At 40.9% G+C, this 144,179-nt stretch overlaps 2 protein-coding genes across 2 annotated transcripts; one reads left to right on the top strand and one right to left on the bottom strand.

Annotated features, from left to right (window-relative positions):
- Positions 1–4,963: 4,963 nt before the first annotated feature.
- Positions 4,964–98,795, bottom strand: Eif3h (eukaryotic translation initiation factor 3 subunit H). Its single transcript, XM_052747802.1, has 8 exons — positions 98,636–98,795; positions 74,479–74,635; positions 21,947–22,114; positions 20,357–20,456; positions 19,133–19,282; positions 7,735–7,855; positions 5,778–5,910; positions 4,964–5,219 (listed from the first exon to the last, which is right to left on the bottom strand). Exons 1-8 carry the CDS (start codon positions 98,765–98,767, stop codon positions 5,122–5,124), a joined length of 1,059 nt encoding a protein of 352 aa, XP_052603762.1. The 5' UTR covers positions 98,768–98,795; the 3' UTR covers positions 4,964–5,121.
- A 14,522-nt stretch (positions 98,796–113,317) lies between these two features.
- On the top strand, positions 113,318–117,703 carry Utp23 (UTP23 small subunit processome component). Its single transcript, XM_052747407.1, has 3 exons — positions 113,318–113,586; positions 115,909–116,083; positions 117,162–117,703. The coding sequence occupies exons 1-3, from the start codon at positions 113,399–113,401 to the stop codon at positions 117,540–117,542; spliced, it is 744 nt and encodes a 247-aa protein (XP_052603367.1). The 5' UTR covers positions 113,318–113,398; the 3' UTR covers positions 117,543–117,703.
- The last annotated feature ends 26,476 nt before the right edge of the window (positions 117,704–144,179 follow it).

Consider the following 144,179-nt stretch of genomic DNA (forward strand, 5'->3'; position numbering starts at 1 on the left):
GCCTGATGGGAAAATTATGACATTCTGAGATGCATGGTTAGATCAAGGAACAAATTAAGCTCTTTGTGACTATTTTTAAAGGGTGTGTGTGTGTGTGTGTGTGTGTGTGTGTGTGTGTGTGTGTGTGTAGGTGCACACATACACACGATTTTAAAATATCTACGTGGAGAAGGGCAAGAATCAAAATGGAAGAATCACAGGCAGATTGAAGTTAGGAATGAGTTGGGCCAGGGAGAGCCAAGTGAGAAGATAAACAAAGGTGAGGAAGGTGAGGAAAGATGACCCAGGGTTGTTTGACAAAATAGGAATCCTTTCCAATCCACACAAAGTAAGACGTGGCCAGGAGACTACAGTCCGAGACGAGAAGGCAAGGGTCACTTACTGCCAGACAGTAAACACGACTCAAAGTTAAACAAACTCTTGCCTCAGTGTCCACAAGGGAAGGTGGAAGATGATGGAAATGGCTGTGCTGTGCAGAGCCTATGAACCAAATATTACTGAAAGAAATACAGTGACTCCTGAGTTTGTTTTGAGGTAGGCAGAAATGCCGGAAACTGTGTTTTTCTCCTGCAATCACCTTTAAATTAGGACATCTGGATATGCACCATTCTGCATTATTGAAGTGGCTGTACTTTTCTAATGTTCAATGTAGAAACAGTAACCTGTGAACTGAAAGAGGAACTCATCTTTGCTTCACAGACCCTCCTTGGAGAATTAGAATTCTTATGGGGCTGGGTAACACACGTGAAGAAACTCACGTATCTGGAAACAAGGAAAGGACTTTTAGAGTAGGACATGTTCAGTACCCCATCCTTTGTTCCTTAACTGGATGGTGCCAGGCAGTGACTACTGCTTTAAGACTGAGACTATTCAATATTTGACAGACTGCTGGCCATTAGTCCAATGAAAAGATAAAAAAGAGAATGGCTAACTTGTAAGAAACGCAATTGACTTTAACATGTAATCCCATACAATCACCTGAGATTGTAATAAACTGATCACATGACAACTGAAGTGAAGGTTTATTAACAAAGCATCTGAGGTACTCAGCAATAAATGTCTGTGATAGATCAGACTCTTTGGAATGGCCCAAACTCTCTGTGGTGGTTTGAGTAAGAATGGCCCCCACAGGTTCATATATTTGAATGTTTGGTTCCAAGTAGTGGACATTTTAGAAGGATCAGGAGGTATGGCTTGTTGGAAGAAGTGTCATTGGGGGTGGTCTTTGAGGTTTCAAAGCCCACATCAGACCCAATCTCCCCCCACCCATCTTTCTGTCTTGCAGGTAAGATGTAAGCTCTCAGCTACTGCTCCAGTGCTCTCCACCATGATCATCATGGACTAACCTGAAACTGTAAGGAAGCGCACAATTAAATGGTTTCTTTTATATGTTGCCTTGGTCATGGTGTGTCTTCACAATAGAACAGTAATTAAAACAATTTCCAAACTGGGTATGCAAGCTCCGAACTATCCCTGCATCCATGGACACATCCCTGAAATTACTATTAAGGCTTCTGTGCTATTAATCTGGGTTCTACCAGTAGCTATGGAGCCAAGATTAAGATGCATCATAGGGAGTGTCCATTTGTGTAAAGTCTCAATAGGTAACGTTATAATAGTTTCTTCCAACAAACATATTCCCAGGTTCTCCATCCTCCTCACTCAGTATCTCCAGAAGTTTGAGCCAATCTCATATCCAATGCATCAAAAAAGCATACACCTGATATATGAGTCCCTGCCCAGTAAATGGGCTCTAACACCTGTCTACACTGCAGCCTGCCATTGCTTTTCCTGCTCTATTGTCAACATGACAGTCTTGGATGTACATCTGCCCCTATTCCATGCCAGTGTTCATCATCCCTTTTGTACAGCTCCATCGAGAAGATGGCCTGAAGCACCCTCACAGGGAACCAAGGCCACCGATCTTCCTCTCTTGGGACTTTTACAAGGAGCTCTACTGGCCCACAGACCAAGTTCAGGGACAGAATCTGTGTTTTCTTTTTCATTCTAATATATTAAGTATTTTACACATAGTAGATACTCGGTAAATATCTACTATATTTCTAATATAAATTGGAAAAACAAATAAGAAGGATCAGAAGAAGTTAGACCTTTCATAGGGGAAAAATGTTCAGTGAAAAGGAAAAGGAAATGGGCTATGGTTTATTACATTAAATGGGTTGTTTACTATAAAGACAGGAATTACTACTAAAATACATAACTTGTAACATTTGATTATCGCTATGCCAGAGTTCAGTGCCAGCAAATGAAGCTGACACAAGTTTTCTAAGAACACAAAAACCACAACATGAACAATGTGGTAACATTTTAGAAGGTAGGAAATTATTTCAGTACTAAAATCTATTATCATAATCACATTTCAATTTTTTAGCTTCAAAAAATGGAACATTTACATTAATGTTAAAATAAGAGATGTAACAGTCTTATTTCTGGATGCTAATCCAAAAGATTTGGAATCAATGATGCTCACCCACCCATGTCCATCACAATAGCCCGTTTATGGAATTAATCTAAGTGGACACCAATGGATGAGTAGATAGACACACTATGAAAAAATATGCTCGATGAATACTATATGGCCCTAAACAGGAAAAAAATGTTGTCATTTGTAACATGAATAGAACTCCAGAGCATAAATTGTACTAAGCCACACAGGCCAAATACAGATCAAATGCTATGTGCTCTTAATATCTGTAGGTGAAACAAGCTCCTGGAAGCAGATATAACGAAGGCTACAAAGTCTGGGGAAGAGGGTGGCACAGGATAGGGAGATGATGACCAAAGCTGGACAGAAGGAACATTTTGAGATGTTATGAAACTTGATAAATTTTGCTAAGCACTGAAACATGATACATTTCCAAGTCGCAGAGTAGATCCTAACTGTTCTCAGGCTATCAACTGTTGGAGGTGATAGCATGGTTTGCTTGACATGGTCATTATATTATATTCACAAATCATGCCAGTTTATGGATGTACAAACACATGTAATTTGTGCAAATATCAATCTTGTGTATGGGAGACCAGTGCCTATGCACATGCGCGCATGCCACTGGGTTGTCCTGAATCTCTCACTCTTTGCCTTCCTCCTTTGAGACCGTGTCTCACATTCAACCGTCAATCAATGAGCCAGGTGATGCTCCTGCCTCCACACCCTCACAGCACTGGGTTACAGACGACACATGCACCGCACACACTCCTGCCCACTAAGCACCTCTCCAGCCCCTATGTATTTTTATGAAAAAAAGGTATTTTAAGTTGCTCAAAGATATTGTAGCTCTCTCTGTTATTTAAGCATTACCAATGATTATGGGGTCAATGTAAAATATACTTTAATTCCTTAGTGCTTAATATTCAATTTTCCATCAGATCAACATACTAGATTTTCCCGCTTCTCTGGTTTTACGTAAATGAATGACTGTTAGATCTTGAGCCTTTGGCATTTCAAGTTAAAGAAACCGCAAATATTTATGAATGACATGCATTGGTCTCCAAAAACATCTCAATGTAGTACTGAAACTGAGTTCTAGTCTGAAGCTATTCCCAACACTACATACTGTGATAGCCTTACTTTCCTAAAGTTTTTCTCACAATAATTCCTAAGTAAGGAACTACTGAAACCTTCTAAGCATGCATTCAGTTTTACTGAGTTAGTGGAATCTAAACATAGGGTATGAAGATCACACCTCTAGAAAACACAGGGTCAATACTAGTAAGGTCACCTCACATCATTAAAAGAGCAATAATTAAGGGCATGTCTGAGCTGACAGGCCTTCCATTTTTCTTCGACATTTCAGGAGTGGCTGTCTAGTGGCAATAAAATTCCATGTCCAGGCAAATAGTATGCAGGGAAACAAACCAAGAGCACCCAGTGTCTTTTTCCCTCAAATGTCCTGAACAAGAGATCACCAGGGGCAGAAAGGCCAACATGCAGAACACCCTGCACCCTCCCCACCCCACCCCCCCCGAAATCCCTGCACTGAGGACTCAACCCAGGGCCTCCCACATGCTAGGCAAGTTATCTACATGTAAGCTGCATCTCCAGCAGAACCCTATTTGAAAAAATTTGGATATATAGTTAAAATTTACAAACCTCTTGGCCAGCACGCCCATTTTTAGGAATTTATCCTAGGCAAAGAGTGACATACAAAATTAGATACTTGATTTGTCTCTAGAATGTTCAAGGTCCTAAGCTTTTAAAGGTAAAACTCAACTGACAACTTCATACCCGGTACAGAATGTCTAGAATACCAATACTCACACAGATGACTGGGGTTATACAAATGTGGAATCTTCAATAATCTTTCAAAGGTGTAGCCACTATACTCATGAGCTTCCTGCCTCAGTCTCCTGAGTACCGAGATAATTCACAGGTGGGTGTCACCGTGCTCTGTGTATAAAATTATTCAAATATGCTTTTTCCAATGCACTACTATTCTAAGTTTTCTTCCTCCATCTATAATACTCAGTGATAATACAATACTTTGTGGTATAGGAAGATAAATATGAAGTCCTAAGCAAATATACAAAAGTTGAGTTTCATTTTAATAGAAAATATGATCATCTCATAAATTACTTTTTAAAATTCCTTTTCTCATCATGAAACCAGATGCCCACCACTTGAAGAAAAAGGAGGATACCTGTGCAAGTATACAAAGTGCCCACAGACCTCCAGAGCAGAGGATAAAAAGGCCCAGTTGCCCAGAAAGGGCAGTGAAGTAAGTGTGTGTGTGTGTGTGTGTGTGTGTGTGTGTGTGTGTGTGTGTGTGTGTGTGTGTGTGTGAGACATGAGATGGACAAACAGACAGCAGTGAATGCCAAAGGAGCATGCACTGAATGCAAGCTGAGTGCCTGGAGTCTGAGCGTGTGAAGCCTCTGGTCAAGACTTCTTTCATCTTTTTCGGAAATAAAGACATCAACACAAAATAAAACCCAAAGGCCGGTGCACAATCAATCAAGGTTTTATTGCTGGCTAGAAAAACACTGCAGCAGTGGCACTGGAGAATCCCTCTCCACTTGCAGGACAGAAACACTGTTCCAAGAGTCACTCTGGGGAAGTCTCAGCAGTCTTCTACTCCACTTCTTTTCTGCAGACTTCTTTTCTTAGTTATTGTATTCCTGAAGAGCCTGGGCCATAAAGAGTTTGCCTAAGTTCTGGGCAGTGAACTCCTTGATATTCTGGCAGTAAGTGTTAATCTGGCCTGCATATTTGAGAAAGAGAAATCATAATTAATGTTCAACAAACTGGAAAATGACCTAGAATGTTGAAAGCAGAATCACTTGTATTTTGTTTTAAATCAGGAATTCAGTAAAGAAAGAACAACCTAATGATATTTTCCACAAGAGATAAAGAATGTCTTTTGCAATGAATCTATCTTCCACTCTTAGTGGCCTAAACTATGACAAAAAAACAGTACTTTCTCATAATCATCAGCCATAAGCCCCTATCTATTAGCTGTCCATCAACAGCTGACCATTCAGATCAGACCCACACTGTGTTAAGACATCTGAGAAATAGCACAGGCTCTCCTCAGCAGGCAGGAGGATTAACACAAAAGGGTTACAAGTTCTTAGCCACAGTAACTGCAGGTGCTAGCCACAGTAACTGCAGGTGCTAGACACAAATTCAATTTTTTAACCATTTAGAAGACACTAGCTTTTATGACTCACAATGCTGTTTGGAACTTTTTTTATTACATACTGATCCCTGATCCCTGAAGAAGACAAGAAGTCACATGTGTCCCCATGGCCAGTGATACCTGCAATGAGCAGCGAATCCATCCTGGCAGGGGCCTGGTGGGGCTTGAAGAGTTTGGAGAGGTCCTCCTCAGGAAGTGGGGGCTCCCCTCGACTCTGGCGCTGCATATTCTCCTGTTGGCGACGCTGCTGATACTAAAATCAAAGAGAAAATGATTTGATCATTTTTCTTAATCAAGAAAACAAAGACCACACACACACACACACACACACACACACACACACACACACACACACACAGCAAACCTGGCAGCTCTGAATTCCAAAGTTTCCATAAATGACAATACTTGGTAACTGACTTCTGTGAAGCTCAATAGGGCAGCAATAAAGACATCTCATTTTTCATCAACTCAAGTTTCACTGTGTGCTCTAAGAGTCTACTACTACTGCTTCAGGATAGGCTTGGCAACAGAGGGCCTAGGGTCATGATTCACCAGTGACGGGTTCACACTTTGGACAAAGGGGTAGATGATTCATCTCAACATTAACAACGAAGTATCATACTACTCTACTCACCCAAACTACTATCAACACTAAGAATACCATCATGGTAACTCCGATGACGTAGCTACCGCTGCTTTTCTTGTTACTCCATTGTTCTTAGTGCTCACCTGTGCCATACCAACTCACACAATACTTCCCAACACACAAACTTCTTGATGCCTGTCTGAAAAAGTGGCAGTGACACACTCAAAGACACTGACTAACAATAAATCAGATGCCAATTACAATGAAAGAAAGAGTGCTCTTAGGCGGCTTGTTGTCACAGCAGCAAATTGTACGGTCAAGTAATGAGACACCGCCCTGGGCTAATACATGCTCGAAGTCCTTGGATCCCTATGAAAACCAGTGCTAACAACGGTTCTAATGAAGCATAACTTGCTTTGCAAAGATCTCATCATACAAGATAAAGGATGCTGAGACAAAAGGGATTCTGAACAGTGTCACTAAGCATAAACATCAATGTTAGATTTCAATACTCTAAAACAATAAAAAGTACACATAGGACTGTTACTGAATTTGATACCCGACGTGAGTCCTTTCCCTACTGAAAAATACACAAGAAAAGGAAACCAACCCAGGTTCCCATCCTCTCCCCCACAATTCATCAGACACTACCTGCTGCATGTTCAATTTAAAAGAACACTTTACAGATTTTTATGTCTTCTCCACTCAAATGCAGCAAAACCATGTATTTTAAATTCACTATATATGTGAACTGATGCTAAGATTTTTTTTCTTAAATACAATACTCTAGCTGTGCTTAGCATAGTTTGTTTAACAACACTTAGTATATAGTACATTTTAGCAGAGTGGTCATATTTAAATACTATTTTCACAGATAAACATTCTGAAGTCAACTTATCTATGAACCAAGGACTAAGAACATTTTAGAGTAATAAAACAGTATTACAAAACACTATGAAAGCCACGTGGCCATCAGGTAACATGAATAAAGAAAAGGTTAAATGCACAAAAGACTATGTATGTGCCTGAGAATATTTGGGTAATCCTAGGGTTTTATCTATACTACACTATCTATTCCACAGCAGTTGGTCTATTATTTCCTATCAAAATTGCTTGCTCTTAATCACAATTGCTCAGTTTTTAAATGAACTGAAGATTGCTAAGTATGCCGCAATGAGCCACTACCAAACCAATTACAGTTAGTGAAGAAATGAGCTGTGACACTGTGGCTCTCTTCTGCCTCTGATTTTCTCAATAATGTATCACCTATTTGCATAACCTTGGCATTACACTCTGCGCCAAATAGGCCTGCTCTCTGTAAGCCAGGTATTTTTAAGTACAAGGTGTAAATAAATCAGACTATAGAAAGACTATTCTTTTAAGATATGAGAATCATTAGGTCAGCAGCCAACGCTTTCCCAACCATTCTGAAGGAGACTCCTGAAGCATTTGCACCTAAAGATGGATGACTGCTCAATTCTCCATACCCACCTGATGTTTTTGCTGCTGCTGTTTACTGGTATTCCTCATGTACGTGTTGTATTTGATTATGTCCTGGCTCATTTCATCTACCCGGTCCATCAGCAACTGGAGATTCTTCCCCAAATGATTGCTGAAAAGCAAAATAAATTGGCATGTCATTCTTCAGGCTATTGCTTTGCATGTGCTCTGAACAGTTCTGAGATGTTAACTGAACCTGCCTTTTGTTAAAGGAATGAGCCCATACTTATGGAGAAGCAAGGGTAGCCAACAGTGAGAGCTTGTTACTAAGCTTCCTAGTCAAGCTCAAGCATAACCCCAGGAGTGTCTGCACCAGCTCTGTTTCTTCCTGTCAAAGCACAGGGATGAGGGCCAGGAACTGTTCAGCATATCTAGTGAGACATCTATAATGGGCATTTGTAAAAAGCCAAGTTTAATTTAAATTCTCTACTCCTGAACTTTTTCCTTAAAACCTTTCCCTTATGCCCCTAGGACTTTAAATGAGCAGTCACCAGAAAAAAAAAAAATGTAAACAATTACAGCCCCTCAAACTGCAGTTCTTATGTAGCAGGTTCTAAGGTAACACCAGCATTTACTCTGCATAGCAGATGAAGATATCTTTGTCTCTCGCCATTCCTAGAATTCTACTAGGTAGTGTTTTATACTCTCTTGTCTTTCCAGAAACTTCTAATGCAGTTCAGTTACTAACATCTTCTTATAAAGGGATGATAACAAGTGACAGAATGACCACAATATACACCACTGCTGCTTGCAATCATCTGCTGCTTCAAGGAAGCCCGGACAACTGATAGACACACAGATTCCAATAGCAGCTGGCTGACAACCAGGACTCCTCCAATTCACTATCTTCAAACAGACAGACATTTGCTGAAGTTTATTACATGGCAGTCTCAGCCTTAGGAAACAGGGAGACAGAAATGAATCAGACATACACGATCCCCATCTTCACTGGACCTATAACTATGGAGAGCTGAGGAGACGCTTCAGATATATGTCAGAATATCTCTGAGGAGATGACAGGCTGAAAACAGAGGATTAGGAGTTAGCTATGCCAAAAAACGTTCCAGAGAAAAGATAAGTACAAGTGATGAAGGCCTGAAACAGGCAAGAAATAGGCATTTTAAAATCCATTTGATTTAAAAACAAAAACCACCCAAGGAGCCCAGGGGCATCAAACCTCCCTTCTAACCCAGTCACGTGGTTTGTGTGAATGAATCTTCTCAGCTAAAATTTGAAAGCACCCTGGCCAACTAAAGACTAACCTGCTTCCTTTAAAATAGTTAGCATGATGAAATTATGTCTATTTTAAAAACACTGAAAGTGAGCCAGGTGTGATGGTGGTACATGCCTTTAATCCCAGCACGTGGGAGGCAGAGGTAGGGGATCTCTGAGTCTATAGTGATCTCTGTAGCAAGCCATGTCTACAGAGCGAGTTCCATGACAGCCAGGGCTACACAGAGAAATCATGCCTCAAAAAAACCCAAAACACGAACAGAACCACAAATAGAGATGTGCCATTCCAGGGGAAAATGCCCTTAGCCTGACCAAGCACAGCAGCAGTGAGCATGCAGCACATTGAGCAGAACTGCTGCCTTTACACATATGGTATTACAGAGGAGCAGGGTACTAGTGGCTCAGTTTCCTGGTTTGAGCAGACAACTGGCTGAGGAAGAAACAGACTGGGAAGCTTGGGACCAAATCAATGTAAATCTAAGCAAATTATGGATTCCATCTGTATGTAACCAGGGAATCAGAGGGTTTGGGTTCTTTTTTAAATGGTATTATAAAAGAATGAGGTAGGGGTGTGTGTGTGTGTGTGTGTGTGTGTGTGTGTGTGTGTGTGTGTGTGTGTGTGTGTGTGTGTAAATCTACTTTTTAATCCCAGTCAAGCAGTTCTTAGACAACCTTGACTCAGTAACTCCACCCGTCTAATCTCTTTCTATCTTCTCCCCTTCCTCTCTCCTCCCCTCTTTTCTTTTTTTCCCACAGGGTGTCATGGAGCCCAAACTGGCCTCATACTTGCTGTCGTCACTGAGGCTAACCGTGAACCAACCTCCTCCATCTTCCTGCCTCTATCTCCCTAGTGCTGGCATTTTAGGCATGTGCCACCACACCTAGCTTCAAGTGCTACTTTAACACTAATACTTAATTCACACTTACAGTATTCCATTGAAATTTTTGAACCACTTTTTAACTTGAAAAGTATTTCTTCTCTGAGAATTCGGGTATTTGTTGTTGTTTTCTAATTTCTTAGTAGTTTGATTTTAATCCACCCAGACTCAAGTGTTTGGGCATATGGTGCAAGATGAGGAATGAGAGTGATTTTTTTTTTCCCCTAGTAGCTAACCAAATGTCCAGAACCACTGATTAGTCACATTGCTTCCCAAATAACTTACAATTAATTTAACAATACTGCATCTCACACTCATTCTTTCAACAAGTACTGAGGCCATACTTTCACTGCCAGTCACTCCCTTAGATGTAGGGCCCTGGTCTCCTCCCATATTGAGTAAAGCCACTGCCTGCTTGCCGACCTTGACCAGATGTCCTCCCTATGCTAATTCCCTGCCGGTATCCACCCTCCTGAACACTTAAGGGAAGTTCCTTGTTTGTGTATCCTGCATATTGGGCGTTAACAGTTTAGATGCAAGAATGTAAACATCAATAGCAAACTTCTGCCCTCTGGGGTTCTCCCATTGTGCTGTAAGCCTGTATTTAAGGTTTCCTCCCTCTTTCAATAAACGGCATTTGGCATTCTGCTGAGGTGAATGACCCGCTGTCTCTTGTCCCTTATTTTTTAATCCACAGCCCCTCGCTCGGACATGGTGAATGGGTGGTGGTAGCACAGGCGTTATCCCTACACTTAGACAATAAGGATTCATCTGTAAGATATTACTGCACTTAACACACGGCACCAAGAAGAAAGTAAAGAGACAAGCACGAAAGCATGGTTAAGTGCTGCAACAGATGTACAACAGATGCTTATAAAAGATGGTTTGGTAGGATAACGTGAGACCCTCCCAGATTATCTGACAACTGAATTTTGGGTTTTTGAAAAGGAGATGGTGGCAGGCAGGCAAAGAGAGTGGAAACGCATACTATAGATACTGGGCAAAAGCAGTGTGGTGGGATACCAGTGTAAAAAAGGAGATGCATGGAAGGAACGGTGAATAGCTCGCAGATCAGAATACACTCAGAACCAGGGACACGAGCATTATGGCAGTGCAGAGGCAGGCAGGAGTCACACTATAGACCTTTGCAGTCTTGGGCTCCAGTCTAAAGACAATGTGACCCAGCAAAGACTTAAAAGGAGCAATATGAGCAACCTGTCTGCATTTAGCAAGATATCTGATATCTATTTTGAAAGAGGAAAGGGTCAAAAGTAGGATGTTAAAAATAAGAACAAATTAAAACAAATGAGAAAAAAGCAGGAAGTTTTAAGATCAAAATAAGTCAAGGAAAAACAATGAAGTTTTGGCTTAAAGTAGCAAAAGTTCAGGGAATTGAGATGAACTCACCTCTCAATGTACGTCGGGGGAAAGACACATCCAGACTACCACTGACACTGGGGAGGGGGATGAGCAAGAGAGTTGTCTGTGAGTAAAAAGTAACCCTTACTAAATTAATGGAACCCGAAGGAAGAGTCCCATGAGTTAGCCAACAGTACTCAGTGCCAAGGGACACATGACAAGCAAGGTTTTAAAACTCTGGTGAGAGCTCTGTCTTGGGGTTTTTCTTGCTGTGAAGAGACACCATGACCACAGCAACTCCTATAAAGAAAACATTTAGGGGGCTGGAGAGATGGCTCAGAGGTTAAAAGCACTGACTGCTCTTCCAGAGGTCCTGAGTTCAATTCCCAGCAACCACATGGTGGCTCACAACCACCTGTAATGAGATCTGGTGCCCTCTTCTGGCCTGCAGTCACATATGCTGTATACATAATAAATAAATAAATCTTTAAAAAAAAAAAAAGAAAAGAAAACATTTAACTAGGGTGGCTCGCTTAGTTTCAGAGGTTCAGTCCATTATCATCATGACGGGGAGCATGGCAGCCATGCAGGCAGATGTGCTGGAGCTGAGACTGCTACATCTTGCAGGCAACAGGAAGTCAACTGAGATACTGGGCGGTATCCTGATTTTGGAAACCTCAAAGCCCACCCCCACTGTGACACAGTTCCTCTAACAAGGCCATAGCCACTCCAACAAAGCCACACCTCCTAATAATGCCACTCCCTTTGAGCTTATAAGGGCCAACTATATTCAAACCACCACAAGCTCCAACAACACACAATGGATGAAACATTGTAGTGTGGGGATGTCGGGAAATGAGGAGATAAAGACAGTGACAGAAAACCCTATCAAGAACTTTAAACACAAAACAAGGAAGGGGTGGAAAGTTGGAGAATAACAGCATCAAGTCAAGGTTATTCTTTCTACAACTGGAAAAGCCTGGCAATGACTGTAAACTAGGAATGATATGAAATGAAAATCTAGGCTGGAGATGAATACTTAGAGTCCCTCAACTCAATGAGGTCATAAAAGTTGGGGCAGGATAGAGTTGCCTGTGGGCCAAGCATTTTAACAGTGAAAGAACAGAACTATGTCAAGTCTAAGAAATACCATTCACGTGGCTGGTTTTAAGCACAGAGGACAGGGGAAGAACACCCCCACTCCCACAGCGGGGAGATGACACAGAGAGCAGGAGAGGTACTGCCACATGCAGAGAAGGAGGCCGGCTACACTTATTTTAGCAATTTAATTTAGCAACGAAAGTTGAGATAGGCCTTTCTGGGGCTGGAGCGGTCCTCACTGGTTAAGAGTATGTGCTCTTCGCCGGGCGGTGGTGGCGCACGCCTTTAATCCCAGCACTCGGGAGGCAGAGGCAGGCGGATCTCTGTGAGTTCGAGGCCAGCCTGGACTACCAAGTGAGTTCCAGGAAAGGCGCAAAGCTACACAGAGAAACCCTGTCTCGAAAAACCAAAAAAAAAAAAAAAAAAAGAGTATGTGCTCTTCTTGAACAGGACTCAAGCTCAGTTCCCAGCACCAATGTAGGATGGCGCAAAATCACCTGTGTCTCAAGTTCCAGGGGCATCTGACAACTCTGGCCCCCATGAGTACTTGAGTGTACACACACACACACACACACACACACACACCCTCTCTTCTCTCCCCTCTCTTTCTCTTTCTCTCTCTCTCTCACATGACAATGAAGAGGTGGAGGAAGAGGAAGAGGAAAAAGAAGAGGAAGAGGAAGAGGAGGAAGAACTACCCTCACAAATTCCTAAACCTTCCTTTGCACTAATGTCTTTCGACTGTTAAACCATGCTAAGAAGTGTAGTATATGTAATTACAGTCAAAAAAGACTGCTATAACTGTAGCTATGCAGACTTCAAAGACACTGTGACATGTATACTATAACAGTGGTCTTCAGACACACAACCAGTCAGAAACACGCAAAAAGACACACAGTGTATAGGCGGTAGCAATTAACAACTCACACCGATTCCAGATACCATTCACAGAAAATCAGTCCCATCACCAGGAGCGATTTTCTGAGGCAATCTTTTCAGTTTTGGTTTAGCCAGTGTACAGAAACAGGGAGTTCCTATGAGGAGCTTCTATAATACAGCTCTGTCTTTTATTGCCAAGGAAACAAAGAACTGAAAATAGACAGCTTAAACAGATGTGAAGCAAGACAGTGTGAAGTCAGCTCTCACTAGAGCATCAGTTCATGCTTATTATCCTTAATATAGGACGCTCACCCCCAGTTTACTGTCTAAAAGCTCAAGGCCTGTGCTCTACAAATATCAGAACTAACAAAGACTGATTTAGAATGTCCATCTAGTAAAATGTAAAGGACTAAGACTCCAAACAAAAGGAACTGTACATTTCAGGCATGTGTGAAAACACTAACTGTAAATAAAAGAATTGATACCCACATATGCGTCATGGAAGAGAAAATAAACCTAGTATCTGAAGAAGGAACTGTGTAACAAAAGCTTCTAATTAGATTTCTTAAAAAAAAAAAAAAAAAAAAAAAGAGGCACATATCCAAGTATCACCATGTTATACTACTAATGCCAGAAAATGAGGATGTACAAAATGTACATTCTGGTATTTTAAAGCAGAGTTATCACTTGGCTCTACATATCAGTTCACAGGACAGGCATTATTTCCCACCCCACCACCCACCCATCCCCCCCCACTCCACCCCAGAACACTAATTTACCCTTTAAATAATTTTCCAGGGAAAGCAGAGCCCTCTCTTTCAAAGTCACAACAATATAGAGGATAAAACCATAATAAAATAGTACTTGGAGATTTCTGGTGATGGAGCAAACTAGGATAATATTCTCGGCCACTACAACTGCTGCTGGAACAAACAGAAATTACAGACGGGCTCACTGATGACCTGTCAGCTGCACAAAGGCTGTGCTCTTTTGTAAGAGAGCCGTGCATGGCCGCGCCTCAAAGATGGCGCTGGCGTCCGGCTTCCGCCTTCCCGATGGCAGGTGTTCTCTGGGATAAACAACGCCTTATTTGGCTTGGGCGTGGAATCTGGCTTGCTTGCGTATGTCTGACCCTACCGGCATTGTCCACGTGGCACTACGGGGATGGTTGCCCAGTGGCTATAAAGGGCGTGGGCTGGCTTTCGCCAGAGTGAGAAGATTGCTTTCCCCGGGGTCAGAAGATTGTCTCAAGGTTCCTGAATAAACTGCTTGGAGAAGAGCCTGGTGTTGCGTCTTCCTTGCTGGTCGAGGCAGACGCGACAAGTGGTGGCCCATAAGGGGAACCTTTAAGGCTCAAAACTCTTCGCAGTCAGGGAAGTGCACTGGTAAGTCCCCCAGGGGATCCGCGACAAAAGCGGGAAAACGTAGAGCCGCAACAAAAGCTGACGGGAAAATTAAAGAAAGTGAAAGCAGGTGAAGGCAAAAGTGCTGCTAGTATCATGGGCGCAACTTCTTCGCACCCAATTTTTCTGGCTCTTAACGAGCTGCTCCTTTCAAAGAAATTAGAGATTAAGAAATTAGTGAGAGGGTGTCTCAAAGACCAGCGCTGCAGCGATGCGGTAGAGAATGGGCAGGCAGCCTTGGAAATGTTGCAGGAGGAAAGATCAGAAAAGGCCATGTCTGCTAAAGCAGCGTCTACCAGAAGTAAAACAAAAAAGGGGAAAGAAAAAACAAGGTTATATCCTGACCTTTCTCTTCCCCTGATGCTGATGATGTAGAGTCATTATATGAAACCTTGCAGAGCGTGAGAATAAGAAAGAAAAGGGGTAGAAATAAAGGAGAAAGAAAAAGAATTAAAGGATGTGAGTCTGAGTGTGGAGCCGCTCCCTCAGCTCCTCCACCGTATCTGGAATCTGCCTCCATGTCTAGAGTTGTCTCTATGGGGAATTCTTTTAACCCGGAGGTTTGGAGACAGGTTAGAACTGAAATGCAGCTAGCTCGCCCAGTGTTTCTCAATGCCCAGACACAACAGAGATACCATGAACCTTTGGATTTTAAGGTCATCAAGTCTCTAGTGGAATCTGTCCGGGATGAAAATAAGATATGTGAGTTTGTAGAAATTCTATCTTGTTAAATCTGTGTTAAGAAATCTTTAGGTGTTTGCTAAGTTAAATATATGCTAATGGTAGTCCTATATAAGTTTGTAAGATAGATCCATAGAGTTCCTTTAAGAATATAAGCCGGGCGGTGGTGGCGCACGCCTTTAATCCCAGCACTTGGGAGGCAGAGCCAGGCGGATCTCTGTGAGTTCGAGGCCAGCCTGGGCTACCAAGCGAGTCCCAGGAAAGGCGCAAAGCTACACAGAGAAACCCTGTCTCGAAAAACCCAAAAAATATATATATATATATATATATATATATATATATATAAGCTTGCAAGAAATATCTAAGGTAGTCTTAAGACATGTAGTAATAAGCTTGCAAGAAGTAAAGATGTTAGTTGTAAATGTAAGTTTAAATAAGAAGTATATAAGAAGTAATAAGAAAGATATTTGCTAAAGTAGTTCTATAGTTTCATTAAAGAGTATAAATAAGTAGATGTTAATATGTTATATGTGAGTTTGTAAAAATGTGTAAATGTTGAGTGTGAGTTTAGGCTTAAGCACATGTTACATGTGAGTCTGTGAAAAGGTGTAAATGTTGATTGTGAATCTAAGCTTAATGTATGTGGTGAAAGAACGTGAGACACAGAAGGTTAGTGTCCCAGTAGACTGCAAAGTAGACAGTCTGAGTGGTTTCAAAAGTTCCAGAAGCCACTAAGAAGCTAAGAATGGTGGACGCCAGAACCAGCGCAACAAGGCATCCGCAGCTGAGATCTGTGGAAAATCAATGCAACACAGAAAAACCTGAGCTAACAGTGAAAATGGTGCGGTTTAAAATTACTGACTCCGCAGATGGGAGTACAATTAGTGGAGTCTGATTTTAAAGGCCCTTTGAAGCTGGGCACGGTGGGTTTATTGATAGGAAGATCCTCCACCACCATAAGAGGTCTTACTGGGATCGTGAATGCACGCACGTTGCAGGCTAAATTTTCCCTTTCCCGTGCGGATGTGTGCCAAGTAGTTAAGGCCAAGGCATTGTGAAGCGTGCGCATCGGTCCCTCAAAGAAATTCTTCAAAAACAAAAAGGGGGAATAGGCCATGACCGAACCCCAAGAGAAAGACTCTCTGGCATTATTCACCTTACAGCCCTATGAAGGGCATGGTGAAGTGGAAAGATATCCTCACGAGTAGCTGGCATGGCCCCAATCCCATGCTAACATGGGCACGAGGTTCTGTTTGTGTTTTCCCACAGGATCGGCTAGACCCTATCTGGGTACCTGAACGATTGGTGCGACGGGCCCCTCAGACGGAGAGATGTGATGACACCCCAGAAGCTGATGTGCCCGATCCTGATAGCCCTGATTCTGACAAGCGTGCCAGCGGGAGCAGCTGAGGATCGACTACTCTGGGCTTTTATAAAAGCGTGGCCATACCCTTTACCCATAACATCACATTCTAGTGTATTGCTTTATTTTTGAGTTGACTTGCTGCAGGAGCAGAACCCAGATCCTGCACAATGAGATCATTGCGGTCAACTCCACCCGTGTGCACCTGGCCTATGTCTTGGCTGTGAAATTCTATCACCTTTTTAAAGGAGTGGGCGGGATTAGGTGCCCTGGCAGGCCTACTGGTACTTGTCTCCCTGATGTGCCTGTGGTGCATTGTTTGTTTAAGGGTTTCTCAGCAGCGCAATGCAGCCATGATTATCCAAGCCTTTACAGCCATAGAGGCTGGACAGTCTCCCCAGGCCTGGCTGGCCGCATTAAAAGCTTGATCGCGCAGGATGCAAGGCTAGTGCACTGCACTTGGGTCTAGCTGTATTGCAAAACCCAAGAAGATCAAGTCTAATTGCATGTGGGTTGATACCCCAATTCCCATCTCTGCTAAAAAGGGTATCGGACGGGTCAAGTGTTCTCTGGGTGGATGACACCTGGACTAACACCAGTACAATGTCCAAGTTGTATTTTGGCAGAGATTAGACCTCTGCTCTTGCCTGCTGCTTAAAACAATAAAAGGGGAACTGTAGAGAGCCGGGCACGGCCGCGCCTCAAAGATGGCGCCGGTGTCCGGCTTCTGCCTTCCCGATGGCAGGTGTTCTCTGGGATAAACAACTCCTTATTTGGCTTGGGCGTGGAATCTGGCTTGCTTGCGTATGTCTGACCCTATTGGCACTGTCTACGTGGCACTACGGGGTTGGTTGCCCAGTGGCTATAAAGGGCGTGGGCTGGCTTTCCCCAGAGTGAGAAGATGGCTTTCCCTGGGGTCAGAAGATTGTCTCAAGGTTCCTGAATAAACTGCTTGGAGAAGAGCTTGGTGTTGCGTCTTCCTTGCTGGTCGAGGCGGACACGACACTCTTTTGTATGCTCAACGTAGAAAGCCAGGGGAGAGAGGAAGAGGTGAGTTGTACAGCTGTATACTAATACATCAAACTGTAACCTCACATGCTTTTAAAGAGGGTCCTTAGCGTGACTCTTTAAACACAGGTGTACCAAGTACCTCTGTAAAAACAATAGAAAAATCTGGTCTTCCCAGACAAACCTAAGGACTGTTCTAAAAGTAGCTTTGCAACTGAACAGTACACTCTTTGGTTCCTTGAAAGCTGGCTGTATCAGTTAACATTCTGGTTACCATCAGTTTCCATCTTGTTGCCCTTCAAGGCCTTTACAGTGGCCTTTGTGATGGATTGATGTGATGGAGGATGTTACCTGAATTACAGTGCTATGCATGCAGAACACAGAGAACTGGTGTCCAGTCCTTTGTTCCTCTCATAATTACAAAGCTTTTCATTTCTCTTACAAGTTCCTATTGAATGACAACCACAAATCTGATAAATAATTGAAGTTCTACTCCAGACTGATTGGTTAAGAAAATATACCTGAGTCAGGTATGGTGGCATACACCTATAAACCCAGCGCCTAGAAGTCTGAGGCAGAAGAATTCTTAGTACCTAAGCTACAGTCAGACACTTAAGTCGACTATCTACTCTGTGTCTTCATTTTACATTCTAAGTCTACTGAGGCCTCCTTCTACCACAGAGGAAAATCACTAGAGTCTGAAGGGCATTTCAAGAGAAGCTGTTTGTGAATTTACTAACACTTCTACTAAGAGGAGGACTGGGGACTCAAGCAGTCGCTCAACAACAGTCACTTGTCCAGCATGTGTGAGGTCCTGCACTCAATCCCCATGACTGAAAAAATTAAAAACAAAACAAAACAAGCAAGACTTTGGGGCACTAGGGAGATAAACAGTAATTTCAGAAAGACAACAATTTGTTCCGGGACATCTCAATCAGTATTACAGCAAAATAAAAATGTTTTCCTGCCAATTCGACGGCTAAAACAGTTCCACTAGAGGACATTGCAAATAGCAAAAGCCAGGGTCAGGCTCAGAAATGCTAATTTCAGTCACATACTCTATTAGCTGAACATTTATTACTTAGGAAGTCTCCATCTGAACAAGGGCAACCGCAGTAAGATGAAGCACCTTCCTCTGCTCCTGAGCATCATTAAAGACTCGGAGAGCAGTCTAAGTCTCTTGGGATCTGGTACAATAAACAGTATCAAACTAAATGTCAGCAACCCCTCCCTATCAGAGTCCAAATGATAGTGTAAAAAGAAGGCAGCCCAGGGCTCCTATATCAGGGATCACCTATGGTTTTCACAGGGGTCTGAATGGGGCCACACAAAACTACACGCTGTCACATGTGTTTTAGTAACCTCCAAGTGTTTTCTACCAATTTTCCCTTGTTTCACAAGGAAAGTCTACGCAAAAGAATTGTTTGCAAAACTATTTTTGTAAAAAGCTGGGTGGGGGACTTTCCTTAGGAAGGGTCACTTACCTGCTAGCAAGACTGAGCAATTCATGTTTATCTGCCACGGCTGACTTCTTCTCAAGCTCCCACATTAGGACATTGATCAGATGTGAATTTTTAATTACAATCGGCACTTCCTCAAACATGTGCTCAAAGGTGATGGTTGCCTTTTTCAACCTGTGAAGCATGTTAAAAATACTTGAGGCTGGTGGTCAGAACTGAATGCTAAATTGAGTATTTCTTACATTTCACCTAATTACAAGCACTCTCCACAGTCTTTAATTCATTAGCTGTTTTAAAAGCTTTGGGGTGGGAAGTGATAGCCAAACCTAGGTCCAGTGATTTGAGTAACTTTGAAAATGATTTGAATCTGAGCTATAAGCCCTAAATTAGGCCCTCGGCAAAGAAACTACTCATCGGCTGTAATCAGAAATTCTTACATTTCAGTGACACTGATATAATCTACATGAAGGCACTAGAAGAGGGCCATGCTCTCTAACCTCAGAAAGGCTAGTGTCAAAAGAAGAGTCACAGGAGACTCCACACCAAGGTCAGAGCACAGCCGGAACACTGCTTCTCCTAGGTTAGCTGCAACTCCACACTCACAACTGGTCAGGAGTCAGCTTTTCTTGGAAAAAGCTACACATGTGATTCTTTTTTTAGGAGCCAATTGGAAAACTAGAGATGAACTGTTCAGCATGAGATTTCATAAGACGTAAAAAAAACTTCACAATAACAGAAGAATTCTCAATAATTTTTTAATGTATATATTCCCATGCCACAAAGTCAAATCACAGAACAGGTAATGTAATGTTTACCTGTTAGCCCTTAAATTTCCAATAAGCCCCTTTTTTCTCTGAATCCTTGAAATGTTTAGATCTATTCCGCGTCCTTGTGAAAGAGGCCATGTGGTGCAGAAGCAGGCTACAGCTTAAACTCTGATGGTGGCTAACCACTCTTCTCACCCCCTTTATTCTACCTCGTATAAAATGCTTCAAATACGGTGGCTAATTAATTCCCACTAGCTGAATTCACCAAGTGAAACCGCAGCTGAGGCTTTCCACACAGACCAGTTCACACATGGAGAGGGAGAATCAAGTGGCATTTGCACAGTGCAGGGAATTGTTCATCCATGCGGCAATGGCGGGCGTTACCATAGCCCGACCAAGGACTCAATACATGTGGCAAACCGAACTCCCTGAAGAAACACACAGTCCTTTACCGCACTCCTCATAGGCCTGGAACACTTACGCTTCAGGAGAAAAGTCCTTCTCTTTACAAACTTCCATCAGTTTAGGAGTCAGTCTGTATGCCTTCAGTGAGAGAGACCCTTGGGCAGTTTTTATGGGATCTCAAAAAAGAAAAAGAGAAAGATATTACTGAGAAGTTTATCACTACTAGTGCTCATATAGTACTAGTTCTGGGCACACTGTTACTAATCACACAAGCTTTGAAATATGAAGACCAAAATAAACAATCAGGACATAATTTGAAGCTGATTAAAACCAGAATGGCTTCCTCCTTAAAACAAAAACTAAGAGTCAAAATCTAGGTAGGATATCTTCAAATCCATTCCTCAACTAGAACCAGTAAACTTGTTGAAAATTAAATATATGATATGTTCTATAGATCTTGCGTAAATAGGAGAAAAGTACTCATGAATATTAAACATAGAAAATCTCTGTGTACACTTCTATAGCCCTTCAGTCAATAAAGTGAAAACAAATAGCCTTGGGAACAAAGCACATCACCCCAGTGAGTGCTGTTCACAGTTCTTTGTTAAAGCAGACTGTAAAAACAAAACCACGACGTCAAAGCACTATCCCAAAGTGTCGTTTCAGTTTTAGAGAAACGAATTCTGTCAAAACTGACTGCTTAAACATTCCACAAGGAAGGGAGCTTAGCACTTGCTGCATGATAACGGCTCTGGTGTGCCAACGCTTGCCTAAAACCTGTGTTAACATTCATGTTGTCTGAAATTCAACACAGTGAAACTTTTAGCAATAGGTGATAAAATGAAAACCAAAATAGATTGAAGCAAGTGGAAAATTCATCAAGGTCTGATGATGCAATGTTTCCAGCCAATATAAGTGCACTTTAACAACTTGTTCTCTCTGTAATCCAATTGCTAACACACTGAAACAATTTCAGGGCAGCTCCTAAGATTGATCGTATTCATTAGTATTTTTTCTGACAGATACTCAGGACGTTACATTTACTTCTCAGCTGGAAACTATATGCAAGTCTGCCAGATATGGCAAACTGTGAGTGTTTGGGAAGGGGGAGGCTATAAAGCTGTTAAATTGCCTACGGTTTTGATACAGCACAGAACATCTGGTCTGGAGAGCTTGAGGAAACACCATTAAATAGGCCAAAAAGAAAAAAATCTTTGTGCTAAGAAACAGTCCAGGTTTTGTACGCTGCTGTCAGAGGTAAAAAAAAAAAAAAAAGAAAAAAGAAAAAAGAGAAAAGGAAAACTTGGCACGCTGTATTATGATTGGTCAGTCACGTACAGAACCAGACAGGCCAGCAATCGGGGTTTGTTAGACATCTGGTCTCATTCCACCAGCCCCTGCAAGGAGGGAGGGAGAAGAGGAAAAAAATGAAGCAGCTACTCCAGCATTCCAAAACGTACACATCAGGGCTCTGATAGCAAGAAAAATAAACAGAAAGAAGGAAACCCTGTCTAGACGTAGCTGCTGCGGAGGCTGCTGCAGAACGGGGCTGATATTTACTTGAGAAGGCCTGCCAAGGCTGCTCCAAAAGGCAGAAAGACAGAAAGCAAAAATAGTAGTAATAATATTAAGGGAGGAAAAGAATAATAAAGAACCTCCTACTAACCGTAAATGAGAACGACCGATTCTTCAATGGCGTGCTGGTAACTGAATTGAGAATCCAGAAGTGCCCGGGTAACAAACGAGCCGTAATAAGTGGACTGATACCAACCCACATGGAGGTGATCGATGTTCACATGGCGAAGGCTGCGCATCATCTCCATCTGATACTGGACTACATGATGCAGCAGAGAGGAATTAGAAAAAGGAAAAAACAAACAAACAAACAAAACAAGCATTTAATGATGCCACTAACATTAAAAACAAGCCTTTTTTCATTTACATATAAAAAGAACAAAGTCCTTTTTTTATTTAACAAATCACATTTTATACAAAAGGCATTAGAAACACAAAGTTAATGTCTTGTTCTAAACAAGGAATAATTCATTGCAGTCCATACTTCTCTTTTCTACAACTCTAAAAATAATAGATGCATAAGAAAAGGTGTACAATTATTAGACTGTAATAGTTCCATCTAGATTAATGGTGAGACCAGTTATTGTCTTTTTACATGCAGCTTTTGGAACTAAGAACTAAATCCATTAAGAAAACTAAGGGGAAACAATTACCACACCACTTGCATATGAACCGGACACAGGCTATAGCTGCTTCAACATAAGAATTCATTTTTGCCTTCATCTAGTGCCCCCTACTGTATATACTTATCTTGAAAAAGACATTCTCTTTTCTTCTCTTTGCATTCATTTATGTTAATGGAATTTTTTTATTAGACTGGCTGTATTTTAATAACCATGTATACAACAAAAAGGTCTGATGACTTTTCCTTTTGCTGAATTAATGACTATAGTGTGCGCGCACACACACACACACACACACACACACACACACACACACAATTCTTTTAAAGTAGTATTACTAAAAAAATAAAGTAATAAATGACATTAAAAAGCAATATAGAGCTGAAGAAATGGCTCAAAGGTTAAGAGAACTGAGTTTAGTTCTCTTTACTACCTCAGCATCCACATCTGAGCAACTGCTTTTAACTCCACCTCTTGGCTCTACAGGTGCATACACACATACATACAAACATGCACACACATATAAATAAAAACAAACACTACAGCCTAACAATGCGCAACAAATATAAAACAAAGGGGAAAGTTTTATAGTTAATGCACTATCCAAGCTATTTCTATAATGAAGAATGAATGCATGGCTGCAGAGAGGAGCCATAACTGCTTAACCTTGAACCTGACTTTACTTTCAAAACTTCATCAAGTTTTACCAAAAACTGTATTACCACTATTCCTCTGGTCATAGCACTATGGTTTCAAAAGCAAACAAGACCCAGATCACAATGCTTTTCAACATCTGTTATTATATAATTATAGAAATTATAGATTTTATGTCAAGTAGTGAAGATCATTGAAAACTCTTCACCTACTTAAAAACTGTCTACAAAAAAGACCCAAACAGAGTGCTCCTATCACTATTTAGAAGGACCAAATTTCATTTCCCCAGTAAACTTGCAAGAGGTGGATACTGTACTGCTGTAAGGATGCACACGAATACAAACAACTCTCTACAAAGTGAGTTCATTCAATTCATTATCCTCTGGCTTATTACTTCTTTTGTTCTTTATTTTTTTAAAGGGTATGGTGGCAAGCTGAAAAAAATGGCTCAGCAGTTTAGAGAACTTGTTACTCCTGCAGAGGACCTGTATACAGTTCCCAGCACCCACATGGTGGTTTACAATCACCATAACTCCAGTTCCATGGATCTGATGCCCTCTTCTGCCTGTGGGCACCAGGCATGCAGGTGGTACATATACATACATACACTCAAAACATCCATCTATACTATATACATATATATATATATATATATGTATGTATGTAAAGGGTGTGGCAAAGAGGGTGATACTAATATGCTATACACTTTTATAAATTCTGTATCTTTTTGCAATTTTATAAATAACATGTGAAAACAAAGCCCTATAACCCATGCTACATTCTAAACTACAGTTAAAAACCCCACAACCAGGCTAGAGCGCCTTCCTAGAACACGGAAGGTCCTCAGTTTAATATCTACTTAATTAATCTAAAAAGTAAATTAGCAAAGCCACAACTCAATCAATAATCTTCTACCAAGTACTTTTGTCTTAGTACCATCTCTTTCTGTGATGTAAGAGACACCCCACTATCCCACTCCTTTTAGCAAACTTAACAGATTCTCCCTCAACAACCCAAATCATTCCTTTGGCCTCTGGGTATGATACTCTTAAGTTAATGTAAACTTATTTGACGAATGTTAATCAAATTTAACTTACAAATAAACAACTTAATACTATCAGTAAAAGGGGAGCTAAAATGAAATTTGCTAGATTGTTTTAAAACGAAGTGAAGAGGAGATGGAGGATTTATCAAATAATTGACAGAACAAATAACATTAAAAAATAAACAAACAAACAAAAAAACCACCAGTACTTGAAAAACCTGCCTCAGTGAGTGGATGAGCCTCAGTATAAGAGGGTTACCATCTACCACATCTGCTAGTGAGGAGCTGAACCTTAGTGCCATCTACCTTGGATCTTGCTGTCTCTGATCTTCAGTTTTTTCATTTCTAAAGACATCTGAGAATTTATCCCAGTCAAAATGCTAGAGCTCCACATTGTTCATTGGATATGTTAATTATAAACAACGACTTGTCTATTAGCTAAAGCAAGCATGCATTATGACTTAAATCAAAAAGGATTTTTTGGGGAAAAAAAAAAAAACAGCAGTCCACAAGCCTGCTAAGACTCCCCTCAAATAGCTTGGATAAAATGGATTTTACAAAAGCATTTTCATAATACCTCAGAGTTTAAAAAAGATTCCAAGATCAGTAGCAAAACTCCAATGTCCAGCTCCCCCTCCCCCAATTCCCTACACAAAAGGACCTCCAATGAGACCAAGAAAGATGAAACCCTTCTCTACACTAGAAGAGTCAGAGAGACAGCCCCAAAGGAACAATGTTCCTCTTCTCCACCACAGAGAATGACTAAGATTCTGGAAGGTTACACAAACTCCTTCACAAATCACCTAACTACCTTAAATGAGGATAAAAAGGAAGAAGGGGCTAAGAGCAAAGACAAGTGAATGAAGAAAACTGCTTTTAGAAATTCCAAAGTGGGCCAGATACGGTGGTGCATGCCTGCAGTCCCAACACAGAAAAGCAGAGACAAGAGGATCGACTGTTATGTGTTGAAGGCCATCCTGATCTCCAGGCAAGCCGGAGACCTGCACAGAAATCCCAAAACTGTGAAAACAAACAAAACATCCCAGTGTACTGGAATTTCACATTATACAACAAAATCTATGCCTGGCCCATTCTGTATAAAGTGTTAGTTCATTATCTATCTTGATTTTGCTCATGATTCAGTTTTAAGGATTCAGAATTCTTTTTTAAAAATAATTTATTTATTTTTATTTTACATATATTGGTGTTTTGCTTGCATAAATGGCTGTGTGAGGGTATCCCCTAGAACTGGAGTTACAGTTTTAAGTCACCATGTGGGTAATGGGAATTGATCCCGGGTCCCCTGGAAGAGCAGTCAGGTACAAAGGGAGCCCCCATCTCAAAAAAAAGTCACAAAGTAAACACATGCATTGCCATTTTAAAAGGTCTATGGCAGTGTAACAGAAAGACTAAAGATTAGTCTCCAAACGTGAGGTAGCTCTACCGTGAAGCCGAGGTATGCTGATATATTGTGTACCTAATAAAATTTACCTGAAGATCAGAGGGACAAAGGAACAAGCCACCTCTTACCTCGAGGACTCAGCCTGAAAGACCTCAGCAGACAGGCCTCTAGCCGAATGAGCTTCCTCAGCCAAAAAGGCTTCTAGTTCTTGTCTCTTCGTGTCTTATACACCTTTCTCCGCCCAGCCATTAAAGGTGTGTGTGTGCATTCCAAGTATTGGGATTAAAGGTGTGTGCCACCACTGCCTGGTTCTGTTTCTCTCCTAGACTGAGTCAATCTCATGTAGTCCAGGGTGGCTTCGAACTCAAGAGATCCATATGGATCTCTGCCTCCTGAGTGCTAGGATTAAAGGTGTGTGGCACTACTGTCTGGCCTCTATATTTAATCTAGTAGCTTTTTCTGTTCTGTGATCTTCAGGCAAATTTTATTAGGGCACACAATTTATCACCACACCGAGGCAGAGGCCCAATCCAAAGCATGTGCTGTCTGAGAAAGGTCACTTGGATTCAACTTAGAAAATGATGTTTTTACCATATGCAAGCTAAGGAACCAGACAGAGCCACAAAAAGCCATGGGAACCCAGTATAACTACAGACATTTAAGGACTGTCCTTGTTCTCATGTTGACAGAGACATGTGGTCCTTATCTCCCCACTTAGTTTTTCTTCCCCCACCCAAATTTTCAAAAGGCTTGTCGCTAAAACTAAGTAGAAGTAAACAGTAGACAGCACCACTAAGTTCTCAAGACCAAAGCAACACTCCCAGCAGTTACTATCAGCCAACTCAGTTAAGATGACACAGTAGCTGGAAATCAATCACGAAGGGCTGATATGACCATTACAGTAAGTTCTACACTGCTGATAACAAGATGGCCATTTGGGATTCTGATTGCTAGGTTAACACCACTGCTTTAGTGGCTGTGCTAGGCCATCAGCAGTGGGCAGATCAAGTGAGCACAGAATCCACTGAGCTATAAACCACAGATAAACAGAGGAGCCTCAGGGTATGTGGATGAGGCCAAGTTAGAGCCCACAGCTCTGGGAAACATGACTGAATTCTACCTTACATCTAGCCATTCCTATGTAGAGAGTGGCTCACAGCAGAAGGAAGAAAGCCAGGTCCAAAGGAAAGAAAAGGAGAGGGAAAGGGGCCCTTAATAAACAGCCCTAACTTGCTGTTGCTGCACTAATGCAGACCAGTGAAACAGTAAGTTGCCAACTCCTCAAGGCTGGCCCAAGGCCAGACACTTCCATCTTGGGTGAAAATTTTTCTACTTAATAGAAGCAGTAGAAGCAGTCATCCAATGGGATTCACTTCTGAATTAATGGCTTGGGGTTCCTGGGAATTTTCCAAGGAAAAATGGCAAGGGAAAATCCTTCGGAAGAGGGACTACTTTTAAATTGATGATAATGTTCAACAGAAGGGCTTAGAATTTCATTACAAGAAGTCTGGGGAAGAACCTTTAAAATATTCCTAGCTTAAGAAACAAACACTCAGACTGGAGCGTTGGCTCAGCGGCTAAGGGCACCTGCTGCCAAGCCTGATGGCACCTGAGTTCTATGCCTGGGTGAAAGGAGAGAACCAATGGCCTCCTTGAAGTGGTCCTCTGATCTTCACAGACGCACACTCATACACTCCTAGCTCTTCCACACAATAAATAAAATGTAATTAACTTTTTAAAAGCAAAGCAAGTATCTAACCAACTGAAAAGAAGCAGCAAGCAGTGAATATATGTTGCAAACTGGTAGTTATTACTAAACCAACTCAGATTACTAATATAAAGCCTACAGACAGATACAAGGGAGGTGGTGTCATACTATGAGGCAGCTTATTGTTATATGGGTTGACGCTTCACAAATCCCTTCAACCTCTACCACTGTCTTAACTCTCTAGGCGTTCTTGAGCAACAGAGAACCTGCTGGCAACACTCGTAGCTGCTTCAGGGCTGGCACCCTATGCTCACCTTCCCTTTTCTAGGCACACCTTTTCTGAAAGGGTCAATAGAACTCAAATGCCCAGGTCTACAAGTGCCCCAAGGCAGACTGCCCAGTAACTACTCTTTAAAAAAAAAAAACACCCACATTCCCAGTGCTTTCTTTTGTTTTTCAATCAGAGAATCCTGAAATAAAGCGTCGTCTTATACTGAACTGCTGTAACTGGAGTCACTCTGGCAGCCTACCACATGGCCTAGAGTAGAGGACTGCCACTCTACAATTATCAACCATCCCTTCACCTTCAACTCCTCACTCTCATTTTAAGTGACATCTCTTGTAGATCATTTTTCAGAATTGTTGATTGTGTATATGTGTGCACGTAGAAGTCAAGGAGCTGGCTCTCTTCCTCCACCATTCAGGTCCTGGGGACTGAACTCAGGTCATCGAGCTTGGTGGCAAGCACCCCTACCCACTGAGAGACTTGGGAAACAGTTCCTCACTGCTGAACAGAAACAGGTGACAATGCTGAAAAGAGCTAAATATCATAAATCAAGCTGTAGCACAACTGAAATAAAAATTAGAGCTCTGTCCAACAGATTAGGAGAAAGAAGTTGTACAGAGCTGTGATTAGTAGGCCAACTCTTGAAGGCCAAAATAACCTGAATTTTAAAAAAACAATTTAAAGGCCTACTCTCTTAATGACAATATTATATAAAATAAACACAAGTTAAAGATGTATTAAAAAAAATACACAAGGAGAGCCTGGATGGGAAAGGGTACATCTAGACATGAGAAAAGAAACCAGCCCTTACTGATCATTGGCCTGCACATTCTCTAACTCCAAATAACTGTAAGGAGCTAATTGCAATTGTGGAAATGCTGTTAGAACAGCCGTCTACCACACCTCTGAGTTCAACATGCCTTTAGACTCTGAATCTAACCCCTAGGTAGCCTCTCATTCATAGAACTTGCTGGGAATGGGGAGTAAATGACATCTGACTCCAAGTGCAACAGACAACACCAGAAGCTACAAAGAGGAGTCACCACGGCTTCTCGTGCTCCGGTAACTTCCAAGAAGTTAAGTGGTAAGACTGCGACCAAAGGCTTTTAGGTGCCAAAGTAATGTGAAATCAGACTCCCAAGACATTACAGTATTTTGAAACTTGGGTCAAGATTGAGTTGTCATCAAACACTGGCGCAGATAAGTAGGGAGACAGATACAGCACTGGAGCACACACTTCACAGCAAAGAAAGAAACTCCGTCGGAAGATGTGAGTGGCTTTAAAAGCAAGCCCACCACACAAAGGCCCTGAAACAAACTAATGATTTCAGCAAACACTGTCATTTTGTCAAAGTGCAATGCATACAAGTCCCCTATCTGTTCAGGCACTGCGGCCCAGAGTGGACTCTGAAGAAACAATTACAAGCCTCTTCCCTGCAGCACTGAGGGATGCCAAGGAGCACTCACAGGCTGTGAGTGTTTAGCAAGACAAACTTCATTCTGTGCTTTTCCTTTTCATATTGGGACTTTCTGCCAAGCCACACATACGTTCCAGGCAATGTTCAAAGCTAGTAGCAGATGTAGATTTAAGCAAACAGAATGTGCATTTGAAAAAAGGAATTAAATACAGCCTACTTTGGGTGGAGAGAATTATGGAATACACAGATTTCTCAAAAGTTCCATAGTCTCTTCACCCGTCTGTACCATGTATTCATCCCTTGTTTCAATTAACACATCTGTTATTAATGCCACTCCTGTGACAGCTTATGAATTTTGGTAATGATTCAATTTTTCACAATAAAGTGTTTAATATAAGTTCTTCTTTACCTAAAAACTGCTCTGTCCTCTTTAAAAGAAGTGACAAAATACTGTCTTTGTCCTGCGTGGCTAGATATATTTCTTAAACTGAGTATGGATTTTGTCAAAATAATTTCTTTTAGATGTCAGGCTGGGGACAAGGAAGTAGCGCTAAGGTGGGAGGGTGACTCTAGTTTATCTTTTAAAACTATTCAGGGCCTTTGACAATGTCTGAAAATTTTTTGAGGGAGATGTAGGTGTATTTAAGTAGTTGTCCATGAAACAGAAGTAAGAGAAAATCACATCTTCATCCATAACACACAATGTCTTTTTAATCAGACAAAATACAGTCAATAAACTGTATTTCTTTAAGGTTATGAAAACGTATTCACTAAGTAAATACAAAGACACTGCAAAATTAATTGCATGTCACTTAACATTTGCGTACAAAGTTAATTTACCTGCACAGGATCAGGGACACAGATTCTTCACTCCGTGAAAAACTATTACAAAATGAATCTAGCATGGTATATGATAGCAGACCAAATGGGTGTGGACAAAAATGTTTCGTAAGGCAGGCAGCATCTCTTTCACGTATATAGCCATCTACGAGGTCATACCTTAGTGTGGTTATAAAACTAGGTATTACAAAAAATATTCTAAAGGAATGGAATGTTGAAAAACTGTTGATAAAATACTTAAAAGGTAAGAATTATCAGAAAATTGTTTGTGTGTTCATGTTCTGCCCCAAATCTACAAAGGACCTGAAGTAGCTTATGCTAAATTCTATACAATAACCAGTAATATCAGGACAGGAAAAGTCTGAATTGGCAAAGAGAAGGCAGAAACTAGAAGTCAACAGAGGCAGTCAGACGATAGGGAACTTTGGGCTCTTGGTATTCCAGCTATTAAAACAAGAAGGGAAATATCATCATTTACATTGTCCAACAGGAGATAAAAAAAAAAAAAAAAGTATCTCCAAGTAGACAAGAACCTAGTCCTAAATACAGGTGCCACTTGAGGCTTCAATGAAAACTATCATGCATGGTTTTAAGAAACGAACACTTTGGGCTGGGCAGTGGTGGCACATGCCTTTAATCCCAGCACTCAGAAGGCAGAGGCAGGTGGATCTCTGTGAGTTTGAGGCCAGTCTGGTCTACAGAGCAAGTTCCAGAACAGCCAGAGCTACAGAAAAACTCTGTCTTGAAAAAACAAACAACAACAAAAAAAAAGGAATGGACATTTACACTGGCAGTGAAAAACAAAAAAAAAAAAAACAAACAAACCAAAAAAAAAAAAAAAAAACCTTTGGATTTTTTTTTTTAATGTGTAAGGAGAGAATAGGATCTTGAGTACTTTTCAAAACACAAAAATAGTGTATACTGTGGGTAAGGGATAAACATGAGGGAAAAAAAAGGCTGTCAAGACCCGAGCTGATGCCAAAAACCATGGTCCTACCACAGCTGAGGTCTGTGTTGAAGTTCGTGGCCCATGTTGCCACCAAAGGTCACATGGAGCCTGGGGTCTGTGCCATAACCTGTGGTCATGCTTGTATACGGGGGCCATGCTACTGCCAGAGCCATCCCAATCTAAGTGGCTGGGGCTTCCAGCTGGAGCCAGGATGTCCACCTGGCCAGCTGAGCTGCTACCTGGGGCCATGTCTGGGTCCGTGGTCCAGCTGCAGCTGGGGTCAGTATTGAAGTCTGTGTCCCAGAACACCACTAAGCCCACACGGAGGTCTAGGATCTGGGCCACAACCTGTGGCCTTGTTGGAGTCTGGGGGCCATACAGATCCAGGTGGCCTGTGCTGCCCGCCCCCTACCGGGGGAGGGGGGCATGATGTTATCCGGGCCCAGGCTACTGCAGAGGGCCATGTCTGGGTCCGTGGTCCAGCTGCAGCAGGGGTCTGTGGCTCATGTCACATGGGGGCTGGGGGAGGGGGACTGTGGGAACCATGGCAGATAAAATGAGAAGGCCAAGCTAAGCCGGGCCCTCCCTTCACTGGGCCCAGGGAAAGCTGGCCTTGCCTCTCACTGGACATTACAGCAAGAGCTGGCCCGACCCCTCACCACAGGTGAAGGTGAACCAACCCTGAAGGCATAGGTGTAGGGGAGCTGACTCCACCCCCTTGCCCGAGGCAGGCAGCCCCAGAGGCACAGGCTGACCAGCTCAGCGACTACCCAGATCCACAGCTGGGCCTTGGGTTGGGCCACCCTAAAATCTACCCCATCTAGGACCTGCTGGAGCTCCTGAAGGGGCAGGTCCTGTGGAACAATATCTTCAGGATCTCCACAACTTGGAACAGCCACCTGATATCACAGAGGAGTTCCTGTGAGGATCCAGTGATGATGGTGTGCCAGAAACCAGAGGCCTTGAACTAGATCAATGACTCACTGCAATGAACATTTGCTAGGAAAGATGACTGGACAAAAGGGTGTACTGTGTGACACACCTCGATTCCCAATGCCAGCGGGACAAATGAAGAGGTGCTGGAGAGGCAGGAAAGAAGTGAAGAAGTTTTTGTCTGTTTGCTTGCTTGCTTTGTGTTGTGGCTTTTTTTTTTGTTTTCTTTTGTGGAAGGGTACTGCAGAGATGAGTGGAGGATGTGGGGGAACTGGGAGGTGGGGAGAATTGGGGTGCATGATGTGAAATTCCCAAAGAATCAATAAAGAAGTTTAAAAAAAAAAAGTAGTCAAAATGAATCAAGGATTTCATCCTATACTGACCTGTGCATCAATTTCAAACTCTAACTCTGAAAACAAAACAAACAAAAAACAAACAAACAAACAAACAAAAAAAAAAAAAACCAGAGTAGAACACATCAGTGTCAAACATACTGAATGTTTATTAAAAAAAAAAAAAAAAGCTAATGATGCTGGCAGTTTACAGAAGGTTGGAACGGTGACTCACAGAATCACTTTCCTTAGTTGGAAGCCCCTTAAGTCAGCGCTGTCTGAACTAGGAGCCTGAAAGCAACAGGGGTATCTTTTAGAAAGTGCACTCCTCAATCAGGATGCCCAGATCAGGGTTAGCATATTGGTCTTTCAGGATCTTAATTTCTTCAACTAGAAAATAATGACTTCAACTTCCAAAAACATGGTGCTAGCAGTAATTTCAGATGCTAACTTCCTATGTAAATGGCCGCTGGTGAGCCAACACTTGCAGAGGAGACCAGAGGTAGTTCACCGTGACCGGCACTCCCTCCCACCCTGCAACCCGCTGCTTCCAGCTTCTTCTTCAGCACACCAGCACTGGGAGCCATCGGTCTACTACTCCTTTACTAGCTTACACACCCAACTCCATTTGGGTAAGAATCCCTTTTTTTCTACAGCTAACACTTAGGGAAAAAATGAACGCCGTGGGAAAATACTCACTCATGAAGCACTAAGAGAAACAAGGTAGAACATGAATCTGTCAGGACACAAATGGCTATATGGAAACAACTTGTATCTGTCCACTAAAAAGAAACACCGCAAAGAAATGGCTGAACTGGCACCGCCCTAGCTCTCCCGAGGAGAGAGATCAGAGAAGCTGGGGTCTTCTGGTAATCTGTACTATTCTGTTCTTCTGATCCTCTTGGAAGCACTACAGACAGCAGCAGGACACTCTACCTCCTCAAGTAGTAAAGAGGGTTAGACGCAGAATTAACTCCAAGTCTGCTATGGCGAATCACCTCACAAAGAAATCAAGAGCTTGTCACTATCGCCTGGTGCTTGGAAAGATTTAGAATCTCAAGGAACTGGCACTTACCTGGGTTCAAAATCAATTGTTCTGGAAAACTGGGTTTGATTAATTTGACAACCAGATATTGTATAAAGTCTTGATTTATCATTTCTGTATTGGAAATACCGAAAATGGAAAGGCAAAGGAGACTGTACCTGACCACAAAAGACAAAGCATGACTTCACTAACATTCATCTCATAAAACTAAACTCACGTGTGTAGATATGAATGTGACCAAAAAATAATCCACAATGAGAAAGATTACAAAAGGAAAAATACTTCTAGATATTAAAACTATAAGCTAATTATATTCCATACAATAAAGAACAGATTCAATAAAGAGAGAGACAAGCTACAGAAATTAGATTTCAGAAGCAGGTAATCTTGAGTGTTCTATTATTACTGCGCAAGTAACAATATAATTACATTGTACTACACAAGTTTCTATCTCCCGATTCCATTTTAAGTCTACGAAAGGGAAGGAGGGAGGGAGGGAGGGAGGGAGGGAGGGAGGGAGGGAGGAAGGAAGGAAGGAAGGAAGGAAGGAAGGAAGGAAGGAAGGAAGGAAGGAAGGAAGGAGGAAATAAACCACCTCTGGCCCCAAGAGGTGACTAAAACAAAACCACTGGTGGGGGAGGGGCAAGTGGTACTAGCACACTAATGTCTGGGCAGCCCACTCAGAGACTTCGGCAGAGGCTGCTTGGGATTACTGACGGACTGAGCAAAGTACTAACTCAACTAGACACAGCATACAACTTTAGAATGCACCAGGTTTTGCTGAAAGAGCTGGTCCATTATGCAACCTTAACTGTCTAAAGGTAAGTTCAGTTTTCCCTCAAACATTAGGATTTCTTTTTTTTTTGGGGGGGGGGGGGGTTGAGACAGGGTTTCTCTGTGTAGCTTTGCGCCTTTCCTGGAACTCACTCTGTAGCCCAGGCTGGCCTCCAGGCTGGCCTCGAACTCACAGAGATCTGCCTGCCTCTCTCTGCCTCCCAGTGCTGGGATTAAAGGCATGTGCCACCACCGCCCGGCTAGGATTTCTATTTTAAAGGCAGTTTTAAAAACACTAAATATGCTGGGGTGGCTCACACCTGTAATCCCAGCACTCAGGAAGGAGGCAGAGGCAGGTGGATCTCTGGGTTTGAGGCCAGCCAGGTCTATAGAGCAAGTTCCAGATCAACAATTTTTGAAGGTAGCCTCAACTGCAGCCTAATGAAAGAGGGGCTGGCAAAACTGGAAAGTGACAGTACTACTGTCAAAGAAACTATAGAAAGAGAAAATAATTTCCATGGGTTCATTAAATAAGATGAATGCTTATAGGCACATGCCCCACTACTCTGTCTCCACGTCCTTGCCTGCACATTTTGCTTCATCCAAACATTTTATAGGATAAGGAACACAGAACTTCATGCTGAGACAAATGGTCAAACAGAGATCTTTCGGAGCAACTCACCATAAATCTGAAAGCTGCAGTGCATGGCTTCCTTTTAATACCATGTTTCATTTCCTGTTCAGATACTGTTTTAGGAGACAGTCCCAAACCCAGGGATCCTTGGTCTGGGATCTCAGGGTAATTCTCCAAGTCACGTGCATATGACTTCTGTGACAGAGGGCCTAAAGCTCTCACCAAATTCTCAGAGGCTTAAGATCCAAAAGAGGTTATCAGGTGCTAGGAACAAGGCTGAGTAGACATGGTTCTCAGGAAAGCCTGTCTGTGGAGACAGGAAGCGGAGTGGAGCCTAGGTGTGAGGCAGTACTCAGTTCAGTTAGAGACAGCTGTGGAGTAGCACAGATCAGCACTGGCCTCACCACCAAAAACACGCCTGTAGGGAAGACAAGAAAAACAGGCCAGAGGCTCAGAGAAAACACCAGCTGTCAGCAGGAGCCTCCCAGAACACCATTCTCTTCCTCCACCCAAGAACAGGAAGTAAATAAACACTAGGGCAAGCTGAATGGAGCCTCCACTCAACTATTCCACGGTCCAGGTGAGTACCTCCCATGGTAGACAGGAAGTAAACACCCACCCCTCCTGGCAAGTGCTGAGACCAGAGCTGGTACACTAGTGGATTGTACAGGCCCAGAGTGATGAGGCTGGGGTCCACCCACGTGTGGCAAAGACGCACAGGCCCAACTTTGGAGAGCACTTCTTTTTCTGCTGCCATGAATGTACTTTAGAGGACAACAATGCAGTCTCACAACCAAACATCATTCTCAAAGACCGCACTGATCTTAACCGGCAGCATTTTTTCAGAGACTCCAAAAATCATTAGTGAGACCTGTCTGATGAGTTGTCCTTATAGTCTGAAGCTCATAAAGATACTGTTCTATGGAAAGCCACTTTGGTCACAGTATGCTGGAAAGCAAATGCTACTGAAAGGCAAGAAAATGACTGGAGGAATGCGTTGAAAGCTACAAACCAGACCAAGGAGCTCTTTGCTGTGTTCCTGCTCTATGTTAAAAAAGGAATTCACAGTTTGGTACGACAGGAATAAGCTGAAAACCATAAATACACACACAAGTAAGCACAATTAACCATTCAGCAGAGTACTTCTCCCCACAGTCACACAGTGGGCAGTTAATCCCAATCGCATCGTGCATATGTGCCAGATGCAGAGAAGCAGTGCAGGATACAGGATACAGTTTCAAAGTATTCTCAAAGCAGCCTCCTCTTAAAAAGACAGGTATTTTTTCCCACCAAAGGACTACACCACTCAGGCAGTGAGGGACTCCTATGCTTACCCCTTATATTTGGGAAACAGAACGAGAGGGGGGGGGAATGAGAATGAATATATGAATTAACCAACCAACCATACAGATATAAATAATTGTCTCCAGGCTTAATCTCCTTCCAGACAAAGAATTAGCATTTCTCAAGCTTTCATCCTCTATAGACCTTTAATGGACATTCATGAAAACTGAATTTCTTGAGTTGTCACTTCAATTTGGATTACATAAGTAATGGTGGTTGCTTGCAAAACTCTTTACTCAGATTACAGTGATCATTGGCCACTGCTAGGGAATACTAGATAAATAGAGAATCATGATGATTTCACGTTGGTTGTCTAAGGAGGAGGATAAAAGTAGAAATTCATATTTTAATTAGGGAAAATATGTAGATTAATTAGATCAATCCTTCACTTAATTAAGCTGTGAGAGCTACTTCCACCCTACTGCAGAATTTAAACATTTAAAAAACTGTAAGCAATCTCATCAACTTTGTCCTCTGTAAGTAAAAATTACCACAGGTTACTTCAAGTGGAAACACTTACTCAAGCACTGTATGTTTAGCTACAGCATGCAACCTTCTTTAAAAGAATGCGGGGGTACTTTACTGGCATTAAGTGTGCCATAAACATAGGGTAAAATAGAACTCTGTAACCTTCTCACCACCAATCTGGAAAAGTGAGGTCAAACACATTGTAAAAAAGAACACTTAGAGACCAAAAATTGAAATTTATTGTTTTCAGTATTTCCCTCTACAATGAATTAAAATAGAAAGCATGATGTTATTTCATTGAGTCTAAAACTCCACTGAGGACGACAAGGAAAGGCCAACAGATGTAACTGTAAGACAAGCAGGGAGAAAAGGTTGCTGTCATAATCCAGATACAAAGAACTTCCCAAGAGGTTTAGGTGCCAAACCCTTGGTTTTCAGCTGATCAGCATCTACAAAACAACTGGATCTCAAGAACTTGGATCTAATCAATGTCTTACGCCCTTGCCAGATTCATAGGGAGTCACTGAGAGGTAGTGAACAGGCGGGGCACAGCTGAGGGAAGTAGGTGCAGGCACTAGAAATTACACAGGTCTGTCTATGCTTCCCAATGCCAGGAAAAAAACAACAACTTTGCTCTGTCCTATCCCTCCCGCATAGTGATGTTCTGCCTCCCGCCCTGGAAACAATGGGGTCAAGTTGCTGTGACTGAGACCTCTGAATCCATTAGCCAACATAAACCTTCCCTCCTTTCAAGCTATGCCAGCTGTTTTTGTCAGAGTACCACCAGGCTGACTATCAGAAATGTTCCAGAAGCATTCCTTGTAAAGGAAGTAGTATGCGGGTACACCGTGGTGGCATGCCCCCTTCTAAAACACAACTGCACCATCAGCACTGGTTCTAATAGACTTCTTTCCAGCCATGGATCATAGCTCATATTAACATAATAAAAACTCTTCTTGAGAATCACAGGTTTTCCACCATGAGAACAAGAACTACTCCGCACGAAAACAGCACATATGTTAGGCCTAGCTGTGGGCCTCAGTGCGTGCGTGCGTGCGTGCGTGCATGCATGAGTTTCTGTGTATTTGCTAGTAAATGCTTTTTGCATATTCGGCAATATTATTCAATCACTAGTTTGTGAAGGAAACAACATGGTTATTCTGCTTTATCCCCAAACCTATTTTTCACTAACTCTGTAAGCAATTTCAAATGTTCTTTGCCATAGCACAACTTGTTTGTGCATGAGTCTGCTCCTGATGTTGTTCATCCAGAAGAGACTGCTTATCTCTAGAGAGAAGACTCATCATTGAGAGAAAATTTTTCAGAAAATGTAAGAAAAACTTGCTTAATTTACAAATGTCAAATGTCACCACAACTTACTTTTAAATCACACAAACATTTTGATGGAACTATGCCGCAACTTAACAATGTTTTCCAACTAGACCAAAGCTCTGGGGAAGCGCAAATGACTAAATGAGCCAATAAAACCTATCTTCAGAAATGTGTCATTATCATTTCTGTCCACACTTCTCTTTTTGAACTGCAGTCACACAAATATATTCTCAATCTCAGCAGCTGCAGATCCATATCCATTTTTGAACAAGGTTTCACAACATGGGCAACGATAACATTTTGTTTGGATAATTCTTTCTGGGGTGGAGGTAGGGTAGGAGCCAAACACACTTTTCAGGTTGTACCATCAATAATGTTTCCAAACTGCCTAATCTCTCATGGAAAGCAAGCCTCAGTTTGTCCTGAAAATACTAATTTAAGCACCAGAGTTGCATCAATTGTCACATTATTTTGAGCCAATAATGTCACTATTTGATACCTAAATGATCTACTGTGATACATTTTTGAGATGGGCCTACCTATGAACACAACAACAGAATAAAAAAAAGGTAAAGACAATGAAACATAGAAGTAGAAGCAGTCTTTCGAATCTTGTCTCCTAGTGCAGTGCTATCAACTAACCAGATAAAGCATGTCAGTCAGTAGAACACAAGCCTGAACAAACATGGCAGTGCTAATATACACACGGGCAAGAGGAAGGCTAGCTGTTCATCTTTCATGTCTTTGCTTGCAAAGTTCCTTCTCTCTAGAAAGGATCCCACTTCTCCGGCCTGTGGACCATGTGCCTTGGGAAAGTTGTCTCACAATGCGCTCTGCTGCTTTGCCTTTACACTACCATGTCCTTAAAACTAGGTAGGTGATCACCAGAAACAGATTCTTTAGTAACTCCTTGCTAAAAGGATACAGATAAATTCTGGAGTAGCTGTTCTTATGGCACCCAATAATAATGATAACATTTACAAATTTATTCAGTGATTAAGAGTATGAAGGAAAGAGGAAAAATTCCTGAATGCAATCTAAAATACTGTGATGACATCAAGTTTTCACAAATATCAGTATGAACTATATTTGAAACTTTCTAGATTTAGAACAGGCGTTATAAAGCCATTTTTACCTATTTTTTTTTCTTCTTCAGAAAAGCACACTGTGGAAAAATTAAGGTTTCAGATATGTTTAAGTCCAGAATATTGACCCATTGGACTTACTCAAATTAGCATCACCTATCACCAACATTATCTACAATAGAAGTTAAACTAAAACAGTATAATTCTTATCCAAAAAGTGTGTAATGTGGGAGGGGAGGAGGGACCACTCAAATGGCAATTAAAATGCAGTTTAATCACAATAGGACATATGTTCTAGAATGCCTGGGTCTCAATATATTTTTCTGTCCTAATGTCTGGGGTTCAGCACTTATTGACTGAAGTAATTCTGTATGGTAAATGATATGTGCACAGTTAAATGGAACTCCCACATACTGAGAGCAACAAGCCCAAAGGAAAGGTGTTGGCACTAAACAAAGGTTCCATTTATTATGTGCCTATACTTCACTCACTCAATCAGACATTTCTCAAATTTCCTATATAAGGCAGATATTTGTTTTTCCAATTGACTCAAGAATAAACTGCCCATACAATAAGAACCTGACAACTATAACTCAAGGCTAGACTTTCTGAACTGCCAAGACTAAGTTATTTTCAATATAGTGTAATAATGTTTATATCCAGTGACTGAGTCCTTTGATAGGAATAGAGTAAAGTTATAATTCAAACTCTAGGGTAAAGAAAACTATGTACACGATCATCAAAAAACTGACCATATGAACTGGGCATGTTGCAGCACAACTACAATGCCAACACTTGGGAAGATGGGACAAGAGTAATTACTGCAAGTTCAAGGCCAGACTGGACTACAGAGTGAGGCCTTAATCAAAAAGATTTTTTTCCTTCTTCTTTTTTTTTTTTTTTTGGTCTCCCATCCCTTTCCTCCCGCCAAGGCTCTCCCAGCTATTCCAGCTACTTTCCCTTAAACCCCTCCTAAGCTGCCCTACTCACAAGTTGTTTGACTATATTTTTACATAAACACATATATGTACGTGTATGCTCAAATTATAAACAACACACATACACACAATCCACAGTCTGTTTTTGTTGTATGGATAAGGCTTCAAGGCGGACCGCTCTGCATTGGACAACCAATAAAGGAGCTCATCTCTGGGAGAGGCTAGTTCTCCTTCTCCTGGCAGTCATCACTTGCCTATAGTTCTTTGTCTAGGGGTAGGACCCCGTGAAATCTCTGCCCCATGTCAATGTGCCCATTTCTAGGAGACTGTTTCCCAGCAGACTTCCTGGTGTTCTGCCTCTTAGCAATCTTTCTGTCCCCTCTTCCGCTGTGTTCCCTGAGCCACGGTTGCAAGAAACAGCTTTGGTGTAGATGTGTCCACTCGGGCTGAGCTCCCCACAATTTGCTGGTCTCTGCTTTGTATCTAGTTGTGAAAAATGTTGCCTGCATGAACAGAGGCAGTACTACTAAAGCAAGGCCTAAAATCCACATAAAACTAACAAATGTTTATAATAAAAACAAACGCAAACCCGAAGGCTGAGGGAATGTCTTTGTTCATAAAGTGCCCGCTGTACAAACATCAGTTCAGACCTCTAGCACCAAAGTAAAAAGTTAGGTGTGGTAGCATAAAAAACAGGCAAGGTAGTGTGGTAACACATGCCTGTAACCCTAATTAGCTAGGCAGCTTAAACAAACCAATGAGCTCTAGATGCAGTGAGAGATACATTTCAAAAAATAAGGTAGAGGAAGATCCAAGAAGTCGCCCAATACCAATGCTTGGCCTCCACATACATTCGCATGTATGTGCACACATCCATATGAATACCCCCACATACAAATACAATAAATTAATGTGTAATGATAAAGTGTCAGTAAACTGTAATATATGCATTTAAGAGTTTATAGTACCACGGCAATACTGATGGTAATGAAGATTTCATTTATAGAACAATGTGTGATTTATTGAAAACATACACAAAACACAAAACATGTAAAGTGTTAAACATTTTAAAAGTTTATATGAAATATACCAAACTAATAACTGTTGTATTCAAGATAATATAAGACATGGTCTGGAGAGATGGCTCATCAGTTAAGAACAGTGACTGCTCTTTCAGAGGATCTGCGTTCACCTCCCAGCACTCACATGGTGGCTCACAACCATCTGTAACTCCAGTCCTAGGAGGCCCAATGCCCTCTTCTAGCCTCCATGGACACCAGGTATGCATATGGTACACAGACATCCGGACAGACAAAATAATCATATGTGTTAAATACATTAAAACAATTTAAGATAAGACATAGGTTTTTTTTTCTAAATTCCCAAAAATATTTTCTAATAATTATATCATTCAAAAATCATCTAAAAATGAAAAACGTAGCAAGGGCTCAAAGTTCAAGTACAGTACATTCTCTAGTCGTGGTGAAGTTTAAAGGAACAGATAAGCTAGGGAAAGAAGAGCAAGAGAGATGCAAAACAGAGGCAGTTCAAGAGGTAAACCAGACATCCCTGGGCATCTTCAGCAGATGACTCTGCAGAGAGAAATTCAGAATGTCAAAGGCTAGGTTTAGATCAAAAAGCATAAAAATAAGGTCCACGCACTACAGATCTGTCCATCACAGGGAGGATACAGCCATGCTACACTAGCAAAGTCAAATTGGTATCAGTTGAAGGCTGAGTAAAAGAAAGTACTGGCAACATGAGAAGACTGTTTCCTCAAGCATTTCACTGGGTAAACGAACACTGGCAATCAAGTCAAGACAGCGATCAAAAGAATAATTTAAGGAGGGTGGGAGGTGGCTCAGTCTATAAGGGACTTGATGTGTAACCACGAGGACCCAAATTCTGGTCCCAATCACCCATGTCAAAAGCAGAGCACTGTGGTGAATGTATGTAATCCCAGTGCTGGGGAGACAGGCAGATCCCTGAAGCTCACTACAACTCAAAACCTAAACTGGAGAAAGAGTGAAAAGCCATCCAATCTCAGCTTCCAGACTCTACACATTTACACACCACACCCACGCACATACTGCACAAAAGCATCATGTAAGAGACACTATCTTATCTGATGCAATGGAAAGTAAGTTAATTTGCTTGTGCTGTAACTATCATTTCTTTCTCTCCAAATATCTCGCCTTTACTTTCCCACATATTAGAGAATATTATATAAGTTTGCTTATGTAATATCGCATAAGAACTTCTCACCTCCAGATGAAAGATTCACAACACATAAGTAGAAATTACTGTTTGCTCTGCTCTTACCAAAAACATCTACCTTTCACACAAAAGTAAAATGAGTTTATTAAGGGTATCTAGAGTAATACCCCTTACTTCCATCCAGCACCCTAATCAAGAGAATACACACAGTGAAGTGCTTTATTACATGGTTTGCTACGGTTGTAACCCATGGAGTTTTTCCTAGAGAACTTTGCTTAGAAGATAATCATCTGACACTAAATTATGACTAGTACATTCAGTGCTGGTCCAGAGAAAATCAATTAAAGTTACACAAATGTGAAAGATCAAAACATCTAGGGTACCTACCACCTACACTAACGCTTTACAGATGGCTTCATAAAACAAAACTTTCAACAAACATCTGTGCTATCAGGAACAGTGGTAAATAAAGCCATATCCCACACACTGAGCAGAATGACTTTCCATTGTAACAATGTTTTCATACAACAAACTTATTTCTATAGTATAATATAGCATAGCTGACTGCATTCCTATTTACTTCCGTTATGGACTTTACTTGTACATTAATCTTCTTGGGCTATTAATAGATAACAAAATATCACAGATCAAGTGGCTTAAACAATAGGTGTTTATTTTCTCACAGTTCTGGATCTTGGAAAGTTCAAGATCAAAACATGAAGGTCTGGTGTAGAACTCTTCTGGCTAGTGGAAGGTGGCCTTCTTACCATGTTCTACAAGTCAGAAAACTTCCTGATGTCCATTCTTCTAAGTATGCTTTATGACCACAGCTCCCCCTCACAATCTCATCGAACACTAATGACCTTCCAAACAACCATCGCATTGAAGGTTAGGGTTCAACACTGTGGAAGGTAGGTGTTTAGTCCTACAACAACTTGAATTTAATTTTCTCTACCCTGACTGTATGTGTATATGGGATGAATGACATCAGTTAATTTTATTAAACTATAATTTCTATGAAATGGTAATATTAATATTCATAAAAAGGATTAGAAAACATTACAAGCTGGCAAAGTGAAAACAGCATCTCTGTTCATCATGAAGATGTCACTCTTCTAAATTCTAAATGTCACATCACACAGTGATTTCTAAAACCAAGGCAAGTTAGAGATGTTCAATTCTTCCTTAACTAGGTGCTTTTTATAGACACAGAATGATCTCCATTTGTTTAGTTTAGAAAGAAGATAGTAGATCCTCCAAACAGATCCAGGACTGGGAAGCAGTTAACTGTCCCCATTTTTTCACAAGAAAAGATAAGGAGCTACTCAGTATAAGTGAACAATTTCAACTTCTGGAAAGGATCAACACAACTCCAAAGCTCTTCATTTGACTATGAAAGAGGGAGGGAGGGAGGGAGGAAGAGAAGGGAGGGAGGAAGAGAAGGGAGGGAGGAAGGGAGGAAGGGAGGGGGGAAAGGTGTACTGTGAGTTTTAATTTTATTTTTTGTGGGTGCACAAGTGTATAAGTGTCAGAAACAGGGTCCACACATCATAGTATCCATGGTACTATGACAGTAACTCATGTACTTTGCTCTCTCTGTTCATGGGCTCCAGGAATCAAACTAAAGTCTCCAGGTTTACATGGTAAGTACCTTCTACCAGCTCAGCCATCTTGTCATCCCTGTCTTATATTTCATTCCAAAGAGAAATTGTTGTAGTACAACCACTTGAGACAACCAAGACGAAACAAGGCAGGAATGAGATCAAGTTCTCACCACAAGCAAAGTTCCATAGATAAGGACATTTTCCAAAAAAAGTATTTGATTGAAAATAGGAGGAACAGCCGGGCGGTGGTGGCGCACGCCTTTAATCCCAGCACTCGGGAGGCAGAGCCAGGCGGATCTCTGTGAGTTCGAGGCCAGCCTGGTCTCCAAAGCGAGTTCCATGAAAGGCGCAAAGCTACACAGAGAAACCCTGTCTCAAAAACCAAAAAAAAAAAAAGAAAAAGAAAAGAAAATAGGAGGAACAGAGTCAACCATCTATAATATATCAACCAGCAAGCTGTTTCTGCTGACCCTCTAAAATAGAGACTTACAAGAAACACAATTTTATTTTTGGTTGTGAGCCTAGCCTTTAACGGCTGAGCTATCCCTCCAGCCCAAGAAACACAATTTTAAAGCAAGGTTTCTAGGAGGAACTTGAAGATGACCTGCAGTTATCCTTTCCTATCATACTTAATAAAGTGATGCACTTCTGCATTTCTTCTTAGCTACGTAGCTGTTTTTATAAGGCACAGTCCTTAATAAAATTGCTACACTTTTCCTGATGGAAGAAAAAACAGAGAAATTTGGAATATGTGCAATCTTTTCCAGACTCAGAATTATGATCAGTGCTAAAATTCAAAGACTGAAGGAAACAGATAAGAAAATAATTCCTTTGAACTGTAAACATACACTGGAGAATGTGCATAGCATGGAAGCAACACAGCACTTTACAGTGCTTATAAATCAATATCCTGCAGATGCTATGATTAAGCAAATTCAAAATTTGCTCAAATACAAAATGTTTTAAATTGTTAAATTAACAAGAAATAGTTACCTCTTTTTGAGAAGGATATGTAAATCATACTTTGTCACACATTTACTGGGGACACTTCCTGAAAAAGATTTTCCCACAGTTTTTCATATAGAATATGGATATGTCGGGAAGATAATTCACAAGACATGGCTGCAGCACTTTTTTACTATAAGGCAAATCACACCATTTCCTCCTATCTGTTTAGAGTAGCCTTGAAATTTTGGGTTCTCAACAGTGTGTGATAAGCACTGACCAGAAGGGAGCCTGAAGAAGTGGAGCATCTGGTGAAGTATGTCACCCGCCTCAGGACCACATCTGCTGCTGAGGTTAGGATCCAGCAAAAGAGCTGCAACCTCCATGGAAAACAGTAAAAGCACAATGTAGGATAAAAATGTATGAGGAAGCATGTTCCATAGAGCACTTTTTTTTTCTTGGCAATGTGCTAACAACTGGGGCTTGCAGAGAAGTAGGAGCAACAGTCCTATAAATTCCTTCAAAGCTTGTGGGAGTTCAATAGACTGTTGCTACTCCACGGTTGCTGACTATATCCCTCCTTCACGGATATCAGCCGAGCATCAGGACAGGATGTATGCTATTTCTTTATTTCTTGTCTGTGACTCAATCTATTTTGCTCTTTTTGTTTTTCTGAAACTTACCAATAAAAGAATCTGGGATGGAAAAAACAAACAAACAAACAACAAAACAGTGAGGGAAACTGAGAAAGTTCAGATGAGATGGTATTACTAACTCACAAGAGGCCAGCCACGCTCAGCAGCCCTTCTCCATTTACCCCCAGCTTTCTATTTTGTGCCATAAACAGCAACAAGAAAAAAGTCTATGCTTGCTGCAGTATAAATTGCCTTACAGATCTGACACTTTTAAGAGCCCCAACTGTGCCATGAAAGGTTCCCCAACAAGGAATGGTCTGCACAGTGGGAGAGAAACCCACTTAGATTTCCTGACAGCTGTGAAGGACCAAGCAGTCTCCTAGAGTAACAGAAACCAAGCGCAGACTAGAAACTACTCAGAATGCTGTTTCCATCACCTCATGCCATCAGCCACTTCCATTAGTGCTCAGGAGAAAGACAAGGAATTACCTTGCATTTCATTTCAGTATAGCAAGCTTCACTGACAGTAGAAAAGAGAGTAACTCACCACTGAACACAGGGATTCGTTAATGACCGCTACCCTTCTACTACTAGGATGAACAACCAGCTTAAAACACACACACACACACACACACACACACACACACACACACACAAAGCCTTAGTCTATACAAACTTATGAAGCATATTTTAGAATTCAACTTCTGAAATCAAATATTATGTCCTAAATCATGAAAGTTGGGGTAAGGATGTGGCTCGAATGGCATTCTTCCTCCCTAGCAAGCATGAGGTTCTGGGTTTGTACTCTAGCAACCCAGAAACTATGTTGCTGTAATACCAGCACTTAGGAGGTTGTGTCAAGAGGATCTTGAGTTCAAGATCAGATCTTGGTGGTTTTATAAATAACCTGTCTCTCAGCAAGGATAACACAGTCTACACATCTTGAAAAGTAAAAAAGACAGGTGATCACCTAGGAGAATATCATCCTTTACAAGAACAATATGAGAGTGTAAAATGAAATCTCAAGTTACTCTAAGCTTGGATATAGTGGCACAGGCCTTGGAGGATCTCAGTTCAAGACAGCCTGGTCTCTCCAGTGAGTTCCAGGACAGATTTAGAGGAAAAAAAAAGTCACTTTATAGTTACTTTCTAGATTATTCAAGCCAGCATTTCCTGAGTATCTACCCCTTTAGACACTACAGTAAAAGCTAACAGCCAGCCTTCTTGCCCTCAAGTAGCCACGCACATAAAAAAGTGCCAGGTGAAGCCGGGCGGTGGTGGCGCACGCCTTTAATCCCAGCACTCGGGAGGCAGAGCCAGGCGGATCTCTGTGAGTTCGAGGCCAGCCTGGACTACCAAGTGAGTTCCAGGAAAGGTGCAAAGCTACACAGAGAAACCCTGTCTCGAAAAAAAAAAAAAAAAGTGCCAGGTGAAAAGACAATCAACTAATATACAAGGCAAAACAATGCAAAAGGAACCACAGAAATGAAGGCACTGATAAATGCTTCTCAGAAAATGTTACCTGTGCTAGACTTTGAAGCGTGGGTAAGTTAGCCAGGCAGAAAAAGTTAGAGCGCCATCAAAGCCTTTCCTAGAGGACATCACTGAGTCTTCTGCAAAGGCATGGGGCATGAATACAGACTTTAAGCATCTCTAACAATCTCAGATTATATAATGTCCATGGCAAAAAAATAAGAAGTAAGGCAGGGCAGCTAGCTCTGAACCATATCTCAAAGGGCCGAGGGCCAGAGAAACCGGGACTCTAATTACCAAATTGTTTCTTTTAATGCAAACTCTCAGACACTGCAGTGGAATGGGGGATGAGTCAAAAAGGAAGAAACTTGCATAAGAAAACTATGCAAGAAAAGACAGCACTGACATCACGAAAACTGGAAGAAACTCCACAACTTTACATGCTCCCTATAATGTGGGTTTTCTCAAAAAACAAAATAACAGAAAGCAAAGAAAAAATAAACTAACAAATGCCATAGTTAACAGCCCAACTTATCTCATAGTTCCTTCATTTTAATCTTTGTATTTTTCATATGACTGAGAAAAACTGAAGCAATCCAATGGAAGAGTTCAAAAGTTTCACAAGAAGCAACTACTTAACAAAGCGACCACAAGCTAGAGTGAAGAATGTTCCACAGAACGCACTCACAGAGCAACAGACACGCTAACCACCTGACAGGCACTCATAACTAAGGCAAAGGCTGTTGTAAAATTACCAACTACATGAGACGATTTTACCATACCAATGCCCTGACATGCAGTACTTTTTAAAAACCTGGAAACTCCACGTAAAAAGTGGGAACAACCCAGCTGTATTCTGAGGAGAGAATGGAAATTTAAAGCATGATATATTCATATCAAATGATATAGCGATGAAAATGAATGAGCCAGAGAGGATGAACCTAACAAATGTTAATGCTGAGGAAAAGAGGCGAGACAGAAAAGATATGCATTTATAAAATTCAGAAGCAGACAAATTCATAACGCATGTAAACACAGCTGGCACAACTGAAAAAAAACAAGATGCCACAGACGGCAAAGTACAGGTTAGTCCTAATGGGAAAACAAGTAGATTGTGATCAAGCAGGAACACTCTAGGGAGAGTCTGTGGTACTATCATGTTCTACTTCTTGACCAAAGTAGTGGTTATGGAGATGTGTGCTTTCTAATTATTCTCCAAGCTCTGCATTTGTTTTATGTGCTTCTCCTGCAAATATCTTTTGCAATAAAAATGCTTTTAAACAGGATATTTTTAAGTGATGCAAAGATCTCAAAACTAATGACAATGTATAAATGGTATAGTTGCTTTGGGAGACAACCTGGCAGTTCCTTAATTACATGTACTTACTTACCATGTAACCCAGCCATTTTATCCTAGGAATACACTGAAGAGAAATGAAGGCATAATATCCACACAACCTTATACTTACAAATGCTTACAGCTGATTGCTCACAACAACCAAATGCCCAACGTGATGAATAAACAAAAGATAACATATGCACATAAAGAAATTCTACCTGGTCCTAATAAGGCATCTTTGAGTGCTGTTTGAGTTATTTTGAGAAGCTGCCATTGGGGCAAACCTTGAAAATGTTATGCTTAATCAAAGAAGCAAGACATACTAGAACAAATGCTGTATGAATACCCTACATAAAATAAGAGCAAATTCACAGCCAGAGGAATTAGACTTGAGGTTATCAGAGAAGGGAAGGGAATGAGAAGTTATGTTTTAGTAAGCAAAGAGTTTCTGTTTGGAATGAATAGAAAGTTAATAGAAACGACTACTGCACAACACCATGAATATAATCATTATCAGTTAATTACACAGAAAATAAAGCATTAAAAAACAGTGAAGTACTGGTATGTGCTATAGCAGGAAAGAATTCTGAAAATACGCCAAGTGAAAGAAACCACTCAGGAACGACCACAACTACATGGTTACATTCATACAAAAGGAACATTTATGGCAGGAGAGAGTCGCTTAATGGTGACTCGGGGAGAGAGGACAGAAGGCCAGGAGATGGACAGGGCAAAGTTGAAGAGTAACAAAGCTGCTTTTGGATGTGTCAAAGATGGATTGACTCTGACTGCACTCATCTCTGAAAGCTTATTTTGGATGGGTAAGCTGCATTAAAATAGGAGAATGTGTTGTAAAATGCACATAGCTGCTTAAAAAGAATATAGTACAATAAACTTTATTTTTAAATGCCTATATAATTCTAAATTAAATAAGCATATCTATGAGCTGAATGCATATAAAGATTTTATCCTTTCACTGAACAACTATAATAAGTATTTTTAGAAATAAGGCTAAAGAAAATATTCAAAAACTCAGTAACATGATTTGTCTGAGTTCACTAACAGCGAAGCATTAAAGGCCAGAATCATTACATCATTATAGACAGAATCAAGACCTTCCACCTGCTCAGTTACCAAATGACTATCACTATGTGTTAGCAGCACACAGTGACAGCTGCTCTACTTTACTGTTGATTGTTCATCTCTGATTGTGCCTAGTTCAGCACAGGGACGAACACATTCAATATTAAGCATGATTACAGATATTTATAAGGGATTTGGCATGTATCCTCCACAGATAAAGGAATATCAGGTATATGATATACAAACTCCCTAAATTCAATAAAAGTTTAACACAATTCCAGAATCATGAAATAAATGAAAAGAAATTATGAGAAAAGAACCATTCACCTAGACATTAAACACTTCCCCAAGAGTCCTTTGAATGAAAAAATTACTAACAGCACATATTTTCACAACCTTGATCATACTAAAGAAAAAGCAACAAAATGCTAAAGATCAATTAAATATTTTGATACAATGAAAAGACCACCTAGCCTATTAAGTAAAAGAAGTAAATATTGTTTTAAAGCCTAACTTAACTAGAACTTAGCACACCTGGAGTGTTTTGGCAGAATAAGTGACTAAGACTTAATTAAAACAGGATTCCATAGAACAATTAAGAATCAATCAGGAAAAGTACAATCTGTCCTTTGAAAAAGGAAACTCCTTTCTCATTGCTTCGTTATATTTACATCTCAGACTATGGCACTGAAACACTGACTTAAAACACTGTGTTCATATAATTATACCTAGTGAATTCACTCTCTAAGCTAAACCACCAGTGTCAAGGAAGAAAATCACAGTGGGTCTAGAGTCCAGGAGGCTGCTGCACAGCCAGCCAGTCTTCAGCCACATCCCCAGCTCACTTGGAACTGAGTGGCCTGCACACTGGTAAACATGGACACAGGCCTTCCGACTGGGCTGCACTCAATTCTAGCTTTCCTTAAACAATTCCAACCCACACTTCCACGTACCTAGAGACCGAAGCAGTCAAGAGCCAATCCTTTTCTCCTTCTAAGTCAGCTTGACTCTGCCAACTCCCAGGGGTAAAGGTGCAAGGACCACAACACACCTAGGGGTTTTACACTTTCATCACGACCATTCTTTAAAACCATGATGCACACTGTGACAATTTGAGCTTCCCCCAGACTACAATCCTAATCAGTCCCAAATAAATGTACCTCTGGGGCAGGTGGATTTTAATTCTTGGTTGGCAACAGAGTTTAATACCAGCTGTGAGATACTAAGAGAACATCAGGCCGTCAACTGGTCTTTATAACCTATTGGAAATTTATCTTCTTCATAAAACCCAATTCTTCAATCGAACAAAGTTTAAGTTAACTTTATAGCAATAAAATTATTCTATATAACTCTTTCTGCTCGAGTACAAAATAAAGATGATCTATATGTCCAAATAATTTTGTAGAGAAGATTTCTTAAGATTTAAATCTTTAAATACTCAGAGTTTGTGTCCAGAAAACACACAATTAAGCAAAAATGTTATCTCATGAGCACTAAGATTTTAGGATGGTCTGTGACACTGATGGAGTAATATCTAAGGACATTAATATAACCAAAAACAGATAAAGTAAAATCAAAACCATAAAGCTTAATTTGGAGAAAACTGTATTTTTAATCCTTTAATCATTTTTATGTTGAAAAGGTTTAATATTGAATATTCATAACTGTAATGTACAGGGTTAGCAGAAGAGCCTCCCCAGGTTGGGGAGTGCTCCTTCTTGGGACCGTTTCCCCCTGCCCCCAGAAATGTTTTCAACACTTTCAAATGGCACCACACACATAATGTTGAACAAAAACATTACTGCTGGATTATAAGTGGACACTGAATGCTGAACAGAGCAGCCTGTGTGGCTAATTCACTAAAACTTCACTAAAATTCCAATCTGAAACCAGAATGATAAATCTCACTGTCATGTAAAACAGAAATTTACAGATGTATGTTTATCATAAAATGTTTCATCTTTTAAAACCCTCCTTCTGGGCCGGGCGGTGGTGGCGCACGCCTTTAATCCCAGCACTCGGGAGGCAGAGCCAGGCGGATCTCTGTGAGTTCGAGGCCAGCCTGGACTACAGAGTGAGTTCCAGGAAAGGCGCAACACTACACAGAGAAACCCTGTCTCAAAAAACCAAAAAAAAAAAAACCTCCTTCTGAGACTAAGGCTGAAAATAATGAGGTTCAACCAACACCTAGAAAGTCAGTATCTGAAAACAGATACTAAAGAGTAACTTAGTAAATACCATGATGACATTAACAATACAGGTTAAAGTAAAATAAGGTCAAGTTATATGTATATATTAAAATGCACTGACGTATTCAGTGTGTGTAGTGTGTGTGTGTGTGTGTGTGTGTGTGTGTGTGTGTGTGTGTGTGTGTGAGATATGTATGCACAGAGGCAACAGGCCCACTCACCCCTTCAGGACTATCAGTGTCCTATGGCACTGAGGTGCCACAAGCTCTGTTTCTGATAGACTTCTTTCAAATGCTAAATGTACTCCCCTCTGTGTCTCCCCAAGGACACCTGTGTGGTGTGTCTGTGTGTGGGATGCATACATCATGGCATGCATGTGGAAATGAGCCGCCAGTGTGCACAGATACTAACTCCATAGCTTTTCCCCTAGGTGGTATAATGATATTTCAGAACTCAGTTAAATACAGGACAGTTTAGCATAGACTACCTCTAGGGTACTGAACAGCACTGCTACCTTGAGCCCCTTGGCTTCTAGGTAGTGTTAGTCACCACGGATTCTCCTCCAGTTCTTCTACCTCCACTACCCAAGGAAGAGAAGCAAAGGAAACCCACTCTTTTCACCAGTCAAATTCTGGGATTAAACTGGAATTACTAAAATAAGATAATGGCTCAGAAGGTAAAAGCACTTCCCAAGCAAGCCTGATGACATAAATTCAATCCCCAAGCCCACGGGAGGAGAAGCAATTCCTGAAAGTTGTCCTCTGGCCTCCACACATGCACCATGACACATTCGTACACCTGCTTGCATGCGCACATGCGTGCACACACAATTAATAAAATTAACACAATTAACAAAAAGAAATTGCAATTGTGGATGATCACAGCCTAGTCTACACTGGAGCAGCTGCCTCTATACCCCAAACCACTGTAAAGATGTGAGATTCCTGAGGCATGATATTACACTCACCTTCACCAAGAATCCTCTAGACCTGCCTGTCTTCATCACACTAAATTGGTTAATGGCTTATGTTCCTTCCCTTGGGGCCAAAACCTTTACTTGTTCCTAAAAAATATTATCTTGTTTAAAAACCTTCTAAATCTCAACTTGCTCTGATTAGTTCTGAATTATACAATGCAAATTAATCTACTCAGCAAGTCTTGGGCCTGAAATTTGGTAAGTATAATCTCCACTGATTAAGTTAAATTATGCTCTGGTGGAAGATAGAGTCTGTATAGTTCAAATACCTCCACGCACATATGTCTAGTTCCTTTGTTTGGGGGAAAAAAAAAAAAAAAAAGCATGCACCACTCATTGCCTCAATGGTTTACTTGTGTTATTTATTTCCTAATCCCCAGAACAACCCAAAGGACAGACAGTATTATCATGAAACTCAGATGACAGTTAAATTTCTTAATCCCCAGAACCACCCAAAGGATAAACAGCATTATCTTCACCAAACTAAGATCACAGTTAAATGCACCTAGTGAACTAGGATTTCCCATGCTAAGCAATTATAATAGCAATTTTTATAATGTCAAACTGATACAAATTTGACACATTTATTATTCAAGGAGGTAAACCATATACATCTTATTCAGAATTTTCCAATCTTCAAAAGCCTAGCCCACAAAGTCCTCAGGTGCTTGAATTCTTGAATTCTGGTGTTCTTCACTACTGATCCATTTAACCATTCTTAAGTCACCACTTTGATATTTTATGAATTATATGTAGGGTTATTTATTTGATGAAACTCATTTACATTTTCACTCATGGTCAATTTTTCAATAACTTGTCAGTAAAACACTAAACTCTGTACATTGAACTCTCACCTCAAATCTCTCTCTGTACAGCAGTCACTGAGGGTTGTTTTTTTTTTTTGGGGGGGGGCGGGTTATAGCTTTGGCTGTACTACAACTTATTATGTAGATCAGGCTGGCCTCCAACTCACAAAGATCTGTCTCTGACTCCTGAGGGCTGCAACTATAGGTGAGTACTACCATTCCCAGCATTCTAGCAGCTAGCTAGCTAATTTACTTATTTATTTGGGGGGGGGGTTGGTTTTTTTTTTGTTTTTTTTTTTAAAAAAGACAAGGTTTCTCTGTGTAAAGCTGTCCTAGAACTGTTCACTTTGTAGACCAGGCTGGCCTCGAACTCACAAAAAATCTTTAATCCCAACAATGGATAATTAAATGGAAACAAGGAAACAGAAGACAGAACATCTTGACCAGTCTTCAGTGGCCATTGATAATGACTCTAGCTCCAGAGTTAACAGCACTTTAACCACCAACGAAGGAAAGCAGATAGAAAAAGAAGACCTTCCCAGGGTGGCAGCCATGGCTGCTGAAACAAAGGATTACAGCCACTTACCAATTTCCTGCAGTTTTCATGCACTCTGTTCTGTTTTGTTTAAAACCATGTAGCCCTGGGATTGGCTCTGTAGACTAAGCTGGCCTCAAACTCAAAGATTCACCTGGCTCTGCCACCAAGTGCTGGTGTTTTAAACATGTGCCCCACCATGCCCAGGTCCAGTCATGCTTGTAAAGAAAAGTTCTATGTTTTAGTAGCTACTTAGTTTAAAAACAAAAACAAAAAAAAACAACAGCCAAATGTTACATTCGAGCATGGCTTACTGTTTCTGTTCCTAGTGGGTCAACCAACAGGCTTTTCCAAAAGAGGAAGACAGAAAACCAGAGATCCGGGCAGCTTGAAAAAAAGTCAGACAGCATCCATAAGAAAGTTGGCATGGACTGCAAAAGTTAAAGTTAGTGTGCCTGGGGTTCAGAGAGTCCATTTACATTGTAAATGCCAGGTTAAATACAGCACTGGAACTTTTAAACACCTTTGGGGGGGTTCTATCACTGCTAATTTACCGACCAATTGTAAGCTTTCCCAAATTGAATCCACCCTTCTAAAATGCAGGGTATACTCAAAAGACTCAACCAACTATCTTTAATCCTAAGACTTCTGGCCTACTCATATTGTCAAAAAGCTTTAATCAGTTGTCCTTCAAAACTGAAAAGAATGTTAAAATTAGAGAATTTAAAAAAAAAACTGCTTATTTCAAATAAATTAAAAACAAAGGAAGCTGTTGGAATACATTCATGTCAGATGGAAAAAAAATCAACAACATCTACCTATTACCTACCTGTATGCCAAATTCCACCACCTTTGCATGTATGGAATTTACACTCTCCCCCTTTCAACACAACAGGTATTTTATTTAGCATGTAGTTCATTCTACTGTTCTTCACACAGGAGAAACTATAAGTGTCAGCTCATGAGCTCAATGAGAACCTGGTCTAGCAGAAGTGAGTAATAACTGAAAAGATAGGATCTGACAGTCTTCATAATGTTTATTAATTATGGAGCGCTTTTCATGTATCTGTAGGTCTTTGATATTCCTCCCACAGAGACATGGAATTTAAACCCCGTCCTGAGTGCAAGCCGCATTTAGATAAGTATGGGAAGAGAAAAACACTAACTGTTCAGTAGAGAAACCTAACAGTCACAGCCAAAACCGCATGACCAAACGGCCATGACTGTCAATGTGTGCTAGGAAGCACTGCCCGGGATGGGAGCAATGGGGAAACGGACTTCACCACTTTCTCCTCCAAACCAAATCAACACAACCATGAAAAAACAGATCAACCCAAACTGGCAGACACACAAAATAACTGATAAAAATAAATGTGTCAAGTTCAGGCAAAGAAAGAAAATACACAAGCTAGATGACACAAGAGCTATAATGACTAAAGGTAACACAGTATCCTAGACTGGACCCTGTAACAGATAAAGACAGAGAAAACTTGAGGGAGAAAACCTGGAGAAACCTAATTACAACCTATAGTTTAGTTTCTGGTAATGCACCAGCAATTTCTTAGTTGAGTGGGCTCATGAGCTGTTAACTTGCTGACCATGTCCTCTGGGGCCCAGTGATAAACGAGTCATTACAAGAACATGACCCTCTATGGATCTTTAGATGTGGCCATGACTATGGAGTCATTTCTACCTGTAACTCCAGCACTCTTGGAGATTCACGCAGGAATATCAAGTTCAAGGCCAGCCTGCGCTAGACAGTGAGATGCTTCTCCAACACCCCCACCCCAAAACCAGGGATGTCAGAAATAGAATGTCTCCACATGGGAAAAGATAAGAAAAGCTGACAAAAGGCTATGCCAGGAGTGTACTATCTTGGCACCCTCTGCAAATCCAGTTTCAGAATATGTAATCTGGTAAGCAGCACTGTGGGATAAGCTGGTGATCTGTGAGAGTATACAGCTAGGGCTTGTCTCAGGGCTATGTGTGTGGGGTCTGGGGACAGTATCTAAACTGAGTCCTGAAATAGATGCAGGAGTTAATTAGGGTGGGTAGGGAGTGATCACTATCTAAGAACAAGGTAGACTTTGTGTTTGTATGGTAAACACGTACTTCAGGACAGCTGGCAAAGTAAGTTAGGAACAGAAAGCATCTGTCTTCAAGACCCAGCTTGAATCTAGGGATCAAGCCCAGGTCCCCAGTGCATGCAGTTCAAACACTACCAATCAGTGTCTTATCAGTACTCAAAATGCTTTAGGAATTTCAGATTTTGGATTTTTGGAGTAGGGATGTTCAGTCTGTAATATCCATGCAAATATTCACAAAACAAAACACGCACCAAGATCCAGAGTACTCTGGCCCTAAGCATTTCGAATCAAGGGTCAACATGTACTGCCTTCTGCCAGGTTTGTTATTTAATTTTTCCTATTTAAAATCTTACTCTACAATGGACTGAAATAGCAGGAACCAAGTTTCATATAAATCTTGCGGATTAAACAGATGCTTGCTAAGCTCAACAGAATGTTTGGTTGATGTCAAACACTCAGAAAGTGGTAATGATTACCACTATGCTTAGAATGTTAGCATTATCAATACATTAATGGTCATGAACAAGCTAACCCCTATGGCCAGGTCCTTTTACTTTTCAATGTTCTATCCCAATTTAAAAGATAGGGGAGAAGGTTTATTATTTATAGCTAGTTCCTAACAGTAATAAAAAATAAGTTAATAGTGTTGGTGTTGCTCTTAATGAACATGGCTGCTAGTTTGTTCCATATTCAAAGAGTAGGATTAGTAAACAAATGTGAGGAGATCCCTGGGACCAATAACCAAACAGATGTTGAAGAAAAGCTGCATTAAAGGGAAATCAAAAGAGTGATTCTAAACGTTTAGTATTTCCTTTCTTATTTTTTAACTGAAAGACATCAGGCTGAAAAGTTTCAATTACCCATGAGAAAACAAGCCCATTATAAGAGCTTTTATAAGGAAAACATTTCAAGTATTACTTAAATAATATACAGCTCTCACATTGACAGTTCATGTCAGTGACCCAAACTGTTTATCTCAAATTATGTCTATAGAGTTTCCTGGTATAAATGATACTTTGCAGCAGGAACCAACTCTACCAGTAACACTTTCGGAAATGACTGACTAAATACAATGAATATTCTCCAACGTCTAATTCAAACTGTGTCAAAGATACATCCTATGCCACCTATGGAAATTTACATAACATTATGACCAAGATGTGACAGTGCATAAATAAAACTTCCATTTGTATGAAGATACATAAGGCAAAGATATTCATTATCAATATTCGATATTAGCAATAAGCAGTGCAAGAAAAGCTATCTAAAATATTACATGCAAAAAATGAACTTCCGATTTCTTGATTGAAGAATTCATATCCCAATGTTTTCCTAGGTTACAGAGATTTCTAAGATAGTCTGTGACTCAGACATTAGATGAGACCTTAAACCACAAGGAACAAGGCTAGCATCCTCAGTGATACTATGTAGGTATGACGTTCCTCTCCTGGGGTATTATTCCATGGGTGTGGTGGCCAAAGCTTCTAATCCTAGCACTGGAGTGGTAGAGCCAAGTGGATCTCTACAAATCTGAGCCCAGCTTATTCTACATAGAGAGGTCCAAACCAACCAGGGCAACACAGTGAGACTCTGTGAGACACTGTATCAAAACAAAACAAAACAAAAACCTGTAACTCTAGTATGATTATGAAGAAATATTCAAAATTTAAAACGAGAGACATATCATAAAAACTTAATCATACTCCTCAAGGCTGCCCAGATTGCTACAGTTTCTGTAAGACAGTAAGAAACCAAAGAGAATTAAAAAAAAAAAAAAAAAAAAAAGGACAACTAAATAAAATGTGTACCCTACATTCAAGTCCCAGAAAGGCAAAGGGCATTGGTAAAAAATGTGAAATTTGCATGTGTATCTGGAGTTTGGTGTAAAATTATTATTATTTAAACACATTTAAAAAAGACTCCAGACATTATGGCTTGTGAAGGTTATCTAAGTAGCCATTAAGCTTTCTTAGAATAAATACCATCACCAATAAATCGAATTCCCACCCTGGGTTTCCATAAACATTTCAAATGTCAAATGGCAAGAGCAGAAGGGAAAAGTCTTAGGTGAGTCATGGAATTACAGAGAGCATGACCATCCTCTGGAGTTCTGAATAACAGCACCTTGCTTCCCAGCCAAAAAGACTAATCGACAGTAGCCCAGTGCAGGGTCTCTGCACTTGTTCTTCCTCTCCTCCTGGCTCTGAACAGTAGGTTTGTCTATCTGTCTGTCTATCTGTTCATATAGAATCTGACTCTGTAGCCCAAGCTGCCCTGGTACTCATAACCTAGAACTTACAGTGATCCTCCTGCATCAGCCACCCAAATGCTGGAATTACAGGCAGCAGCCACCACTGCTGGCTTAGTTCTTTTCATCCCTCAGCTATCATCTGGCTGTGCCTTTCACACAAGGGTCACTGTCCACAAGTACATTTGTTTGGCTCTTCCACTTAACACACTGCCATTATTTTATAGTCTAGTGTTTTCTGTTCCACTTGACTGTGGAGTCCCTTAACATAGTAAAGGTCCAAAGATAGATGGCACTAGTAAATACCCATTAAACAAATCAATCAGGTCAACAAGTTCTAAAACTGTATCTGAGATGGCATAACTGAGAAATAGCATCCTCTTTCTATTTTTTAGTAGGTCTGATCTGTTTGAAGCTTAATAATCACCTTTCTAGAAGCTAGCCTTAAAAGTATCAGCACCACACTTGACTATTCCACATTCTCTATATATTTTAAATGACCTAAACAATTTTTCTACAATTACTGAATTTAGAAACACTAAATACTTCATTTCAGTAGAGATGATATTGTTATTACTAAATATATGAATCTTCTGGCCTGTTACAAATTGCTTTCATTTACTTAACCCATCTGTTCTTTAACATGTACCATTATCATAGGTGTTTTTTATGAAATATTTTTAAAAGGAGGGGATAATGAATTAAAATTTAATTCTTCTGGAACATGTCAGACACTGGAGTTATTTGATAATAAGCCTCTAGCTCCACCTTATCTGTTCTTCCATCTCTCTAGTACTCACTTATGATTATTAGCTATTTCATTCAAGCTCTCCTGTTCCTTCTGATGTCCCTCTGTAAGCCACAAAATGCTAGTTTCACACTGTCACACCTACGCTACAGGATACAGGCTGACTACTACTTCAAGACTCTATTTCATTTTCAAATCTTCTAGAACCTGACTCTACCTTCTATTTTCAGTCTATTACACAAGTAAATCTCTGCTTCTCCTTCTATGCTTGTATCACATATATGTTCCTAATCTATGCCTCGATCTTCTGTTCAAGTTCATCTTTCTGGATTCTACAAGCTGTATATGACAAGTTAAAATACAGCCCTACTTTCAAAAACAAGAATATCATAGTTCTTGGTAAGCAACCTTTCCAATATTGAAGTGTTTTACCTATTTTTAATTTTTCCTTTTTCTGATCAAAGTAAATAAAAGTAATACTGGATGTCAATTCCACATATGCCTTTTACTACCAAGAGCAAATCAAAGATTTACATTCTTAAATGTTTTTAAGCCAGCTTAAGTTACATGGGGAAATGGAAACTTAGAGGTAAAATTATAGCAGTTATAACAGAGTACTCAAATATCAAAACAATGATAATTAGTGAGAATGTGAATAAATGTACCAAGTGTATTACATATAAATATTAGAACACTGCTGAATGCCTTTCATTTTCACTACTACGCTAATAATACAGTGTTTTAAATTATTAAGTTTTTCCCGTCCTCCCTTCACCACTCAGACTGTTTTTCCAAGCTAAAGCATTTGCTTTAACACGTAACAAAGAAACCATTAAATATTAGTGAAAAGACTATTTTTATGATAAAGAAAATTAGTGGAAGGAAATTCTGATGGTTTTGATGAGTAAAAATTTCATTTACTGACATTAAGCTAACTGAAGTTTTAAAGATTTCAGGTTCAAAGGCAAAGCAAGACAATTTATCAAGCAAATTAAGTTCTGTGATTAGTATAATTCAGTCATTATGGCTGAAGCAGTTAAAAATCGTTCCATAAGTTCTTGAAGATGTTCATCAAAACCACTTAACAGTTGGGAGGGAAAACTGAGAGCAGCAGTACCTTCTTAAAACATGAGCTACGTGTTTTAAATGCATATATTTATATCAAACAGTAATTAATTGAGTTATCCAGTCACCCTTCAGCATCCCTACCATATGAAGTGTAATTATGGTCTAAGCAGAAACTGCAGAGGTCAGATGAAGCTGATAGTCAGGGGCTTTCAAGTCTTTGTGTAACGGTTTTCTTGTTCTAAGGTTCTTCTAGCTGTTGAACTTGCACCTCCTCCAAATTCTGGCTTGGCCAGAATCTTTCTTAAAAAAAAAAAAAAAAAAAACCCTCTTTGCAATGAAAGAAATTGTGGTCTAAATCACAAGATGACAAGAAACCTTAGCAATTTAAATAGACATGCCTTGAAATAATACTGTGATCAAAGTATCAAGCAGCCTAATAAAACCCAGGTGGCTTGGCCTTATCATATATGGTCCTTATTACCACACTGCACTATTTAACCTACTTCCTGGTGTCAACAACAACTTTCTGTTATTAATTCCTCTCATTTATGGATCTGCTTAAGTTACCATGTTTTCTGATAAGATAACTCTTTTTGCAAAAAAGGTAAAAAGACTGAGTGGGTCTCATTTTGAATGTTTTAGAACTGGAGCATAGTTGGTAAGCCTCAGAAACCACAGTGGCTTTGTACTATTAGCCATCTATTCAAGGCTATGTTAATTCCTAAGGGGGTTCCAGATGACCATGGTTAGCACAGTTTAGTAAGGGCTCACACGTTTTATGATAGTAACAAGAAGCTGCAGCATGAAAAGCAAACATAAGCACAAAAACTTGCCTTACAATCCTCAAGATTAAAATAAGAGATGTCTCCACTAACAAAAGCGTCGCCTTACTCCAAATACAACCACATCATTCATAAAGTTCCCCATTGGTACAACTTGTAAGGGTTGAAGCAATTTTCCCATCTGCAGGTCCTGCTGCCTTTTAAAAGGGATCTTAAACGTCTTGGGAAATTTGCTTTAGAGCATAATTTGGCTCCAAAAAGATTTCACTAAAGTTAAAGTGTCAGTGGTTATTACATCTACGTCAGCATTTGTGCCAAAGACGGGAGCAGCAGAAAGACTATATTTTAAAAAGGAAGAAACTGTTTTATCTGTCCTCTTTCACCAGCTCAACCCCACCCGCTAAAACACTGGTAAAAACAAATCAGTAGGAAGATTCCGTTCCAGAACAGGGCGAAGGACTGGCTGAAGAACAGTGAAATAATGAGCTGATGGCCTTTTTGTCTGGCTGTGAATGTTTTAGGTGCTGGACTAGTCTGTCTCAACCACAAGTTCCAGGACATCCAAAAGGGATTGTGAGAGCTTGTTCACGTTACAGACCTCCATTTTACACACAGCGACTTCGATGGTTACAAAGACAGTTGCCACAGCTCAGTGTGCCATGAGTGGCACCCAGTGTTCACACAGATTCCTTACAGCTGAGGGATCCATTTCCTTCCCGTGCTTTCTTCTCTTTCATTCTGTTTGCCCAGATGGCAGAAGCAGCAGATTGGAAGCATTGCACAACATATCACTTAACCATACTGTGTACTCAGTAAAGAAGGAAATTCACATGACAGGCTTTATCAGTACTGTCTGTTTAAGTCATCTGCAAAGCAATGTATTCTAGAAAGCCTGTGCCATCATCAGTCAGCCACCAACTCCCATGAAGTAAAACCATCTATTCAAGCTATTTGGAAATGCAGTCTGCGGCATTTAGTAAGAACTCGCCCTACTCAGCTCAACCTATACTTTCATTAGTTTCTCCGTTCTGTGTAGCAAATACTAGAGGCTACGCTGACTTTCAAGCAACTGTGTTTAGAATGCCTGAGCTGACTTGATTCAGCCACCACTAATTTATGGATAATGTGAAGCTTAGAGCTGCCCTGGATTTTTAATGTCTATGGCACACAAACACAAACTTACTACATGTTCTGAGATCTCGGTTAAATTCAACAACCATTTGGCTCCAGCTGTGGCAAGAGTAACAGTAAACGATAACACCAAGCAGTGCTTCAAGTGAACATCATGCCCACAAGCCAACTTCAGGGTCTGCATCACTCACAGACAATGATTCTGACAAACCAGCTGCTCACCCCAGCTCTCCTAACTGGATCTCAGTGCAAAGGCATGTTAGCCGGGGCTTCCACCACTCCTTACTTAACCTTGTGCTTCCATTTCCTCAATTTCCTACTTTCTAAAGATTTGGAGAGTTCCCACAATGACCTATATTACAGATGTGAAAACTAGCTGAAGGAAAGATGACAGCTGGTGGCAAATCTAGAACGGTACCAGAAAGCCAGAACTACCGAGAAGCTCAGTCTGCACTTCCTTCCTTTCATGCCTTTCAAAGGCTGGTGATGGATATGTATGTCTTTGAGAAATTTTCCCAAGTGAAAACTATAATAGTATATGTGTGCAGTTCCCATAATTAGCTACTAGTATTTTTTTTCTAATCAATGTTCTGTAGAAGAAAATCTGAAGAGACACAAAGCTAGACTCTGAGAAAACAGTATCAGTCTCACTGCCATGAGCATCCAGTATCTGCTAAAGCAGTAGGAAGCACCCAGAGATTCACTAAGATCTGAGTATGCCATGCCCTACCTACACGATTCCTTTCCTTATTTCACCACCACAGGAAAAAGACTAGTAACTGTCAAGGCATCACTTTACTACTCTTCAGCTAATCCTTCACCTTTGCTCTAGTACTGAATCTTCCTAATGTTCTGTTTTAGCAACATTGTGGGGGGGGGGGGGGGGGCTGAGTTGAGCTGTTGATAGAAGATAAACCAAATTATAAAATGTTAAGGAGAAATAATTCATAACACCAGGAACTTTAGTAATATACTTGGAAAACTAAGTCAGCTGGTACTACATCTCCTGTATGTAATCCTAGCACCTCTAGGATGTAGAGACAGGAGGATGACGAGTTTGAGGAGATCCTTGGCTACATTAAGATTTCCAGGTCAGCCTAAGCTACATGAGGGGTTGTCTCAAAAAACAAGCAACAATAAAAACACACAAAATACATTTAAAGCACTGGGAGTTGTTACTAAATGAGGCTAAAAGAAGTAAAATATATGTCTAGTAATACAGTGCAAGGATGATCCAATTTTAATATTTTCAAGAATTATTGTTATATATAGAATCATTTTAAATCACAGAATTGATGTAGAGCTTTGCAGATATATTTTCCATTCTCCCCAACTCATTCTCCCACTTATTTATAGACAGAAGATAGATGATAGACAGACAGACAGACAGACAGAATCTAGAATGTTTACTCCATCAGTCTTCATTTTGTACTCCTCTGATATACTAACATCATCTATTAGACTTCCTCATGCTTCAAGCCTAATGTGCCACTTAGAACAGGTAAGTTCCTTAAATAATACTCTTCCAGCCTTCCCCATCCCCAAAAAAATCCATAGTAGAGATGTGGTAAGCTGGAGCCATCAAAAATGTCAGGCATACAGTTTTCATTCAAATATCAATCAATTTCAAGAGATGGGGGAGGGATGGGAATATAAACGGAGCTTGGAAGCTGTCAAGCCTAAGGACAACAGGCAGAGGTCCAGCTGCTTCTACTGCTGCCATCCTTGCAGTCTGCTCAGGCTAATGGCAGGTCACAAATCCCAAGAGTCCCAACGAGGTTCTGCAGCCAGACTCCTACTGTCATGGTTGCTGGCTCTAAGTAGTTACCTGCTATCAAACATGTGTACAGCATCACCACCTATCTAGTTCTGTAAAATAGAAATAATGTGGACATATTTCTGCAAAGACTGCTGAAATAAACATACAATCCTCTCCCTATTCAAGCAGAGGCTGTCTGCATATTAAAAGATGTCTGAAGGCTAGATGTTAGAAGAAACAACAGTAAATGTGCACAGGGTGTGGCCAGGAGGTGATCCAGGTGTATAAGTCTATACTATGATACTAGGTCAAAACAAGCATTGCTTCTGTGTTTCACTATATCGGAAAGTAGATAAAATGTACCAAGTCAAAGTTACCAGTTTTTAAAAGGCTATAAATAATACTTATGTTGGAAATGGTAAGGTCTGCAAAGCTTACTCAGTGCAGTCTCAAGTAGACAGGGTATGCAGACCTATAAAAATTTCAGCAGAGAAAGGTTAATTTACAAACAGATTTTATGTTCTTGATTGAGATAGCTCTGGAATACGCAACATCAGAATCAAACAAATCAAATCTAATTATAGTTAACCTAGCACTATATAAAATTCACAGATTAGGTAATATATTTAATTGGAAGACTGAAATTAGCCAACACTTCTGGGCAAAATAGGGAGCGAGCTTAAACTTGCTTCTTAGGAAACAGTTTATAGAAAAAACAGAGTAACAAGGACCTTTGCTTACATGCCCTAATTGTGGCTTTTTGACATTTTAATTAGTATTAAATAGTTCATTCTTAATGGATATCAGATTGAAGTTTAGCAATAATTCAACTATCTTTACCTAGAGTTGTTGTGGGTCAAAAGTAAAACAGGTTTTATTTAATTAAAATTTAAACCACTGGGAACGGTAATTTAAGGATTACGTTTTTTAGACTTGGGAAACTTAGGAATTTTAAATACTATTTAAGTACTATATCCACCTGTAATTTTCAAATCTTACAGTATTACTTTAAGTCTGCACAAAATTCAAACAGGTTTTCCTTGGCTTCTTTCCAAACCATAGCACTTACGCTTTGGGGACCGCTGGAGGACAGGGTAAAGTGCTTTCAGTTTCTTTAAGCAGAAAAGCCTTTCACGTGGACCACGTTTTCAATAGCGCATCCTTCCTCACACTGATGTTTCTCAACTCATTTTTTAAAAGTGAAATTTAAAACATGAAATAAGCACAATGACACTTTAGAAAGTTTTAAAATGAAGCCAGATTTTGCCCACACTTTTATAGTTATTCTTGAAAAACTCAAAAGAAAAAAAAGAGAGAGAGAGAGACCTGAATATACTGAGATTTCAGTTTCACATTTAGATTTTCTCATTTTCTAATCACCTTAATGAACCAAAAAACGAAACACATCATTTGAAGTCTAACTCACAAACAGCTTATCTGAACGATCAAAACAGTTTGGTAGGGTATTAATCTAAACAGTCACCAGAAAATCATTAAATATTTGAGATTTAACATTTCAAACACTATCATGAATAACAAAAACAAAAACCAGAATTACAATTTAGTATATAGTTCCATGGTCTGCTGCCTACACAATGTGAAACGAACTATTTACTAAACATTCACAATGTACTCAACACTTCACTAAGTATTTTAAATAGAGCTATCTGTACGATGGACTAAAACTGTCACAGACTTGACACTGGCACGGCCACTCGCTCAGCACAAGTTTCTTGCACTATGTACTACAGGAGCAGCCTCATCCGAAGTACTGTCAAGGAATATAACTTTCTCTGACTAAATGCCAAGTCAAGTAATCACATTAGTTTGTCTTTATTTCTTGAGATGTCTGCACTTATTATGTCCCACAAATGTGGATAATTAGAATACACTAAGAATATATTACCTTCCTTAACAATGACTTAAAATTGCAACTGACATCTACCTATAAATTCGAACTTCACTTCTGTGAGGTCACCCCAAACAAGAAACCACACTGATATCTGATCCTTCTACCATTTTCTCCACCTCTTTCCAGATGTATCAAGTACACTTCAAACTTTCTTATTTACACACTTGTCTCTCCTACTTCAAACCTTTCACGGCTATAACAGGATTTGCTATCTTTCTATCTTATTTCACTATCTGTACAATGTCACTTCCCATAAATGCTGAAAGAAATTACTGTGGGCAATCTTTTTCCCCCTGAAATATATGAAGCATTTTATCACACTTGCACTTGAAGATTTGAGGTCACTAAGTAAAAATGTCCCCATCTTTCCAACAAGCTTCAAAGTGTCTAATATTTCTATCAAGGAAAGAATTGCCTAATTCTACCAAGAAAGGTTCTTTATTAGAAAGAAAAGAAAAGAAAAGAAAAGAAAAGAAAGAAAGAAAGAAAGAAAGAAAGAAAGAAAGAAAGAAAGAAAGAAAGAAAGAAAGAAAGAAAGGAAGAAGAAAATTAACAAAATAAGTGGATTTCTTTTTAAAATGAATCTCCTAAAAAGACCATAGTGATTACTAACTACAGATAGGCAAATCAACAAAATAATAAGCAAACAGCCCATCTTTCCACAAAATGTCTCCATCTGTCTGAAAATTACGGACCATGCTCCCCTGAGCATGCTCTAAATTCTGAGACAACACAGACTGAAGGAGGAGCCCTCCCTCTAGGTTTCGAGCAGTTCTGGCTCCGGCTGTGCTTCGGGCAACCTAAGGAAAGGGAAGGAAGGAGACCAGGCAACAAGTAACTAAGCCAAGACTGTCTCCACTATCACACACGGATTCTTACACAGAGCACTGCAAATCTCGAAACACAGACTTCACTCTCCCGAAACCCAGTGATACAAACAGCACCTCAACTGCAAAAAGCTACTCCGAAAGCACCCTATTTTCATTAGGCTTTTTTTTTAAGTCCCGGCACTTTGTGTTTGAATTTTTTTGTTGTTTTGTTTTGTTTTACCTAATTCTGCAGAACAATTTTAAATTAACACTAAACTAAAAGAAAACAATTTTGCCACAACAAAAATTGCCCAGAGAAACTAGGGGTCTGAGCATCACGTAGACTTGCTATCTTTGCAGTATCTGCCGACTACACACAGTAGGACGGTCTAGTTGTTCCCCTACCCTCTTCCCTGCTTCCTTGGTAAGGAGACCGATTTGGGAGGCCAGTGACCACTCTGTGACTAACCTGAGGCCAGCAAAATGAACACTTTGTCCGTTCCAAATATACAAATTATGAATTTGGCTCTGATGCAGAAGGTAAGCTTTTTATAACACCTGCAATATTAAAATGATTTAGTCTGCTGAAAAACAAGACAGTGAGTTATTGAATCTGTGTTTAATTCAGTGCACTTTATAACATATTTAAGGAATTCAGTTGTATAAAAAGGATCTGAATCTTATCAGATGAAAATATTTTTCGCTGTTAGCAAGCCTCGGGTTGTATGTCTGAGAAAACAAATTAGTCTCTAGTTCTAAGCTTGATAATAGTGCCCCCTAATGGGAATTTTAACTTCAGGGGTTTTTTACTCACATTTTTAAAAAGCAAATATTCTCTAATGAGTTAGTTACCTCACTTTCATCAAAAAGCAAATTCTCTAATATAAGCTTAACAAAATTTGGACCACTCAAAAAGTTACCTACGTTGAATAAAAAAACCTGTGAATAACAGAAACAAGAGACACATTTCTAGGTTTTACACTGTCCAGTAACACAATCCAAGAAAACACTAGGCAAACAGTTTTATCCTAAGGAAATACTTCACCACGCTTCTCGCAGTCACTAAATGAGCAATCAACATCTGCTAAACGAAAGGCATCATAGAATCTGATAGAAAATGGCTCATAGGTTATTTACTGTCACGGGAGCTCCAGAATGAACAGTAGTACCTTTTACAATGCAGTCACAAGTTGATACCTATGAACGCTGCTACTATATTATCTACATTTAGTTCCCCTAAACATCAACAACTCAGTGTGTCTTTTTTTTTTTCTTTAAAAGAAAAGGCACTAAAATTAGAGCAAAAACTATCTACTGGGATACTTCCCAGGGTTGCCAGTGAAATCAATCCAGTAGCATTAGAATGTTCACTTTGGTGTTCACAATCCATTCTAAACTTGGGTAACAGTATGTGGGACATCCAGGAGAAATAAGCACTGAACAATCACCACCAATCATATACTTAAAATAAACAGAGGAACTATCACCTTACTTTTTATCCAAACAAGATGAAGAGAATAAATAAGGAATAAGAAAGTTACATTACCAGTCAAAATTTTTCAAAGAGCCAAAACCTAAGTATTTTAGGCTAAAGACCCATATGATTACTGTAACAACTATAGCAGAATATAGCTACAAATACAGAAACAAATGAGACGGTCTTCCAATAAGTCTTATTTACAACAGCAGGCACACAATCAGTTTGTCAACCCAGTTTAAATGTTTACTAGTATTTTATTTGTACCAGATTAAAATTCTTCACTTTACAGGAGGCACCAAAACAAAAAAAAAAAACAAGTCCATATTCCTACAAAAAGTTCTTAAGAAACCCGAATTACATAATTACCATAAGTATGAAATACATGGTATTTCAGTTTCATAAAGTGGGTGGCAGAAGAACAGACCTGTCCCTTAATAAATACTGACTTAAGAGGGCATTGAATAATGGAAAACCTGTGAGTAAAACAAGTAGCCTTTACCATGACACAAAATAACCCACATCTAGGAATATTCTAACATACCCAAACAAAGTAAGAAATTTTATTTTATTTGTCTGACAAAAAAAAAATCTAATGGTGACCACATTCTGAAGATGATTAAGAGAATAAATGGGTTTAGGTAACCGAGCCTAAAATTCAAGCTTACCACCTAAGGCTATGAAGAAATGAAGAGTGCTACACTCTCATATGTATAATGAAAGTGGTGAATCTCATTAGTTCTTTGTTTGTGTCTGTGTTGTATGCACGTTTGCCCACACATTGAGACCAGAGGTCAATAGCAGGTGTCTTCACCAATCACTCTCTGCCTTATACTTTGAGGAGTCTCACATTGAACCTGGAGCTCATCAATTCAGCTTCATTGGCTGACAGTGCAGTGCAGGGACCCTCCTTCCTCTACTCCATGCCCCTGCCCTGAGATCTAGGGTTACAGATGTGCACCATAGAGCCACATTTTTACGTGAGTGCTGGGGAGCTAACCTGGGTCCTCAATGCTTGTGCGGCAGGCGCTTTACAGACTGAGCAACCTTCCCAGCCCCTCATTAGTTCTTAAAGGTAAACCAAGAGATTTAAACTTGTTTTACATATAAAGATTTCAGATATGAAATCACACTGTTTTATATTCAATGTTTTGGTTTTTTTTTTGGTTTTTCGAGACAGGGTTTCTCTGTGTAGCTTTGCGCCTTTCCTGGAACTCACTTGGTAGCCCAGGCTGGCCTCGAACTCACAGAGATCCGCCTGGCTCTGCCTCCTGAGTGCTGGGATTAAAGGCGTGCGCCACCACCGCCCAGCTCAATATATTTTAATCTCTGACACACACTTCAGTTTCCTAATGCAGAAAATAGGCTGATAAAAATTATATCCTGTGTTGAACAGGATATAATGATCAAGATTTAAAAATTACTAGTATTACTAAATGCTAAGTAAAGTTTCTTCTTATCTTGAAGCTGTTAAAACCTTAAACAAGGGCTGGAGAGATGGCTCAGAGGTTAAGAGCACTGCTTGCTCTTCCTAAAGGTCCTGAGTTCAATTCCCAGCAACCACATGGTGGCTCACAACCATCTATAATGACATCTGGTGCCCTCTTCTGGTCTGTAGGGATACATGCAGACAGAACACTGTATGCATAATAAATACATCTTAAAAAAAAAAAACTTAAACAAGCTTCTTAAAGTACATGCTAACTCATTAATTATCTCAAACTCATGTTAACTTCCAATGATCAAGTTCTAAAATTATTATGTAACACTTTTTGCAGCATAATTGGACTAAAGATTATTTCTTTATATTCTAAAGAATTTTATTTAAAAAATAATAACTACCCAACGACACCAGGTAACTGCATTATATATTCTGAGATGGTTTCTCTCACCAACCACACTGGTTCAGTAAACCTCTAAAGCTCTTCATTTGTAAGAGAAAACAACTGTATCAACAACTGCTTGTCCCCTAGTCCTAAAATAGTGAATATTAAACTACAAGTAAGCAATCTCCAGATATGCTGAATAGAGAAACTGATCTCTACTGATATTGCTCTAAGAGACTACACACAAATCCCAACATTAATCCTATCAAAGGTGTTTAAGTTTACAGTAATCCAGAAGAAAACAGGCCTATTTTAAACAGAAAAAAAAAAATGCATTCTGTACAGAAGTTTACAAAATGACACACAAGCAAGTAGTCAGGTGTCTGAAACAAAAGGTACACGATTTTCCAGAGTATTAAGTTAATGGAAACTATTCCCAAATTAATGACAATACCATGAAATCAAGACTCTGCAAGAATATACTTTACATTTATAATATGTTTAACTTGCTTCTCTAAGAGGCTAAATAAAATAGTGACATTTTATTAAGAAAAAGTAATATAAAAAATCATGAGGGACCAATAAGATGGCATAGTAGAGAAAATGCTTAGCATGCAAGCCTAACAACCTGAGATAGATCTCCAAAATTCAGAGAGATGGAAAGGCCAAACTGACCTTTAACCTACACATACATACTGGGGCACATATGCCTCTGGCAATAATAAATATTTTTTAAGTTACATTTAGCCAGCAGTAGTGATGCATGCCTTTAATCCCAGCACTCAAGAGGTAGAGGCAGGCAGATCTCTGTGAGTTTAAGGCTTTCTGGTCTAAAGAGCGAGTTCTAGGACAGGCAAGGCTACACAGAGAAACCATGTCTCAAAAAAAAAGAAAGAAAGAAAGAAAGAAAGAAAGAAAGAAAGAAAAAGAAAGAAAGAAAGAAAGAAAGAAAGAAAGAAAGAAAGAAAGAAAGGAAAGAAGGAAAGAAAGAAAAGAAAAAAGTTGTATTTAAAAGAAATGCATGAGAAGAAAACTACCCAATTTACAGCATCATAAATACAATATTTAGAAATAAATGTAACCGAGAAGACACAAGACTTGTCATCACTACCCACAGAGACCTACATACTCAATGTAATCCCTATCAATGTTCTAATATTTTATAAACATTTTAATAAGTCTAAAAAATGCAGGCTGGAGAGATGGCTCAACAGTTAAGAGCATTGGCTGCTCTTCTAGAGGTCCTGAGTTCAATTCGCAGCAACCACAAGGTGGCTCACAACCATCTATAAGGGGATCTGATGTGCTCTTCTGGCATGCAAATATACATTTAGCCAGAGCACTCATATACATAAAATACATAAATAAATCAATCTTTGAAAAAAAAAAGTCTAAATATGCACAGAATTTCCAAGAACACTAAATACTGGCACAGTCTTGAAAGAGAAAAACAAACTGAAAACCTCACACTTTCTGAATGCAAAACTGTATTCCAAGTGGGCGTGGTGGTGCACACCTTTAATCCTAGCATAAGGAAAGCAGAGGTAGGAGGAGTTCTGTGTGTTTCAGGATAGCCTGGTCCAAAGGACTCCATGACAGCTAAGAACTACACAGTAAGACTATCTCAAAACAAAACAAAAAAGGCATGACAAAGCTAAGTAACCTAAGGCATGTTCTTGTATTGATGGACCGGTCTGGCTCCATCTTCAGAGTAGAAGCCATCTATTACAAGGTCAAAATAAATTCATTCCTATTTTCTGTAAAACTTGAATTTGACCAGGTCTTTTCTGGAATTTGACATGTCCCACACCCTATACCCTAACCTCCACCCTGATAAGATGTTCTGTCAACATATGTTGAAATGTTCGGCAAAGTTCCTATGTAACCAAAATGGCACTGGAAATCTCCCAACACTTGAAAACTTACTCTTGCAGTTTTTTGGACTATATAAACCCCACTGTCTCCTATGTTCAAAGCTATTTTCTCAAACCCTGATTTAGGGAGATAGCCCTATCTGACAGAAAATAAAGCTTGTATAATTTGACCAAAGAATTTGGTAATGATCTTTATTCTCGTTCAGAGGACTTTAATCAGACATTTGAACCAGAATAACAGAAAAGAAAGTCTGGAAGTCAACCCCTAGCATTATATATGGTCGACTTATCAACAGTGATGTCAGCACCACTCAATGGAAAAGGAAGAATCTCTTTTCCAAGGCTAGGAAATCTGGACCCTTACTTTACAAACATATAAAAGTTAACTCTAAATTGTATAAATACCTCAGTTTATTATTTAAAACCATAAAACTCCTAGAAGAAACAGGAAAAAAGTTTCATACTAAGTTCATCAAATTTCTTCAATGTAACTAAATGCACAGGCAATAAAAGTTACACAAGATTACATCAAATTTTCCAACTACAAAGTAAAGGGGGGGAAATCAACAGAATGAAAAGGTAGCCCACAGAACAGAATATATTTTGCAGATGATTATCCAGTGAGGGATTAATAACTACAAAGAATTTTGCAAATTAGAAAGAAAAAAGAAAATCCAACCTTAAAATTTCTCCAAAAGCTATTCAAACCATCAAGAAGAATATGCCTTCCATATCCACAGAATCCACGAGTAGGAATTCAACCAATTTCAGATCAAAAGTATGTGGGAAAGAATTTGTGTCTATATTCAACATTTACAGACATTTTTCTCTTCATTATTCACTCAGTAATAAACTATTAACAATTACTCACATACTAGGCATGAGTAAAGCAATGATTTCAAGTTTTTAGAAGGATGTTCATAGGTTGCATGTAAATACTATACTGTTTGGCAGAAAAGGAATTAAGCAAGGAATTTTATATTTAAGGAAGGGTCCTAGAACCAATCCCTAACAGAAAACAAGGGTGGACAGATATAAGAAGTGGTTCAGCATCAATGTTCATCAAGAAGGTACCATGCAGGCCACGGAGAGGAAACACATCATTACCCAGGGCTGGACCCCAGATTCTACAATACCAACCTGCCGGGCAAGGTGTGCCTGCAGGTGCAACGGTGGCATGAAAGCTATGGGAGAAACAACTTCATGACTGGATCTGAGGCCTGCTCCAAAGAAGGGAATTCATGGCTAGTTCTACAAACCTGGTCAAAAGCTCGAGGCTACAGGTGGGAGCCTACGACTGTTGCTAACTGGACATGCTGTCAGACGGTCCTCTAAATATTTGTCTATACCCATAGATTAGTGTTACTCTCAGCCTTGGCCAGAAAAGCCTCTTTCTGCAGTGGGCAGCGATGCAGATGCTCATAACTGGTGAAGTGCTAACAGAAAGGTAACAGTGTTCAGCCCTAAATGGGACATCTAAAGCAAACCCCATACACATATGCAAGGTTGAGAAAATGTCATATAGGAGGAGGCAGAAGGAACCTAGGAGCTGCAGTCTGTGAAATGCCGTCTTCTTGACAAGATATTGGCATTGCACTCATGAACTCACTGCAGTTATGGTTACCTGAACAAGATCAAGACAACAAGATCCTCAACTTTCCAGCTGGGAACATTAACTGAACTCAGGGGGTTCAAAAAAAAAAAAAAAAAGTAAACAAAATAATAAGTATCGATGAAGGTAAAGATAGGGTAGTGGTGTGTTGGGGCACTGGAAGAGAGGTGGATTTGGAAATAGGTATGATCAAGATACACTGAATACATACATCAAGTTGTCAATGAATAAATAAAAGATATTCTTGGTTGGAGAAATGACTCGGGACTGGAGTTTGGTTTCCAAAACCCACATCAGGTGACTCAACCATCTATCACTCCAGCTCCAGAGGATCCAACACAGCCACACACATATACAGACATACATACAGACAGATAGACATATAGAAGATCTTTTAAATAAAGTCTTAAGAAAGTCTGTCATATGTTACAACATGGATGAAACTTGAAGACATTGCCTCAAAGTCTGCATGATTCAACTTGTCAATTATTGCTGCTGGTTGTTTTTTCTCTTTGGGGGCCTCCGCCACCCTGCTCCCAAATAAATCACTCACAGAGGCTTATTCTTACTTATAAATGTCTGGCCTTAGCTTGGCTTGTTTCTTGCCAGCTTTCCTTAAATTATTCCGTCTAGCTTTTGTCTTTGGGCTTTTACCTTTCTCTATTTCTGTATACCTTTCATTGGTTCTTACTCCATGGCTTGCTGTGTAGCTGGCCCCTGATGTTCTCCTCCTTTTCTGGCTACTACTCCTTCTTCCTCCCAGATTTTTCCTATTTATTCTCTCTGCGTGCCAGCCCCACCTATCCTTTCTCCTGCCCTGCTATTGGCCATTCACTTCTTTATTAGACCATCGGGTGTTTTAGACAGGCAAAGTATCAGAGCTTCACAGGGTTAAACAAATGCAAACAAAAGTAACACACCTTAAAATAATTTTCCCCAACAGATTATCTAAAAGGCAGTCAAAGAGAAAGCAATACAGAACAGTGGTTGTCAGAGGTGAGAGACATGGAATAGATATGTGGATTTGGGGGGCGGGGGAGAGACAGGGTTTCTCTGTGTAGCTTTGGCTATCCTGGAACTTGTTCTATAAACCAGGCTGGCCTCTAACTCACAGAGATCCTCTGCCTCCTGAATGCTGGAATTAAAGGCATGAGCCACCACCACCCGGCGATAGAGTCACTTGTATGAGAAACTTCTAGAGATGTACTAACAACATTCATATATTTCACATGCCTATGGTACATTTAAAAAAAAAAGTTATGATAATAAAATCAGCCATACGTTATACGCAACCATTTTTAATTTTAAAGAATCATATATAAGTTGTGTCCTAAGAGTTCAAAAGAGTGAAAATTAGATTCGAAAAGAGAAATCTTTAAGGATGTTAGAGTTTGTGTGTCTGATGATCTTCCTAAAGCAGCTACTGATATTTATCTCTTCTTAAACACTTCAAAACAGAAGACAAAGGATGCCAAACAGGGCAAAGTAATGAACTTCATTACACAAATTCTGACTGCACAGAACATGCAATTTGTCCTAGAAACTCAAAAACCAAGTGAGATTGAGGTTAACCCAAAAAAACTCCCAATAGCATGTAATCAACAGTTACATTGGAAAATTCATTAACATTACTTGTATATTCTGTAAAGACATACCTGACGGCAGTCCATACACTTACCTTCATCAAAGTCAGCATCATCTTCTGTGTGCTGGGGGAAGGGGAAACAGTTGGTAATCTCTAGTCGATCTTCCACAACCAGACCCAGGAGCACTCCCTGAACAACCTCAGTTCCTTGTCCTTCTTCTTGATAATGTTTGATTATCTTTAATACTACCTAAAAGAAAATACGAAAGATAACTTCAAAGCCATCCATACTAGTTTATGATTTACTTATTTCTAAGGAAAAAAAAAAAATCACCAGCAAACTACATATTAGAATTCAACAAATTTTGTCTTGCAAACCATTTCCTTTAACCTTACATAAATATTAAGGCTCACATGAGGTTTCTGGATACTTAACCCTATTAATGAGATCACTAAGCCTTTGTTAAAACAAAGAAAGTAGATATCAGAAGACATGTGAGCTTAATGTAGAGTTTTAGAAAAAAGCTACAACCGATTCCTTAAAAGTAAGTATCTACATATGCAAAAGGTGAATGTTAATGATTAGAATCCAGTATATTTTCACAAAGAAGTCAGGTCAGAATGACCTTATTTCTTCTCATAAAGAAGGCAGAAGAAGTCTATTAAAGTACATAAACAAGCAGCTGCAGTTGAAACATAGAAAAGACTACCTCATATTCTTTCCAGTGTTCCAGAACCACCGCACTTTGTTCCTTATAGAGACCAGGGACACTTAATCATTCAACCCAAAAGAGATGGGAAATACGTAGAGGTATGATTATCTGCTAAATAAATTCAGCAGATAAATAAGTAAGAGTAATTACAGAGAGAGAGCTTAAAACCTGTGCTGAGGACAAATTGAATTCAATACATTCATATCTCTGGAAAAGCACTCAGAAGGAGTACCTGTCAAATAGCAAAGAATTACCAGGTACTAGAGCATTAGACTTACATGGAAAGATAAGCCTGGGAATCACTAGTGTTCATTTCAATAAACAAAATTTCAAATTTAAGGATAAATTATCTATAGCATTCAAGACTGGCCAAAATAAAAACTCATCAAGAAAGACTCCATCACCAAAGTAATACATGGATGATCTTGCCATTTCAATCTGATGAAATAAAGCATTCAAAAATAAATCAAAACCACATCCTTACCAAACCCAAGCACTTTCACTCATCATTTGAAATTCTACAATCTTCCTGCTTTCCTACTGCTATGGTATGAATATGAATGGACCCAGACTCCTGTGTTTAGTGATGTGCCTCAATTGGTGATAATAGTTCTGGAGGTTCTGGAAACTCTAGGAGGTTGGACCTAATTGGAGGATATACGTCCCTAGAGGCATGGTTTTGAAATTTATACCTGGTCCCAAGTCCCTTCCTTTGAGTGTTTCCCCACCTTCATGAGAACAGTCTCCTACTTCATCCACTTCTGCCAACACAATGGTGCTCTACTCAAACACACAGGGCATGAAACCACGAACCAAAGCAAAACTTCCTCCTCTAAGTTTGTTTTATCTGGTGTTTGGTGTTTGTCACAGCAATGTGAAGTAATATGCCTGCACACAATGTCTGTTTTATGTTGCTGTGGCAAGCTGCCTGACAAACAACTTCAAAGAAAGAAAGATTACTTCGGCTCACAGTTTCAGGGCTTCAGCCCATGTTTCAGAGAGTGAGGCAGAGCATCATGGTAGAGAGCATATTGGAGTCACCTGAGCTAATGTCTTCATGGCAGTAAATACAGATAAGAAAGGATCAAGGACAACTACAACCCCTCCAAACAGGCCCTCAAATACCAATTCTTCCAGTCAAACCCCACCACAGAAGTCTCCATTTCTTCCCAACAACACCATCAAAGCAGGACTCCAAAAGAAGAATGACTAAGTTTAGAAGCGTCATGACCCAATCACTTCCCAAAGCCCATTAGGGGACAATTCAACTTTCAACACAAAAGCTTTGGAAAGATACTTTGTACCTAAATCATAAGAATATTAAACTAACAAATCTTTTATTCAAGTACTATAGTGGATCCTTCACAAACTAAAAATTAGGACAGCAAACCAATAGAGAAAAAGAAAGAAATGAAAAGAGAAAAACGGTGTTTTTTTTTTTCTTGAGAAAGCTACACTTATCTCTAGAATGTGTACTTTTGTCCTGTAATATTTCATCCCAATTCCTTACTTTGTTCTGTCTGTAAATTATATTTTAATATTTATTCACTTGTGTGTGTGTGTGTGTGTGTGTGTGTGTGTGAGAGAGAGAGAGAGAGACAGACAGACAGACAGACACACACACACACACACACACACACACACACACACACACAGACTTGTAAGTGCACCACATGTGTATATGAACCCACAAAGACTGTAGAGGGCATCAGGTCCCCACAACTGGACTTAGCGAGTAGTTGTGAACCACTCTGTAGGTGTTGGGAACCAAACCTGGGTCTGTTGCAAGAGAAATAAGCCCTTTTAACCACTGACCCCCCCCCCCCAATTATTCATTTGAACAAAAGGGAAAAAAAATTCCTGATTAGAACAAACTGAAGAATATTTTTATAATTCTCATAACGAATCTGTCATATACGTGTTTAAAACTTGTATAGGTGTGTAGGATCTGGAAGTATCAACATTCTGCTTATTGTATTATTCCCTGTTAAGGACCCTCATCAAATGTAGGGCTGTTTTACTCAGCAGCACATCTTCAACAGCTAACTAACACAGACACTGGCACACAAAAGATACTCCAAATATAGTTTGCTCAAGGAATGCATTAAAAACATTATCAATCATTCATGATACACTCTACCCTCTGTTCAATGTCTAACATGCAATGAATGATTTAATTCAATCCTTACAGCCATCTTTTCATAAAGCCAATTATACTATTTTCTTGTCTTCTCTAAGGAAATGGGTAAGCTGACATGAAGTGATTATATTCTGGTAAACCTTGGCACATTAAGTTTCTTTACAATAACTGAGAAAGTTAGGTGTGCTAAACATATTTCTAACAGAGGCTAGACAGTTATGATGCAGTGTCAGCATCTCTAGGTGGTGTTCCTATAACTACGGCTACACACTAAGGGGTTCATGCACGAAGGACAACTTACAAGGTCAGGCAGCAAAAGTCTATGAAAGAATGGTGATGATCAAATTGTGCCCTGGTCACTGAAAGTCAGCAGGTACCCAGCTGCTGCAAGAATGCAGGGCAACTTTTAGTCTTTACTCACCACTCTTACAAGTGGAAAATTGGGCATGTCCACCCACAACAATCCTCACCTGTTCATGCTCACCTGTTTACTTACTTTCTTCCCACCAACCACCATGTTTCCACAGACCGGTGCTGACATATTTCATTAATCCTGTTTAGTGATGTTCTAACTTTCAAAAGCAGATTCGTGGAAGGTTTACTACTTCTCCAAAACAAAAACATATTCCCATAATATATTTTGGTTTTAATGTGTAACAAATTGTAGCTGAAGTTTTCTCCAGTCCCGCCTAGGCCCATAGCCGCTCAGACCCAAATAAACACACAGAGGCTTATATTAATTAAAGCTGTATGCCCTAATGGCTCAGGCTTCTTGCTAGCTACATCTTACATCTTAAATTAACCTATAATTCTTATTTATGTTTAGCCATGTGGCTTGGTACCTTTTCTCAGTTCTGCCTTTACATCTTACTTACTCTGTGTCTGGCTGGCAACTCCTGACTCAGCCTTCCTCTTCCCAGAATTCTCTTCTCTGCTTATCCTGCCTATACTTCCTGCCTGGCTACTGGTCAATCAGCACTTTATTTATTAACCAATCAGAGCAACACATTCACAGCACACAGAGCAATATCCACAGAAACAAATGACCCCACACACTCCAGAGCCTTACATCACTTGTTCTCAGCTTAACAAATGACCTGACAGACATTTGCAGCATAAATAAATGCCCCCAAGAGGCATCTAGGGAGGAGCCCTAAGATAAACTTGTGCCCAATCCTACTCTCTGAATTCAGTCAACTGGTCTGAGCTAAATGTGTATACTGTTTGGGGTGTTTTGCATTTTAGATTCTCCAGGGGATTATATCACCCTACTTGACTCAAGTATCTTAAAACTTAATTTATTCCTAATTATTATTTAAATTATGTGTAAGTGAACATGTCTATGTGTAGGTATGTGCTCGTGAATATGAAGAGCCTGTGAAAGCCAGAAGTCACTGAATCTCCTAAAGTGGAAGTTACAAGTGGTTGTGAGCCACCTGACCTGGGTGCTGGGAACCAAACTCGGTCCTCTGCAAGAGAAGTAAGTGCTCTTAGCAACTAAGCCATCTCTCTAGTCCTATTCTAACTTGTAATGAATATAACCTGACTTTCCTTTGTCTTTATCTTGCTGGTTTAACTGCTCAAAAGATTGTAATGCCATAAGCTTTCTTTCTTCTAAGACTTCTCATTGTTTCTAAAAAGTGAAGACAGAATTCCTTGCCTTACTTTATATCATACAAACCTTAGAAATCTTTTTATTTTTGAATATTTTATTTGTGTGAATATTTTATTTGTAAAAGCAAATACCACCTCTAATAAAGAAGCCCAGCTCAACCTGGAAAAGCATTACAGTACAGAAGCAAGAGGGAAGAGAACCACAAACATTTTCCTGTAGTCCAGTAAGTCTCAGGGCTCTGACCTAACCCAAGACTCCAGAACTAGTGCTGATTAGGATCTTATAAATCGGAGTAGTGGACATTCTGATATAAACTCTGTCCCTATAAACTCTATCTCCTCAGGATAGAAGAAAACTAGAGAAATAATATAAAACAGTCTTCTCTACTTTGAAACATCATCACACTCTGAGTCTGTCGAGTGCTTAACCTACTGAATTTGCCCTGCACACTATGTCTAAGTGTTGTCCTCTGAATAGTGAGTTGTCTCCAGAACCATCTTGGAGATTTCTGAGGTTTGCATGACATAAAGTAGGGCAAGGAATCCTACCAGCAAAATATTAAAAGATGTCATGTATGCTCGGGCAACCCTACAATGAACATTTTTCTAGATCATTAATGCACACTGTGAAATAGCAAAACAGGCTATTATCTAATTTCTAAGGAACATAAGAGGATTGTTTAACATGTCTAGCTTTAAAAAGGAAAACAAAACAAATACAACCTAACTTCGGTTCAAAGTCTAAAAGCAATAAATGATTTAACTTAAGATAGTAGTATTCTCAAAAGTAGAGGGAGCCCTCAAAGTTCAGGGATCTATGCAGAAGAGGAAGTAGAAACATTTTAAGAGCCAGCAGTGATGGATGACTCCAAGGAAGCAGTGTCTTCCGCACAACAGGATGATACACGTATGAACTCAGAGACTGAGGCAGTACACACAAAGTCTGTACTGGTTCCAGCCAGATGGGTCCCAGCACTAAAAGGGGGAAATGGGCATGTACTCTCACTCCCTAACCAAGAAGCTATCTGCAATAGACATCCGCTGGCAAAGGGAAAAAAGTCAGTTTTCTCAACTTAGTCTCCCGCCACACTTCAATGCAAGAGTAGTTTTCAGGTGTGGCTGGCCAACACAAAAGCAACACAATGGTACTCTGGTAGCTTTGTTCTCATTTTACTTTGGGCTTTTTCTGTCTTATTGGTCTTTTGCTTGTTTATTTTGATTTCTATTTTTATGTTTTGGAGTTTGTCTTTTTTTTTTTTAGTTTATTGGTTTTGTTGTTTTTGTTTTCTTTCAAAGAGAACAAATTGGGGTGGGTAGGAAGGCAGCAAAAATCTGGGGATTGGGGAACAGGAAAACATAGTCAAATAAATTGTATAAAAAATATTTTTCGCCGGGCGGTGGTGGCGCACGCCTTTAATCCCAGCACTCGGGAGGCAGAGCCAGGCGGATCTCTGTGAGTTCGAGGCCAGCCTGGCCTACCAAGTGAATTCCAGGAAAGGCGCAAAGCTACACAGAGAAACCCTGTCTCGAAAAACAAAACAAAACAAAACAAAAAAAAAATATTTTTCAATAGGTTTAAAACAAGCCGGGCAGTGGTGGTGCATGCCTTTAATTCCAACACTTGGAAGGCAAGGGTAGATGGATTTTTATAAGTTCAAGGCCAGGTCTACATAGAGAGTTCTAAGACAGCCAGAACTACATAGAAGGGCCCTGTCTCAAAAACAAACAAAAAAAGTTGAAGATATATATATAGAGATATATAGATATATAGATATAGATAGATAGATAGATTCCATAATGGTCAAGTAATTTATTACACTAACAATCAGTAATGTCTAAATTTAAAGCATTAATAAGATGGGTAAATTTTTCTGATTCCCTAAGATTTCCCTGTAAATACATTAGAAGCTTCACAGCAGGGTGTGGAAGACTGGAAATTCCAGGTCACTTACATAAAGAGTCAGAGTCCAGCCTGGGCTACATAAGACTTTGTCTCACCAAAAAAAGAAAGAAAAAGAAAGAAAAAGGAAAAAGCAGGGATTGGGAAAGGCCTTTTAATTTCCTAACAGGAAAGACTTTAAAGCTTACCAAAATCGAGATAATGCGTTTTGGCAAACAACTGCTTTCTAGCAAATCAATGTCTTTTAAGAACATTACCTAAGGAAGGTTTGCATCTTCTGCATAGATTTACCAGGCTTCTGCTACCTTCTACTTGTCTCATTCCTTCATTAATTCATTTGCTCAGATATTTACTGACTTAATTCTATAGCCTGTCACTCCCCCATACACTGGGAATACAAAATGAAGTCAAATGCATAAAGTCTAATGCTTTCATGAGGTTCCAAGTTTTAGAACAGCAAGTCTCTTACTCAAGTAGGTAAGAGTTTTCCATACCAAACAAATCTTCCAGTTCTCCTGACACCACCTAAGTGTCTCAGATTTTAAGGCAATTCGACACTACCTGAAGTTAGTACCAGACCCCAACAGTTAAGAGCTCTGCCCCACACCACCACCCGCACTTCAGGTTTCAGGTCCTTCTGACCAATAGACTATAAATCAGGGATTCCCACAATACCCTTCTCAGGTTTAACCACCTGCGTTCAAGCTTACAGAACTCAGGGAAACACATTACTTAGTATTTACTGGTTTCATAGAATAATATATTCAGACAAAGAAGCGGACAATGCTCTAAGCCTACCACTCCCCCAGGGTCTCTAACTATTGAGATTCCTATCACTCTGCAAGGCTTGCATCTTTAGTAGATTTTTTTTATCCTATTTTTATTGATCTTTAGTAAACTATACTCATCTCCAGCTTACTCAATTCCTTCCCAGAAGCCAGTGGAACTAAGCCCAACCACTCCAATCTCTTTATGGTGCCCAACCTCATCCTCATTAACATAAAATCCTATGGAATCAGAGGGCTGAGTATGAACAAAAGCCATTCCTGCTACTCAAAGTCCTAAGTTGTAGAAGCTCTGGGACAGAAACTGGGAACAAGAAGTGAACACACTCAGGACCCAAAACACCCACTACTCTTTTAAAATTTTGAAGTTCTTAAAATTCACTGAAGGCCCCCAAAACTACAGTATTGATAATTTCAGTCAGAAACTAAAATTGAGAAAACCTGATACTATTTCTCTTAACAACAATAATGAATGTACTATGCACCAACATAAGTTACATTCTTATGAAAAATAACTATTTTCCAAAACAAAGATATTTACCCGGTATTCAAAAATGACAATTTCAGATTTTTAGAAAAAAGGTTAATTTTCAAAAATACTGTATTCAGAACAGAAGAATCAAACTGTTTTACATTTTCAAGTCTTTGTAACATCTTACTTTGTAGAAAGCAGGTGAATTATCATGTCTGCCTTTGTACGCAATCTTTTATTCTATCACTTATCACTGAGCATCTTGAACCCCTACTGAACACTCATCAAAGAATACAGGAAAAACTGGCAAAGTGAGTTTATATATTATGAAAACTTTGACCCTGGAAACTTTGAAAATAATAGCTAAGATGTTAATGACAATAAAGACAACTGACCGTGATTACAGTTTGTGAAACTATAAAGAAAAGGAGGAGGGTGTAACGAAGGACAAGAAGGCAAACTTCACTAGGAGGATGCAGCAAAGACTGTATCAAGTGAGAGCTGATGAAGTGATCACCTAGTGAAGACCTGGGTGAAAAGACACTGAAACTACACCTTTGCGACACTTTAAATAAAACGTCAACATTACTTTTCATAAAATACATGTTTGTTTGGTTTTTAATGTACGTGTAGTGAGTATTTGCTGTATCTATGTCTGTATACAACATATGTGTGTGGTGCCTGTGGAGGGCAGAAGAGGGTTGTTGAATCCCCTGGAAATGGAGTTACAGATACTTACTTGTAAACTGCCATGTGGATGCTAGGAACCAAATTTGGGTCCTTTGCAAGAGCAGCTAGTGCTCCTGACCATTGAGCCATCTCTCCAGCCCTAGAAAATTTAAAGACAACAAAAACATCTAGAGATGATGGAGTTCAATGCCTACAATCCTCAGGAACCTGAAGCAGAAAGATCACAATTTGGAGGCCAACCTAAGCAACTTAGTGAGACTGTCAAATTAAGCAAAGGTCTGGAAATAAACCCTAGTGGCAGAGTGCTTACCTAGCATGTGTAAGGTCTCAAGTTCAATTTCCAGCAAGCACAGACAGACAGACACACAATAAAAAAGGATAAGGGTGCCAAGTTCAATTCATAGCACAAATAAATAAACAAGTAAAAAGGGATGAGAGTGTTAACCCAGGGTGAGTAAGCTTGCCTAGCATGCCAGAAACACTTTGTCCACTACAAAACAAAAAATTTACCACCAAAAGATATTAGACATCCTTTTGAGTACCCAAAAGAGAATGCCCATGACATCTAAAACAGAAAGCTTAAAAAATAAAAACCTACTATGTGATGTGTTATGTAGTTATGTCTTTTGATGAATAAGAACCCTCTTAAGATATTTTTCCCGCCGGGCGGTGGTGGCGGGGAGAAAGAAAGAAAAGAAAAATCTCATAATACTAGAAGGCAGAGTAACTGTTGACTAAATTCCAACTTATTTTTATTTATTTTTTTTAAAGATTTATTTATTTATTATGTATACAGTATTCTGCCTACACATCAGAAGAGGGCACCAGATCAAATTACAGATGGTTGCAAGCCACCATGTGGTTGCTGGGAATTGAACTCAGGACCTCAGGAAGAGCTGCCAGTGCTCTTAACCTCTGAGCCATCTGTCCAGTCCCCTACTTATTTTTAAATTTTCTTTTTTTTTTTTTTTTAGGTAATTAAATCATTTCCCCCTTCCCTCCCCTCCCTTCAAACCCTCCCATATACCTCTCCCTACACCCCGCCCCATAGATGACAGATTCCTAAATAAGTAAAAATACAACCTGTTCAGTGTGCATGTTACTTGTATATATGTTTTCAGGGCTGACCATTTGGAAGTGGGAAGTCTTCCCTGGGGAGGACTATTTCTCCCACTCTTAGCATTCCTTAGCTGTCTATAGTTTTTTGTGCAGGGCATCACTTTTTGATATGGTTATTCTACAATTCTATCTATTCCCAGACATCATGCACAAACATCCATATATTATCAGATACATGCACACAGACACACCACCACTACTAAAGATATAACTGGAATACAGAGACTGGCTTTCAATAGCAGAATGGTCTGTTTAAGAGAAGTCTGACTTGTGCCAATTATAAGTCCGCAGACAAGTGATTCAACTCTGTACTATAATAAATATTCAAAAGCAGGCAGGGTACTAGATAGCAGTGTACCACCTGCCTATCACATACATGGCCCAAGGGTCAATCTGTTACCAGCAAAGAACTGATTAGCAAATAAGCTACAATTACTAAAAAGTGAACATTCCCCAGGAAAAACAGGTTTCTGGCTGTCCCTGACAAGAACCTGCTGAAGCCTGAGTAGCTTAGAGTTGTTAGACTATAGCATCCATTGTATGTAGCCTTCATAGAGTAGAGTTCATAGGGAGTGCTAAGGCCTCAACCCGTACTGTGCAGCTAGAGTAAGCAAACACTGAGTCACTCGTTCACCTTTTTAGTTAGCTAACAGTAAAACAAAAACACTAAAATTATTAAGCTATTTTAACCAACAAAATTAACTTAAAAAGTAAATCTGGTGGTATTAAGTGATCACAGTATCTTGTTTATTGTGGTTGTGTTAAATATTAGTACACTGGTTAGGAAGAGAAGCTACATACTAAACTGGCTATGAAAATAGTTGATTACTGTGAAGAACACATCCCCCCTGTTTAATATCAACATCTTAGGAAAAGGGGGGGGTGGGAGTGGATATATTAGAAGAGTGAAATTTTCAGAACAAGCACAAGCCCAGGGATGGCACACTTCAACTACATAGCATCAAACTGCTACAAAAGTTCCTGACCATTCAGCTTCAACCTAGTACTCACCTCACACAGGCCAGTCTTCCCAGACCACCCACACTGAGTACTGCTACTTTACCAGTACTCACCTCACACAGGCCAGTCTTCCCAGACCACCCACACTGAGTACTGCTACTTTACCAGTACTCACCTCACACAGGCCAGTCTTCCCAGACCACCCACACTGAGTACTGCTACTTTACCAGTACTCACCTCACACAGGCCAGTCTTCCCAGACCACCCACACTGAGTACTGCTACTTTACCAGTACTCACCTCACAAAGACCAGCCTTCCCAGACCACCCACACCTGAGTACTGCTACTTTACCAGTAGTCCCTGTGATAATCATTATAAGTAGATGACACTTTATCCACTTTCCATTTGATTTTGGTTGGAGGATTTTGAGATAAAAGTCTTCTCCACACACAACTCCAGCTACATCCATCCCTGTCCCCTAGAGCTGGAGTTACATATAGCTGTAAGCTACCCAATGTGTGTGCTGGGAACTTAACTACAGTGTTCTACAAGATTAATAATGCAAGCTCTTAACCACTGAACCATTACTCCAGACCCCCACACTCAGCTAGTTAGACTTTAGAATCAACTTATGTTACAAAAATAAAGTTTCCCAAAATACAGCAACTCAACAGGTGTAAACTTCAAAGTGAGTGGTTACCAAGCTCCTGGTTTTCTCCACCAGCCCCACTGCTCCTAACAGATACACTCCCTTCCACTGAGGTCACTCCCACTGTTCCCTTAGCTTAATTCTGTTCTGGACAGTGTATTCTTAGGAGGAGTGAAAATAAATCTACTTCCACAGCAAGGTCCTTCTTTGAATCCCAAGCTCTCTAAAACAGAGATAAAACAGTGTCATATTCCTCCAATAAATAAACCCAGCTGAAAGCTCAGCATTCCAGAATCTGAAGTGCCCTCTTCCATCAATTGCCTAGTAACGGTGACTTGAGAGTTCTGCTGAAGGATTAAAAAGAGTCCACCCTAACTACCTATCTCTCTCTCTCTCTCTCACACTCACACACACACACACACACACACACACACACACACTAGGTACTCAATAAATATGTTACAGTGTTACAATGGCTGTCCCACAATACACAGCCCACCTATTTTTTGTTTGTTTTTGTGTTTTGTTCTGTTTTGTTTTCAAGACAGAGTTTCCATGTGTAGCCCTGGCTGTCTGGAACTCACACCGGGTGAGTAGACTAAGCTGGCCTTGAATTCAGAGATCTTCCTTTAAAGGCCAGAGCTCCCACCACCCCCACACATTCTTACTCATGCATATATCCAACAAACATATAGTAGCTGAGTAAAGTATGTGAGGATCTGGATCATACTGACACTGTCCCTCTAGAATGTTTACATTCCTCAGAGCTTCTTTTCAACCATAACAAAATGTAAATTGTAGCTATTAAAAATCATCTACCTGCTGGGTGTGGTGGCACACATCTTTAATGCTAGTGTTCAGGAGGCAAAGGCAGACAGATCTCTGAGTTTGAGGACAGCCTGGTATACAAGCAAGTTCCAAGACAGTGGAGCTCTGTTACACAGAGAAACCCTGTCTCAAAAAAATAAAAATATCATCTACCTGACACCCAATATAAGCAGTACCACTCAGGTAAGGAGGTGGTCTATGAAAGTTCTTATAACAAAGGTTCTTTTTTAAATCTGTATTTAAAAATTAGGAGTGCAGTCGGGCGGTGGTGATGCACCTTTAATGCCAGCACTCAGGAGGCAGAGACAGGCAGATCTCTATGAGTTCAAGGCCAGCCTGGTCTACAGAACGAGATCCAGGACAGGCACCAAAGCTACACAGAGAAACCCTGTCTCAAAAAAAAAAAAAAAAAAAAAAAAAAAAATTGGAGTACAACTAAGCCAGGAATACGGGCACAGGTCACTAATTCCAACACTTGGGAAGTGGATGCAGGGGGCTGAGCGCCAAGGCCAGCCTTGGCTACACAGCAAGCTTGGTTGGAATTAGCCTGGTCTTCATTACATCGTCTCAAAAAATAAGAGAGTGTTAAGCTAGTTAACTCAAAATATTCTGTATTGGTTATATACATGCAATTCTCATTTGAAAGACCACTATCCTATTTAAAAATCATGATGATGTCTACTCTAAGAGTTCCTTAATACACAATGGAGTATATGACTCAGCTGTTTAAAACAATAACAGGAAATTTGAAGACAAATGAATGGAACTAGGAAAAAAAAAATATCCAGAGTGAGGTAACCCAAACCCAGAAAGATAAATGTGGTATGTACTCACTCCAAAGTGGATATTAGCTGCAAAGGATAACTATGCTACAATCCACAGACCCAGAGGCTAGGTAATAAGAAGGCCCCAAGGGAAGAATGCATGGATCTCCCTGGTTAGAAGAAATAAAAAGAGATCTCCTGGGTGGACAGGGGGCGGGTGGCGATGGAAATTTGAGGGATAGAGTGAATGCAGGAGAGTATTGAAAGAGATGATTGGAAGGGGGCGGGCATTTCAGAATCAGGTAAAAACCTGATACAAGGAAAACTCCTACAATCTACAAGGATGACCCCAGCTAAGACTCCTTAGCAATAGTGGATGCATCGCCTGAACCTGGTGACTATCCCAATTGTCATCAGAGAGCCTTCATTCAGTCAGTAACTGATGGAAGCAGATGCAGAGACCCAGAGCCAAACATTAGACCAGAGCTCAGGGAATCCTGTTGAAGAGAGGAAGTATTGCAGGAGCCAGAGGGGTCAAGCATATCACAAGAAACCCCACAGAAACAACTAACCTTGCTCATAGGAATTAAGAGTCAGAACTAACATCCATGGAGCCTGCATGAGACCGACCTAGGCCCTCTACATATACATGACAGTTGTGTAACTTGGTCTACTTGTGGAACTCCTAACAATGGGAGCAGGGGCCGTCCCTAACCTTTCGCTGGCTCTTGGCTCACACTGGATTACCTCACCCAGCCTTAATACAAGGGGAGTTGCTTAGTTTTACTGCATCTTGATATGCCATGCTTTGTTGATACCCATGGGAGGCCTCCCCTTTGAACATAAACAGAGGAGGGGTAGATGTTCCTTAAAAGTTCAAAGCAAAGCAGGAGAGCCCATGCTGCATGGGACACTGGCGGGTTGAAGAGCTCAGGCAAGATGCATAATTCCTAGCTGGCTTTCGTCTGGTTCTGCAGCTTCTGGGAGGTAAGGCCTATTGCCTGAACTTCTCACATCTCTGTCAAAGAACAGCTATTATTGTGGAAGAATTTTATTCTCAAAGAAACTGTAATATCACAAAATCTCCCTTTAGCATATTCTATAAAGTCAGTATCTAGACTTTCATTTAATTCTGGCTTCTTTCACTGTCAGATCTGTGAACTTGGCAGTTTTGTTATTTGGTTAAGCCTAGACCATTTTTTCTAACACTGAACAAAGAAGGTAGTTATTGCCAAAATGTAAATTCAAAAAGCAGAAAGCTGCCTTAGTCTTAAATTTAACACATTTTACAGCTCAAGTGGGAGAGGAGTTCCATTTCACAACTGGCTGAGTCAAAGAATAAATGGGGTTTAAATCATTGCTGTTAAGTTGTCACTCCAATGTTGGGGGTAGTTATTGTGCCCAGCACATATGGATTGGTTACAATGCTCCACTATAGCTCATCAATATCACCTCTATAATAGTTCATCTTGAAAGAACATGTTTCATGATTATTCTCTGGGATCTAATGCTCACTGATGGTTCACATTTTTAAAGTTAAATCACCTAACTACTGTGAAAAAGAATGGAAGGGCAACTTCCAGAAATTCTACAGACTAACCAACAGTTCTCTGGTCCTACAATTAGTCACACAGAGCACACTGAATGGTACAACCAAATGTCCAAGCATACAAGACAATTACATGTTAACTAACATGGATGCTTAATTCACAGGTTTTTACAGTATCACATGTAAGAACTGTAATTTTTTCCCAGGTGTAGCTGGAGGGTAATTATTCTCAAGTAAAATTAGTGACAGAAAAGCTTACCTAGAACAAAATTCATTTCTTCTCTCATACAAAGCAATAAATTAATAAATAACATTCCAGAACTGTTACAAAATGTCTATTCCTTAAAATACTACAGTGCATTCAGGTGCAATGACCACTACTTAAAAGGCTGTTCTGGAATTTGGGGGCACTAAGATTATCAAATGCTTCAGTACTCACTAAAGTAGGCCCAGGGGAAAGGTACGGACCATTAAAGAGTAATTAATTATGACTGCCTGGGAAGGATGGATAGAAACAGGTGGTTCAGTTTCTTTACCTGAACATTTTCCTCATGGTCTGTGTTCTATGTGCACATATTAATTACTCTGTGCAAAGAGAATGCAGGTTAACAAACCTTCTGTTTCCAACATGTAAAAGTATACTATAAACCAGGCATGGAGGAACATGCCTTTAATCTCAGCACTCAAGAGACAGAGGAAGGGCGATCTGAGTTTGGGCCCAGCCTAGTCTACAAAGAGAGTTCCAGAATAGCCAGAGCTACAAGGAGAGACTCTGTCTCAAGAAGGGGGGAATATACTATAGTAAGCTCATCTTCTTATTCAAGGAGTACTTCTGAATGAGCCCATGTAGAATAGAATGTGAAGTGAGGGCCTTCTTCTCTCCAAAAAGGAAAGAGAAATTTAAATAGCACACAGTGAAGCGAGTCTGCTCTGGATGTAATGGTGATTTTTCCACAGGGTTTTTAGTTTTAGGGCTACAGTCGTCGCATAAGAAAGTTTACTCAACAGCATTGTCTGTGACAGCCAACTATACAAAATAGCCTGTAAGACAACTTGTGTGAGGTTTTTGCAATAGATGGGAAAGGAGAGCTAGAAAGGAAAACATGGGCAGTACAGTTATAACTCAGAGAGCTAAGAAGTGATCTTCAGAGATTCTAAGGAAACTCTCTAGGAATCATCAAAGATGTCCATATGCTTGTGCTGTGGAATAATGCTTTGTACACTGGTTTAATAAAAAGCTGATTGGCCAGTAGCCAGGCAGGAATTGTAGGCAGGATAAGAGGACAAGGAGAATTCTGGGAAGAGGAAGGCTAAGCCAGGAGACGCCAGTCCACCATCCGGGGAGCAGCATGTAATGGCACATAGGCAAAGCCAAGGAACACGTGGCGACATACAGATTAACAGAAATGGGCTGAGTTTGAATGTAGGAGCTAGTCAGTAGTAGGCCTGAGCTAATGGCCAAACAGTTTTAATTAATATTAAGCCTCTGTGTGATTATTTTATAAGCAGGGACCAGAAAAACTTCAGCTACATACTTGGGTGATTTAGGCAGAGTGGAATCCTAATAACAGAAATCAATTGCACTAATGCAGCAAGCGTACTAATTTGAACACTTAATTTTAAAAGTAGAGTAAGATTTTTTAAGAACTGTAACAGTCATCTGGCACTGGAGCCGATAAACAGCCTAGAACACTCCGCAGGTGGGAGACTCAACTGCACTGTGTGAGCACTGAGGAAAGCAATGGAGCAGCAGCTCAGCAAGGTCAGAAACAAGAATCACCGCTAACTCACTTCAACTCTACATATTTACTTAAAAACAGGAAAAATGCTACAATACCCCAAATTTAAAGAGCGTGAGCTAACCCAAATTAATTCTCTTCTTTGTGATTTCTCCACAACTCTCTTACAATGAATGTACGGAGCTTCTCTTCATAAAAACTGTATTTTACGGGTTCTGTCACAGGTAAGTAGCTGCCTATTACATAATGAAAGAAGCTGCAGATGGAGATAAGAGAAGGCTCAGGATCCAGTGAGTACTAATGATACTTTACCTGGGAAGAAAATAAAATTTTAAATAAATACGCAGCTGATATTTCAACACAGGTGGTAAAAGCTTCATATTCTGACTATGTAAGCTGAATTACCACTGTACTACTCTAACATATGTAGGTATCTGTTTCAGATCTTTTAGTTTTAGTGAAAGAAATGAAACCTGTCATCAGTAAGATAGGTATGTGAGCTACACTGCACTCTGCTCTTTCATCATCATATAACTGCTAAAATTAGAGGCATTCATCTAAGGAACTATCTAAGGCACATGAAAAGAGAAAAATCTCACACAGAAGAGACCAAATTTTTGGAAAACTGTTCTCTAACAACTGAACAAGGAACACACTATTCTGTACATAATTTCTAAATCAGTGGTTCTCAATCTTCCTATTGCTGCGACCCTTTAATACAGTTGTGGTGACCCTCAACCATAAATTATTTATTACTACTTCATAACTATAATTTTGCTACTGTTACAACTCATAATATAAATATCTGTGTTTTCCAATGGTCTTAGGTGACCTCTGTGAAAGGATTATTCGACCCCCAAAGGGGTCGTGACCCACATGTTGAGAACCACTGTTCTAAATAGGAATTATTTTCCCACTTTAACATATATCAAGGCCTATAATCTGTGTTTTAGTTCCCTCATTTATATGAGGATAGCTGTCATTTCTATCTGAGAGTACTAAATCTACTTAATACAATAAACACATAAAGCTGGCCTTTATAATGTTCTCCTTAAAACTGTTGACCTTACCATGGTGTGAAAGCAGTCAAAAATGAACCTGTAATTCTGAATTTTGGTCTTCTTGTGGATTAATGGCATGCAGTACAGTAGTTCTAATACTACTAGCAGCAGGTGCCCCAACTCCCACGTGTGAGTGAGTAGAGAGTGAGTAAGTGATGATAGTGGAATCTCATGCAGCTCATCTGGTCACAAACTGCTATGTAACTGGAAATGACTGAACTCCTGATCCTTCTACCTCCACCCCAAATGCTGGGATTACAGATGAGCACCACCATTCTCAGCTGAAACACACCTCTATTTCCAATATCCTCAATTTACCATAGGTTTATGGGGAGGAGGAAACACCACTGTTAAGGAGCATGTGTATACTACACTTACAATAGGAGCTGAGGAAGAAAGCTCACCTGGAAAAGTGCTTTGCCACACAAGCTTGAGTGAGGAGGACCTGAATTCCGCAGACCTCACCTAAAAAGCCAGGCTTGGTGTTGGCATCTGACATCCTAGTCCAGGCCAGTCAGTCAGCATAACTTTCAGCAAGTCCCAGGGCCACTTCAGAGGCCTAGTTTTGAAATACGAAGTGGACAAGCTGCTAGGGGGAGAAAAGACACCAACAGTCTTATCCAGCACTGCACCCCACATGCTGCACCAACCTGACAGACAAGACATGCCTACTGGTAAGACAGTAGAGTAACTTTTATGGGGTAACTAACTGCTTTCTGAGTGCATTAGAGACCTGTTCCACAGGCACAAATTTAATGCCTGATACTGTAATACTGGTCAAAATCTAAAGCAGAACCTGCTTTTGCCACTTTGCTAAATGCATATGGTCAACTTGCTCCCTAAAAATGTATGCTCAGCCAGAAATGGTGGTACACACCTTTAATCCCAACACTTAGGAGACAGAGACAGGTGGACTGCTATGAGTTAGAGGCCAGCCTGATCTACACAGTAAGTTCAAATAAAGAAATAAATAAAATAATTGAAATTATGCTTATACCCATAGACCTGAGCTGCTCCCAACCTTGGTAACTGGTGCTTTTCTGTAGTAGACAGTGGTCAACAGAAAGATGCATAACTGGTCAAAGTGTGAGACTTCAAGGCCAAATAAATGTTCAATTCTAAAATGGGACAGCTATACTAACCCCACTACCAATGAGGTTCTGGGAACATCACAGAGGAGGAAGGGAAAAGAATGTAAGGGACAAAAGATGGGATGGAGTATTGCAAGACACTTCTTCTGGACATGTTGTGCCTATCACAATCATGAACACACAGAAGCTGTGGTTACCTGCACAAGATCAAGCCAGCCAAAAGCCTGGCATAGATGGGATAGGCATTCCCATCCCACACTAAGGAGCTCTTGGCAGTGGACAGTTGCTGTGGATATCGTTCTGTATAAATAAAACACTGATTGGCCAGTGGCCAGGCAGGAAGTATAGGCGGGACAAGGAGAGAGGAGAATTCTGGGAAGTGGAAGGTTGAGTCAGGGAGACACTGCCAGCCACCGCCATGACAAGCAGCATGTAAAGATGCCGGTAAGCCAAGAGCCACGTGGCAAGGTATAGATTTATAGAAATGGATTAATTTAAGATATAAGAATAGTTAGCAAGAAGCCTGCCACGGCCATACAGTTTGTAAGCAATATAAGTCTCTGTGTTTACTTGGTTGGGTCTGAGCGGCTGTGGGACTGGCAGGTGAGAGAGATTTGTCCTGACTGTGGGCCAGGCAGGAAAACTCTAGCTACAGACAGTCACTGGGGAAGGGAAAGTCAGTCCTTTTTGAGGGTGGCCACTAGTAGGATTCCAAAGCTCCAGTAATGACCCCAAACCCATGCCCATATAGATCAGTACTGACTGAACTTAGTGGATTAACCGCCTCCCCTCCCCAAAAAAAGAGGAAGAAGGAAAGAAGAAAAAGCAGAAGAAGAGAACAAAAGAACATTAACTTAGACGTTAGAGGGCATGCTGGAAGTACTTGGGGATGGTTGAAAAGGGAAAAGGAAGGTAGATAGGATCACATTCATTGTATGCATATGAGATTTTTAAAAGTAAAGAACAATATTAAGGTGGAGAATGATTGAGAAAGACATCCAGTGGTGATCTCTAGTTTACCCACACCGCCTATACACAAATCTTTTAACAGTACTTTGGCTCATAAAAAGGGACACCAATGAAATCTTTAAAACATACGAAGCAGCTAGTAATGGAAGACAGAATGAAGGGTGGCAAAATACGATTTGAGTTCAAGCTCTAGGATAATTAATTTACTGTTATGTCTTTGAAAAGCTACTAGCTTCATATGCATTATCATGGGAGAAGTATGTGTGTGTATATACGTACACACACATATGTTCCAGATAATATTAATCCTATCAGCTCCTGGAATTAGCATCTTTTCTTGCTGAAGAAAAAAAATCTAAGCAGTCAAGATATCAGATATTTTTTTTTTATATGCATTGGTATTTCTGCTTGCATGTGTCTGTGTGACAGTGTTAGAACTTCTGGAGTTGCAATTACAGACAGTGGTGAGCTGCTATGTAGGTGCTGGGAACTGAACCCAGGTCCTCTGAAGATCAGCCAGGACTCTTAACCGCTGAGCCATCTCTCCAGCCCCAGACTGCATTCTTAATCTTCGCTCAGATATACTAACCCTAGAAGGTTAGAAATAATTCTAATGATTCACTCCTTAAATAGTCCTTCATTCACAAAAATGAAGTTAGAAATCCAAGAGGTAAGAGGCAGATAAACTCAACAGCAAAAGTCAACCAGAGAGGTAAACTACTCAAGGCACCTAAATTCCATGAGAATACATTTATTATAGAAATATATTTGAAATACACCATGTCATTCTTATGAATTATCTTTCAATATGATCAAGAGCTTATATTCCCAAGGGTAATATTAACTGGCTGTAGCCACTAGTAATGCCAGAAGCAAACATAATCAGTAAGAAATTAATATCTGAGTTCAACCATGCCTATGCATGGTAGTCATGGTATAGTGTGGTATAGTCATGGTAGTGGGATTAGAGTGTCTACCTTGCTCATCAACACAACCAGCATCTGGCAGAACTAGATGTCACTAAGGATTGGTAATCCATAGCTGGGTGTGGTGGGGAGGCAGAGGCAAGTGAATCTTTCTGAGTTCGAGGCCATCCTGTTCTATATAGTTAATTCCAGGATAGTCAAAACTACACAGAAAGACCCTTTCTCAAAAAACAAAGAAACAAACAAAAAGATAGGTGATTTTACTAAATGAATCTAGAACAGAACATAACTGAACTATACAGATTCAAATTAAACTAGAGATTAAAAGCATAGCTCTATTAAGTCACATTTGGCAACACTGTACATGACAAGGAAGTAAAGAGGAATGCCATAGACAAAGGGAGACTGGCACAGCCACATCTGGATGGAATGGCAGAAGTCATAAAGCCAGCACAGCTGCTTGACAAAGATCAGCAAAGCTGAGCCTCATGATGGCTGCCGTGCCACCTTTGGTTTTCATCTCCACCTGTTGCATACTTGAGACTTTTAATATTTGTACAATTTGTTGATATTGGATTGATGGAAAATTTCTTATGAATCATTTATGCCTTCTCCCAGGAATGCTGCTTCTAAGCTTCCCCAGGAAAGTCCTGAACATACTATCCCCCCGCCCCTTTTAGGGTGATATCCTTATCTACTTGAAAGTCTTCCTTATGCCTTGGAGGTTGTGACACATAAAGAAGCCAGAAGTCTCCTCATAAGGCTATGAGACATTCTTGAAACATCTGTCCCTGTACTTACACAGGAACAAGATATTCAAAACAAAGTAATCTCAAAAAGGTCAACAAGATTCAGTGGGCTAGAGGAGTTGGTCACAGTTCAGATTACAAGCCTCTTCCCACTGTACGCTCAATTACATGGCAAACAATTCTGCCCTACACAGAGACATATTGATAAGCAAATTATGGAGTGGAAAGATGATAAAAGAATGAGATGTCAGCGGGCGGTGGTGGTGCATGCCTTTAATCCCAGCACTTGGGAGGTAAAGCCAGGTGGATCTCTGTGAGTTCGAGGCCAGCATGGTCTGTAGAACGAGATCCAGGACGGCACCAAAACTACACAGAGAAACCCTGTCTTGAAAAACCAAAAAGAATGAGATGTCAGGACCTCCCTCTCTTAGAAAAGTTAGCTCATGCAGAGCCACTATAATGTCATATGACCAAGGAACAAGAGAATGCCAGGATTAGACATATAGACAAATTCTATAAAGATATAAATATGAACATTGTATTATGCCAGAATTTTAATAATAACTGCAGTAGCTTTGGCCTCAGGATTTTTCCTGGGTACTCTGACCATTAAGAGTTAATAATACATTGCTTGGGACATGGCAAAATGCCCAGAGTGGCTTGAAGATTTTGTTTTAGTCTACTGTCCTTGAAGCAACCAAAGCTACCAGTCTGAGAACAGGCTGTCATATGCCTCTAGATTCTCAAAAAATTGGGTAATGGGGTTAACGTATAAGAATGATAAGTCCATTTATTAATGATGTCAAAACTTGAGGGGAAATGATTGGAAATGATTCTATTCTGTCATAATTTATTAATGATAACTAAAAGATGAGCAAAAGGAAGTGAAACATATGTTCAAAACCAAAAATGATATGATCGATGTTTTGGAACATAATGGATGTATCTCTGCTTACTAAATTCTATATAAATAAAGAAGCGCTCTGGCTGCTAGTCAGCCAGGCTGCAAGATTCTCCTGATCACCATGGCCTTGCTGACTTCCTTTCCCAGCTGACTCCTTACATCCTCTGCAGACCTGTCCAACGCCGGAGATGGCTCCTGGCAGAAGACAAACTGCAGGACCGAGTCAGGAAATGGCTTACTGGCCACAGGCAACTGAAACATCCCTTCTGGACAAAGTGTGGAAAGAACAGGAGACAAACCTGAACACAAACCAAGAACACAAGCAGCAAAACTACACCTTGGTGGGCCTTGAATTCACTGAAATCATCTAATGAACAGAGCTACGATATGAACTTTTAAATTAAATGAACGAGAAAAAAATTAAGATATCACTAAAGGGGATATCAAGATTTGAACTAAGGGCCAGCATGATGACTCAGCAAGTAAAGACCCTTAACCACCTGAGTGTCCCTTTTTATGACTCATTTGGGGTCACTCATAAGCTTCTAAGATTTGCCAGGAAATCTGATAATTAAAAGAGGCCCTGTTGATTGGAGACATGAGTATTTGTCACTGAAAAGTATATCTTCATAGTAAATTATAAACTTTTAATCCAATCTCCTGAAGGGCATTAATCAGTTTCCAGATTTTAAAAAAAAAAAAACAAAAACAGTGATACGTGAATACAGAAATCCAAAACAAGTGCCTTGGTTTTCCTAGGTCCACTGCCTGCTTGTTGAACTCAAATGGCCCTGTCTGTTTCCACCTGCAGCAATCTTAATGCTTCAAATTTCTTAAGGCACCCTGGCACTGTTGCTACTGAGCCTGTATCACTGTTCCATGATAGACAGCTCAATAGTTTCAAGACTGCCCCAAAAGTATGTCTTACTTTCTCTTTTTGACAGTCTCACTATGTAGCCCAGATTGACAAACAACTCCCCAGCATCCTGCTGCACCCTCCCAAGTGCTGGGGTTACAGGTGTGTACTGCCATGCCCTGCCCAAGTCCCAAAATATTTATTTGTCGTTACATCCACCAAACAGATTTATAACACCTACCTGTTGCCTTTTTACAACTCCAGAAACCAAGTGATTCAAAGAGTGGTTTCAAAACACACACAAAGTCAGTAAAACATAAGTTCTGAAGACTTAAAGCATTTTCCAAGTGTTTAAAACATTTTCCAAGTGGTTAACTGGTACTTCCACAATTCAAGTCCACCTACCAACTAATTTGCAATCTTTAAAAATGTAATATTTATTCCTTAAGGCATCTCCTTCAAAAAGCCATTGAAAGCTGAAACTGTCAGCTAAGCAAAAGAGACAGCATTGCTTTTTCAAAGTATCACACAAGTGACATTTAAACGATGCAGGGATAAAGCTTTCCAAAGCTCTTCCCTGCATCTTTCAAACTCAGATATTACAGTCAACAATAACCATGACTAACAGTTTCACAAGCTCACAACAGGTCACCACATAGAGCGTTTTCACATAATCTAAACGATACACCAATACATAACTACTTCTCACTCCCATCTGAATACATGAGGTAAGTGAGGCTGATAAACGCTAACTTTCTCAGGGTCACAGAGTTGGCGGATGGCAGAACTGAGAATACCAAGCCTTTGAACATCGTGCTATATTAAACAAAGTGAAATTACTAATGACTTCCACTTACACAGGACACTGCCTGCTGCAATCCCAATTTTCACATGAATTTTAAAATCCCTATGACAAGTGTCTTAGCTAATGGAAAATACCTAGAAAAGTGCTTTGAGAGGTAAGTGTGCTTTTGAAAAAAGGCAATGAGAATGCCTTTTTCCTTTCTGTTTTTTTTTTTTTTTTTTTTTTCTGAGGGGGTGTGGATCTTAGCCCTAGGTGGCCTCAAACTCGTGGAGATTTGTCTGTCTGTGCCTCACCAGTGCTGGAAGTAAAGCCATGTGCCACCACACCCTGCAGGAAGAATGCTCCTAAAGCTTAGAAACCCACATCACTTAAGATTCTCATCTTTTCTGTTCCATCCGTTTCCTTATCCCAAGCTTCCACAGACGCCCTAGTTCATGAACCTTAATCAGAAACATACTATTTTTCTACGGCTTTTTGTTATTCAGACTGAACACTGCCTAAGAATCTACCCCAGCTCAGCAATTCCAGGTAAAGTGCTGAACTACAGTTCAAAAGCGTGGTAACAGTAGCAAATCTCCTGAGAATGCACTTGTCAAAAGCCTCTCCGGGAAGCCAAGGCGTTTCCTTTGCTCTCTCTCCCCTTCCTAGATCCCTGAACAGGCTCCTAAAACCCTTCTGAGCACAACTGTCAACTGGCTGTAACCAGCCCTTCCTCCCTCTCCTGGGCATCTAAAACCAGGTCCAGGCACATCTGTCACATAGCCCTATTCCGGTCCCTCGGCTCAGCACCCAGCTCTCTCACTAGAAAACAGGGGCGGCTGTGGTGTCTTTCGAGCAAAACCGAAGATGAAGGAGAAGGATGCTGAGGGGAGAGCGGGGTCAGCCTCCTCATGGGGAAAGCGGCAGGAAGCGCGCCCGGCGGGGACCTGGAGCCCGCGTGGGCCTGTGGCCAGGAGCCGCACTCACCAGGCCGTCGATCTGCACCTGCTTCACGGCTGAGTCTCCAGAGCCGCCTTTGCCTTTGCCCTTCCCCACCGCGCCGCCCGCGGAGCCGGAGGAGGTGGCGCTGGAGCCGGTGCCTTCCTTGCGCGACGCCATGTTCCCAGCCAGACAGGAAGAAAGAGAAGCGTGAGGCCCCGGAAGCGGAATGACGAACTTCGTGACGTCGTCGGCAGGGCTAAGGGGCGGGGTCTGGAAGAGTCGCCAGGGTAGAGCCACGCCTCCCCGGGGGTTGCTCCTCTTCCGGCGGGTTCCAATACCTCTGTGCACGCGCGTCGTGTGTCAGAGTCCGTTCCCTACAAATCATGCTGACCTATGATATGCAATTCTGAAATACATATTAAGTCTGCAAACTACTGCATCAGTTGAAACACGCCATTGTAAGTAATTCTCTACATTCGAGTGACTTTTTTTCCTATTCCTTATTTTTGCAGTAAGTATTCCTTCACGCAGTATTCAAAAGTAATGAGGCCGGGCGGTGGTGGCGCACGCCTTTAATCCCAGCACTCGGGAGGCAGAGCCAGGTGGATCTCTGTGAGTTCGAGGCCAGCCTGGGCTACCAAGCGAGTCCCAGGAAAGGCGCAAAGCTACACAGAGAAACCCTGTCTCGAAAAACGAAAAAAAAAAAAAAAACCAACCAAAGTAATGAAATGAAAAAAAAATAATAATAATAATAAATAAATGAAAAAAATTCAGAGACGGGCGGTGGTGGCGCAACGCCCTTAATCCCAGCACTCGGGAGGCAGAGGCAGGTGGATCTCTGTGAGTTCGAGGCCAGCCTGGTCTACAGAGTGAGATCCAGGACAGGCACCAAAGCTACAGAGAGGAAACCCTGTCTCAAAAAACCAAAAAAGAAAAAAAATTCAGTAATTCAGTAGGTTCACCCTGACTACAGAGAAAGAGCTTAGAAGCAAAGGCCCTTCATTCATTCCATAGCTCAGCTTCTTCTCCTTGCTCGCCAGTGTTGGTTTCTCTACCTTGCTTCAATCTCTAATTATTGAAAAATGTCTCAGTTCAAGCATTCAAAATTTACTTTCCCTTATGTTTATTCCTTATCATACTGATATCATTCATTCTCAGTGATCTTAAACATCATATATATGCTGGTGGATCCCAAATTTATATTCCTTATATAACTCTTCCAGTATCCACATCAGAGTGTCCATTTGCCTACTTGCTGCCATGTCAATGTCCAATATGTACTTCCCACTCAGTCCAGCACACTGAGCTCTGCTGATTTCCCATGGGAGACCTTGATTTGGAGGATGTGGGGATGGAGGGTGCCTTGGGAGGGAGTGCCTTGGGAGAGAGTGCTGAGGGGTGGGAGGAGGTGAGATCTGTGCGTGGTATTTAGGGTGAGTAGAAAATTTCTTAATAAAAAAATGAAAAAAAAAATAAAACATTGTCTTAAAGCCAAAAAGAAAGAGAGAAAGCAAAAAAGAAAAAATAAAATAGGCAAGAGAAGATAAGGTAACACACATTATGTGACTGTATGTACAGCAGTCATGATACCCTTTCTCATTCACACAGGCCACATAGCTGAGTGCTTAAGGAGCACTGAAATTTCCACCACCCCAGCTGTAACAAGGAACTACCCATCCTCAAGAAGGTCAAAGGAGTCCCAGTATTCACACATGGTGTGACTGGATCCTCTCAGCAAAGTCGTAGAGAAGCCCCTACCTATCTCCCCTTCCATTACCAGATCTGTATTAGAAGAAGTCAGCCAAAGTAGAGGCCCAGAGTTCAGCACCAAAGTATCCAAATATCAATGTTTAAAATCAGTCATCTTGTCATTAAAAAACAGAAGGATCTCAAGCTGGGCGGTGGTGGGGCACACCTTTGATTCCAGCACTCAGGGAGGCAGAGGCAGGCGGATCTCTGTGAGTTCGAGGCCAGCCTGGTCTGCAGAGTGAGATCCAGGACAGGCACCAAAACTACACAGAGAAACCCTGTCTCGAAAAAACAAAACAAAACAAAAGCCAAAATAAACAAACAAACAAACTGGCAACCCAGGAACCTACAACTAGAAGAAAGAAAAAAAATTCCTTGCAACATAAAGGACATCAAGACATTCCTAAAGAAAGAACATTGACACAGTTTGTTATCATATACTCAATTTTATTTCTCTTCTATACTGAAAATAGATTGCTTTCTCATACAATATATCCTGATTACAGTCTCCCCTCCCCGAACTCCTCCAAGTTCCTTTTCACTTCCCTCCCATCTTGATCCACTCCTTTTCTGTTTCTCATTAGAGAAGAACAGGCTTCTATGAAATAACCAGACATGACCAAATAAAATATAAAAAGACAAAACAAAAACCATCACATTGAAGTGGGACAAAGTAAACCAACAGAAGGAAAAGAGCCCAAGAGAAGGCATAGGAATCAGAGACCGACTCTTTCACACATTCGGGAGTGTTAGCATTTAGGCATCTGTACTGGCCTGCCCTAGGGTCCTGACAGGATATATCTCAGCTGCAGCCACTAAGAGCACCCCTTGTGTGCATTCGCTATGTTTCCTTATAAAAGGCAGGCCCTGTACACTTCATGTCTCTCTCTCCTCTCTCTTTCTCTTTCTTCATTCTCATCCCCAGGAACTGGTCTCTGCCCCCTTCTCTCCCTTCCCCTCAATGAACCTCCTACGTGGACCCTGTTGTATGGTGTGACTCCTTCCCACCGTTTTTAAAGATACAACAAGGAGTCCTATAAAAATACTAAACTGAAAGCTGTAATATATGGTAGACTTGGTGCAGACCCATGTAGGGGTGAAGATTCTATGTAGGCACCAGCTCTACTCCTCCGTGTTCAGTGAGTTGAGTGGGTGCTGTCTTTGGCAATGGGGCTTGCTGTCAGTTTGTGAAAAGCAGCCTACTGTCTTGGCAACAGCCTGGGTCATTTGGGGATTTTCATGGGAACCCTTTGACCAACAAAGCAAAAAAACTCAGTCCTGGTACTGGAAACTTCATTTGGTGACAAGAGATGGCCAGTTGGGGCTCCATCTCCCTCATTGTTGGAGATTTCATTAGGATTGCCTTCATATGTTTTACGAAGTTTCCACTGCACTAGGTTTCCATATCACTCCTCAAATGTCTCTCAGTTTTAGCTTTCTCTCCCCGAAGTCCGTCCCTCAACCCCATCTCCCATCCCCATCACCAATTTTAGAAGAATGATCATAGAAGTTCCCTCTTAAGAAAAAGGAAAAGAGAAAATAAATAATTTTGAACCTTGATGAAGGAAAAATAGCATGATAATTAAAAACATGAAAAGTAAAACTAGACTTTTCTCATCTTTGGAGATTTCTAAAATATTTTAAGGGTTAAAGGAAAAATTTTTAAAATTGCCTATTATAGTTAAAATGTATATTATAAATATTTAAGCCAGTTACCTTAATTAAGCTGTAATAAGTTATAACACCTAGAGAAGGAACAAGTCGGGCAATGGTGGTACATGCCTTTAATCCTAGCACTCGGGAGGCAGAGGCAGGCGGATCTCTGTGTGTTCAAGGCCAGCCTGCCCGGGCGGTGGTGGCGCACGCCTTTAATCCCAGCACTCGGGAGGCAGAGGCAGGTGGACTTTGTGAGTTCGAGGCCAGCCTGGTCTACAGAGCGAGATCCAGGAAAAGGCGCAAAGCTACACAGAGAAACCCTGTCTCAAAAAACCAAAAAAAAAAAAAAAAATCAAGGCCAGCCTGGTCTACAGAGTGAGTTCCAGGATAGGCTCCAAAAGTTACACAGAGAAGCCCTGTCTCAAAAAAACAAAGCAAAAAATATAGAAAAGGGACAAATAAGCTTTACAATGAAATATGTTAAAAATGCCATAGATAATTAATATGAAATGCTAACAGAATCGGGTATACTTGTGCAAACCTGAAATATAGGACTCTAAGGCAAGATGGGGAGCTCCAGGCAGGTCAGGATGACCTACACAATGAGACAATACCTAAAAAAAAAAAAAAAAAAACTTCAAAATATTTAAATAACCCTCAATGTTGTAGGAATCGAGCAGAGTCACTGTATCTAGGGAAACATTAGAAGGAATAGTTGTTTTCACTGTATCTAGGGTAAGCAGTAGAATGAATAGTTGTTTTCTAGATGTACTTTAACCTTGAAGAAATCATTGTGGAAAACTGATTGTTTTCCATGATTTATAGAATTGTTTTTCTGAGGGAGCTTTACAGCCTTTGCAGGACTTCTGGCACACCTGGAGCTCTTGGATTATTGGGTACTGCAAACTGTTCTCAATAGAGACTGAAGTGGCTGGAGTGGGATGCTTTCCCTCAGAAAAACATACAGATTAGATCAGGGACTCTGGTATAAGGAACTTGTTTACAAAAACAAGAAAAAACAACAAAAAGAAAAACCCTTTGTATAACAATCAATAAATATGCCTTTGTATGACTGTTAAGGTTCAGTCCCTCAGAGGCTGGACCTTCCTGCTGCCGCACAGGCCTAAAATTTCATCTTGGAGTAATCTCTTTCTTTGACCGACCCACGACAACACAGAACACCCAACACCTCAAGAGGGCGAAAGAGAAGAAAAAGAATACAAAAAATAGGGGCTGGAGAGATGGCTCAGTGGTTAAGAAAGAGGACTGGCTGCTCTTCCAGAGGTCGTGGGTTCAATTCCCAGCACCCACCTGGCAGCTCACAGCTGTCTGTTATTTCAGTTCTGGGGACCTTATGCCCTCACATAAACGTACATGCAAGCAAAACACCAGTGCACACAAAAGTAAAAGCAAATAAATCATTTAAATAAATACAAGAATAAGAAAGAAATGAAATAGAGACAAGATTGGAAATAGACAAATTAAATGGCAGGCCTAAGCCCAAATGTATCAGTAGCTACAATAAATTTTCTTGATACATCAATTACAAGACAGAAAGATAGCTGTAAACATAACCTATGCATAAATAACCAGAAGAAACTCACTTTAGACATACTGATGCCAAAAGTAAAATGGCAGGAGTGGGGGTGGGATGGGGGGTTGGAGAGGATGGGGGGGGGGGCTGGAAAGACAGCTCAGCACATAAAGTACTTGCTACGCAAGCGTGAAGCGTGTTTGATCCTCCAAACTCACATCAAAAAGTGGGGTGCGGTGGAGCGTATTTGTAAACCTAGCATTAGGGAGGCACACAGAAGGCTCATTGAGGCCTGCTGGACAAGCCAGACTAGACTAGACTTCATGCCCAGTTCCAGGCCAGTAAAACACGCTGTCTCAGGGAAAAAAAAAAAACGTGAGGCTTGTGAGGTAGATCCATAGGCACCTGCCCAGCCTGACAACCTGAGTTCAATGCCCCAAATCCACATGATGCAGTCAGAGAACTAAGTCCATGTTGTCCTCTGACCTCCACATGCGCATCATGGCATTCACATCCTCCTCACAGACATACACACTCACACAATAAATAAGTGAACATCCTTTAAAGTTATTTTTAAAAGGCAGATAGCGTCTGATGAACAATACCTGAGGTTTCTCTCTGACTTAAACACACACACACACACACACACACACACACACACACACACACACACACTGTGCTTGGTAAATACAGGATGTATAAGATACTGACATTTGTGGAATATAGCTATATTATTGCTGAGAGGGAAGTTACAGCTAAATGTTTGGGTTAAAAAATCAGATATCTCAAATCAGTAATCTAAAAACCCCTTTCAAAACCAAGGGGTAACCGGGTGGCGGGTGGTGGCTGCAGCGGCGCACGCCTTTAATCCCAGCACTCGGGAGGCAGAGCCAGGAGGATCTCTGTAAGTTTGAGGCCAGCCTGGTCTACAGAGCGAGATCCAGGACAGGAACAAAACTACACAGAGAAACCCTGTCTCAAAACAACAACAACAACAACAAAACAAGGGGTGGGGAGGGAGAGAGGGAGGGAGGGAAGTTTGGAAGGAGGGAAGGAGGGGGGAAGGGAGAAATATACCTAAAACATGCTGATGAAGGGAAATAATAAATTACACAGGAGTACTGAGTATCCTCCAAAGATGGTTGACCACCATGGTTCCATTACATTTTCCGTGCCCCTAGAAGGCAGCAGGCACTGATTTCATTGCCAATACTCAATTACTGGTTAGCATAAACGCAACCTTTATCTCCACTACATTCTTCATTTTTCTCTGTCATAGAACAATGTTGGTGTTTTTTTAAGTTCCCTATTTGCTGGAAATATTTCAAAGTTAATGGCACGCATGGGGGGAGGGGAAGTAAGAAGGGAAGCCAGGAACTGGGGGCAGGGTTGAGAACCTCCAAACCCAGTTCAGGACCCCTGCAGATGTGTGATTCCTGCCTGGGGACCGGAAGCTCAGACAGCCTGACTTTTCACCTGAGTGAAAGAGCGAAACACAAAACAAAACAGCAACAACAAACACCACCAAAACAACAACGAAGACAAAAAAGAGTCGAACTGGTTTTGCAGAAGCGCTCTAACCAGTAGGAAAGCACAACCTGGTAGGGCCAGGCTGCAGATTCAGTCTGCGCCCGAAAACCAGCCACGTAGAGAAAGCTACTTGCTTTCTCCTCTTTGTCTAAGACTTAACTGAAACCCCTTTCAAACCAATAAAATCAGAGGATAGAAACACTGAAGATAGACCAAACTTCGCTTTTAACATCACAGCACGCTACTTAACCCTGGGGAGTGTTATGCCCGTGTCATGAGTCCCCCAGAGACCATCAGGAGTCCGAGTTCGTATGCCAAAGCAAAGAACACTTATTGCGATTTCAAGCTTGGGCTTCCCGTCTGTTCCGACACAGCGGTTGGATCAGGAAGAGCGTTGAGCTCTGTGATGGCAGGGTTTTTAAGGAGTAAAGGATGGGGGTTAGGGGAATTCCGGATTCTGACGGAGGTTGAGGTCCTGATTGGGCAGGAGTAGGGCAACAGAAGTTTCCTCAAACAGGGATTGGTGTTGGCGCTGCTGTAAGGAAATTGGCAACTTATACACAAGTGATATAAGCTATCCTTAATGTTTTGGAGCATCTGATTCTTGTTTGTCTCAATTCTGATTGGTCCCCTGCAGGGTAGAGTTTGTGGCTTTTGCTGGTTATTGTAAGGGTGAGGCCTAGTCCCAGTTAGTTAGTCTGCAGCCTGTCATGGCCGCACTAATGTTAAGTTAGGCCTCTTGAGGGAGTTTCTTTTCACCTACGTTTTTATTCCTATTTGGTTGTGACTGCTTTCAGAGGGGTGAGGTCACTTGGAACATCCTTCAGGCTTGCTTCTAAGCAAAGCCTTTGATGATGGGGCAGAAAGAGAAAGATAGGGAACGTTTCTGCGTGGGGCTCCAGGCCAACCTCTACAGCACCTGTTTAGCTGTGCTCCTGCCTTGGTGTGATGGAACTAGGCATATTGTGATCGGACACTCCATGTCTTACACCTCTAGAAGACATGAATGTCAGTCCTCAGGCGGAGTGTGTTCTGTACCACCAATACAACCTAGGGTGAAGGAGCAATGTTTCTAACAATGAAATGTATAACAGGATACATGTTGGGGGCTTAAGAGGATTTATGTTGGGGTTTATATCATTTTCTTGTCTGTGCTGATTGTGCCGTAGGAGGGGAAAGGCACAAATATCTTTTCTCTGGCTTTTTTTTTTTTTTTTTGAGACAGGGTTTCTCTGTGTAGCTTTGGAGCCTATCCTGGAAATCCCTCTGTAGACCAGACTGGCCTCGAACTCACAGAGATCCACCTGGCTCTGCCTCCCGAGTGGGGAATTAAAGGCGAGCATCACCACCGCCCGGCTCTCTGGCCTTTTAAATGTTTATTCTTTGAGGTGAAGGGGGAAAAAAAGCAAAAGTTTATAATCTTCATTTATTGCCTAGAAAAGGACCGGTTTTTTTGTTTTGTTTTGTTTTTTGTTTTTTGAGACAGGGTTTCTCTGTGTAGCTTTGCGCCTTTTCCTGGATCTCGCTCTGTAGACCAGGCTGGCCTCGAACTCACAAAGATCCGCCTGGCTCTGCCTCCCGAGTGCTGGGATTAAAGGCGTGCACCACCACCGCCCCGGCAGGACCAGTTTTTAATGCAATGATTATTCATCTACTGAAACATTAGCTGAGCCACTCCCCCAGGGAGTCACAAGTAACAAGAGTACAGGAGGATGTAGCAACTCAGCCTTGCAACACTACTCATAAGAACTATCAGAAACTCTCTCTTCTTGGAAAGGTTAAGAACTGCTAACCCCTCCTCCCCAAGAAAATAATATAAGGCCATCATAATTCACGAGCTAAGTCTAGGACAGGGAAAACAGAGTAACAAAGTCAGAAGGTACTGTGTTGGCCAGAAACCAGTCAGTTTTCCAAAATACCTCAAATAGTCAATTTCAGAGGAAGAAAGAAGCTGGGTGGGGTGGTGTGCGCCTTTGGTCCCATCACTCAAGAGGCAGAGGCAGGAAGATCTCAGTGAGTTCAAGGCTAGCTTGATCTACATAGCAAGTTACAGGTCAGCCGAAGCTACACAGTGAGACTAGCTCAAAAAAAAAAAAAAAAAAAAAAAAAAAAAAAAAAAAAAAGAGAGAGAGAGAGAGAGAGAGAGAGAAAGAAAGAAAGAACAACACACACAATCCTAGCCCCTTAAAATATCTTTAGAAACGTAAAAGCATAAATGTCCCTCCAAAAGGCTTCTGGCTTTTTAAAAATAAGAGGCAACTGAAGGGAGGAAGAACTGATTTTGACTCATAGTCTGAGAGAACACAGCTCACCCTGTAACAGAAGGCATGGTGACAGACAGTTCCATGATGGTGGCAGTATGGTCTGGGATTCTTCACCTCCTTACACCTCGGTGGGACAGAAGTTGACAAGGCCAGACTGAAAAGCCTCACAGCCCACCACTGATGACCCATTTCCTTCAGTTGCATCATCTAGAGGTTCCAGAACCTTCCAAAAACCACACCACCTGCCGCAGACTAAGTTGTCACCGTAGCCCATGGGAACACTTCATAATCAAACCACAACACCCGTCACAGGAAACATTTCCCCTTCGCTCTGCTGGGTATCAGTCGAACCCACACACCTTTTTTTTTTTTTTTTTTTTTTTTTTTTTGGTCCTGTGTGTAACAGGAGCGTAAGCTTGGAAAAGTTAAGTGATGTTTTTCAATGCTATCGAAAGAGCAATAGGAGGGTTAAGCAAGAACCATTAAAAAGAAAACAATATTCACTTCCCTGAGACTCAGCGTGTGGCCATTTTCTATAAGTTTGCCAAAATAATAATTTTGAAAATGACATTTGACCTTTCTTTCCCAGTGTGTTGATTTATTACTTACTGACTAGTATTAAAACAAATTGAGCTAGCACTGAGAAAATTTCAAAGATTCTAAGAGTGAATTTATTTTGTATAATATCATGTAATTAATACCTCATAGTGGTGTGTAATTCAATTATAATTACCAGACTCTGTAATAATATTCTACTGGATTAATAAAGCACATTTATTTTCTTGCCTCCAGGAGTTCAGTTTCTACCCCCAAAGTCCTCCTGCTGCTTAAAAATATACATGGAACTGTAAGTGAAAGGGTGTCTTCAACATCTCGCTCTACGTAAATAAATAGTGGTGTTAGAAACCCCTTTTAAAGCTGTCATCTGAGATAACTTTGAATCTTTAAGCTCATTTAAGGAACAGCACTAATATTTGCTTACTTAGAGTAATTTCATAAGGGCTCATTAATCCCTAAAATACTTTGGTGGGTTAAAATGATAGCCCCCTTACAGTGTGAACTTTGCAACCCAGTTCAGTTATGATGTAATTAAACTTCAAATGGCAACGTGTTTCCATCAAAGCAAAATATTTTTCTTATTGCAGCGGCTTCATTTTTACCAGGAAGAAATTGAAAATGGTTGCTACTGCTGAGCCTTTCAGTCCACTCTACTAGTTTCCCCGACACACACACCTTTATAGAGTAAAATTAAAATTCTGTAGAAACTCCAAAGGCAAGTACTGTCCAAACCGTAGTGGAAAACTGAACTTTGCTCAGTTTAGTCAGGTGGGCAGCAACCGTGGATGATCTTGTCCAAATAAACTTTCTAGTCTAATTTTATAGTCATCAGACAAGAGTCATCTGATGACTAATCCTAGGAAGTCTCGGTTTGGAAGTTAGAATGAAAACAGTCTACACTGCAGGGGAGCTCCTGAGGCAGGGGGGGGGTTAAACAACCAAGTAGTAGTGGTGGTAGCTTCTAGAACTCCCTGAGACTGACCAGATTCACCATTCTTCCCTGCCAGAGCAAGCAGAATCCAGCTATAAAAAAGACTCTCAGATAAGAAATTTAGACGAAATGAGGCACCGGGAAAGGACACTTTCCAACCTGTTTGAGGTGCCTGCAGGCTGCGCGGCGTGCTCCAGGTCCCCAGCTTTCGTGCCTTGTCACCCATGCTGGGGTGGGCTTCGGTGACACAGCTGTCTCTGAGTCATTTCTGCCCCTGGAAGTGACCTCTCACCTGTATTCCTGTAAGTAACTGCAAAAAAACAAAAACAAAAACGAAAGCAAAAACAAAAAAACCTCATTGGATCACCAAGTTTGGTGGTATCCGTACTTTAGTCTGACGTGGATTCCCTATCTGGGATGAGTAGACATGTGCATTGTGTCTCCCCAGGAAAAGTTCTGCCACACAACAGGCGTTAACATCTTGTATTCATTGTTCCATTTGTTATATAATTGGAACATGGGGGATTTTGTAACTTGAAACTTCAAAATATTTTTAATGTGTCACCTGTATATTTAATCTTAATAACACCTTCAGACAGGTAGGAAATTCCACAGTCAGGGAGTCCACATGGTTCTGTCCTACAGAACAAAATATATCTGTATAACTCTATCTCTCTATCCAGTGAAGAGCCTAATAGGACCTCACTATGTAGCAGTTTATCTAACTTGTTCTAAAATGCAATTTATTTAGCTAAACTATTTACTTAGAGAGAATGTTAGCTGCATAATTTCGGAGGAAAGCAATATTCTTGTTGAGTTAATGCCATGTTAACAAATGTTTATAAATATTTAAATATGAATACAAGGAAGATAACATCACAATAGATATGTTACATGCATCCCTTGATGTCCATGAAATTAAATAAAATTACACTAGCATTCATGAGTGAAACAGAATAACCTTTCTAAACTGAACTTAATGTTTACCTATTTAATTCCATTTAGACCATGAATCTTTCATGAAATGGTCCTATTTGGGTATTAGTCACACCTTCCAAGAATAAATCATTCTCCTGTCACCTTGCTTCATCAAACTTTCATGAAGAAAAAAAAATCCTCCAAGACCATGTACAATCACGTCACTTTACAAATTATATTTGATCCAGACACAATAATGAATATAAAGAGTATTTTAAAAGTAAAGAAAAGTGATTTTCCACCCACCTCAGCTGAATGTAAATGTCTGGCACAGGAAGTACACAGTGCAGCAACCCAAGACAAAGCTAAGAGGTAGCAATGTTAGGTAGGGTATTATTGTGCTTGCCACCGTAAGATCGTATTTTCAAAGACTACTGTAGCTTTTAAAATGGTATCACAATATTTATTTTCAAAAGAATTAATTCATTTTTTAAAAATTTAGACTTATATCCTAATAGTTTATTGAATAATGGCAATATTTAGTTTCTGCCTTGGCTGTAACCAAATATTGACTTGCCATTAAAACTAGGTCATTTGGCATTTGGGCAAAAATGTTTTAGGTAGACCGCCTAGTGAAAATATCATATTGGATAAACAGTACTGTTTTACTGCAAAAGGTCAGTCAGGAACACTAATGAGCATAGCGATGACTTGGAGAAATTTTCATAATAAATGTGCCTTTCTATCTGAATACTACCTATACTACCAGCCTGTTCGTTACTTAGTAGGTGGGTAGAAGTTGAAACCAGAAGTCAGATCTTTGAAAGAGACATAGACAAGAGAATTTCACGCAAGTTTTTTTTTTTTTTACAATATTAACTGCTCTATCTTATTATTGTTGATAGTTCCCTACTATGACTGATTCATGAGTTAAAGTTTATCGTAGGCCTGTATCTATCAGAAAGGACAGTCTATATAAAATTCACTACTATCCACATTTCAGGTGCCCCCTGGAAGAGTCTAAGAACTTAAAGTAGAATCTCTCTCCAGCAAAACTAGGTCTGAACCAGAAATGGCTATCTTAAGCAAGCACACTGAGGCATTTTCTGCATACCAAGGGATCATGTTTAAAAAAAATTAATAGAAAATGATCTCAAACTTGATAATCACTGTTATACAGTGCTTTTGTACTTTGTAAGAAGAATAGTGCAAATTGGCAGTCAAACACAGAACTTGAAAAAGACTATGCTGTAGTTCAGTAAATTAAAAACAACAACATCCCTAGAATATGATTCAAGTCCTTTCTGGTGTTACACATCTTTTTAGAACTAAAAAGTGTCTAGAAGTTAGATCTAGCCGGGCGGTGGTGGCGCACGCCTTTAATCCCAGCACTCGGGAGGCAGAGCCAGGCGGATTTCTGTGAGTTCGAGGCCAGCCTGGGCTACCAAGTGAGTTCCAGGACAGGCGCAAAGCTACACAGAGAAACCCTGTCTCGAAAAACCAAAAAAAAAAAAAAAGAAGTTAGATCTAGATTGAAGATACGAGCCTACTTTTTAAAGCTTTTATTGTATGATGAGTCTGGGGTGATATTTCTTTGTGATGAGAGTACATTCAGGACAAGGAGTGTGCATTCAGGGAAAAAGGAAAGATTAAAGTAGAAAATAGTGAGCAATTATGCTTACGAACCACAAATCCAACCCTACTACAGTTTCTCATGATTTCAAATTCCTAATTGTATTTTCAGTTAAGTGAAAGCAGCCTTCTCAGAGGAGTGTTGGGATTCAGGTCAGGGTTAACTTTTCAGAATACCTTAGATCCAATTCCATAAAACTATAAACTGAAATAAAATGCCAAATGCAAGCAATACATTTCAATCACATTATAAGTCATTTAAAAAAGGGTTCTTTCAAACTTTGTCCAAAACTAGATCTGGGACAGATTCCAGGCAGAGACAAAAATGCAAAATCCATACTCTCCATTCTTTGATGATTTTACCTTAACATGGATACCCTTATGTGGCTAATCTAATTTGAAAACTTCTGGTTCATTCTCTTCATTTAACCAAATTGACTAAGTAACTTCAAAATTATTTAAATTAGGTGTGTGTCTTCCTATTTTTAACCCAGTATGTATTTTTCTTATGTCAGAAACTGTGGACAGAAAAACATCTATAAAATTGAATCAACCTTCCAATTGATTTGAAGAGGAAGCTAGGCACAGCTGTCCTGGAGAGTCCCCAGCTCAAATGATCCAGGTTAGTGGTAGGATTAGGCCTCCAACTCAACAGACATCAGGGAAACGAAACCTGGGAATTCTTCTAAAACACTGAGTCATTTAGGATGGACTTTAGGATGTGAAGATACAAATAGTGGCTCTGTAACTGGCCTGACAGAAATAAGATATTCTTTTGTGTCCCTCGACTGAAACAACTGACCCCAAGAAATGGGAATTTCCCTGGGGAATCTCATGCTGGGAGAAGAAAAAGCTCAGAACCTTTGTCTTCTGGGAAAGAGATTTTGTAGTCCTAACACCTTGTTAGAACACCTTGTAAGACTGGCCTAAAGCCCAGAAAATGAGGGGTCAATAGTGGGCAATAACCTACTGTTAACTGAGATTGGTAAAAATTTGGTGGTTCTTAACTTGTTGGCCGACTCCTGAGGGTCTAATGACCCTTCACAGGGGTCACATATCAGATATCCTGCATATCAGATTCATAAAAGTTGTAAAATTATAGTTATGAAGTAGCAATGAAAATAATTTTATGGTTGGGGGTCACAACATGAGGAACTGTATTGAAGGGTCTCAGCATTAGGAAGGTTGAGAATCACTGTAGATATTCATCTCCATGGCTACCTATGTAAACTTGAATTTCATTTCAGGATCTCAGAGATTGACTGCATTGTGGTGCTCACGGGCCCTCTTTGGCCCTGTTCTCCAATTGGCCACATTAAGCAAATCTTTTCACTGTTAATTTGGCTGTTTTAACTGGGTTCTCCAGAACAGGTTTATGGAGTCAAGACTGTGACCTCGAGTTGGGTAACATTTTTACCATGACACGTGGCTCCTTGAAGGGGTCGATTCCAAGAGGGGTGTGGTAAAATACCTGGGAACATCAGGCAGTCAGTGTGACTTCCAGACGCTGAAGAACCACGTGCCCTTAGCAAAAGTGCTTTGCTTCTTTAAAGACTAGCAGCCAGCAAAACTTCCCAAGTTAAGACTGTCCAACACTGGCTCCTTTCCCTCACTTGGAAATTAAAAAGCATGTATGGGGGGTGATACACGGTAAATGGCAAATTACAGGGTGCCTGGGTCAGTGATGTCATCACTGGTTATTTTCCTATTACTAGTGTTTTAGAGACTTCCTAAGTGCCAGGCAACAATCTTACACAAAGCAAGAACACTTTTATTCCAGCTCACGGTTGCGAACGTGCCAACACGCGAAAATTTGCAAGCTCTCTCTTAGGGGCTTCTAAGCACAGGCAGAAGCCCCGCCCCCTAGGGCTCCCGCTGGGAGGTGGGAGGGGGCGCTCCTCTGAGTGACATAAGCCGGAGAGGCGGGGCGTGTGCTTCCGGGCCGAAGGCGCTTCGCTTCCGGGGGACACGGGCTTCTAGGAGTGCGGAAGCGAGGCTGGCGCCGCTGGGTCCCGGATCCGGTGGCTTAAGCAGGCATGAAGATCACCAGGCAGAAACACGCCAAGAAGCATCTGGGCTTCTTCCGTAACAATTTCGGAGTCCGCGAGCCCTACCAGATCCTTCTGGATGGCACTTTCTGCCAGGCGGCGCTGCGGGGTCGCATCCAGCTGCGGGACCAGCTGCCCCGCTACCTCATGGGGGAGACCCAGCTGTGCACCACGAGGTGGGCTTGCGGGGCGGGGTGGCGGGTGTGGCCAAGAGAAGTCTGTTACCGCCCACGATAGCTGACGGATAGGTCAGCGCGTGGTACCTACCGTGCCCTGCGAATATTCCCCGTTATCCCTGCGAAATCAGAACGGCTGTTTTGTAGTACGCCGGCCTGGCTTTGACTCCTGGTCCCCATCTTAACGAGCTGTGTGACTTCAGGCAGGAAGTGACATTAATTGTGAAGTAGAGGGGATAACTTACTCTTTTTTTTTTTTTTTTTTTCCCGAGACAGGGTTTCTCCGTGTGCTTTTGGTGCCTGTTCTGGATCTCGCTCTGTAGACCAGGTTGGCCTCGAACTCACAGAGATCCGCCCGGCTCTGCCTCCCGAGTGCTGGGATTAAAGGCGTGCGCCACCACCGCCGCTCGGCGGAATAACTTTTTAAAAGTTGATGTAAAGTCAGATGAGGTATAGTGTACATAGGACATTTTCAGCATACAAAAGCTACACCCCCCCCCCCCCTCCGCTTTCTATGGTGGTTGGTACCTTTAAGTTTAACCCAAAGGTTTTCAAGCCTTCCAACTGCCAGTGAGGTATCATCCTCTTCAATTCCTAGGAAAAGAAATCAATACTGGAGATTGAAACCTTTGCCCAAGGCCATTTATAAGTCCCAACCAAATGTCAAGCGCTGTTCCAGACTCTGAGGACACTTAGTGGGCAGGACAAAGGCCCAGCCTTCATGGCCTGTAACGTGTATAAAGTCAACTCTCGGTGTTGTTTTCATCCCACGTCTGTGCCTCCTCACTCCATGGAAGAGAGCACACTTAGGGTAGAACACTGTGGGAGCAGGAGCCAGCGGGAGGGGGGGGGGGTCATTTTCAAAGGTTTCACAGAGTTGATGTTTGAGTCCTGAAGTTTGTTCTGACCTCAGGAGGGAGAGTCTGTTTTGAATATATAGCAACGGTGACACTACCGTTTGAGAGAACTTTTGAACAAATGCGGTTGGTTGAGGCCTGAAGAAGAGGTTGTATCTAATATTGTGGGGCATGAAAGTAAGGAAAAGGTGAACTGAAACTAGACCATGAACAACTCTTAAAAATTTTAGTAGGGCGGGAGAGATGGCTCAGTGGTTAAGGGCACTGGCTGCTCTTCCAGAGGACCCGGGTTCAATTCCCAGCAACCACATGACAGTTCTCAACTGTCTGAAACCTCAGTTCCAGGAGATCTAACACCTTCATACCAATGGACATAAAATAAAGTTAAATAAGTTAAAAAAAAATTTAGTGTTGCCCAGCAGTGGTGGCACACGCCTTTAATTCCAGCACTCGGGAGGCAGAGGCAGACGGATCTCTGTGAGTTCGAGACCAGCCTGGTCTACAGAGTGAGTTTCCAGGACTTTGCTGTTTGTCAGCTGTTTTTATTTTATTCTTCTCTCATATAATACATCCTAACTGCAGTTTCCCCTCCCTGCACTCCTCCCAGTTCTCCCTAAACTACGCCTGTCCCCCAGATCCGCTCCTCCTCTGTGTCCCTTCAGAAAAGAGCAGGCCTCCAAGGGATGTCAACCAAACACGGCATAACAAGATACAGTAAGACTAGGCACAAACCCTCATATCCGGGCTGGGTGAGGCAAGCCAGTAGGAGGAAAGGTATACCATGAGTTAGAGATACCTCCACTCCCACTGTTAGAAGTCTCACAAAAACACCAAGCTAACAGCTGTAACATATGTGCAGACCTAGTGCAGACCCTTGCAGGCTCTGTGATTGCTGCTTTAGTCTCTGTGAGCCCCTATGAGCCCTGCTTCGTTGATGCTGTGGGCTGTGTTCTCCTGGTATCCTCAACCCCTCTGGCTCTTATGATTATGAAGAACCTTTTTAAAAATCAGGATTCAAACAAGATACACAAGTTGCTTTGGATTCTGTGTTAGCATATTTTGAAGTTGTAACAGCAACCTGGAGTCCTCTGCAAGCACCTGGAAGGTTCACTCTCTGGCACCTCTGTAAGAGGTATAGATTTGAGGATAAGTTAGAAATTAATTCAATTTATCACCTAGCTTCAGAAGTCATTTGACGTTAAGCAATAACATATGTGAAGAGCACTCTCCATGCTTCCTGTACACGCAAGTGCTCAGTATATTCTGGCATTGATACTCTTTCTGCTTGGAGTATGTATTTTTCAATTCTTCATTTGAGAAGAAAACGGCAACCATACTATAAATTCAAATTTTGATGGTATAGTTTTACATTTTAAAAACTTGAGTATTGTGTTCTTGCTTGCTTTGTATAAATGAAAGGAATGCATCGTGATGGTGAGCTTCTCATGACTTTTTTTCCCACCAGATGTGTGTTAAAGGAGTTAGAAACACTGGGAAAGGAGTTGTATGGAGCAAAACTGATCGCACAGAAATGCCAGGTTCGAAATTGTCGTCATTTCAAGAGTGCAGTGAGTGGATCAGAATGTCTCCTGTCCATGGTGGAGGAGGGAAATCCTCATCATTATTTTGTGGCAACACAGGTGATGTTACTTTCAAAACTGCAGTTCTAACCATTTCTATGTATACTTCATGTGGAGCTATTTATAATCAGAAAAAAAATAAGTGGAAGAGATAATGTAGTGTTGGAATTTTATTTACTTGCTTATTGTGATCTGTTAGACAAGGATTCTATCACTTAGCTATAATCCACGTTTCATGTTTGGACTTTAAAAATGCAGACTTTTAAATGGAACCAATAAAAGCAGTTACTTGAACATATAAGGAGAAAAGCTTAAGTACATGCAGTTTCTTCTTCCAGAAGTTTCCTTGTAGAGGATAAGGAATTGTTAGAGTAGTGTGCTGATGGCCGCAGGGTTCTTCAAATGGGGAAGAAGTGAGGCAAAATCTCTGCAGTCTGTGTTCATAACTGTTTTTCATGTTTAGAATTCATACTATTTCTCAAAAGATCATGGTGCATACCCTTTAAGACCAGCTTCAGGGGGCTGGAGAGGTGGCTCAGTAGTTAAGAGCACTGGCTGCTCTTTTAGAGGCCTGGGGTTCAATTCCCAGCACCCTCTTTTGGCCTCCAGGCCGTGCATGAGGTGCACAGATGTACATGCAGCTAAACATCTATACACATAAAAAGAAATAAACCTTAAAAGAAAAAGACCAGCAACATGTGGAATGTTGAAGGCATTTAAAGGCTGGGAGGCAAAAGGAGAGACTGTCGGGGTTGACATTAAAACACTCACATGCCGATTTGCTCAACTATACTTTCAGAACGATTTCTGAATCGGCTCACTAACTCCACTTCAACCTCTTCCCATGTTGATGTTGAGAGAATATTTTAGCATAGAAACGAGAAACTCCCCAATGCATTTACTTTTACATTAGTTGATAGTTCATGGCCCCTGAGTATTGACCAGTCTAGCCCAGACTGCTGTTGCCTACCTTTCTTCAACATAGTTTTTATGATTCTTGTCTTCTATTATAAGATAGGCTTTGATTAATAAAACACACTGATCTGAGAAATAAAATCCAGTCTCTTTTTTTCCATATAGCTTTATTTAAACTCTTATAAACTGGATTGGGAAACTAAATCCATTTTCTTTTTAATAGGATCAGAATTTATCTGTGAAAGTAAAGAAGAGTCCCGGAATTCCCCTGATGTTCATTATTCAGAACACTATAGTCTTGGACAAGCCTTCTCCCAGAACAGTGGCCTTTGTGAAGGCGGTGGAGTCAGGCCAGCTGGTCTCAGTGCATGAGAAACAGAGTATCAAGCAACTAAAGGAGGAGCAAGGCCTGGTGAGGAACCCTGAGCGGAGGAGGAGGAGGAGGAAGAAGGTGGGCGGCCCCAATCCTCTCAGCTGCTTGAAGAAGAAGAAGAAAGCACAGGACACAAAGTCGCCTGCTTCAGAAAAGAAGAAGAGAAGGAAAAGAATCCGAAACAGATCGACCCCAAAAGCCCTATCCGAGCAGCAGGGTGTGGAAGGATGATGCGTGCTGTGGATGTTCTGGAAGGCAATGGGAAAACTGATGGACTTCTAAAACTGTCAAAGTGTTTACAGCAAAGGACTAAACTTAGTTTTGTAAATTAATACTGTCACATATACTTTTGCCTAAAATTAAAGATGGTTGGGTTTCTTTATCAGCATTCATCTTCAGTTGCTTTGAGAGGTGCTTTTTTATTATAAAATTATTGTCTCCTGTTTCTCTACTCCCACCTCCCAAGTGGTATGTGTGTGTGTGTGTGAGAGAGAGAGAGAGAGACTATATGTAGGTGTGTGAAGAGACCAGAGGTCAACATGAAGTGTCATCCTCTATCACACTCTACCTTTATTTTTGGTGCCAGGGTCTCTCACTGAACTTGCCAGTTAAGTGATACTGGTTGGCCATTAAGCCCCAGGGATTCTGTCTCCTCTCTGGTGCTGGGATTCCCAGCATGCACTGCTGAACCGGGGCTTTTTGTATGAGTCCTGGGATCTGAACGCAGCTCCTCATGCTAGTGTGGCAGGTATGTTACTGCGCCATTTCCCTAGTACCATGTGTGTATAGTTTTAAAAACCAGTCCTAATGGCTCACTGGGTAAAGATGCTTACCGCCTAGTTTAATGACTAAATCTGATCCCTGTGACCACATGGTGGAAGGAGAGAACTGACTCCCTAAATTTGTCTTCTAACCTCCATACCTGCAAAAAGAACAGAGTAATGCACTTTGTAAAAGTCAAGGGAAAAAGGGGATAAACTTAACCCCATTATTTTGTACAGTAAATATATGGCAATAAAAGCTTAATACAAGAAGTTCTAAAAGGCTTAAGACAAAAGTAGTTCCTTTGAGAAACCTTCCACATTCATTGTTTGAATTTCTATCTCTAAATTATACAATAGAGTGCTCTCAATAGATTGGAAATCATGCTTATACACCCTCCGTTTTTCTATTATATGTCTTGTATTATTTATATGTCACTAGCTCATTTTCAGCATTTTTCATGGCTGAATAAAGTGGCATGTAGGGTGGCTGAATTTGTTACATTGTTTGCTGTTCCTGAAACTAAGGGCACCGTAATTGTCTTCTACATTGCCCAGTAACACAGCAAAGATCCTTACAACCTGATATTCCATATAGTTACACTCACCCGATAGTGCCAAGTCATTTTTCCCACAAAGCATTTGGCTGGGTTCTACTGATGCCCTCCAGTGTGTCTAGGTTTTCTAGTGACATGCTGCTCAGCTGTCATTATGTACTGTCTTCTCCAGAAAACTGTCATGTTGATTTCCCAGGCTTTTTTTAATATTGATATTCTCCTGCTGTAATAAAGCATAGAGCATGGAAGGAATCCATATTTTGAGAATCTGTATCTATTGCCTGTACCAACTACATGATTTTTAGCTGGAAGTCATTTCAAATTTCTTAAATCTTGTTTATTTATTGTCCTGAGGAAAACCTGCCATTTTTCAGCCCATGTGCTCATTAAGATGTTGATTTTTGTTTTTAATAACTGATCTGAATACTGCCCCTCAATGGCAAGAATTCTAAAGTAATGTTCTAAGACTGGGTATCCTGTTGAAGTATCCAGGTTATTCAATTCAATTAGGAATATTATATGTCTGGATCTATGTAAAACAAGGTGTTGTGATTTGACAGGATTAATAATAGTTTTTCATGTGTAGGTAAAATGAAAAGCTTAAAAATCTTCAAAATGTTTTAAAATAGCCATTTTATTGTGCTAACTTATACTAAGAATTTTTAGTTTAGACATAAATGGAGGGAAGAAGGATTGGTTACTATCAGAAAGCCCTAGCCCTCCTCCACAGAGCTGGGGGAGGGTGTTGAGGTACTGTAAGCTCTCCTAACCACCTGGACCTGGGCAGTAGACCCACGAGGAGAGCTTATTGATGGTTCCCTAAATAGCCATAGCAGCAAACAACCTTTCACGTATCTGCTCACACCCATAAACAAAAAGGTTCCTAGCTGTAATCACAGCAACCCCTCTCTGCCATGAATGATGGTGAACACAGAGACTCATGCCTCCCCAAGATGCAGCAGCGAGATCTTCGAGCCCAGCTCTAAACAAGACATTGTTACCACCAAGGCTCAGGGAACATTATGGAAGAGGGGTCAGGAAATATTCAGAACCAGAAGATGGGGTGAAGCTGCAGAATTTTCTAGACTAGATATAATCACTGCAATCATTAACTCAAAACTTGTTACCTGCCCTGGACCCACCCAAGAAGTTCCAGAATTTATAATTGTTAGACACACTTAGAAAGTGCATGTGTCGTCAGTCATATTGTCTCTCGTGTAGATTAAGGGTCACTAGGATAAGAAAAGTCAAGTGGAAGCTATTGGGATTTCTCCTTCCATTAGGAGAGTAAATAGAAAACTAGGCCCTCATTGGCAGAGTAGCAGAAATCACCGCCATTGTTGCATGCTTGAGTAAGACAGATGTACTGATTTCATGAGTGGAATAGATGGACAAAGGAGAGCTAAGAATCCACCCTATTCAACACAGTAAAATAGCGAGTCCTTAACACAGACAGATGCAAAAGAACAAATAATCCAATGGTTTAAAACCACCAACAAAACTGCAGGGATAAACCTCTTCTTTACATGATTTCTCTCATGTATTTGTCACAGGGAGGACATTAAAATTCTAATTAACAGTCACCAACTTTATATCTAACTACTATTTCTTTATTCCCTCTGTCTCATACGTGTTGTGATTTTTTTTTTTTCCCTCTTGACCTAATGCAGAGGTTCTAATTGGCCAATCCTGCTTCTCACTCTCCAGATCTTGGATAAAACAGTCAATTCCCCCTAAATGACATAAAGTGAGACTGGATAGGGGACAGTTGACCAAACAAACCAGAAAGGAGTTACCAATGCCAAGACAGTTAAAGGCAGACCAGGCCTTTAAGAGTCACATCTGACACTGTTGTCTTCACAAGTTGTGACACACTGTCTGAACCTTTTCTTCACTTCAGAATTACTTTTTGTTTGTTTGTTTTTTAATTTTTGTTTGTTTGTTTTTTCAAGACAGAGTTTCTCTGTGTAGCTTTGGAGCCTGTCCTGGAACTCGCTCTGTAGACCAGGCTGGCCTCTGCCTCCCGAGAGCTGGGATTAAAGTCGTGTGCCACCACCACCTGGAACCAGAATCCCTCTTAGTTGCAGGTGAAAAGGCAAACAGCAGAATGAGAGAGAACACATGTCTTGTAAAGGACATATGTGGGAAACAGAACAATGACTAATACTAAAAGGACCACACAGCACCTAGAATTGGGCACAGAATATATAAACTAGAGACACCACTACAAAGAAATTTGCAAATGGCTAATGAGCACACATAAAGATGCTCCACATTACTAGCCTTCAGAGAAATGGGACATAAACAGAGACAAGGTGTCTCCTCAACTCTAGCAGGACTGCTATAATCAGACAGAAAACAGCAAGTGGATGAAAAGGAAAAATCAGAAAGATCATATATTGCTAGTGTCATTTTAAAATGGTACAACTTGCTTGGAAAACAGTTTGGCAGTTTTTCAAATTGTTAAACATGTGTTTACAATATTATCTGGCAGATTCACTCCTAGGTATTTTTTAGAGAAATTAAACAGATGACCAGATAAAACTTATATGCAAAAATTCACAGTGGCATTATTATTACTAATAAAATGAGAACATCACAAAAGTCCACCAATTGACAAATACAGTGAGATGAAACGGAGTACTGCATGGCAGTAAGGAAGAAATACAAATACATACTGTGAGATGGTTGAGCCCAGAAGACTTTCTAACTGGAAGAAACCAAAGGATCAAATAGTGTATGACTACATGTCTACAAAATATGCAGAATAAGCAAATCTATAGTCAAAAAAGATTAGTGGATTGCTAGGACAAAGGAAGTGGTACAGGCAGGAGAGAGAGAGGCAGAGATTCTCTTTCGGGGTTAATGAAAAGAATAAACTTGACTGTGCTGACTGACGCATTGCCGTGAGAATATATTAACATCGTGTGATCTTGTACACTTGGTGATTCAGTCATCTATTAAATGAATCATATATCAGCAAAGCTGTTTGAAAAATGTACCCATGCAAAGCATAGTATGCAAATGTATTCATGAATCAGTAGAGTAACCAAGAGGACTGAGCAAAATATACTCTGTACTTTGGATGCTAAAGAAGAAAAGAGAATATGTGCCATTGTTTCTGGTTTCTTTCAAGGAGAAAAAAAACCATGTCCTGACAGCTCTTTGTGTGCTAATATGCCATTTCTTTTCTTCCTGTGAACTAATCTCCAGTGAGTCTCCGCCAGCCTAATGCTCACTGTCCTCTGCTCCATGCAGTTAGAAAGCTGCCATCTGTTTCATTCAGTTGCCAGAATGGTACAGCTAACCCACAGGTAGTAATTGCTAAAAAGCTAAGTCTTCCAAACACTTCTCATTCTACACGACCATTCCACAGTGATGTTTTGACCAACCTGACATGAAAATGATAATGCTGTTGCGATGGAGGAATTCTGATCTCCAGAATTGAATTAGCAAATGTAAACCTTTGAATGGTGAGCAGCAGAGCAGGGTGCAGCTTAGCTCTCTGGAGCCATCAGGTCCACACTAGCCTGTCACAGTTTTCCATATTCAGAAAGAGTTGGGCATGAAGGGGAATGTTTGAGAACAGCATTGAGATTTAGGTACCCATGTTCATGTCCTGTTCCATCTGAGCCCCCTTAGAATGGTGGTAAGCTAGATGGCTGGGCAGACAGGAAGCAGTTCCAACTGTAGTAGCTCTGGGTTTTATTGTGTTTATATTTCCTACATTAATATTTTTAGACACTTTCCAACTAGGATGCTTTTTGAAGTTCAAAGACATATCTCCTCCCCTACTTACTCCTTTTTCTCCTCCTCCTCCTCCTCCTCCTCCTCCTCCTCCTCCTCCTCCTCCCTCCTCCTCCTCCTCCTCCTCTTCTTCTTCTTCTTCTTCTTCTTCTTCTTCTTCTTCTTCTTCTTCTTCTTCTTGATGCTTCTGTTAGTTAGCTTTTCTCTTCTGAGACAAGAAATAGGGAATGGACCACTTACAAAAGAGGACATATTGATTTTTGCTCATGGTTTCAGAGATTTCTGCCCATGTCTGTTCAGCCTTGTTGCTTAGGCCTGTGGAGGCCCGATATGTTATGAAGGGAGTATGTGACAGGGGGCCATACACCACATGGTAACCTGTAAGTGAAAGGAGAGGAAGTGAGTGGGTAGGATCTCAGTATCTTCCTCCAGGGCATGCACCCAAGGGCACACTCCTATGAGGCTGTACCTACATGTTCCATCACCTTCCAATAACACCACACCTGTAGGCTAGGACAACACCTGCAGCATTGCCCTTTACAACAAATTATATCGCCATTGTTTTATGGTAATAGCTGATAGCGTTGGTAGCACATATTTAATGAAGTTGATGAATGTTAAATGAATGAAACTGACTTAGATAAAATCTACTGTCATCGGTGTTACAGGGTCTCCAGGCTTTATAACACATGACTATCTAGATTACAGTGTTGGTCTTCCAGGTGGTGCAAAAGTGTAGCCATCTTCACTTTGCTTGCCCATTCTGCTCACACATAGATCAACTCCTCTACCCATTCCCCAAGACTCACTGATATTTGGAAATAACCAGCTGCTTAAAAAAAAATCACACTAAAGGAACTGGAGGGAGGGAGTGGGGAAGGGATTTGATCAAAACATATATGGATGTATGAAATTCCCAAACAGCATAAAAGGAAGATATAAAAGTTTACATCTTAGTATGAAAGAAGTCATACGTAGAAATACGTCAGCTAGCAAAATACTATATATCCTAACTGAAAAATTACTGTGTGTAACTCTAAAAGGTACCCTTTCTCACCACTCTATGTTATGAATGTCTGAGTGATGGTAACGTGTGTGTGTGTGTGTGTGTGTGTGTGTGTGTGTGTGTGTGTGTGTACTCCATATGTTGTGTAACAATACTTTTTTGGAAGAGATGCGTCACACACATATATTCGCTCCAGATAGGAAGTCCAAAACAGACCAGCTTGGTGAACCAATGAGTTTCACTGCAGTTACTTGCAGGAGGAATATGGCTGAGGGATCACTTATAGAGCAGAAATGACTCAAAGACAGCTGCATCACCAGCACGGGTGACAGCTCACAAAAGGTGGGACCCTGGAGCACACTGCACAGCCTGCAAATAGCTCAACAGGATGAAGAGTGTCCTTTCTAGGTGCCTTAGCTGGTCTAAACCTCTTCCAGGCAGTGCTGCTGGTGTCTGTTTCTTCGGGGCAAATTGGCTTGTCTTGGGGTCTCCTTTGCAGTTTTGCTAGTTTGAGAATCACGTTTGCAGCTTGAGTTATCCGAGCATCTGTCTTCTTTCCAGCTTGGCTTGTCTGAGAGTGACTCTCTGCCTTCTTAATTGCTTACTCTGGCAGGGACGGACCTAGTTAATCCGGTCAATTTCAGGAACTTCCTTTCAGGTATTTTGAGTTGTTCATCTTCTGGTTTAAGAAGCTTCACTGAAGGTTGAATTGTTTCAGTCTCAGAGGAAACTGTTATAGAACACCATAGCACATAAAACATGAATGATTTTGTGGGAGGCCTTGCATCCTGCTCTGCCCCAGCAATTCTAAAGCTGTCTAGAGAAATTATCTCTAATTTTATCTACTTTTAAGAGGACAGAAGGCTGTGTCTTTCCTTCTTACGTCTATCAAGCAAAAATGATTGATGATAAGTGAGCCATTGTTGGGCCAGCATCTGATTCTTACCTTTCTTGATGCATCATTATCCTTTTCCCTGTCATGTGCCTTTTCCGTCCTCTTGAGATGACAGCAATCTACATTTCTCAGTCCAACCAGTGAAGGGGATCCTGCACATTGGGGGCTCCCTTCCAGATCCCAGATTAGGCACAAACACACCCAAACATTTGTTTTCACAGAGAAGTCCTTTATTAAGTGGGGAAGAAAAGTTAAAGTGGCTGCTTTCTGACTCAGGCAGAAAAATATCAGCAAATGATCTTGTAGGTGTCATTCTGTTTTTTTTTTTTTTTTTTTTTTTTTTTTAAAGATTTATTTATTTATTATGTATACAGCATGTATGACCGCAGGTCAGAAGAGGGCGCCAGATCTCATTATAGATGGTTGTGAGCCACCATGTGGTTGCTGGGAATTGAACTCAGGACCTCTGGAAGAGCAGTCAGTGCTCTTAACCTCTAAGCCATCTCTCCTCATTCTGTTTTTTTAAAAATTTTTTAATTTTTAAATCTTTGCTTTATCTTTTCTTATTTAATTTTTTTCATTTTATATGCCAACTACAGTTCCTCTTCCCATTCCTCCTCCCACTACCCCCCTCCCCTCATGACCCACCCCTATCCACTCCTCCAAAAGGATAAGGCCTCCCATGGAGAGTCAAAAAAGCATGGTACATTCAGTTAAGGCAGGTCCAAGCCCCTCCTCCCTGCATCCCACCATACGGAATGGGCTCCAAGAAGCCAGCTTGTGCACCATGGATAGATCCTGATCCAACTGCCAGGGGCCCCTCAAACAGACCAAGAGGCCAAAACACATTTAGGGAACATCCTTAGTCATCAGGGAAATGCAAATCAAAACAACTCAGATACCATCTTACACCTGTCAGAATGGCTAAGATAAAACACTGAGGACAGCTTATGTTGGAGAGGATATGGAGTAAGGGGAACACTCCTCCCCTGCTGGTGGGAGTGCAAACTTGTACAGCCACTTTGGAAATCAGTATGGTGACTTCTTAGAAAATTGGGAATCAATCTACCTCAAGACCCAATGATACCACTCGTGCGCATATACCCAAGAGATGCTCAATCATACCACAAGGACCTTGCTCAACTATGTTCATAGCAGCATTATTTGTAATAGCCAGAACCTGGAAACAACCTAGATGCCCCTCAATCGAAGAATGGATAAATAAAATGTGGTACATTTACACAATGGACAATTACTCAGCTATAAAAAAGAATGACATCATGAAATTACCAGGCAAATGGATGGAACTAGAAAATATCCTGAGTGAGGTAACCCAGACTCAGAAAGACAGACATGGTATGTACTCACTCATAAGTGGATACTAGATGTAAATAAAACAAAGGATAACCAGACTACAACCCACAGCTCCAGAGAAGCTAGGTAACAAGGAGAACCCTAAGAGGAATGCATGGAGCACTCTGGGAAGGGGAGATAGATGAGATCTTCTGGGTAAACTGGGGGGAGGGTGGGGTGGGGGTAAGGGGAGGGGGGATGAGAACGTGACGTAATGGGATGGTCAAGCTGTGGGAGGGATAGAATGGGAGAGCAATGAAAGAGTTATCTTGATAGAGGGAGACATCATGGGGGTAGGGAGAAACCCGGTGCTAGGGAAATTCCCTGGAATCAACAAGGACGACCCCAGATTAGACTACTAGCAGGTGTCATTCTTAAGAAAAAAGGGAAGGTCTGTGTTAGAATGGGCTAGGATGCAGTGGTAAAGGAGATAGAGGATGAGGGGGAAGGGAACAAGGAAAAGGGGACAGGGATATATTACTTTGTATAGAGAAGAGACAGATGTTGCACATAAGCAAATGATTATAAAGGTAAAGGGGGAAAACCCTGTGTTAGGATGAGTTGCTTGATTTTAATTGGGCATGTTAATAAGATGAACCAAAGGGGCTTCTGATTGCTGGACTTTGATAGTCACCCTCAGGAGGAAGATGTGGCCAAATATGGGAATACACCTTGGTGGCTAGCTTTAGGAGTGTAATCTAATGGTTTTTTAGCAAGGCAGAGGGAACGGGGGAGAAGGCCAAAGCCTGCTATAGCCACATACTCAAGTGGACTAGTGTTACTCCAACCAGAAAGTACTGTCACTTTTGTCTCTGTTATGTTCAGGACCTTGTTGTAGAATATTATTTTAAGGCATATTACTTTCGTTTATGTTGCATTTGTTTAACTCTGTGAAGCTGTGTTACTTGGCCTGTCTAAAACACCTGATGGTCAAATAAAGATCTGAACTGGCCAATAGCGAGGCAAGAGAAAGGATGGGTGGGGCTGGCAGACAGAGATAACATAGAGAAAGAAAAGAAGAAGTAGCCAGAGAAGGAAGAGGACTCCAGGGGCCAGCCAACCAGCCACACAGCAAGCCACGGTGAGAGTAAGTAAGATTTACAGAAGTAAGAGAACAGGAAGAGCCCAGAGGCAAAAGGTAGATGGGATAATTTAAAGTTAAGGAAAGCCGGCAAGAAACAAGCCAAGCTAAGGCCGGGCATTCATAATTAAAAATAAGCCTCCATGTGTGATTTATTTGGGAGCTGAGTGGCGGGCCCCCCAAAAAAGAGCAACCCCCCTCCAAAACAAGACCTTCTGAGGATTTTGTAGGGAAGATGTGAAATAGAAAAGGGGAGAATGAGGAAATAACTCAACCTGGACAAGGGAAAAGAAAGTCAGAAATCACACTGCAGTGGCTAACATTATGTTGATGACTCACTTTATGTTTAAAAGTTTTAAGTTTCTGTGCTTAAGAGAACTATAAAGCAAAACTGGACTTCCAATTGTTAAGGGCTGTTAAGGGTTGATTTTTTTTTTATAATTGCCTGGCCTTGTACAATTTTAACCAAACTATTGTTTCTGCAAGGTAATAGGTCATAAGGTCAACCGTTGTTTCTGCTTCTGTAGACAAAACCTTGTTTTGCATGAGAAGACCTTCTGCTTGCACTAGACCAGAACGTAACTTTGTGTTCTTTGCCTTTATAAATCGCAGACTGAGGTGGCTCGGGGCTACATTCCTGAATCCTGGAGTCCCTGGTGAAGGGCATCAGTAAGTGAATAAATGCGTCTTCTTTGTTAAAATGTATTGATGGTCGGACTGGCGAGTCTCTGAATCACAGGAGACTCATAACAATACCTTTACAATCAGCCCCAGAAGGAGAATACTGAGAGATAAAGCATCCAGCCCTGACTGTGCAAAGGAATCATGGGAAACCAAATACATTTCCAACCAAAAGAGTTATGTTCTTTTCACTGGGATCGATGGTCCAGGCACTTGCTTAATTTAAATATTCTCTAGGTATTTTTAGTGGGCAGCCTGGCTGGAATCTTTGGTGTAGCACCAAAGGACTAAAGTGGGAGGATTAGACCAACCTGGGTATCTGTCAGGCTTCTTTCAAGTTTGTTTTCTCATGCGCACAATAAAATTTATACAGATTGTAAATGAGGAAGTATCTATCTGCCTCCTAGTGCATAAGCAACATATAACCATACCGGAACACTGTACAGTCGTTAAAATTCATTCTAGTTGGCTATTTTAAATGATCTAAAAAGTATCCATTTGCATCTGTTCAGTTCCCTATCCCTCTTCCAGCAAACTTCTACAGTCTCATGCATACCTCCACCCAACTTTTCCAAGGCAGACCTGGGCCCTGCCTTCCTTCCTAAGGGCATTGTGAGTCACAGAAGCATTAATAAGCTCTTGGCTGAAAGTTGTCTCTCACAAAAACCTCTTAAAACTTTAAAATATGAATCTTTTTTTTTTTTTTTTGGTTTTTCGAGACAGGGTTTCTCTGTGCAGCTTTGCGCCTTTCCTGGGATTCACTTGGTAGCCCAGGCTGGCCTCGAACTCACAGAGATCCGCATGGCTCTGCCTCCCGAGTGCTGGGATTAAAGGCGTGCGCCACCACCGCCCGGCAAAATATGAATCTTTAAGGAAGACATCTGGGCTATGGACTACTCTAAACGCTCCTAACTGATTCTAATGTAGTATCAAGGTTCAAAAACACTGAATGGACAATCTTTGGGAAGCTTAAAAGTCATTTGTAGATTATATGAAAACTTAGCTTTCTGAGCCTTACTTTTAGAGACTCTGAATCACAGGTCTGAGGGAGGACCTCTATGAAATTTCATCTTTAGCACAGTCCCTCATGATCAGTATCAGCACTAGCTGGGAACCCATTAGAAATGCAAGGTGTGAGCCCTACTTCACAACAGCAGTCTCTGGGCAGGGGTCCAAGAACCTCTATTTATGTGGTTATATATGTATAGATGCCCTTAGAAGCCAAATAAGGGCATAGGGTCCTCCCAGAGCTGCAGTTACAGGTGATTGAGATCTGCCTGATGTGGGTTCTGGGAACTGAACTTTGGTCCTCTGCAAGAGCAGCAAATGTTCTTAGCCACTGAGCCATATCTCCAGCACCGAGGAACCTCTATTTTAATGTGATTGCCGTGTGACTCTTGGTTATGTGAAGTTTAAGAGCCACATGGCCACACTAGCCTATAGTAAAGCAAAACCCAAAAGAAGCAGTGGGATCTGGGAAGTCACCATGATTCTAACAGTTCAGGCTTGGGTCAAATATCAGCTCTAGATCCAGAGTACGAGGCCTGTCTCAGCCAGACCAGTACCACCAGGCACAAGGAAAGGCAAACCAGAGGAGAGCTTACAGACCATTCCCACCACAATCAGCTAAGCAAACGCACAACTATTCTACACACACACACACACACACACACACATACACACACACACACACCTATGTTATTGAGCTATTCTGAGGATGAAATAAAATAACTCATGTAAACATGTCATTTCAGTGTCTGGTACATAAATATTTAGTCACCTACAAGAATTATTTTTATTAAAGCAACTCATTGTACACACTCAGCATAATTGGATTAGGAAATAGAACCTTGACATTTCTGGGTTTATGTCTATGATCTATACTAAATTTACGTTTGTGTAGTAAGCAAGTTAAGAGGTAATTCTGATTGTTTTCCTCTTGGAGATATCCAGTTGTTATAGGACTCTTTTTTTTTTTTTTTTTTTTGGTTTTTCGAGACAGGGTTTCTCTGTGTAGCTTTGCGCCTTTCCTGGAACTCACTCGGTAGTCCAGGCTGGCCTCGAACTCACAGAGATCCGCCTGGCTCTGCCTCCCGAGTGCTGGGATTAAAGGCGTGCGCCACCACCGCCCGGCCAGTTATAGGACTCTTAAAAACACTTTTCTAATTGAATTACCTTGTCTTCCATTTTTCCGTTTCGATAACGCTCTCCCTCAGAGCTTAAGATTGGCATTTTATGCTGTGGTAGCTGCATTACTTAGAATTTGTTCCAGTTCTGAATAATAACCACAAAGACAAGAGCTCTAACAAGTCCGTCGATGACACTACTCCTCAATGACAAACCATCCCGCAGCTCATTGGCTTGAACACTATCCGTTAGGATTGCTGGCTGTGTTTGCTGAACCTCACCTGGCTGGGTTTTGAATTGGGGAATTGAGCAATCTGGCTCCTGACTGAAGGTCATGTGATGATTCCTGCCGGAAGAAGAGAATGGGTGAAGCATTAGGGACTATCTGGAGGAGTCAAGAGAACTGTTAAAAGCATGATACATGAGTTCTTGTATTCTCTTCAATAGTTTCATGATAAAACTCTGGATAAGGCCAGGAGGCCAGGGTGTTTATAGACCTGGCACAAAGGAACATGGTTTATAAAGGTAGAATGGGAAACCCCATGTTAGGATGAGGTGTTTAATTTTAATTGGGCATATTAATTAGGTGAACCAAAGAGGGCTTTTGATTGCTGGATTTTTAATACTTTGAGGTCCCTTATGACAAAATCAAGCTGATACTAGCAGGCTTTGAAAACGCCATGCTGAGAGGAAAAGTATCAGCTCAGGAACCCCCAGGGCCAAGTTCTCAGCACAAAGGAGATTTATTTGCCCCAGAGGGACAGATGGCAGGGAATAGGAACCAAAGATGAGACAGAGGACAAGGGAGAAGGGGAAGGGAACAAGGGAGAGGGGACAGGGGTATTTGTCCCAAGGGGACAAAGGACTGCCTCTGGATAGACAGGAGACAGGCGTGGCACATAGGAAAATGGCGGTTTATAAAGGTAAAATGGGAAACCCTGTGTTAGGATGAGGTGTTTAATTTTAATTGGGTATGTTAATTATGTGAGCCAAAGGGGCTTTTGATTGCTGGATTTTAATACTTTGATAGCTGGACCCTGGTGATCAATCAGCCTTAGGAGGAGGAAGTGGCCAAATAAGGGAATGGACCTTGGTAGCTAGCTTTAGGAATGAAATCTAGTGGTTTTTAGCAAGGCAGAGGGAATGAGGAGAAGGGCAAGGCCTGCCAGTGCGGTTAATATATTGTGCACCCCAATAAACTTATCTGGGAGTCAGAGAATAGAACAGCCACTATGTTAAACATAGAGGTTAGGCAGTGGTAGCACATGCATTCGGGAAGCAGAGATCCATCTGGATCTCTGTGAGTTCAATGTCACACTGGAAATAGCCAGGCATGGTGACACATGCCTTTAATCCCAGGAAGTCATGGCAGGAAGCAGGAAGATATATAAGGCATGAGGACCAGGAACTTTAGCTTTCTAAGCTTTTAGGCTTTTAGCAGCAGTTCAGCTGAGATCCATTCGGATGAAGACTCAGTCAGAGGTTTCCAGTTTGAGGAAACAGGATCAGCTGAGGAATTGGCAAGGTGAGGTGGCTGTGGCTTGTTCTGTCTCTCTGATCTTTCAGTATTCACCCCAATACCTGGCTCTGGGTTTGTTTTTATTAATAAGACCTTTTAAGATTCATGTTACATGCCAGAGCCTTGAGCTGGCCAGAGCCCCTTCACACACAAATGACAAAGTCAATAGAGAATTGTTACTAGACAAACACATATATAGGCCCGTTAGTCTCGTATGCTCTTATTTGACATAAAAATCCCTATTTGGGGAGGTTGGACAGCTGTGCAGCACATTGCCTCCCAACCAGCTTTAATAAAACACCTCTGTGAGGATAGCTTGCTGGAGGTTACCCAGCTAGTTAGAGGAGAAGCTTCGAGCAAGGACCTGTTTGGGACCCTCCATCCACTCAGTCAAATGCTTCCTGTAGTAGAATATTTTAAGATGTGTTACTTTTGTTTATATTGCATTTGTTTAACTCTGTGAAGCTGCATTACTGTGCCTGATGGTTTAATAAAGTACTGGCCAATAGCAAAAAATAAAAAATAAAAATAGAACACCTCTGACATATGGATTATGATAACAGTCGACTATTCCCAGCACCTTGAAGGCCATTTTTCCTAAAACACTGACTCATTCTGGACCCAGTAGATAGCTGATGGATAACTAAATGAAATAAAAGACTTGACATAATGTTTTCATATCTGTCTACTCCATTGTTGTCTTTGTGAGAAAGACGAGTATCCCAGACTGCCCTTGAACTCACTATGTGACCAAGGGTGACGTTGAGTCCCTGATCCTCCTGCCCCTACCTCGCAAGTGCTAGGATTACAGATATGTAACCAGAGCTGGCTTTCCTTTCATGTGTTAATCTGCATCAGCTCTGCATGGAGACACACTGACCAGTCGAGCAATGCTTCACCAGACACTACAATATGTGGTTCTCTGGGTCTGTTATCTGTTGAGGTGGCATTTTTCTTCTAAGTGTCCTTATGTTTTCTTGTCATTTTGGCCATCTGCAGTCCCAGACTTATCCTAAGGTACACACCCGTAAGGCCAGGATGTTCCTGAGAGATGGTGAATCTACCAACAGGAAGGTTTCACCAGCTCCTGCCTACGCCACTGCCCATTAGTCCGCCAACACATGGTCAGATTGCCTGAGTTCAAGGAAAATATTCTTTAAAACTCTACCCATGCTTGTGACAAATGGATAATATCCAAACTTTATTCCCGTATCCCAATCAAATAAAGGCCTGCTGCTCCCTCTGTTCCAGGAGCTTTCTAATCACTGTTTTGGTCAGACTAGCTCCCTTTCTCCCCTCTAGTTGAAACCCTCCCTTTCTTCAAAGCGTTGCTGGCCTATTCAAAATATGTGCATTTGTTTTACTCCACCTGTGTCCTTGCGCAAGCTCCTACCGGCCAGCATCAGCGATCCAAAAGGGCAGGCTAGGCAGGGCTGCTCTCCCGATAAAGGAAGGCAGAAATGCTGGGAGCATCATCACAAAGCTAAGAGAGCCAAAGATGGGAACACCTTCTCCCTTGGAAATGATGGGATGGGGACAGGGAGGAAAGAAGAATTAAGGGCAATTCAGTCAGCCCCATCAAAACAGAAGTCTATTTGTCTCATATACAGTTCTGCAGGCGAGTGGTTCAGAGCTGGTATGGGCCTTGGAATTTTCAGGAACTCCAGCTCCTTCCATTTTACTGATCTTCGATGTGTAACCCCATGGTCAAGGTTCACATGTGAACCAAGGTGACCTCTTTAGCTCTAGTCACGAGGTAAGAAAAAGGGACAAAGTTGAAAGGGTGGCAAAAGTCACATACCACCTGTTGTGGTGATATATTGTGTACCCTAATAATATTTGCCTGAAGATCAGAGGACAGAACAAGCCACGAGGTTAAACATAGAGGCCAGGCAGTGGTGGCACACACCTTTATTCTTAGCACTCAGGAGGCAGAGATCCAGGATCTCTGTGAGTTCAAAGCCACCTTGGACTACATAAGACTGATTCAGTCTAGGAGAGAAACAGAGCCAGGCAGTGGTGGCACACACCTTCAATCCCAGTACTTGGGAGTCACATGCCTTTAATCTGAGCACTTGAATCTCATGCCTTTGCTACCAGTATTTGGGAAGCACACATGCCATTAATCCCAGCACTAGGAAGGAAGCGATACGTCTGGGCGGAGAAAGGCATACAAGGTGTCAGGAGACAGGAACCAGAAGCACCTTTCGGCTGAGGACTCAGAGGCTTTTAGTCAGCGGATTCATGGAGATAGGATGTCACCTTCCACTTGGCCTGAGGATTTGGTAGTGGTGAGAAAGAAGTTTCTCTAGTGGCTTATTCCTTTGTCTGTCGGATCTTTCAGCATTTGCTCCAATATCCGGCTCCGTGTTTTTATTAAGACCATTTATGATTTGAACAACAACCTGTCATTTATGGAGGGCTCCTAGAAGTTGCCACACCAAATTTACTCAAGATGCAGACATAGTTTCTTAGAAAATGACAGTATGATCTTTATCCCAGCCAGCCTTGTATTCAGGTAAATCAAAGACACTATTACTAAGAATGATGTGCAGTGATTTGTACACAGCCATCTCCAGACTATGAATTTAATACATACTTGTTGCTTTGAAATAACAATTCTATAAAATGCAGGTTCTTCACTTCTTGTATTAAAGAAAAGGATAATAATTGTCAATTAGATAAAAAGATGGCTCAAAATTATTAATATTGGGAGTCTTCTTTGAGGCCCCACAGTTACGGTACTAGTATTTTTTTCTGCCAGACTCATTGGCCTCAATCAGCATTTTTTATTAGTACATTTATTTATTGCTAGGGGGAGGGATGTATGGGGGGAGTCTCTGTGACCTTCAGAGGCCTGAAGGGCAAAGATCTGAGGGAAGCAAGAAGAGAGTTCAGTTCCACACAGCTTAGTAGCCTGTGTTGGTTCAAACTTTGAAAGCCTGACCCTGAGTGGTTTATTTTAGGCATATTTAAGCACAGCACAATTTAGTGGAAACTTTTCTGGTGATAATTAACTCAACCCTACATTCACAACAAAGTATAAACGAGTCTCTTTGAGGAACAAAGTAGGCTAAATAAAAGTCGGATATTTGACTATATCAAACTGTTTGAAAAGTACACATGACATCTTTCATAAAGATAGGATCTATAGATGGACGGCGAGAAACAAGCTTATGTTAAGGGTCTGCAGGAGGGGCCAGACCTCACAGAGAGCACAAAGGTCACTAGGCTAGAAAACACAACCACTCCCAGCCTTCTGAGCAGATAACAGATCTTGCACGCCTTCCCTTGAAGGAACAACCCTGTGAGCTTAACATTCCAGGTCCCCCTCATGCTTATTTATGAGTACAATGATCTCCTGCCTCCTACACATGTGCATGCCATGGCACCAGTTGCAGGTCAAAGGTCAAAGGAGAGGACAACCTTCAGATATCAGTTCTCTCCTTCCACCATGTAAATCCAGGGTTGAGCTTAGGTAGCCATATTTGGCGGCAAGCACCTTTACCTGTTGGCCTGTCTCCCTTTCCCTCAATAAGAATCTGATCACAGAGGCAGCACTAATAAAATCGACCGTCACAGCAAAGTATCACTCTATACCTATTACAACAGCCACATTACAAAACCAATTGTAATAAGGCTATGGATAGATTAGAATTCCAATACGCTGGTGGCAGAGATGTGGAACAACACTCCAAAATCATTTTGAACTGCTTAAAAAGTTAAACATTCATTTATCATTAAGACCAGAAATCCCATTCCTCAGTGCTGACCCAAGAGAAATACAGAAATGTCTCCATGCAAGAATCTTGCCCTTTATCCTAGTCACAAAAACCCAGGAACATCCTTGGGTATCCTCTTAGGCAAATGAGTGACCAGTTCTTTTATATCCAGGCAATGAAATAGGATTGAGCAACAGAAAGAAATGAACTATTGGTCCATGCAGAAACATGGATCTCACAAGAATTATCCTACAGGGAAGAAGCCAGTGGCAAAACTACAAAGGGTGTGATTTTGTTTGTGTAACATTCTGAGAAGAACAAGACCGGGAATAGGCCCGTGGTGGCTGCAGGCTGAGAGTGGGGGAGGGGAAATGACAACCAGGCACAAAGGAGCACTATCCGGTGATGGAGATGTTCTTTCACTCAGAGTGATGGTCACAAAATCACACATGCTCCCAAATTCATAGAAGGTGTACCTAAATTAAATGATTTTATTATCTATAAATTATACTTTTAAAAAAAAAACCTGACAAAATTCTTGGCTGTTTTTTTTTCCCCCTTAACCCTACTTACACCTGGAGTTAAAATCGATAAAATGGAGGAGGGAAGAGTGATTGTGGCTTAAGTTGATGGGCGTAACTTTGAGAAAACAATGCACTCAGTTACTTCCACCATCCAAGCTTTATGCAATTAAAGTTCAACTTCAAAGAATTCATTCCTTTTGTATTTTAATGTCTGCAACTGCACAATTTGAAACGGATAGGTCTGTTTAGGAAAATGCCTCTCTCTCAGCATTATGTGATACTGACTCAGACAAGTCTCAAGTCATAGTCTATTGGACACTGAAGGGCTGAAAGAAGTTGTTTCCATAATGCAAAATGACGTATCCTGGAACCAGGAAAACGATGAGAAAATTCCGTATAAATAATCATTCTGTTCTTGTAAAAGATTAACAGTCCCTTTCACAGCCTCCAGACACAGACAGCCTTTTGCTCTCATTACCGTGTAGGCTCACCAATTTCAGGAGATCCAGTGATTTTCCTGAAGGAGGGCTGTAGTACTATGGCTGTGAGAACACAGAATCCCATAGGCAGAGGATAAAGGTCCAGAATACACTGATGGAGTTAAGGAATATGGGAAGAAATTGCCCAGGATGAGACCTGTTCCATGTTGTAAACAATAGGAAATTGAATTTACATGAATGTTGGATTAAAATATATTTTCAACTCTGAGGAGTTTGGGTAGGAGATGGGGGTGGGCAGTGGAGTCTAACTAGGACACGATTGCGTGATGAGAGATGACCAGCCAGGTCCTAAAATGAGAATCACTCACTGTGGGATGGAAAGGGACAATTTGAGATGGGTGTAGTATCATCTCTTCTTTAGGATAAAGTTCTGAGGAAGGCAAGAGAATTTTCAAGAACAAGAGAGAAGGTTCAAGTTTTTTCTTTTTCTTTTTTCTTTAACATGACTTATGAGCTGAGTCAAGAGCTGGATCCAGCCTCTTTATAGATCCACCTCGGTGTCTTTCGGTCCACACCCCATCTTCCTGCCATTCATCATCTTGTTAGTTTAGGTCCCAGGAAGGTTTGCTGAACAAGCTGGAAAAATAGCCTGGCATTTTCAGTCCTAAAGGAGAAAGTGTAGCAATGGTATTATGGAGGTTACCCCTCTCAGGCTAGGAACATAGAGTGGGTGTGTAAACCCACTCTTATAAAGAAGAGTGGTAGTGAGCTGGGAAGATGGCCCAGTTGGGAAAGTACTTGCCATCTAACCATGAGCACCTGAGCTTAATCTCCAGGTCCCGTGTAAAAACTGGGTGCTGAGGAGTTGGACCGTAGCCCCTGTGCCGTGACAGCACAGAGACAGGAAGATCCCAGAGCTTGCTGGCCACCCTGTCTAGCCTAACCAGTAAGCTCCAGGTTCAGCAAGAGACCCTGTCTCGAAACATAAAGTGGACACTGGCTGAGGAAGACATCTGCTGCTGACCTGTGTCCTCCGTATGAATGGGCACACACGTACATGCATCTACACATATATGAAACCTTGCTCCCCCCACCCCTCAAAAAAAAAAAAGGTGAAGAAGAGAGGCATTACCCGAAGGATGAAAGTAATTAGTCATGAAAAAAATTATACAAAGGCATTCATTATGTTCAAAGTCTTTAGAAAAGGTGGAGTTGTTGATCAGTACAAAAATGATACAGCAAAACCAAGAACAGGCTTAGAATCCCAAAGTACTCTTGCATTTGGCGCCACCTGCTGGCCTGTGTCTGCTCTGTCCTACGTGGAATTGGCACTTTCCTTTTCCCTTCAAGCAAAGACCAACACAGCGAAAGGTGCAAAAATGGTAGGTCCCAAGACAGCTAGAGCACACGGTTGTCCCCATTCTGCGTCCTCTGTCTGCCGGGGCTTATGGCAATCTCCTGGTTAATTAGAGCTCACACTTCCTTGGCTGTTACTGGAGCAAGAAGCCAAGGTCATGAAGATCCATCTGCTGCCTCTTCTCTGAGATAGGAAGAAGGTTCTGTTTCTTACACTTTAGCTGACCCTTCCCCTTCATCATCACCAGGACATATGACAGCATCCTTGACCTCTTTCAAAGGGGCACAAGATGAGGACCAGGAACCTGTGCATTAGATTCAAGGTGTCACGTGTAGCTTGCCTTTTTTTTTCTATATTGCTTTGATAATCAAGAAAAATCACAAATACCTAAAAAATAAATAATCTCTGTCATTTGTATGCCTCCCTGTCTTGAAGAGGTATCCTCTACACCTTTAGCTGCTAGCAGGTAAAAATACTATGTCTGTCACTCTCTGTAGCTAGCCTTTAGGCTCGTTGAGGGTGAGGACAGGCCTTTCCTCTCTGCCTGGTCCTTCTCCAGCACTCATTCTATTAAGTTAAAGTGTCATTTCAATGACTGAGCTATAATTTCAGCAGTGGAGTAAAACTGGAGAATTAATCTACCGTTATTTATAGACACACTAGTTTATCATAATGCTTTGTTTGATGGTGACAACATTTCGTCTCTTATCATCCTGGGAACAATCATAAGAGACACCATCACATCAATGCAGATGAGGACACGGAATTTATTTTCAGTAGTACTTTAAGTTTCTTAGAGCAAAATTATTTTTGAAAAGATAGTGAGCTAAATGAAGTAAATTCTGACATATATTTGGCTTCACAGCGAAAATTTAGTCTTGTAATGTTTTCACAATGGTAGGTGTATCAGTCAGGGTTCTCTAGAGCAGTGCTTCTCAACACATGGGCCGCACGCCCCTTGGTGGGGGTCAAATGACCCTTTCACAGGGGTCTTCTAAGACTGTTGCAAAACACAGATATTTATATTACGATTCATACCAGTAGCAAAATTACAGTTATGAAGAAGTAGTAACAAAAATAATTTTATGGTTTAGGGGTCACCACAAGATGAGGAACTGTATTAAAGGGTCACAGTGTTAGGAAGGTTGAGAACCACTGGCCTGGAGGGTTCCTAACAGTCTCTGGTCTTGAGTCCACATGGGAAGGCCAAAGGGGCTGGGCTCTGTGTTGGCAAAAGATGGCAGGGCAGAGGAGGTGACAGAACAGAGTAGCTGAGCTCGCACAGACAGGGCAGATGAACTCACCAGCAGGACGTGAAGGAAGCAGGCACCAAGTAAAAGCTTCTCCCTTCCACTTCCTTATATCCGGGCCTTAGGTAAAGGTGCTGCCCACACTTAGGGTGGGTCTTCCCATTTTAAATAACCCACTCATGAAAAGCCCTCAAATGTATGCCCAGGAGCTGGTTTCCTGAGTGGTTTTAGATCTTGTCAAGCTCACTATCCATACTAATCAGCATTGAAAGTGACGGTGATGTGCTAACAAATGTGTAGTAATTGGCTTTCCTGCCAACACACCCAGATGTGAACAGTTTGCCCATGACCGTGATATAAATGGTCTAATGATGGCTTTCTCCGAAGTCCCATGTGAGGTCACTGAACAGGAACAGAAAAGAGATACAAATATCTTTCCCCAGCTCCTGTGGGCAGGTTCTACATAGCTCTGAGTAGGTCAGCACACACGGACCCTGGCCTATGGCTGATGTCCCATGGTCTTCAGTCAGCCGACAGATGTTTATTGAGCAGCTACTGCACACAGAATACCAAGATATGAAGATATGTAACTTCTGGGGGACAGAGACGGAAGATGAAAAAATGAGCATGATTTAAAGAATAACAAGGAGATGATGAGTAGGAACAGAAACAGGACAGACAGATCAGGACAAAGGTACTTGAGAGAGTGAGAGATATGTAATGCTAAACTGTGTGTCCAAGGTGGGCTTCTCTAGCAGGGAAGAGGGCTTGTGAAGGAGCTGAGCAAGGCGTCCTGTTATCTAGAGCCAGGATATTGGTTCTTGTTTTTTCGAGACAGGGTTTCTCTGTATACTCCTGGCTGTCCTGGAACTCACTCCATAGACCTGGCTGGCCTCGAACTCACAGAGATTCTCCTGCCTCCGCCTCCCAAGTGAGTGCTGAAATTAAAGGCGTACACCACCACCACCCAGCATACCTTCCTCTTTTTACGAGGACGCTATTCATCTTGCAGTAAGAGCACAGCTTGATCCAATATGCCCTTATCTTGACTAGTTATACACAACAATGACCTTATTTTTAAATGTAGCCTGACCCTCATTTATGATAGCTTGGCTTACCTTTTTTCCTTTTTTAAAAAACTTCATAATGGTACAAGAGCAATAAATGAACAGCAGAAGCCGTATTTTGAATCTTGAGTGTTTCCTCAGGCTAGCCATTATAAAGCGTGCAGCACTCTGGGTTGGTGGATAGCTGATATGGGTCGCAGCTCCTTCCTAGGCCCCAGCCATGAAGATGAATGGTTCGTGGCCTACACTGTATTGTTACTAAGCTGTAGATGTCCATGGGTTAGATATATTAAATGCATTTTCAGCTTAGGATATTTTCAACTTATAATGTACTTATTACAACAAAAATCATGTCGCACACCAAGGAATCTCTATAACATCAGACTCTAAGGTTCTCAGGGGGAGGATTTTTACAATTTTAAGAGACATGATCCTTGGCTGGGCATGGTGGCACATGCCTATAATACCAGCACTCAGGAGGCAGAGGCAAGCAGATCTGAGTTTGAGGCCAACCTGGTTTACAGAGTGAGTTCCAGGACAGCCAGGACTACACAAAGAAACCCATTCTTGAAAAATGAGAGAGAGAGAGAGAGAGAGAGAGAGAGAGAGAGAGAGAGAGAGAGAGAGAGAGAGAGAGAGAGAGAGGATACAACCTATAACAAGGTAGGAGGAAGAGTGAAAATTTCAGGCCTTGCGTCAGCAGTATGAGGAGGCTGCAGATGCAGTGAGTTCTTTTGGGGTGGGGTGGAGTGGGAAAGACCAAGATTTCCAAGGAACACAAAATCATAGCCACATAGACAACTAGCTCATTGTTCTATGGCTGAAAAGGGAGCAGAGCCTAAATTATTGTAAATTTATGTGGATTACATAGCAATAAACCAGAGAAAAATTCTTCTTATTAGAAAACCTGTTATACTCTGAACTCAGTATTCCATTTCCTGAGTGAGAACTTGAATAATTTACATCAACAGGAAGCTCTGAATATTCCTCTTCACACTTATCAGAAACATTTCTGTTTTTCAAATTCACCTTTAGACTCAGATAGTTTAACACTGAGGAGGGGGGCGGGGACGGGGAGGAAGGCTTTTTGGAAATCCTTAAAAGCTTTCTGAACTCTAGAGAGGTAGAGTTGGCTTTATGGGCAGGAGTCTGAGTAAATGCTTGTTCATTATGTAAATTAGTTGTGGGCGCCACATTGGGACCACAGTGAAGTTGACTTAATGTTCAAAACTTTGAGTCATTTTCAAGCCGTTCTGTCTTTAGGGGTTACTGGATGGTACAGATTGAAGCCAGTTCAAAGTGTTATAAATAAAGGGACAGTTCTACTGGAGGACACTGGTCTCCTTCAATCCCCTGGAACCTGAGAAGCTGGCCTCCATGATGACCAGCAATAAAGAATCCTGAACAGTCACTCTTCGGCTCCACAGCTCCCCGTAGAAATTCAAGGGCTCCCGCTTTGTGTTCACTCTATGTATTGACTTCATTCGTCCACGTCTAGCTGGCCGCTTGCCTCAGCTGTCCTTGTCATGTTACCTACAAGGGCATCTCTAGCCGCTGAGTTTATATCACTGTACAAAACCGAGGGGACCTGCTTACTATTCATCGTCTCTGGACCTCGTGTTCACTTACTTGGAAGAGGCACTCAATGGTCCGTCCTTGGTCTAACCAACTGTGTCACAGGGAAATGGCAATAGTCCCTCCAGTGCAAATGCTGATGGAAATCCTAGCTTCAGTCACTCGCTCTTATGAATCAGATGACCACCACAGGTAGTAAAGACCTCACTCCCACTGTAGATTAAAATGCATTGGTGATAAGCAAAAGTGTGTATGTGTGTGTGTGTGTGTGTGTGTGTGTGCGCGTGTGCGTGTGCGTGTGTGTGTGTGTGTGTGTGTGTGTGTGTGTGTGTGTGTGTGTTTCCTGTAAACCTGCATCTACATGTGGTGTCAGCTAGCTAGTGGCTGGGCTTAAAAAGAAAGGTAGCTCGGCATCCTAAAGCAATGCTCCACTTTGGAGTCAGCCTGAGCGAGGCCATACATTGATTCTTTTGGCTGTAATGACAAGGGCTTCATCCCCTTCTGGACCTCAGCAGAAGCCAAGCCACATACTGCTTTAGCCTTTTTTGCCAGTAAATAAAATTCTTCAGCCAGGTGGTGGTGGCAGCGGTGCATGCCTTTAATCCCAGCACTCGGGAGGCAGAGACAGGCGGATCTCTGTGAGTTGAAGGTCAGCCTGGTCTACAGAGGGAGTTCCAGGAAAGGAACCAAAACTATAAAGAGAAACCCTGTCAAAAAAAAAAAAAAGAAAGAAAGAAAGAAAGAAAGAAAGAAAGAAAAGAAAGAAAGAAAGAAAACAAAAAAAGATTCTTCAGTTACTCACCAGTGCTGTCCAGGGCTGACTGAGAGCTCTTAGTGGTGGGCTGAAAATGAGGGGCTTGTGCTCCTGTCTACAGTCAAACTTTATTTGGCTAGCAAGTTAATGATGCTCTATCAGATAATAGCAATCACTGTGGTTAACCTTATAAAAATTATTTACATTTTATTTTAGATAGAGTAGGCAAAGTTGTGGTGATATATTGTATCCCCCAAAATATTGTGTACCCTAATAAAACTTATCTGGGTCAGAGAACAGAACAGCCACTAGATTAGACATAGAGGCCAGAAAATGGTGGCACACATGCCTTTAATCCTATCATTTGGGAGGCAGAGATCTATCCAGATCTCTGTGAGTTCAAAGCCACACTGGAAACAGCCGGGCATGGTGACACACACCTTTAATCCCAGGACTTGAGATCTCATGTCTTGCTTGGGAAAGACACACGACTTTAGTCCTAGGAAGTGATGGCAGGAAGCAGAAAGGTATATAAGGCATGAGGACCAAGAACTAGAGGCTTTTAAGCTTTGAGTCTTAGTAGCAGTTCAGCTGAGATCCATTTGGGTGAAGACTCAGAAGATCTCAGTCTGAAGATTTATGGAAACAGGATCCGATGAGGAGCTGTCGAGGTGAGGTTAGCTGTGGCTTGTTCTGCTTCTCTGATCTTTCAGAATTCACCCCAATACCTGGCTCCTGAGTTTTTTTATTAATAAGACCCTTTAAGATTGGTGTTATGCCGGGCGGTGGTGGTACACGCCTTTAATCCCAGCACTTGGGAGATTGGCAGAAGCTGGCAGATCTCTGTGAGTTCGAGGCCAGCCTGGGCTACACAGTGAGTTCCAGAAAAGGCACAAAGCTACACAGAGAAACCCTGTCTCGAAAAACAAAACAAACAAACAAACAAACAAAAAAAGATTGGTGTTACACAAAGTCTCACTGTGACTAGTCAGGAAGTCTCTATGTAGACCAGACAGGCCTGGAACCCTAGCTCTGTACCCCAAGTTCTGGGATTAAAGGCACGGTCCACCCTGCCCAGCAACTTTTTTTCCAAGTTAAATGTTACTTCACAACATATGTATTACCTCATTTAATCACCTAAGGGAAAGATCTTCATTTTATAGGTAAGAAAACATAAAAAAAAAAAAAAAAAGCTCAAGTAATTTCCCTATGACTCCTTAACTAGAAAGTGATGATTCAGATTTGGACCTGGGGGCAATTACTAACGTGCATCCCCTTCAAGACACTGCAGGTATTCTCAATGTCTGAGGCTTCTAACTGCTCTTAGTATTTTTCCTGGGATAGAAATTGAAAGGTCCATGGAGATGCCCCTTTTCTGTTTTCATTGATTTAATGAAGATGTTTATACTTCATTAAAGATGTTTATACTTCAGACTAATAAGGAAGCAGGATTTTTAACCCAAAAGGCCTTAAGCAGAGGATCTGTGAGAGTTACAGATTCTTCGTCATCAACATACACAATTCATCTTTTTTAAAAAAAAGACAGAGCGAGCTTTAGAGCACCCTGCTTCAGTGTCTGGCACGTTTGTTTAGCTAAGAAGTGATGTTGAACACTAAGCCAGTTATTCCAGAGGTCCTGGTGTTGGTCAGGGAGGCTGAGAGACCATGAAGCAGTTGTGGTCTGTGAATTGATAAAAGAAGACGAAAAGGACATGACTGTATTGGAGTGGAGGAGGTGGGGGCTTAGGCTCCTTATAGGAGATGTGCCTAAAGGTCTCAGCTAAAATCTCCTGAATTCAACCCTTGTAACACTTCCAGTGTCTTTTATGTTTAGCAGAGTGGACTAGGCCATCCAATGTTCTATAATGTTTCTCAGATGTAAGCTCATTAAATTATGTTGTTGCCCCACAGTTGTATTCTTATTGTGAATTTATGGTCTGTGAGCTCCTACAGATAAAAGGGTTTCCGTGTTCTGTGTACTGCTGAAACTCTATTGCCCAAGCACTCCGTTATGTAGTGGACATTTGTAGAAGTCCAGATAAAAGGAAGGAGGCGGCCTTACTAGCAACCTGAGAGAGAGTCGTCCTCTCTGGCTACTTTGGAAAGCTTTTCAATTGCCAGCGTCCTTATTTCTAGGATTAAATGTCTATAAAATGTCTAAACCTCTTGTCATCTGGCCCTGTGGCATCATTTTTTGACTTGGTACTGAGTACAAGGTCATTTATTCTTGGTCACTTTGTGAATTCGCAAACTGAGCCTCTGACTTTCCGTCCCTCATTCTCTTTCTCACACGTATCCATAATAACCACTCTTACAACAGTTTGTGTATCGTATGTTTTATCTACCATAAAGTCAAACTGAATTTCATTTCAGGTTAGTTTGTCATTTCCCCATAAAATGCTATCAGGAGTGAAATTTGTTCAGGTGATCATAAATTTACTAATAGATTTTA

Source organism: Peromyscus californicus, unplaced genomic scaffold, assembly GCF_007827085.1.
Source record: "Peromyscus californicus insignis strain IS unplaced genomic scaffold, ASM782708v3 Scaffold_20__1_contigs__length_68692818, whole genome shotgun sequence".
NCBI lineage: Eukaryota > Metazoa > Chordata > Mammalia > Rodentia > Cricetidae > Peromyscus > Peromyscus californicus.

Coding starts and splice junctions, on each gene's coding strand:
- Eif3h (XM_052747802.1), bottom strand. CDS start 98,767: ATGGCGTCGCGCAAGGAAGGCACCGGCTCCAGCGCCACCTCCTCCGGC. Junction 74,636..98,635: donor AGGTGCAGATCGACGGCCTG/GTGAGTGCGGCT, acceptor ATTTTCTTTTAG/GTAGTATTAAAGATAATCAA. Junction 19,283..20,356: donor AAGGACTTTTCTCCTGAAGC/GTAAGTGTTCCA, acceptor CATGCTTCACAG/GTTGAAAAAGGCAACCATCA.
- Utp23 (XM_052747407.1), top strand. CDS start 113,399: ATGAAGATCACCAGGCAGAAACACGCCAAGAAGCATCTGGGCTTCTTC. Junction 113,587..115,908: donor ACCCAGCTGTGCACCACGAG/GTGGGCTTGCGG, acceptor TTTTCCCACCAG/ATGTGTGTTAAAGGAGTTAG. Junction 116,084..117,161: donor ATTATTTTGTGGCAACACAG/GTGATGTTACTT, acceptor TCTTTTTAATAG/GATCAGAATTTATCTGTGAA.